Source organism: Schistocerca piceifrons, chromosome X, assembly GCF_021461385.2.
Source record: "Schistocerca piceifrons isolate TAMUIC-IGC-003096 chromosome X, iqSchPice1.1, whole genome shotgun sequence".
Lineage (NCBI taxonomy): Eukaryota > Metazoa > Arthropoda > Insecta > Orthoptera > Acrididae > Schistocerca > Schistocerca piceifrons.
In genome coordinates this window covers 663,316,459-663,460,637 of record NC_060149.1, presented here as the reverse complement: position 1 = coordinate 663,460,637, position 144,179 = coordinate 663,316,459, and the positions used below count along the sequence as shown (strand labels likewise).

Genomic DNA, 144,179 nt, shown 5'->3' with positions numbered 1-144,179 from the left:
GAAGGGATCGGTTGATTGCACATAACCTGAGGCATCGAAGACTCATTAATTTGGTAAATGAAGGAAGTGCTGGTGATGTAGTGCCGCTACCCAGTCTTTGGACATAAAATTGTAAGTCTTTAACAAAATAAGGAGAAGTAGTATGGTAGCTGACGTAGAGTGTTACGTTAGCAGCAACAGGCGGGTAGCTCCCATTGTGGCGACATATGGGTCACAGTAACAGGCGCGTCGTTGTATTGCGAACCAAGAGTAGCCGAGCTCATCTTCGAGTCCCGAATCGGCACAGACTTTCATATGTTTCTAGGAAATTGTAAAACTGTTGTGTAACGGTATTCGCAGTTTGCGATTTCATTTCCTAATTTAATATGGCTCACAATCGTCAGCATCGTACTATATAGACACTGTAAAATACAGACAATGCAATGTTGTAGTTCACGCCAAAGCAAGGCCACTGTCGAGAAAAATAATGTCTCTCACTGTGCAGAAGTCACACAACGTGCCAGCAATATGAGAGGTAGACAGTAGGACATATGGAAGTTTGGATCGGTCCTGGAAGCGTGCTTGGATAGCCGGAGATATTAACGCGACCGCTCGCGACAGCTAGGAAATCCGGCTTCGGGTCCTGGACCGGCACAAATTTTCATATGTTTCTAGGAAATCGTATAGCTATTGTATAACAGTAGTCGCAGTTTACGAGTACATCTCTTGATTTAATATGGCTGTCAATCGAAGGAACATTACATCGAACTATACAGACGCTGTAAAATACGGACACTGCGCTACTGTAACCGATGAAGGCCAAAGTAGAAAAGATATAAAATATCGAATGGCAACAACAAGAAAATCATTTCTCAGAAAGAGGAATTTGTTAAGCTCTAATGTAAATTTAAATGTTAGGGACCCTTTTGTGAAAGTATTTTTCTGGAGAGTAGGCTTGTACGGTAGAGAAACGTGGAGGAGAGGCAATCAGACAAGTAAGAGAAGATGGAACATTTTGAAATTTGGTGCTGTAGAAGAATTCTGAAGATTAGATGGGTAGAACGAATAACAAAGGAGGAGGTTCTGAATGAATTGGGGAGCAAAGAAATTTATGACATAACCTGACTAAAAGAATCGATCAGTTGATAGGACACATCCTGAGGTATCAGGAATTGTCGCTTTGGTAATGAAACGATGTGTCTGTGTGTGTGAGTGGGGGGGGGGGGGGGGTTCAAATGGCTCTGAGCACTATGGGACTTAACATCTGAGGTCATCAGTCCCCTAGAACCTAGAACTACTTAAACCTAACTAACCTAAGAACATCAAACACACCCATGCCCGAGGCAGGATTCGAACCTGCGACCGTAGCAGTTGCACAGTTCCGGACTGAAGCGCATAGAACCACCGCACGTCCACACCGCGGCCGGCAGCCCGAGGTAAATATGTTAGAATCATTATAATATATATATATATATATATATATATATATATATATATATATATATATATATGTGTGTGTGTGTGTGTGTGTGTGTGTGTGTGCGTGTGTGTCGGAAGCTCCATGAGGCTGCTCACAGATGATGCAGTTTCTAAAAGAAGACAGCAAAGCTAGATAGAAGACTGTACCGAATTGCAGGAATGCCTGCAAAATGATCGATGATTGGTGTCGGGACTGACAGCTTATTCCGAATGTAAAAAGAAATGTCAACGTACTGTGCGTAAGTAGGCCAAGGACTCTACTACTGTACTATTACAATATTGACGACAAGTTACTGGAAACAATAACTACCATAAAATACCTAGAGGAAAGCCATCTGGAGCGACCTAAAATGAAACGAACACACAGAAAAATAGTAGGCAAAGCAGATGCCAGGCCGAGATTCACTGGAAGAACCTTAAGGAAATGTGACTGAATTACGAAAGAAGTGGCTCACGAAACACTTGTTCGACTTATTCGTGAGTATTGCTCATCAGTCTGGAACACTTACCATATTGCATTACTAGAAGAGACAGAGAGGATCCAACAAAGAGCGTCGCGTTTCGTGACGTGACCATTTAGTTGGCGCGAGAGCATTACGGACGTACTGAACCAACTCCTGTGGCAGACGTTATGAGAGAAGCCATGTGCATCACAGAGAGGTTTACTACTGAAATTCCGAGAGGGTACGTACCGGGAAGAGTCCAGCAACATATTACTTCCTTCTACATACGTCTCGCGAAATGACCAAAACAAGAAAATCTGAGAAATTAGATGTAATAAGTAGTTTTATCGACAATCATTCTTCTCAGCGCCGTGCGCGAATGGAATAAGGAATTTGGGAGGGGGGGGGGGGGGGGAGGGATGCATGGTACAAAAAGTAAGTACCATCCGCCACAACCCGTAAGAAGGCTTGCGAAGATGGATGATGTGGAAGTAGAGGTAGAACCATCCAGTGAAGAATGGGAGCCGGTCTGTGCACGACACGTGATCCTGATTGCCCTGTTGGTGAAACCGCGCGACCGCTACGGTCGCAGGTTCGAATCTTGCCTCGGGCATGGATGTGTTTGATGTCCTTAGGTTAGTTAGGTTTAAGTAGTTCTAAGTCTAGGGGACTGATGACCTCAGATATTAAGTCCCACAGTGCACAGAGACATTTGAAGCCCTGTTGGTGCGGCCTCCCATCTTACCGACTTCCACGTCCATTAGATGTGTGCCCAGGATATTCTGTAATTACGTGTTTGAAGGTCAGAGCTGATGGCTTGGCTTGGGCTTATTAAGGTACGACTGAAATTTACAGTCTTTCCTACACTTGATGATAACTCCTAACTCCATGAGCTGTAGTGCGTCGTACACTCGCTTCTCAGTGGAAGTATAGAGGCTGTTTCAGGAGGAGTAGTAAATATTTTAGAAGAGGTCAGTATAGATTAATAAGATAAAACATACCGTATAACTTGTGTTCGATGTTTATTGGTAACAGAGAGCCGGCAGGTGTGGCCGAGCGGTTCTAGGCGCTTCAGACTGGAACCGCGCGACCGCTACGGTCGCAGGTTCGAATCCTGCCTCGGGCATGGATGTGTGTGATGTCCTTAGGTTTGTTAGGTTTAAGTAGTTCTACTTTCTAGGGGACTGATGACCTCAAATGTTAAGTCCCATAGTGCTCAGAGCCATTTGGACCATTTTGGTAACAGAGAGATACAGCTGTTAGAAAGTAGCCTATACAAGTACTAGCAGAAGATGTTAGGCAAAGACAAATGATTAAGTTCAACTGAATTTATAAAAATTACAACACCATTTCAGTTCTGTGGGCAAGACACTATGTAACTCTCCTGAGGTCGTTTTGGCGTTCTTTTATAGGGCAGCATTACTTATAATTCGAACGATCAATCCATCTCTTGTGTTTACTTTTCAACCAGCTAAACAGGCAAAAATCTAAAGGGGTAATGTGGAGAGATCTTGGTGGTAAAGAAAAATGACCATTTCTGGCGATCCGTGTTCCAGAGACAGGGAGATTAGTGTTTACCGTCCCGTCGACTACGAGGTCTTTAGAGACGGAGCAAAAGCTCGAATTAGGAAAGGATGGGGAAGGAAAGCGGCCGTGCCCTTTCGAAAAAAAAACATCCCGGTATTTTCCTTAAGCGATGTAGGGAAATCACGGAAAACCTAAAGCAGGATGAGCGAACGCTTCTTTGAACCGTCGTCGTCCCGAATGCGAGTGCATTGTGTTAACCGTTGCGCTACCCCGATCGATATTCATTTTCCAAGACTAGAATCCATAAGGGCTCTGTTGTGCTGGAAGAACGCACGCATCATTGAAGCCAAAGAGACCTCCTCCAGTAATGCTGAAAGCTCGTCTTCGAGATCCTGAAAGACGATATGCTAACAAAACAGGGCCAATTATTCCCACACTACACATTTTCAGGGAAGCGTTCTTGCAAATGTGTCTCGAGAAATGTTTGTGAGTTTTCTTGGGACCATAAGTGTGAGTTACCAGTGTTAGCCACGCCGTCCCAACTGAAAATGGCTTAATCAACAACGATATTAAACTTGGTGGTTTGCAATTAGCCAACGACAAAATACCGATCTTTGCTGTAAGTAAAGTTCAAAAGACTTTTTACTGCTGAAATACACATTTATTTATTCCAGATGCTTTTCGCCTTTTAGATCTTGGCATTTCAGTAAATTTAATCTGGGATAATACAGTTTTCTTTCTGTATGCGATACTTATGTGTCAGAAAACAGTTCACGTCATGTTTACATAAGTAAATTACCAGTTACAGTTATTCGTTTTCCTTACCGAAATCTGCGTTTACTGTGATGTAAACCTGTGACTAGATGAGAGGAAACTTATAACGCGAATTGTTTTCTGGCCTATAAGTGACGCATATAACAAAAAAACTGTAAAATTCCAAATTAAGTCTACTGAAGATGTCTTAATTCAAAGGCGAAATGCGTCTGGAACAAATCAATATAGACTGCAGCAAGAAAAAGGCGTTTGAACGTATAAAAAAAAATATACTTGGTGCGGATAGTGGCCACGGAAACCAACATAAAATTCCAATCGTTTACCTTGACCTCTTCTCGAAGGACTTAAATCCACTGCAAATGATAAGGATACGGGCTGCGCTTACCGAATATCCGCCATATTCTTGTATATGGAATACTGATACGTCTATAAATACTGCGTCTGCTTATTGAAGGACTACATCTTACTAAATGAATAAAGTCTGCCACTTCATCCAGACTCTGTTCATTTGCACGTTCAGATGAAATATGACTGCTTGGCACAGCACCAGTCTCACGCAGCTTAGTGAAAACACGAGTAAACGCTCTTGAATCTGGCAGTATGCGGTTAGGAAATCGTCTGTTCTACTATAGTCTAGAAATAACAACAGCGTTTCCATTACGAAAGCAATAGCAACTGGTGTACTAACAAGCCGATATCTCTGTAACCAACGATAACTGACATATTTTATATGGAATTATTTACTTATTTAGATTATGGCTGATATCAGATTACACAAGGAAACATGTTTCTTTGACAGTACTTATACAGATATATAAGAAATGGAAAAGAATGTCGTGATTATAAGTTTATAAAATTAACAACATTTACAAGGCACAGGAGGTCACACGCTTACGTCCAACTGCTGAACATAAACAATTGATGCCTTAGCTGCTAACAGGAACTCCTCCGGATCATCAGGAAAGGATCAATTTGGACACGTACGTGTGATGCGCTGAAAAGTTTGTCGTTCTGCACCACAGTCACTGCTGGGCGATGTTGGTAATTCCTCATTGGCACAGTGCGTCAACATATCTTCCACCGTTTGTCCTTATTCTATTAAGTGCACACCAGATCTTGCGATGCTCTTCAAACCCTGATGGCCTGGTCGAGATGAAGGGCATTTTCGGCTGTTCTGGGGTAGCGTTGTTCTGCCCCATTTCTGTCCATCGGTGTGCTGTTGTTGCTCCGTTGTCCATCAGAGATTTTACACCTTGTATAAGTGGGTGACCGGAGCGAAGCCTGTTTTTACTGAGTAGAGAAATGTCCTAATGCGTAGGGATGTATGTATCGTCAGCAATTTTTGTAAACCCCAACTTGAGAGCAGCTTCATGGCGCAAAAATTGGGGAGCTATATGACTGAGAATGGACAACCAGAAATTTTGAGTATTTCTGATTGTTCCTGTGAACAGTCATACAGAATGTTACATGGAATGTTTTATTCGAATGAGTCTATATTATCACATCCTAAAATATCTACTATTCTTCCCAGAACACTCTATGTTTTTATCCTACCGTTGTTTATAACTTTTAAAAGTAAGTTTCATGTGTAGTTTTAGTCAAAAAGAATTTCTCATACACCTACTAAACATAGGCTATAAAATGCATACCTTAAAAGCTAAGGAAACTTGTTCAATTGAAAAGACGCTTTTCACAGTAACGAAGATGAACAAGTGCCCATAGCTCGTAGGGTATGCATTTTAGAGCCCATATTTACCAGACTTTTATGCTTCATATGAGTGTTCCTGTCACATCCCTGAATACTGACCATTCCTCCGGAGACACACTCGACATGTGCGTGGGAGAGGGTACTTGGATCAGTGTTACCAGTTTTCTGTCATATTCCATTTCTGTACTGGGAGAGGGAAAATTGACTTTCTATATGCCTCTGTACGCGCTGTAAGATCTCGTATTCCCTGAGGTGTACGATGGTGGCTGAAGAATTATCGCACAGTCTTCATATCTGGATTCTTTCGGTGTCAGCTGTCTTGCTTGCTTCACAAGGGCTCCAAATGGTAGAGGAATACTATAGACTTTGTAAGAGGTCCATGACTAAGGAAATTATTGCTAGCGCACTCGAGCAGATATAACTTTGATGGATTGCTCACGCGCTGCCTGCGATATGTAAGCTACAATAGAATCGAAGACCAGACAGCAGTGTCGGCAGTAGTAGTGGTAGCAGCTCGCAGTCGGGCGGTTGGGTGAGGTCGCTCTTAGAGAGCAGTTGTCTAGTTGTATAGCTCACAGAGAGCACTCGTGTCCTGTATGGAATTACCAAGGCCGGTCGTGGAGAACGATGGCGGTGCCTGAGCGATGTAGTCTAAGGTAAAAGCAAAAATTATTATTATTTATTGCTGCGCGCATATGTAATTTGCAATAACTCATTTTGTACTATTGTTATATCAAAGTGAAATGTAAATAATTTTCATTAATTTTTCAATAATAATCTTTCTTATAAAGATAACTTTTGACAGTGATTCATCTCAATTTAAAGTTTTTACTAATTTCTCTTATCCACAGTCATGCCGATTATCGTAAATAAAATCAGTTGTTTTTCATACATAACAAAATCTAGTGACCAGCATTGCACTGGGCTGTGCCAGAAAAATTTCTTGTAGGAGCAGATATATGCGCGTTATCCAGCGACATAACTGAGGTAAGAATTTTCAGTTTATCGGTCGGAGGATGGCATTCACGTATTGTACAGCCGTTACGGCGCCTTCCATGACAACCATTCAGAATGACTTTTCAGGACCATTACGCAGCATTGCTGACGTACAGATTTACCAGTTTAGATCCACAGTCAGTTAATTATTGAAACGTTATATGTGGGTCACAGTTTTATTGAGACGTTAGTCACCATTTTTATTGCGAGGTTACGGAAATAATTTAACTATTGGAAAGTTACAGTTGTCGACAGCCGACCAGGATCGTATTTTTTTTTTTTTTGTGAATTTCTGAGAAGTGGTCAGTTATATCAGCTCTTATTTACCTAACGTTAAATGTAGTTTGCATCTTGTGCAACGCATTTACTAATTTGTCACTCCTTCTTTCACAGATTATCGGCAATTTATTGCTCCTTTGTTGCATTTTTGCTTTGTCTTTGTTTGATTTTGTGCCTACCTTTGACTTGTGAAAATGCCGCGAAAAACCGCCAACAGTATATCGCGATGCGTAATGAGTGAAAAAGCCGACTTGAATAATTTGACTGATAATACTAGCGACACACAGTGTCATATTGATAATTCTCCAATTTCAGATAATCAGTGCCTGCCGACCATCATTATGATGAGCAAACAAATTCAATGATGTCCATAGTAAATTTAACGACTATTGATGACGCGGCACGTTCCGCTACAATGAACGCTGCTCAGTTTGACACACCTGATTTGCAAAATTTACACAGGGAACAGATAAATGTTTCTAACGAGGATGAACAATGTACTCAAAATACATCAGATTTATTTGATTCCGATGTAGTGACCAACAGTACACATTCAATTAGCAGACCTTTTTCATGAATCAGACAATGACCAAATGGTTACGCAAAACGTGACAAATGCAGATACACCATCACACAGCACGGAGAATAGAGTCGCTAATTTTGGCATGGATCAAGTTTTGGCAGTATTGTTACAACTTAATGAAAATCTCAAACAGTCGAACCAAAAACAAGACAACAATTATAGACAACTTAATGAATCGAGCAAACAACATAGTGAACAGATTACATCTGTTGCCGTGCAATGTCATGAGACTAAACAACAATTACGTGAGGAAATTAAAGCTTGTGCTAGGAACAGTACTGAAGAAATTAGATCTGTTGCACAAGAATTACAGGGTACGTAATACGCATGCAGCCACAACGAAGTTACTTAGAGATGAAATCAGTGCAGTTGCTAAACAATGTTCAGAAAACGCAACACAGTTACGCGACGAGTTTAATTTAATGTCAGCATAACTTCCACGCACTCTGGATGCGAAAGTTGACAAGAAATTTGAACAACAGAACAGCCAAATTGACGAACGTTTTAATCACCACCTACAAAACAGTGAAACGCGTTACCGTAAATTCATACAGGAACAGAACAAAGTAAAGAAACAAGTCATGGAAACAATTACTCCACAGAGACAGGAAGAGAAGCGTAAGTTGTTTACAAAAGCAAAAACATATGTAGACACCAACATTGCTACAGTATCAGACGAAATCAATACTACCAAACAGTTGAACACTGAATTGCATGACGAAATCTGCGATGTAAAGACAAAAACAGACACTAATATTCAGACTTTGGAAAATAAATACACAGTAGACTTTCAGACAGTGACCAGCAGACTTGAACAATTGGAATTAATACAGGATCCCGATGCCATTAAATCAGACATTAAGAAGTTAAACAAAACCACATGCAAAATGCAAAAAAAAAAGTAATTCTTGTGACACTAAAAATAACAATCAGGTAAAAGCACTGACTAAAAAATTTCATGAATTGGCCAGTTGTATTGACGTTATCGAAAATAACAATGACATCAAATCAGACGATACGTCACCAGTTTCGTTCAATCAAACACCCGAATTCCAAAACATACAGTAGACAATCAGTGAGACAGGTACGTCCAATAATACATTACATAGAAAACTTTCAACTTTACGGCAAGAAGTGACAGAAATGAAAAATGTTTCAGCCTCTAACACGTCACAGTATACGCCACATTCTGAACGTTTGTCACACTCACACAGCCAGTATAACTTAGGTAATTTACAGAGAGTACGTGACTTAGATTCCGAACAGATACAGACAAGCAGATTCTCATACAATTCTGAACCTGCTCAGACGTTCAGAGAGGATAATTTTGATTACAAACACTTTCTGTCCGTTAGGAAATTTAAGATATTTACGTCGGCCCCACATAATGCCTTCCCGGGTTCGATTCCCGGCGGGGTCAGGGATTTTCTCTGCCTCGTGATGGCTGGGTGTTGTGTGATGTCCTTAGGTTAGTTAGGTTTAAGTAGTTCTAAGTTCTAGGGGACTGATGACCATAGATGTTAAGTCCCATAGTGCTCAGAGCCATTTGAACCACATAATGCCACCCCAAAACAGCAGGGAACCCCCACCTTGCTGCACTCGCTGGACAGTGTGTCTAAGTCGTTCAGCCTGACCTGGTTGCCTCCTAACACGTCTCCGACTATTGTCTGGTTGAAGGCATATGCGACACTCATCGGTAAAGAGAACGTGATGCCAATCCTGAGCGTTCCATTCGGCATGTTGTTGAGCCCGTCTGTACCGCGCTCCATGGTGTCGTGGTGGCAAAGATGGACCTCGCCATGGACGTCAGGAGTTAAGTTGAGCATCATGCAGCCCATTGCGCACAGTTTGAGTCGTAACACGACGTCCTGTGGCTGCACTATAAGCATTATTCAACACGGTCGCGTTGCTGTCAGAGTTCCTCCGAACCATAATCCGTAGGTAGCAGTCACCCACTGCAGTAGTAGCCCGTGGGCTACCTGAGCGAGGCATGTCATCGACAGTTCCTGTCTCTCTGTATCTCCTCCATGTCCGAATACCATCGCTTTAGTTCACTCCGAGACGCATGGACACTTCCCTTGTTGAGGGCCCTTCCTGGCACAAAGTAACAATACGGACGCGATCGAACCGCGGTATTGACCGTCTAGGCATGGTTGAACTACAGACAACACCAGCCGTGTTCCTCATTCCTGGTGGAATGACTGGAACTGATCGGCTGTCGGACCCCATCCGTCTAATAGACGCTGCTCATGCATGGTTGTTTACGTCTTTTGGGCTGGTTTCGTGACATCTCTGAACAGTCACAGGGACTGTGTCTGTGGTATAATATCCACATTCAACGTCTATCTTCAAGAGTTCTGGGATCGGGGTGATGCAAAACTTTTTTTGATGTGTGAATTTCACGTGTCGTCGCAAGATATCATGTTGCTCTTGCAGTATGTACCAGAAGTGTATGACGTTCTTGTCATCGGTGCGATAAAAATAATACGTCACATCCCCTTTATCCAGTTTATGGCGTTTGTCCTGGTGGTGGGAAAGTATGCTTTGTCCGGGAACAGTAAGTCGTCAGTTTTGATCGCCGTGCGCAGTAAAAGGGCCAGCATTTTCTTCGTTAGCCAGCAGTCGATTGCCGTGCAACAAACCAAACGGTGCTCGTCGGAATCGACGACCGCGCAGTGGGGGTATATCGGCGTGTCGACCAGATGAATAGAGTGCGTTCGTTGACGGTTCGGGAATTCGTCGTTCACCACTACATACCACAATGCGTGTACCTCTGCAGGGAGAGAGGGAAGATGGGCCGCTCTCCGTATTCTCTGCCACTGTATCGCAGGGTACTTCTGTTCGGCAACGTTCCGAGATTGTTGCTGAACGAAGTTTCGATATGCCTTTCGTTGTGGGCGGCCTGGTCCCCGCCAAACTGTCCTGAACGTAGCTGTAATCGACGAAGAAGTCGTGAAGGTGTGTGAACGGTGCCGTGATGCGGCCTACATTGCCTGGTGGACAGAATGAATGGGAAGCCACTTCGTTGATCACAGCGCCCATTAAGGTGACGTGCTCGGTTTTCCAATAGCGTTGCATCGTACTAAGAAATAGCGCACGCGTCCTGTTCTTCACGTTTACGAGTCCGATGCCTCCTCCTCTCGGTGGCAGCGTCAAGGTATCGTAGCGGACTTGGAAGAGGTGGTCAGCACTACGAAATGTCCGCAAGCCGACTGTAGTCTTGACGTCATTGTGGTGGGCAACGGCGGTATGTGTGCCAAGTGACTTATTTTCGGTGCCAAATAGACGTTGACACACTGTGCGGGCTGGAACATATTTATGGTGCGCAGTGAATGTTGTCGTACCAATGCGCGAATCTGTCGCAGTAGCCGTCGATAATTATGTGCCGCTGTACGTCGTATGTTTTCATGGCCTTATCACTTTAGGACATGGTGTAAAAAAGATCTGAGGATGGTCATTACGGACTCAAACCGGTCATCGTCTAAGGAACTGATATTGTGATCAAAGACTGGAATAAAAAAACATTTGGAAAACTAACTCGTTCTTTCGGTAACGAATTACGGGCTAACGTTATCGAGCACCGAGTTAGACTGCCTAAAGACCATTCGTAACAGTTACTCCGTGCCACGCGGGGCGTATTTCCTCCAAAGATCGGCCATCCCAGCCGACATTCGTCACGTTAATTTGTTTCATTTTTTATTTACGAAAGTTATTTTTAGTAAATAATGTTGCAAATATGAAACATAAGTATGAGTAAGGATTAAAATATGGAAAGTTTGGTTTTTTTATGAAGTTATTAACTATATTACTTGAAGTTACACACATTGCCACCAATTTCGTACGGTGATTTCTACGGTCTGCCGTAGCTCATGAACGAAATTTGATACCGACTGAAACTTCCCCGCAGTTCACGTCCAGATACCTTTAACATCTGTCGTAGTGAGTGGGTAACCTGCCCTACTTCTGACATGCGCAGTGAATCTTAACTTTGTACTGAAATTAAATTATGGCCCTTTATGTGGCATAAACGCCACATCCCCATCGCTCAAAAATTGTGTCAGAATGTTTTTAGCAGTACTGCATGGATGTAAGGTTACATATGTGAGTCCGCGACTCCTTATCTCTATTATATAAGCACGATACAGAGGGAGGTGCGCGCTCAGACCAGTCTCCATTAGCTGTGGGCGACGGTTGAGCAATAATGTATCAGGATCCCCGGTGTCCATGTTACGACGCGCCCCCGCCTCCTGCAGGATAAAAAGGAGAGATAGAAGTTCCAGGTACCTGTCTTAGTTCAACTGCTGAATAATACACTTCGTTACGCAGATAAAAAGTTACAGTGGTGATCAGTCATTTGACTATCTTTCAAGAATGAGGCCTCTTACAAGCAAATAACTAGGGAAACGTGGTATAAAATCTACTTGTAGAGCATGTTTTAAGAAATGTAAGGACTTAGATGATTATTGTGATATTCATTTTTGACATTTTGCAGCTGTAAGTTATTTCCTATTTATTAAGTGTCCTTGTGTGCCGTTGCCAGTGAGTTTTGAAAGATACACAAGTGCTTATTAACGTGCAAAGTTGAAATGACAAAGATTTCATATTTTACCTTGGATAATCAACCAGGTACCTGATGATCAAACTTGGGAACCTCACTTGTATTAGTGGTGGCTCGGCCACCATGGAACAAAACAATTTTTTTCCAGAGCGATTGCATTTGTAAAAAAGAATGACGTCTGCGTAAATATAGATGACGTCAGTACACTCATGTACAATCTACATTGCCATGAATTTTATGCAGTTTACACTTAAGTGTTTGGCAGTGTGTTCACTGAACCGCTTTCAGACTATTTATCCGCCGCTCCACTCTCGAATAGGAGGTGGGAAAATAAAGACAAAAATTTTTCCGTATGGGCTGACTGCTCGTATTTTATCACGATGGTTGTTTCTTCCTATGAAGGTGAGAGTCAACAAAATATTTTCGCATTCGGAGGAGAAGTTGGTGATTGAAATATCATGAAAAGATTTCGCCGCAACGAAAAAGCCTTTGTTTAATTGATTGCCACACCGATTAATTAAAGTAATTAATTAAAACGTGGTTCGTTACGGCGCCTATCGCCTTTGACAGAGTTATCAGTAGTTACACCAACTGCTGTTGTTATTACGCAGTCGCAGCTACGTGTTCTGCCGACAGCTGACACTGCAACTAATTATCATCCTCTGTAAAGGTCACACTAGTACTTACTTCGTTCCTCCTTTTGCAGCCCACCTTTTTCTATCGTATTTGCATGCTGAGTAATGTTTCCGTTTTTTCGACCAGTGACTAGAGCAAGAATAGCTAATCAACTAATGAATAACAGATTTCAGTTTGATTAAAAAGTTGTTGGAACTGGAATAACTATTTATTTTCAGTAAAACATAAAACTGAACTGTTTCTCTTGCAGCTAAACTAAAGATGCAAATCTTTTAAACTTAATTTTGCTAATTAGACTATTTGAACACTGTACTATTTAGTGTTATTATTATAACTCTGTTGAAGGTGGTAGGCCAAATAATCAAGGAATCAAGCTATAATTATGTATTACTCGAGTGAATTATGCCAAAGGTAGTAGTTATGTGCAACGCGTTCAATAAGTAATGCAACTTTTTTTCCCGAAAGCCGGCCGGGGTGGCCAAGCGATTCTAGGCGCTACAGTCTGGAACAGAGCGACTGCTACGGTCGCAGGTTCGAATCCTGCCTCGGACATGGATGTGTGTGATGGTCTTAGGTTAGTTAGGTTTAAGTACTTCTATGTTCTATGGTACTGATGACCTCAGAAGTTAAGTCCCATAGTGCTCAGAGCCATTTGAACCATTCTCCCGAAAGCAGGTTGATTTTATTAAGGATTCCAATATTCCCCACTCATTTGGCTACAAAACTCTACTTTTCAACCTAATCTCCATTCAATGCGACAGCCTTACCCACTTTACTGGGAGGGCCTGTATGCCCACATAGTACCACTCTACTGGTCGATGTCGGAGCCAATGTTTTGCTGCATCAATGATTTCCCCCATCATCCACGTACTGTTTCCCACGGAGCGCATCCTTCATTGGGCCAGACAGATGGACGTCGGAAGGCGCGAGATTCGTGCTGTAGGGTGGGTGGGCGAGGAAGAAAAGTCCAATCAAGTTTTGCGACCTCCTAGCAAGCTGCAGAGACTTGTGAGGCCTTGCGTTGTCATGGCGAAGGATAAGTTCGTTTGCATTTTTGAGGCGACGAACTTGCTGAAGTCGTTTCTTCAATTTCCTGAGCGTGGCTCAACACATTTCAAAGTTTATCGTCGCATCACGAGGGAGAACATCAGACAGTATAGCCCCTTCAGAGTCCCAGAAGCCAGTCGCTATGGCTTTACCAGCTGAGGGTGCGGCTTTGCACTTTCTCTTCGGAGCAGAGGTGGTGCGGCGTCAATCCACGGATTCCCATCTTGAACGCATGTTTCATCGCCTGTGGCGAAGTTCGACAAAAAATTGGCACGATCAGCCTGGTAAAATGCAAACAATTCCGCACAGATGGTCCTTCGTTGCTCTTTATGGTCTTCTGTTAAGCGGCGAGGAACCCAGAGCGCACACACTGGTGGACGACTGTCAGTACTACCACCAGAGACATCCAGTTGAGCAGCGAGGTGTTTAATTGTGACTAATGAGAGTCTGCACGTTCTAATATTGCACGAGAGACAGCTGTGTGCGGCCGGCCGGCAAGCGGGAGGTCTGGCAGATTTGGACGGCCTCAGCCAACGAGTCATCGTGCTTTTGTGCATTGTCAGGTCTCCGTGGACATTCTGCTAGCGCTTATGAATATCTGATATTTTCTGGTTTTCCACCAAAAGAAACTCAATGAAAACTCTCTGCTTGGGACCCATCTCCGTTACAGGCGCCATTTTGAAGGCTACGTATAGCGCCGCGACCTATCGGAACTTCATGAAAGTAAAGGGGCTGAAGCGGGAATATTCCACGATGTCCCACAATAAATCCGCAATTTTTCAACCGAAATTGGCCGAGAAATAAATGTGTTGCACTACTTCTGTATGACTCGCTAAACAGTCTCCCCATTATTATCAGTAACTTTACTTCAGCTTGTCTACCACAAAACTAGATAACAGGTAATAGCGTGTTATGTAGGCTGGTCTATATGAAACTGTCATTTATGATTTAACTTTCTAGTGAAAGTTCCCAGGTGAACAAGGAATTTGCTCATGGATCAAAAGCTGCTCTCTACATCGGTGCTAGTCCAAATGGAATTAGAAGTGGAGTGTATTGTGTTATTCCACCCTGAAAAACGGACTGTTAAGCACATGTAAAATGTTTAGAGCCATCTTACAAAAGCAAAATCCTATTATTACGTTTCTTCCCCTCATTTTTCCTGTATTGGAGTACGAACTAAGTTATCGAGCCCAGATTAGATGCAAGCAGTGTAACGAACAACACATTGATAGCCAAAGCATTGTGACCTTTTCCCGGCCGGAGTGACCGGCGCTACAGTCCGGAACCGCACGACCACTACGGTCGCAGGTTCGAATCCTGCCTCTGGCATGGATGTGTGTGATGTCCTTAGGTTAGTTAGGTTTAAGTAGTTCTGAGTTCTAGGGGACTGATGACCTCAGCAGTTAAGTCCCATAGTGCTCAGAACCATTTGAACCATTGTGACCTTTGTCCACCGCGATAATGAATGCCGTGTGGTGTCGTTGCGGGCACATGATGCGTAAAGGAAAAATATAAGCGGAGCAGAGACGAATGGGGAACACAATGCAGCTAACCAGCTACGCCTCTACATTCATATCCCGATTTCCGTATACCTTCATCCATACCCATCCCCTCCCGCCGAAACTCCAACCAACTGTCATTAACCAAAAGATGGAATCCTTCTCGAGATATACCCTAATCTCCAGCCCTATTCACAACCATCACCTCAGACCATAGTCTAACTTACTCCGTCACCTTCCTTCCCCTTAGTGACTTTTAGCCACTGCCTGCAGTTTGAGGACGACCCGACCCACTATCATAGTCATCATTTCACCTCCATCATGAACATGACAATGTCATGCACATCCGTCATCACCGTTATACCCTAACAGCTTTATGATGGTCAGTGCTTGCACTTTAACTATACAATAAAATTATCTAAGAATTTTTCAGAATCGTAAATGTATTTTTTTAAAAGAAACCTCATTTATTTTAATCTGTTCTCATATATTTTAAAAGTTCTATTAAACATGTAGATCCTTTGGATAAATAACAATTTGATCCGCTGCCAGCCAGCCCCTTCGCGGGGAACTGAAATATCAATAAAGAAAGTAAGGGAGCGGGAAGAGGGGAGTAAACATTCTAACGACGATAAGGGCCGCAAATGGGGAAATCCTCTGAAATAAAAGACGTTGACAAAGGACTGGCTATTATGGGCCGGCGACTGGGAACAAGCATCACGGAAACGGCGAAGCTGGTCGGCAGCATCTCCGGAAAAGGGTTGAAGGACGGTCAAATTACGAGTACGTGACAGATATAGGACGTTTACGTCGCACCATAGACGTGGAGGTCGGAGGCTTATCCCCTCTGTAAAGCAGGATAGGCGGTGATCTGTGGCAGATCTGACGAGAGAGTACAATGCTGGTGCAGGCACAGATGTTTCGGATCATACCGTTCATCGTTAGTTACCATTAGTGGGCATGGAATCATCGCGACTGGTCCGTAACTCAATGGAAACGTTTCGCCTGACCGATGAATCAGATTTCTTGTTGCATCAGGTTGATGGTCGCGTCCGAATACGCCCTCATACAGGCGAATGGCTGCTCGAAACATTCACCGTAACACTGACGTAGACCAACGGGGGTAGTATTACTCTTTGGAGACATTCGTCTGAGCTCTCTTGGCAGCTATGGCAGTAACCCAGGGCACCATGACACATCTGGACTACATGAAACATTTTGCAGACCACCTGCATTTCAGCGCTTGTACTCTTCCTCGACAGCTCAGTATCTTCCAGCAGGATAATTCTCCATGTCAAAAGTCCGCAATTGCGGTACAGTGGTTTGAGGTGCATGATAGCGAACTCCCGTTGATGCCTTGACCACCAAATTCGACCGATCTGAACGCGATGGGACACGTCTGAGACGCTATCGTGCACCAGCTCCGCTCGCCAAACCAGTGACCCGTAATTTATGGGAATTGCGTGTCCTGTGAGTAAACACGTAATTTATGGGAATTGCGTGTCCTGTGAGTAAACATCTGGTCCCACCTAAGTGTTAAGTGACCGCAGAAAAGCACGTGTAAGTGACGACCATCCGCAATATTCACAGGCTGTCTTCAGGAAAGAGAGTCATCGACTGCCGCAACTGTCGATCACTTACATCCCGCATCCCTTAGCGCTGATAGTACCTCTTCATTAACGGCAATAAAAGCGGATTCAGTCCCACCACGAGCAACTTCAGCCTGCAGCCAGCTAGCAGCACATTTGTGTTCACTGCCGCAACTGGGCACTGCACGTTTTCATTCCGGTTGTTCTAGTGCCTTTACTGTCTTCACATTTCTCGGTATTGCACATAACATATTTCACCAGTCAAAAATCAGGCCTGCTGCTTTAGTCGTAAGGCGTGTGCCTTTGGAAACCGAAAGGTCATGGGGCCAATTTCCGGTCGGACTACGGAATATTTCATTTTGATTTTAACCTGTTCTTCTCCTCTCACTGTCGTGACGGTTCACTACGAACGACACACAGTTCGAATGGCATCTTCAGCTGCGAGTCTCCTTTCCCCACTAGGATTACTGGTGCAGGTTAAGGACACACCAAAGTCACCGTGGTGGCGTCCAAATGAAAGACGCAACTGGCCACTGAGCCACACGAAATTAATTTTACCACTCACAATCTTCTTCTTGTTTTCAATCATTTCTTACAACTACGATAAATAGTGATGTCCTTTTCCTTAATTACGCTGTATTTATTACTCTGCCACGGTCAGTGGAATTTTACGTCAAATAGTAACGATACATAAGAAATACAAATCACATTTTGTATAACCCTTAAAGGAAAAAGGCACTTTATTTGAAAGTTTCCTCACAGTCTGTGCGTCAGATGATGAATCAGTGTCTCGGAATATGTGAAAGGCAATAGTACATCTTCAGAATGAGATTTGCACTCTGCAGCGGAGTGTGCGCTGATATGAAACTTCCTGGCAGATTAAAACTGTATGCCGGACCGAGACTCGAACTCGGGACCTTTGCCTTCGGCGGGTAAGTGCTCGACCAACTGAGCTACCCAAGCAAAACTCACGACCCGTTTTCACAGCTTTAATTCCGCCAGTACCTCGTCTCCGTGTGCACGAGAGCTTCTGTGAAGTTTGGAAGGTAGGAGACGAGGTACTGACGGAATTAAAGCTGTGAGGACGGGTTGTGAGTCGTGCTTGGGTAGCTCAGTTGGTAGAGCATTTGCCCGCGAAGGACAAAGGTCCCGAGTTCGAGTCTCGGTTCGGCACACAGTTTTAATCTGCCAGGAAGTTTCAATGGTACATCTTAGTAGTCTAAAATGCAGTGTGAAATCAGTCGTGATCAAGACGTTGAAACTGAAGACAGGCACTACTATGAAAAGTGGCGTATTGAGTATATGGACGAAACGAGTCGGTGAGATATAGAATTAATTAATAAATATGCATAACAGAATCATGACGCGCACGAGGATACAAATGGACATACAGTACAAGAAAAAAATAACGACGCACCACAAAGGAATTATCCTATTGGGACAGAAATCGGTGGACGTGATGTACATTTGCAGACAGACAAATGATTACAATTTCAGAAAAAAAGTAATGATTCATGCAATAAAAAGAACTTCACACACTGAGAAAGTCAATAACGCGTTCGTCCACCTCTGGTCCTTACGCAAGCAGTTACTCAGCTTAGCATTGGCTGATAGTGTTATTCGATGTCGTCCTCAGGGACATCATGTTCAATTCTGTCCAATTGGCGCGTTAGGTCGTCAATCCCAAGCAAGTTGGAGAGCCCTGCCCATAATGCTCCAAATGTGCTCAGCTATGGAGATATCCGGTGACCTTGCTGGCCTATACAGGGTTTGCAAGCATGATGACAAGCAGTAGAAACGCTCGCCGTGTGTGGCTGGGCATTACCTTACTAAAATTTAGGCCCAGGATAGCTTGCAATGAAGGGCAAAAAAACACTGCTTAGGATACCTTCGACGTACGGATGTGCCGTAAAGTTGCCGCGAATGACAACCGAGGAGGTCCTGCAATGAAAATAAATGGCACCCCAGACCATCACTCCTGGCTGTAGGGCTGTATGGCTGGTGTATGGCTGGTGACGGTCAAGTTGATAGCCCATCACTGTCCAGTGCTCCTCCACAGACGAATTCTCTGGTTATCGGGGCTCAATTCGAAACAAGACTCATCACTAAAGACAGTTCCACTCCAGTCAATTAGATTCCATGCCGAAGATGTGTCTGGAGACGCCTTGGAGTGGTGGGAAGCCATCCTGACTGTCGCCCACCATAAGGCCCGACAACCAGGCGTGAGGGTGTGTGGCGTCATTTCATTTCATGAGGACCCATTTGGTAATCATCCGCGGCACCCTTACAGCACAGCGGTACGTCAACAATATTGTACGTCCTGTTTTGTTGCACTACACGGCAAGCCATTCTGGACCTACTTTTCAGCAAGATAATACCAGGCCCCACACTGTGCGAGTTTCTACTGCTTGTCTTCGTGCTTGCCAAACCCTACCTTGGCCAACAAGATGGCTGGACTTCCACCACATTGAGAATGTTTGAAGCATTATGGGCAGCACCCTCCAACAAGCTTGGAATTTTGACGATTTAATGCACCAGTTGGACAGAATTTTCCACGACGTCCTTACGGAGGACATTCAACAACTCTGTCAATCGATGTCAAGCCGAATAGCTGCTTGCGTTAAGGGCAGAGGGTGACGAACGCTTTATTGACTTGCTCAATTTGTAAAGCTATTTCTGTTGAGCAAATCATCCATTTATTCTGAAATTGTAATCATCTGTACACGTACATCACATCTACCGATTTCCGTACCATTCGGATAACTCCTCCATAATGCGTCTTTTTTTTCAGCAACAGTCGTGTGTGTGGAAATACTCTTAGGTACCAGGTTGGTATAGTATTGCAATACAGGCTTTGAAACCCAAGAGATTTATCGCCATGGCCCCTCACAAAGGTAATCCATATTATATCACAACACATGCAGTCATGTCCCGCGAGCATGATAATAGCAGACCAACATACACTGCCAAATTAAGGAAAATGGCGTCACTTAATCTTTTTCTTGTACTATACGTGTATTTACTGCACCATGGCTGTTCATGATATCTACGAGGGTTGGAACTTTAATAGTGGCAACTATTGATTTACAGCTCGTACAAAATAGATACGTGTTTCAAAGTTTTACTGACATTCAGAGTAGTCACCACCATTGTGTATAACCCGTTGCCAGCGATGTGGAAGTCGTAGGATACCCTTAGCAGTGCCAGTTGTGTTGACAGTTCGAGCGGCGCTGTTTATTGCCCGACGAATTTGTAGTACTTCTGAATCGAATGCCGTGAAGTGTTTCCTTCAGTTTATAAATCGAGTTGAACTCACGAGGGCTTCAGTCAGGGTAGTGCAGTAGGTGGCATAGCACTTAGCAGCTCCATCAGTCAAACAAATCAGTAACAGCTTGCACTGTACGTGCTTGAGCATTGTCCTGCAAAATGATGGTCAGGTCCTGCAGAAAGTGTCGTCACCTCTGTCTGTCTCTATACTGTTCATTTTTGGAACACAACCTACGACCAGCTTAGAGACAGCAGTGATGGCACTTTCTGCAGGGCCTGACCATCATTTTGCAGGGCAATGCTCAAGCACGTACAGTGCAAGCTGTTACTGATTTGTTTGACTGATGGGGCTGCTAAGTGCTATACCACCTACTGCACTCCCCTGACTTAAGCCCTCACAAGTTCAACTCGATTTCTAAACTGAAGGAAACACTTCACGGCCTTCGCTTCAGAACTGCTACAAATTCGTCGGGCAATAGACTGCGCCGCTCAAGCTGCCAACACAACTGGCACTGCTAAGGGTATCCTACGACTTCCACATCGCTGGCAACGGGTTATACACAATGCTCGTGACTACTTCGAAGGTCAGTAAAACTTTGAAATACGTATCTATTTTGTACGAACTGTAAATAAATAGTTGCCACTATTAAAGTTCCAACCCTCGCATGTACTGAATAAAACGTTGTTCCGGAATTCAGAACTATTGTGTCGTTTAATTTCGTGTGTGTTCAAGAGCTTTAGTTAAAATATAAGTTACTTAACATAAACTGTAAGTTAATCATCATTTTCCTATTCTGGTACATGAAGTGAACAGACGGCCATAATTAACACCACTGAAGAAAATTCACTAATGGAGCAACATTAAAATATTTCTTCTAGTAGACTAGCAGTGTAATACAAAGAACATGTTGCTGGATTCAATGCCCAATATCGATACGACAAACCATTCACGCGCTCCTAATTGGCAGTCTGCAGGTTTAAAATAATTGACCATCACAAAGCATATGGTGAACTGATCAAACCTGAGTTGCAAGTGGTATTTATCAGGAACGAATTTTCACTCTGCAGTGATTTGAAACTTCTTCGCAGATTAAAACTATGTGCCAGATCAGGACTCAGATCTGGAACCTTTGCCTCTCGCAGGTAAGAACTTTACTGACAGATATCCAAGAAGCCGCCCTCACAGGTCAAGGTTCCAGGTTCGAGTAAACGTCTGGCACAAAGTTTTAATCTGCCAGGAGGGTTCATGCCTATTTATATCACTCAAATAAGTACATCACAAATTTGCTTCTGTGTATTTATTTTTTTCTTGACGGCGTTGTATCCAGCTGTTTAAAGTTGCTTTATAAGAGTGTAATGTACAGTAAGCACAAATTATGTAAATATACGTTTATCGCAACTGCATTAGCATATTAGCTAGAAAGTTCCTGATTTCGTTGACTGCAAATGGATTGGATAAATTCATACTCCTTGTCAAATATAACGGCTGTATGAAGACAGAAAAATACTCGTTGGAATGGTAAAACTAAAATTTGTATGCATGCTTCAGATTCTTTTCCAAATATTTACAACGGCAAAGATTTTATCGATGATGCAAAGGCAGTTACATGCTCTGTAGCACATAATACATGATGTCACCGATGCTACATAGCTATTTCTTCTGTAAAGGACAGATAATTAGTGGACACGTGCGCGCGCTCACCTGTGTGTGTGTGTGTGTGTGTGTGTGTGTGTGTGTGCGCGCGCGCGCATGGGATGATAACAGTTTCTTTATTGATGAACTCCACTGTTTGTGGTGAGACGTTGTCCCGTTCTCTACCACTTTGCTTCAGAGGATTGCTTATTCTCTGAAAAATGAATTACGGAAAACACGAAGTCCATGGTCAGTTGAATAGTGTTTTTTTGCTGTTTTCTGTTCAGTTCAGCGAGGCATTAGGGATATTGAATCAATAACATAACATCCAAATGCAAGAATTTCTAATATATATTCTTAATCTACATATACATTGAACAATTTTTTTGACATGCATTTAAACGTAATAACAAAGTTTTTTTTTTTTTTTGAAAAATCACATCGAAACAACAGTAAAGCACAGTGAAGCACATCTAATTTCTTAAATAAAACGTCAAGCCTGAATAATATTATAGTTCACTATAACTTTCAGCACCCTGTAAGATGTATTTAGGTGATGCACATCACCGGGAGTCTCTCTTTATCAACAGAAAACGTAGCTACGGAAAGGAACAATGAAAGAATGTGGAACTCTGCGTTTAGCAAGCAGTGAGCACAAAGACAGACACCTTCTTAACGGTACACAGATACATCTCTTGACTAGCTAATACTCCTGTTTGTGAACTGAGTGCCGTGTACATTTTCTCCAAATGTGAACTTGAACAAACCGTAACATACACAAATAAACAGATGTAACCATTACAGAATAATCAAATGTTCTCAGCAATACTAACAAATTCAACATTACTCCCAATAAAAATAGAAGTTTAAAGGCAACAACATAACAGTTACAGAAATTCTCGAATGAATACAAGGAGTTGAGAGAAACTGATTGACAGTAACCTATAAATTACAAGAAAAAATCTTATAATATGCACTGAACAAAGACCTTCAATTAACTAACGTACTTAGGTTCAACAACGACAACGAAAGAAAATCTATAGACTGTGTTATTAAATGCTTTTACACATTAAAGTATTACTCTATAACAAGCATCGCTGCCTCACTAAATTCGCAATCTTCTTAAAGTGGTATTCCGAGTAGCAATTTTGTATGCTATTCTCCTTATAAGAATGATATCTGTCATGACTAGAAGAACTACTGGAAGACAGGGTCCCTGCCTCAGGCTTTGGACATAAATGTTTAGTGCAGTCCTCAAGTAAGCACGTCGCAATTTCGTTTGCAACACAGAAGTTTCCACTCAAATGAAAAATCCGCACATAAGCGCTCTTAACAACCAAGTCAATCTGTAATCGGACACAGCAGAATGCTACATCACTTAATTAAAATTCGTTTACATATGATACACTGTAGTGCAGTCTGCTTCTTTTGTACCTCTGTCGATACCAAAGGAATTCCTTGCGGTGTTGTCTGGACATTCACTCTGGTAATAGCTAATAGGTTAATGGAAAACGATACTAACAGACCGATAAGTTTCTGCGACCGTATGTACCCAAACAGCTCTCGGTACGTAGGAACAGTAGAACCACCTTTTAGTGTGATGCGATCACATTTTACTCGCCTTCTACTAATCGTATGAATGTTTGGAGTTCCTGTAACTGGCCAGAAGTATCACAGGCAGGCGACTTTGCACTACGACACGTTTTCGTCCTAGCTAGAAATAATGTCAACTGAATCTTGGTGCGAAAAGCACTCGTGCAGGGAACAACATTTATGGAAGGATTTTTTTTTTTTTTTGCAGAAGTCCAGACATTCTGCATACTAAGTTTTACGATAATTCACACAACGGAAACTTCATTTATTTTAGAATTACCGCATACACCACCGCATAAAATCTTTGCACTATTTGGTGTTGGAAATTTTCAGCAATGAGGAACACAACATGGAAAAAAACTGAACATGACATGGAAGGAAAGGACCAGTATTTCGGAACGTCACTGGCCACTTGACTGCCATCTGTTGGGAGCACGTTACACATTTCTCATCGCATGTGTTGAACTATGTCACGTTCGCCATTTGACTCATTCCGGTGCATTAATTACATTAGGGAAAGAAGAAACCACATTTTTAAAGAAAAATAAATAAGGGAAAGGGCAATGGTAACCACGTACATTATAGATGACGCATATGGTCGACAAGCACATAAATGAGATTGAAATAGTTGCCGAGCTTTCGAACAATGCCCTTTTCACACCTAATTAACAACACTGCACATATACACGGACGGCTATATCGTCTACAATGTCCCATCATCACAAATTGTCATCTGTGTAGATGTATGTATGTATGTATGTATGTGTGTGTGTGTGTGTGTGTGTGTGTGTGTGTGTTCGCTAGCTCTGTAGAAGGGGATACTCAGAAATCTCAGCAACGATTTCTGTGTTGTTTATGTGTCTGTTGACGGCTTAACGCCTAGCTAAATGTTGATTTGTTACCCTCTTTCTTCCATTAGTTGTGTTATATCCAGGACTTCCCAGTATCGTATCAAAAAAAAAAAATAAACAATGCTTCCTCGAATACAACACTATTACGAACCAGACTGACCACTATGACTACAACATTTCGGAATAATTGAAGGAAGTTTTGTAAGGAATCCTCCAACGAAATAAAGCTTCCTGGGAGACAAAACCAGGAGTCGAACCCGAGACTTGCCTTCTAGACAGGCTATAAGACCACCACCTTATTACCGAGCACCTCGAAAGAGGCTCGCTGCAGCGGAATGTACGCTAACTGGGGTTTGAATGCGGAAGACAGATTTAATGGCCGGATGAACGCTAGCTGAGGCTTCTGCTGAATCAATTGATAGAGCGACACCTGCGAGGTGTACGAAAAGTGGAGTTGAGTCACCAATCAGTTTTCATTTCTTAGGGGAGTTAAAAAAACTCTGGAGTCTCCGCCAGATAACGAGTGAAGTAAGACTGAAGACGCTTGCTAGAGCATCTTTCCGCAACGAGATGCCAGCCAACTCCACGCATACAAGCGTCACCGCAGGCGGAAGCAGTGGTAGGTAGCTACTTTGGAGTCGAATGGGGAAATGCGATGCAGCCGAACCTGTCGCCGCGCGGCCTTCGGCTCCAGCCTTCCGCGCATTCCAGATTCCAGTAGCTCATAGTGTCCCCTCTCCACATATCTGCACGCGTCCCTCACTTTCCGAGACTCTGCACTTCTGGTACGCGCATCACCTCTGCTGTTTCAAAATTCGAAGAGGCACCAGCTGTTAGTCCCGTTATGTTCGTCACTGACTTCGTTATACCTTCTGCGTAGCAGTGCTACATACAAACTTGTACCGAACAATGCAGGATGTCTCACCTTAACTCTGGAATCTACGAGAACTACGTTAATTTTGATGTGACAAGAAAAAGGTTCTGACAAATGTTGTTTGGTTCGAAAAATCTCAGCTGCTTAGGCTTCTGGAAACTTACTTGAATGACGTATTCCAGAAAATACAATGATCACATACCATTTTTTTAAATGGCACACGGTATTTTTTGCACCACAATTGCAGATCTGTACGAGACAAGTTCCACATTTTTTTCCGTATTAAAATTGCGAACATTGTTGACCCCTCCCCCGCAAAAGCTATGAAGAATTGTGGTGATTAAATTCAGTGACAACTCGTTTGTATATCTGACAAGAAATTTCGGAGTAAAAATATAATGAATATAGGGTTTTCTGAGCTGTTGTTGCAGATAGTTTAATGGAGCGCCGTCCGTAAATTCACTTAACCCTGCATGGAAACCAGCGACATCGAGGCATGCGGTATGTGAAGTTTTCGCTACTCTCCTAGGGAGGAGTTCACTTCCACGTGGCGCTCTTTTCAGACAGACAAAGCAACAGTACAGAAATCAAGATATTCGTCGTGTTTTTACTCCATAGTTTCTTGCGACATCTACATGAGATTTATGTCACTGAATGTGTGTCACAGATCAGCTTCTCTGCCACAAGAAATACCATAGTATCATTTGGAAGAATGTCAATGAACGGCGTAGAATATTTCATTCAAGTGATTTTCGGTAGCGTGGGCAGATCTGTTTAGGGAAGTAAACAACTTTGGCCTGAACCATTCTTTCGTCACATAAAAATTAACAAGTTTCTTGTACGTGCCAGAGACAGGTGGGACAACCCGCAAATGCCACAGATCATAAATCGCACAAACCAACATACATGGGCCATTAACATCGTTAAGAGTCCCTACATACTTCACACATTGGTCAACCTCCAAATCAGAATTGTGCGTTAAACTACGGATCCCTCTTAAGTTCGTAGGATTACAGTTCGTATCTTCCCATCTCTTTCGTCACTGAGGTCACCTATCCGCACTATCTGCCACAATACACGTTCGCAACAAACGCTTCACCTCTGAGAGAACATCTCATACAGGTCAACGAGCATACGTTATCAGAGACTGTGGTTCATTCAAAGTTAGATTTCTCTAAATCAACTCGAAGGGCGATTCCTTCCGCCACCCTTTTCCTGCCAAGCTAAAAACCGAAAGGTTGCTGGCCCATGTCCAATTCTGGTGCTGAAATAAGAAAGAAGGTACTGATTCAAGAGGAAAGTTGGTGTATATAATTTATTACCGCTACGGCAGACAGGTCATTTAGCCGTAGGTACAAAGTGCTACACGTGCGAAGCCGAGGCACATCGCTATTATTATTTGAAAGAATGTTCCATTACCATCCAGAACGAAGAATAAGTGTTCGCGCAGATCGAACAGATGTAGAACTGTAGCTGCAGCATGTGTTAAGGTCTACTGCCCTGTGGAGAAGACAGAGGAGAAGAAAGAAAAGGAAAAGAAAGAGGAGGAGGAAGGTGACAAAGAAGAAGAGAGAGGAGGCAAAGAAGAGAACGAAGAAAAGAAAGAGGAACAAAAGAGGAGAATTGGGAGGAAAAAAAGAAGAAGAAGAAGAAGGTTAAAGACTGAAGTGACAGCGGCATGCAGATTGCTGGCGTAATGACCTGTAAATGACATTTGCGGTTGAACCACCAGGGATTAGCCTGAAGTGAACCAATATATCCACAGAAAACCTTTATAAGCACGGCCAAATGGAGATTTGCACCCCGCTGTTTCCTACATCACAGTGTGATATCGTTAGGTTCTCTTACTACTGATACAGCTTCTATGACCATCAGTATCTTACCGGAATCTAACAGAATAAAACAGGATAAAACATTTGAAATGTTATCTGTGGCTTCCCAGTGGAACTACATCAATTGGAAGTATCAGCTAAAGTACTGGGCAGGTTCAAACCATGCAGAACTTGCAACGAAGTCGACTGTAATGTCGTAACGCCACAGTTGTATACGTACATTCTCTTCTGGAGGGTGGATGATTCCCGATAGCTCTGCAAATTGGCGCGGCAGAGAAGTATTTAGACTCTAAACCGCTACCTACCCCTTCTGGCCAGTTACAGCAGAAACCCAACCGAAAACAAAGTTTCATTTTTTGGTAACATTTTAGTTTCCCAAAGTAAACGCATTTTATATATATATAACGAGTGACTGCGCGAAAACAAATTGGATGAAGCTTGTAAGCCCATAAAAATTTATCGGGTTAGTGTCTTTCCCACTTTTCTTAGTATAAGAAAAACTTCGTATCACAGTGATCTCGTTTCAGGCAGAAGCTCGATGTTGATGGACATTAAGAGGGAATGAGACGGCAAGTTTTTGATGGCGGGAAATTGTGGATTCTGAAAGTGAAATTGCTCAGGTTTATAAAAAATCGAGATATTTTTCAGTTTGCCGCCTCGTTCTTTTCAGCTTCAGTATCCGCAGGCAACCCGACAGGCACTTTTTCGTCAAACTCGATACTGCTTAAGAATTTTTCTAAGATACATATTTAAGTTACGAGACTGCCTCAAAATTTGGGCCTTCTTTGGGAACGAAGCTGCCGAGTAGGTATAATGACGCAAGTTACACGCACGCATTTCTTCCAATAAGGAACATTTAACAGAGGACGAAACTAACACGTAGGGTTTCCCTAACTGGGGAATTAACATAGCACAAAGGAAGAGGAAAAATTAACCGCTTCGACGAGAAATTCGTTAACGTCTCTGACGTGCTGTCGAGACAATAATGTTCATTTTGCAGCACTGTCACGTGTTTCTCTCACGATAGACGAATGATTATACTAGTTTAGTTTTCCCTCGCGCATTACGAGCATTCGACACTTAAATATTCGCCGTTTATGTCGGTTCTACGCACGTTCAAATTTAATACGCGGACGTTGCGTAACTGTTGACAGTTTACAATACACTAACAGCGTGTTCGTTTCTTCCGAGCACAATTCGGATTGTTCGCTCGTCTTAAACGTCGAAAACGACACAACACACGAGTTTCAGTATACGGTCGACACTGCATCACAGTGGCAGTAGTAGGGAAGCAGCTCACTTGCTGACGTTGGCCTCGACGGCGCGAATGGTGAGCCCGGCGGCCACCTTCTCGATGTTGCGCGTCATGTTCTCCATCTTGCGGATGTTGGAGACGGACGACTGGGCGGTGGTGGTGGCGGTGGCGGCGGCGGCGGCGGCGGCGGCGGCGGCCTGCGCGGCAGACGCCTTGGACGTGGCGTAGCCCTGGTAGATGGGCGGCGCCTTGGCCTGCATGCGGTGCTGCGGCTGCTGGCGGAACATCAGCGCCGACGGGTTGGGGATGTGGCGCACCGTCTGGTTCGGGCCGGGTTTGCGGCTGGCGTAGCCGCCCCCGGGCGGCCCCGCCCCCGCCGCGCCGCGACCGCGGCACGAGAACACGTCGTGGAGCTGTGGGGTGCCCGCCGGCTTCGACGGCGGAACGGGGATGCGGATCGGAGAGCCCGGGCCTCCCGCCGCGGCCAGCGAGTAGGCGGAGGTCGCGCCGGAGCCGGCGCCGGACGCGTACTGACCGGTCGAGGACGGCCGCGAGAACGCTCCGGACTTGGCCGGACCTTTGGCCTGCGACGTCGCCGCTGCCGCCGCCTTCTGTTGTTGTTGCTGTTGTTGCTGCTGCTGCTTGGACGGCGCACGCGCGCCGCCCTTGCCTTGTGACGACATCATGTTGCGGATGTGCACCGCCGCCTCGGACAGCGTCTTGAGGTTGCTCATATTGGACGTCGGCGTCGATCCGGACGGCGCGCCGCCACCACCTCCGCCGGGCCCCGCCAGCGTCCCCAGTAGCGCGGAGGATAGCGCACCGTCCGAGGGCGCGTTGGGAGAGTTGCTCCCGTTGCGACCGGGTACCGTCGACGAGATGAGGTTGGCGTTGCCGGCCATAACGAGCCCCGGGTGCAGGCTGGACAGCTGGCGGTGGACGAGCGTCTGCGCGATGGACAGTATGCTCTGCTGCGCGGGCGCCGTGGGGCTCTTGGTGGAGGGCGGCGAGCTGAGGTCCATGCCGGGCGACGTGGGCGACGCGCCGTCCCGCGCCCGAGACGACTTGCCCGACAGGTCGAGCGCGCCAATGTCGTCGTGCCGGATCGCCTGCTCGTCGTCCGGCTTGCTGCTGTCCGCCTTGGGCGCCGCCGCAGTCCTCGCCGGCGGCCCGCTCTTGTTCGCGGCGTTCGACGGCGGCTTCGGAGTGATCGTGAGACCCGTCAGGGGCCGCACGCCCGTCGCCGAGGGCTTCTTAATCCTCACGAGCGGTATCGTCGCCGGCAGAGGTCTCGACGTTTTTGCACTCGGACCCTCACCCCCACCCGCCTTTTTACCGAACTCCGACTCGCTCGTAGTGGACGGAGTTTGCTTAGACGAAGTAGACGACTTGGCAGCGGTCTTGTTCTGTCCTCCGCTGCCCGACTGTCCGGGGCCGGGCGCGTTGACCAGCATAATCTCGAGGGCGGGCCTCTTACTTTCCGACGCACTGTTCGTCTTGTGGTCGAGCTTGCGCTTCTCGCCAGCAGTGACCTTGCTTACGGTGATGGAGGACGGCGGAAGCATCACGTTCGTCTTCTTCGCCCCGTTTCCTTCCTCGGGTGTGTCGGGAGACTTGGGAGTATAGCACAGGCTCTTGTTCGTCCTGTGCGACCTGACCTGTGGAACGCGCTCCTTGGCAGCTACCGCCCAATCCCCGTCGGCGTTAGCCGCGTCGCCACTACTGCCCACCCCCGCTCCGTTCTGGTCCTGCTGCTCCTGGTGTTTGTTATGGTGGTGGTGTTTGGAGTGGTGGTGAGGGTGGTGCTTGTGGTGCCCCGAATTCGAGGAAGACGGAAGGTTAGATATCACCGGACTCGTGGGGGAATTCAGCTTCACTTTCAGCTTCATGGCGTCCTTATCGTACTGCAAAATCGTCGGCGTCGACGTGATTTCGCTCTTGTGTACCCTCCTCTTCTTAGCACCTTCTTCGCCGCGCGCGTGGTGTTTAGACTTGTGCTTACTCCTCTTGCGCCCACCGCCGTGTTCCTCTCTCGTTTTCGCCTTCGACTTGCCGAGACCCTTGCCCCTCTTCTCTCTCGGCAACACGGGCTGCTCCTCCTCCTCCGCGGGCTTCTCCGGAACGGGTTCCGGTTCTTTGGGTTTCTCTGGCAGAGGCTCGGCAACCACTTCTTCGTCCTCGCCTTCAGAAGACGATATTCGCAAGGTAAACTCGTCCTCGTCCTCCTCTTCGTTGAAGTCGTCCGCTATAGATTCTAGGTCGAACGAGGTGACAGGCAGGACGATGGGGTTGGGCGCAAGCTGCAAAGTTAGTGGTGGCTGTGCCTGTAGTGCTGGCGGTGGTGGTGGTGGCGGTGGTGGTGGCGGTGGCGGCGGCGGAGGTGGCGGTGGCGCCAGTGGCTGCGGTGGAGGTGGCGGCGGCGGCGGCAACTCGGGCTCTCTCTGCGGACTTGCCGGCTTGCGCTCGGCCTCCCCTTCTTCAGTCTTGTGGTTTGCGCTCGCAACGCAGTCAGTCAACGGCGCTACCGCCGCGCAGTCCATCGCCTCGTCGCTCTTCTCTTGCGTCGTCTCTGTCGCCGGCGTCGCGGGTTGCGGCTGCTGGCCCTGCGCCGGCACGTCAGCCGCTGACGCCGCCTTTTCCGGCTGCTGCTGCGGCCCCAGCGCCTCTGCCACTGGAGTCGCGGGTTCGGACTCCTGCTGCTGCTGCGCCAATGTCGGCGACGCGCTCTCGACGCAGGGCGCAGCTTCCGGGACGGCCGTCTGCACATCAGTCAGTGAAGCAGGCGGCAAGTTTTCGATACGCGCTCCAGGGTCCGTTGCAGGCGTTTCCGCCGGCTGCGGGTCCACCTTGTCATCCGTCTGGGGCGCCAGCTCTTCTGGACAGACGGACGTTTCTCGCGAGGGCTGGACGGACGCGGCCGCTTCGGCCCCCGCCTCCTCCGTCCCTGAAGACGGTGGCGCTTGCAGTGCCGCCTCCACCACCGCCTCCGCCGCAGCGGCTGCGTCCGCGTCCCCAGGGGGCGGCTGCTCCCCCTCGCCGTCAGCGGCGGGGGTGGGGATGGGGCTGGCAGTGGCCGCCCCCGCCTGGCCCTCCGCCCCCTCCGCCGCGGTGGCGCCGCCGGCCGCTTCCGTGGCGGCGTCACACCCGGCCTTCTCCTCTTCCTCCAGTTCTGCCTCCGAGGCGGCAGCGGACGAGGACACCGCCGCGGACTCGGGAGGCTGCCGCCTGTATATGCGGTACGTCACCTGCATCCGCGACGACTGCAACATAACAACAATGCGCTTTACTAACGCAGCACTCGTACCGTATTAGCTACGTGTGTACAGTGTCGAGAGAAGTGAAGAAGGAAGGAAAATTAGAGTGTGAAGTGCCGTCGAAAGTGCGGTCATTAAGAGTCCGAGAACAAGCTCGAATTACGAAAGATGGAGAAGGAAATTGGTCGCCCCCTTTTGAAAGAACCATCTCGGCATTTTCCTTTAGCGATTTAGGGAAATCAAAGAAAACCTATGTCTAGGTGGCCGGACGGAGATTTGGACTGTCGTCCTCCCGAATGCTAGTCCGGTTGTGGTGTTCGTGCCACATCACTGCCCACGTTTATTACATTTTATTGCTATGTCTCAATGCGCAGTACAGAACAATTCTTTTAAGGGAGGCTAGCGAGTAGGTAGGATCAAAACACAGACTCATCGAACGACGCGCCAGATGGTCACATGGGCTGAGAACGGCCGGGTGAGCAAGAGCCGTATCGTACTGGATGACAGAGAGACAATGTGTGGATTCACCTACCACGCTGGGCGCCAAGAAGCGAAGCTTTCATTCTGTACGTTCACTGTTTAAATATTAAGACAAGGCTCCTACCGTGCTGATGACATTACTTGCACTAAGAACTTGTTAATAATAATTTCATTATCACTCAGTTCATGAGGAAAAAATAATTACAAATTTTAGTTACTGTCAGTGCTTATTGATGGGAAGGATGGAGCGGTCACGAGTGCATCGTGAAAGGGCAGGCGCCAAACTGTTAAGATAACTCATTAGTCAGTCTATGATTGGTTTTCGAGGTGGCAACACGTGAACTAGTGTGTGAAGCGCATAAAGACGGAATTAATTGTTAAATTTGCCTAGGAAAACATATTTGTGCAATCTCATGTAGATCCTAAGTTCGTATGAAGTATGTTATTGTGACCTTTACTTCTGTAAGTACAAATAAAAATCCAGTTACACCCAAATATTTAGTTTTCAATTTTAATAGCTCTGAATTCTTTCTCATTTGTCATTTCGTTATGCAGTGTTTACTGCACGCACGTTAGAGCCTGCGGCCAACAGAGAAGAAACCACCGTGTTTGTTAATCCTGGAACATTTTTTTTCGTGAGAAGTGTTATCTTCAGGAACCCATTGTCTACTATCCGATGGGTAACCATTTGCATATTTTGGGAATTATACTGGATGTACCCTAGTGAATACTTCGCACAGTGTGCTAACCACTGCGCCACCTCGTTCGTTAAGACAGACACGCATCGGGTTACACAAAGATAATTAAAAAAAAAAAAAAAAACCTGTTCATAGGGTAGCAGAAACGTACAAGAAAAATAATACAGTGAAATGATGTTGGCAGATTAGTTTTCCTTGACTGTGTTATAATAATAGATATAGGCGGTGTTTCAAAAATAGAGGGCATAGTTTCAGGTATGGATTCACCGTAATTCGGGTCCGTGGGGTACATTTTTCGTGAAAACATTAGGATAGAATCATACCATGTGTTTCGCATCAGTACGTAATTCAGCTGTCAATCTCCTTAATACAGTGGTTACACAAGAGTAGGATAACAGTTACAGAACAGATCATTCACGAATGTCGACTGTTGCTATCCGCTGTACACCCGATGGGTCAGCTACATAATCGCTTTGCGCCGAGCTTTCCACTGACTTGTGTTTTCTATTAGTCCACGCGTATTTACGAGTCGACACCTTTCATCGTTTTGCAATTTTCAGTTTAATACCGATTTTTACTTATATTACAGCGAATACTTTTGTTGTCTCAATTTGGGTGCTAGCTCTTTACAACGGCCCCTGATCCAATGTCCTAGCTAAACGCGTTTCAACGCCACACCAGTTTATAAATTTCCACAAAGCTAATTCACGATTATCACGCGCATGCACCTACACTGATACGTTGACATCACAGGCAAAACAAATTCTTCGCGACAAACACGTACAGATATGATGAATCCGTCGTGAGTTCAACCATTGTTTACGTATTATTTGTCTCCTAGTTACTAGCGATGCAAATTTGACGGTATTTTACCACACAAGAAAGTTTGACCAACGAGCGAATGTATTTGAAACTACTTGACGCAGCTGGAAGCCCGATAGAATTTTCTCAGTATATATTGCCGTGAAACCACGCATTTGTATAGAGCGGACAGACGTTTCACGTCAAAAGCTCAGAACGATATGTGTCCGAAAATGCTCGGCTTTCAAGTTATGGACTTCAAAACGGCGGTCTTCAACAGAGCGTTTTTCTTCTTTTAGGCAGTTGCCGTGACAGAGGATATTAACAGGACAGTTAACTCCGAGGAGAAATCATGCTGTGGTTGGCATCTGACATGTACTCAAATCAGGAGCTGCAGAAGTGCACATCATGTAGATCAGGCGGACGGCACTGCCGCGTCGGTTCGTCATTTCTGCCCGGAGAGGTACCCACGGCAAATATGTCCAAGATCGGAAGACATCTGAACTTCTCAATCCCCGTCTCTGTACTCACGGAAAGTTTTACCTCCTAGTTTTAGGAACGGACGACCAAGCTCTACTACTCCAGATATAGAGGAGGACTTCTGGATTCTGTGCAGGCGACTCCTACCAGCACACGAAGGTTAGGGTTGCAAGTGAATGTTCAGCATACGACTCTCTGGATCCTGTTCCGAGAACAATAGTTGGAGCCTCACCATTTGCAACATGTACAGACCCCTGTAACCTCCTTGAACTTAGGACTGTGTTCGCAGGGCCACCACACATCGATGTGAGGACTGTATTCAAGCAGAAGGTGGACATTTTGAACATCTACTGTGAAGGCAATTACCTGCGCGGCGAAAAACAGTCCGGCATATACCATTGATCTGAAGGCCATAACTCGCAATTATTTACGGACACATGTTGTAATGAAATTTTTTTTACTGTATACATATTGGGGATTCATGCCTGAAACTACGGCATCCATTTTTAAACACCCTGTATGTAATTACCGCAACCAGCCACAATGCTTAAGATTACTGAGCTTATGGCAATTAATTAGCTACGTTTTTCGAGTCACCAGTGCTCATAAGCAGGGAATGATTAAATAATTTGTATGTCTTAATATATGGTGATGTGCACTAGCGGCTCAAAACTCGCCGCTAATAAATTACTGCCAAAAGATTAATAAACTTAAAACGTTGTGACTGGTTGCTGACAGGGGAACCTCGTTTCTCCGGACAAGGTGGGACCGTGAGTAATCTGAATTCTCGAAAATCCGGATAGTCCAAAAACTCAGAAAAAATAGAATGACGTGAATTAAATTCCATAAAAACACGCGTTATTTTTTGTGTGTACACGTTAACACACAAACTGTACATTTGAGCAGGTACTGAAAAAAGGACACACAGCGAGCTTTATACACTAAAATAATTATTAAGATCCTTCTGAGCCAGATTCGCTTTTCGTTTTGTGCAGCCCGATCACGCAGTCGTTTCACAAGCCCCAGTCCATAATGTATACACATCTGGCTTTAACATCGTCATCTAATCCGTATCACTATCGTCAGTGTCTGCAGATGAACAAATGGCGATAATTCTGTCATCAGAAATTGTAACAAGCTTCACTGTCATTTGCGTCATTAATATGTGTGCCTGTGCATCCTGTGTCTACGTACACAACATCAGTTCTAGAGTATCAATTAATGCAGACAGTTACTGCACAAAAAAATTTCTTCAAATTAAAAAAAAAATTAAAAAAAAGGTTGCGGATATCCAGACTGGTGGTGGCCAAATAGAACAGACGAGTTTCTATTGTACTACAATTTCAGGGTAGGCTGGACCTACTGATACCAGAAGCTGGCTTTGACCCGCGACGTAATGATGTGGCATGTGATGCCATGCTGGTGTCAATTCCCTGTAGCACTACCTCAGACATTAGTGGAGTCCATGCCACGTCGTGCTGCGGCACTTCTGCGTGCTCGCGGGGGCCCTAAACGATATTAGGCAAGTGTACCAGTTTATTGGGCTCTTCAGTGTATAACAAGTGAATTCTTACTACTTAGATATCTGAAGCAGTGTTAATAGTGTGCTTATTGAATCGTATTATTGTCTCTGGCCTCCTGAGCGATTTCGTCCGCAAGCTAAACATATCTGTACTTACTTTACGGAACATTAACTTTATAAACTTCATATAGGCAAACGCAAGAGAGAGTACGTTGAGATACTGGCGTCGTCGGATAACCGAATGCTCCGTCAGTGAGCCACTAACCACTGTCGTGGCATTAGAAGCTGTAGAAGGCAGCGGTCACGTACTCACCCGTTGGCAGGAGAAGGTGTACGCGATGTCCATGAGCGTGAACGTGTCTGGCAGACACTCGCCCCTGTAGATGACGTCTACTCGGTGCTCGTCCGTGACGCCGAACTTGGAGCGCACCAGGTGCTTCAGCTGGCGGATGCTGACGGCTGCAGGGCAGCGCAGGTACCACGGATGCACACCCGCCGCCTCCTCCTGCACAGACAGGCACGTGTGGAGAGACAGTGAGATGGCAGGTGATCACTTGCTAATGGCATTCTGTCTGCAGCGTGTGAAATGTGATCAAACACATACCCAACTCTTTTATTTGCCCCCCCCCCCCCCCGTAAACGTCCAATCGTATCTTTTTTTGGGTTTGTATAATTGTCCCAGACAACTCCATTCGCCCATGAATGCTTGAGAGGTATAAAATGGTTCAAATAGCTCTGAGCACTTTCGGCTTTACATCTGAGGTCGTCAGTCCCCTAGAACTTAGAATTACTTAAACCTAACTAACCGGCCGTGCGGTTCTAGGCGCTTCAGTCTGGAACTGCGTGACCGCTACGGTCGCAGGTTCGAATCCTGCCTCGGGCATGGATGTGTGTGATCTCCTTAGGTTAGTTAGGTTTAAATGGTTCTAAGTTCTAGGGGACTGATGACCACAGATGTTAAGTCCCATAGTGCCCAGAGCCATTTGAACCTAACTAACCTAAGGACATCATACACATCCATGCCCGAGGCAGGATTCGAACCTGTGACCGTAGCAGTCGCGCGGTTCCGGACAGAAGCGCCCAAACCGCTCGGCCACAGCGGCCGGCTTGAGAGGTATGCGTGGAATATTCGACTGCTTGACTTTGCAAGATATTCTCATCCTCTGTTAGGGCAGATGTTTTCTTCATAGGTTTTTTAGTCACTGATGTCCTCAGTACCCCTCCTTCCATATTACATACCAGTTATCGTTCCGTATGTACAGTACAAGTTCTGATACGTGCATCATTTGACTACGCACCTACACAGAACTTTAAATCTTTCTCGATCTCACTCTAACTGCCCAGTAACCTGCTCTGGACGAAAAACAAGTCGCATTCAAGAGGATATCATCGGCTTGGCTCTCGTAATATACCTCATCTGTCTTGGTGCTGTCCAACAGCGAGCGGCTAGTCCTCACAGCTTTCATTTCCTTTTCTTACCGTATACTCTGCCAACTTTACACATAATTTCATACTCTTGGCCGAAAAATTACCTTCCGTTCCAAATTTGATTCTTTCTGTACTGCTTCCATGCTTACACTTGCTAGCTTATCATTATTCCCACTTGACGGTAATGATTAATTAAAACTCATGCTCTATGCACATTACAATTTTAACAGTAAACAGGATCTCTATGGAGTCTAGGCTTGATGTTAGAGGGGAACTAAAGTCTTTGAACTTACAAGGTACAATAAAAAAAATAAAATATATTGAGGTGGCACTCATTTTGGATGCTAACTTTATTGTAGGCTGTGTAAAAGTTTGGGCATATTTTGATATGCTCTTCGATTTTTAGCTGGTGAAAAAATGGAACAAATAATTTGTATTAAGTTTATCTTTTTAATGTAACTTTGTGCAGTACTGCACTGGATATGCTGGTTGCTGCACGGTGAATTTTCTGAAAATCATATCCAGATTGACCAGCGTCCCAGGCCACTGACTGTTGATCCAGCACAGAGATTAGATCGGTATCTGGCTCGTTACTTGCCTCACAAGCAACCTGATGAATCGAGCTCCCTACACAGCTAACTCAATTTAAAACTTCAGCGGAATTCTTTCTCTACCTCGTTCCTTATCCGCTTCTGCACCCCCACTACATTCGATCTACTGCTTTGATACTTCAAGTGACTTTTTACAGTATTTTTCTGCACAGCGAGTGAACGAATACCGTGACTGTATCGTGTATTATTGAGAAAGAATTGCAGCAACCAGAAGTTATTTATGGTATCAAATTTGTTTCGTTATCCTTTACCAGTTTTGGAGATTTCACACCCATCTACAAAAGCTGCACACTTAGATTATTACAGAAAACAAATAGTAGATCTCACATTTGTTCTTAACACTCACATTCTTATGTTCCTTTTCGTTAGTGTGGCTAGAGAAATATGACCACAATGCATCATAACACAGTTTGTCTGTATTCTACAGGTTAGGTTACAGACACTAACACTTTTGGCAATTATTTGACTACGTAGCCTGTAGTAAGTGTTTCGGATAGTTCTTCTGAAAGAAATAAACAAGGCGCTACTGTCTTATCTGCCAACGGCCTTGCCGCAGTGGTAACACCAGTTCCTGACAGATCACCGAAGTTAAGCGCTGTCGGACTGGGCTAGCACTTGGATGGGTGACCATCCGGTCTGCCGAGCGCTGTTGGCACGCGGGGTGCACTCAGCCCTTGTTAAGCAAACTGAGGAGCTGCTCGACTGACAAGTAGCGGCTCCGGTCTCGTAAACTGACAGACCGCTGGGAGAGCGGTGTGCTAACCACATGCCCTCCATATCCACATCCAGTGACGCCTGACGGCTGAGGATGACACGATGGCCGGTCGGTACCGTTGCGCCTTCCAAGGCCTGTTCGGACGGAGTTTAGTTTAGTTTTACTATCTTATCTGTCGGTCTGGCCATAAAATCTCTTTCAAAACTACTGCATAATACTATGACAAAAAAACAATAACGCTTTTTGTTGTATTTTACGAATATTCCTAATAAATTGCGCCCACTATGATGCCCAGTATAACGAGTGCATATTATATGCGTCCTCTCTGAATCGTTGTATATTTTTTTTTAAAGTTCTTGCATTTAGAAACAAGGTGAAAAACAGAGTGTGACTGGGGGAGAGGAGAAGGTGGGAAGATAGCCAGAAGGAGAAGAGGGTTGAGAAGCCACTGATGCGTCGTAGAATTCCTGTGTGCCACATTAACTCAGTTGTGTATTCATACATGAGTGGAGCAGGTAAGAACTACCCTTCTCAGTCCTTTCGTCCATACGTACAAAAATATCTGTAACCCTATTTTATTGCTACAACATCGTTATGGTTTAATTCCCTTAAGTGAGTATAGCAGAACAAAGACACTGATGAGATGAAACCATTTTGTCATCATTTACTACGCTGTGGGCCACGTAACAAAGGTGTATGGACCGGTTACCAATCCTAGAATAAATTTGAAAAGGCAATAGCAACTCACCTTTGAATGCTGCATCTCTCCACCGTTGGGCGCTTCATCGTCCGTCGGAAAGTCACTGAAACACACAAATAGTTCGTACGGTTAGAAGAAAATATTAAAAGCATTTCAGGCACCTAAACCAAAAATACTATGCAATATAGTGTCTCTCATTTTGCATTCCAGTAGTACAAGTTCTGCGCACCCGAAATTTGCTGAGAAAAAATTCTGACAGTAAAAATTTCTGGGTGATTTGGTAGTGCCATATTCGTTTGAAGACGAATTTTCTTCATGTGTCTTTTCGTGTCCAACGGTGGTGGAAACCTGACTAAATACAATATAGTGCTTTTCCTGACGACTCGCACTTACTGTGAAACAGTACCTCATCTCCACAACACTCGTGGCAGTATCCCTTTCTGTGTGTTAATGTGATACTGGTTTTCGCTTTCGACAGCGTTCAGCCACCTGTGGACTCCAGTCTACTCCAGAAGACTCCAGTAGAGGGTTTGAAGCCACTATTTTTGAATAAGAAAGTTCAAATTCTTACAAATAATCATGGATTTCTAAAGGACAGTAACATGCACGTATAATCGTTTATTTCCGAGGAGAACTTGTGTACCACTTCACTGTCTGTTAACTTTGTGATAGTTCCATATAGATTTTCCCTTTCGGAAACTATAGTATAATAAGAAAATAATGTCGCAATATCACTACAGTTAAAATTAGTGTATTTGTAACGTTCGTTACCTTCTTTCATCAATAAAATAAAGGGATTGTATTTGTAGCCTGTAACCACGATTTGTTGTTATGGTACGTTGTTAGTTACTATGTGCTGTGTATGTTTCACATAAATTTATTTCAGTCATCATATGTACTACAGATGCATGGCTTGCACACCTACGCCCTTCATAATCCTTCAGTTAAGAAAGTCACCCTGCAGCATCCGCGGGGGTTGGAACATTTGCACGGAGTGACACTCGCATGCAGCCTCGGGCTCTTGCCAGGCTAACCGGGATTTCACAAGTACAGGCCAACTAAGAAGCTGCGAGCTGGCTCAAACTCACACCACATCTGTGAGCAATCATGTACCGCTTCAGGGGGGCCGATTAAAGCGTTCCGTCGGAAATTTAATTTTAAGACTATTGTATTATTTCCATGGAAGGATATCGGTGGGATCTTGTGTAGCTCCCAGATATTTTCGCCTAATTCGATGTGACGATTTCTTCGCGCTTCTGTGTGATGTTTTCGATTTTACTAAGTCGTAACCTGGACTGACGAGGTGCTGTACTTCTTCAACGTGAACTGACAAAATTATAGCGCCTGTTTCTTTTGCCCGCTGTTTAGCGCTGACAAAACTTCATGTGGTGCTTCATCTGGAATGCTAACATGGCTACCTTCCCCTGAAACTGTAGGAGTACTTGCTCGAACACTGCAAAAATGAGACGTAACGGTGCATACCCGGATCGGCCAGCGGTCATCGCCGTGGAATCCCATCATTACTACTTGCGCCTAAGTACCATTCTACGGGTGACAGTTATTCCTACTTGATAGTTGTGATAGCAATTCTGTAAGCAGAAATACCGTTGTTATGTCCTAGATGGAAGAAAGTAGGCATTTCATCGTGGAAAAGATAGAAATTGTTGCTTAAATATTGAGTATATACGAGTGAGTGAAGCACAGGAAATTTATGAACTTCATTCGTGGTAGTTCATTACCAGAGGGAAGAATTCAACAGGTCCTCGACTTCTTAACTTGAAGCGGGTGACGTGGGAAAGTATTTATTATATATGAATTCAAGGGATGATAGATTCAATTAAAACTGCAAGTGCTCCATCTATAAAGGGCGATCAAAAAGTTTCCGTTTGAAGGCGTCGCTGCAGCGTGCATGCAACGTAGGGCGACGGATGCGGGAGTATAAGCACCGACATATAGGCAAGGGATAAGGGCGACATTCGTGTCTTTCCGACGTGCATGCGATGTTAAAACCAAATGAGTCCAAACACAACCAATGAGCTGTTATTCTTTTCTTGGCTGCCGAAGGACAATCAGCGATAGACATCGATCAGAGCATGAAGAATGTGTATGCGGCAGCATGTCTGTCGAAAACCAATGGTGTGCCAAGTAGTGGTGCTATGTCATGGTAACGCACGTCCCCATATCGCAAATGTAACGCACAAGACACTCCAGCATCCGCCCTATAGTCCTGATCCCTCTCCATGCGAAGCCGGCCGTTGTGGCCGAGCGGTTCTAAGCGCTTCAGTCTGGAACCGCGCGACCGCTACGGTCGCAGTTTCGAATACTGCTTTGGGCATGGATTTGTGTGGTGTCCTTAGGTTAGTTAGGTTTAAGTAGGGGACTGATGACCTCAGATGTTAAGTTCCATAGGGCTCAGAGCCAATTGAACCATTTTCTCTCCATGCGAATATCACGCCCTTGGTCCCTTAAAAAAGGCCTTGATGAGTCGACGATTCATGTCGGGCGAGGACGTATAGCAGGCAGTTACGGACTCCTTCACGTAACAGGACACACAGTTTTACGAAACTAGTATTTTCAACTCGGTGCGTCGATGAGACAATTGCATAAATGTTCACCGCTATTTTACCTGACTGGTATACCGATTCTTTACTGTGCGGCCTTCGAACAAAAACTTTCTGATCGCCCCTTATAGTTTATCTGTCCAATTTTCTCCAATGAACGATAGTCTGTTCAGTCAGAAGTGGCTGTTTACTTTGGGGAAACGAATCTATTCCGGGAACTTATCAGCGCTGTCATGTCTGTGGGTGCCGGCAGATTTTCTTTTAACGAAGCGGTTTGATCCTAATCACTTGCCGTTAGCCTACCGGGTGATTGCACGTGCGATACAGTACCTCTCATTAATTTCAATAAACAATGATAGGTACTTATATTTCAAATATTAACACAAACGAAACTTTATTTATCCAAAAATAAAATTACATACAGTTAAACATATACAATACAGAGAGAAAAATTATATTTTTATTTCATCAAAGTATCCTCTTTCGGATTCAGTGACTGCCTCACAAACTCGAGGCATGCGGCCAGTACGTTTTTTTTATAGGTACTGCAAGTCTATATGATCTCACACATCCTTAACGGCATTCCACAGATGTTCCTTGCTTGTTACGTGAACTATCCGGACACATCCGTCCACTTTATCCCAGAACACTTCAATAGGATTACAACAAGGGCTTTGAGACGGCCAAATCGTGTCTTTTGGTGGCTTATGTGTTTTCATTGGTGCAATGTACTTCTTACAGAAAGCTAATCGATATTTTGGGGCATTATCCTGTTTTAATGTGCACCCTTTCCCCATTAAACGCAATCCACATACCTGATGACATACGGTTTCTCTACTGTACGGCCTTCGAACAGAAAATTTCTTCTTCATTTCTACCAATAATGCGGGAATTTGTGTTGCTGTTTTAAACCTATTTCTGCAAATAGTAATTCTCATGAATTTGTCATCACTTTCAGTTATTTTACGAGGTCGTTCTGCTCGTGGTAGGTGATCATTGCTATCTGCTGTCTTCTGGCGGTGAAGGGTGTATTGCATTTTGTTTCGCTATTTGGGATATAAATAGACTCGCTTGTCTTGAGTGCTACAATTACAGCACGTTTGTGTATGAATATCTCCACTCTTGGAGCCATAATAACGATGTGCCGAATCTAAAGTGTTATTAAGGGGGGATTGTTTGGGGGAGGAGACCACACAGAGAGGTAATCGGTCAAATCAGATTAGGGAAGGACGGGGAAGGAAGTCGGCCGTGCCCTTTCAAAGGAACCATCCCAGCATTTGCTGGGAGTGATTTAGGAAAATCACGGAAAACCTGAATCAAAATGGCCGGACGCGGGATTGAACCGTCGTCCTCCCGAGTACGAGTCCAGTGTGGTAGCCACGGCGCCACCACGCTCGTGTTACTAAGGACCTGAAATACAGTAACGATATAGTTTGTAGCGTTCCACTGCGTGAAGTACATGGCGGACATCACAACACTACAGCAAACAACAGGGCAGTATGGAATGGGCATTCATTCGCCATACAGGTAAAAAAACATACCAGTTCAGGTACCTATTTTGGATGTGCACAACACTCCTCCGGGTAATATTGCATGGTCTGAAATGTTTACCAATGCTGAACAGTTCCTTTGTTTACTCAGTCGTAACTATGGTATTATAGTCGTATCTACAGGGAATCGTCTATTGAAAGTATGAGCAGTAGCGTGTCTGTCCTACCCCTCCACAGGAAGTTCTCAAACATACAGCGAGCCCTATTTGACGCTGCTTGGCTGGTGCTGCAATACTCCAGTACCAGCCGCAGAAGGGAAACACTGCTTAGGCGTACACTGTTCTGGGCCACGATGTACGCCAATCGCTAATAAAATTATATAAAAGGCTGCTAGAATGGAAGAAAAAGAAGAAATAGGTTATTAATACCGAAAAATTTGCGCATGACCGATCTGGGAATAAGATAACAGGCCTCTGAGCAGGCTTCGCACAACGGTCAGTGCGGTTGTGACTACGACCTGCTCACGGCAGCATTCTAACTAGTGTCCGTAATTGACTAACCGACTTAATACGATACATCTCTGAATATTCTTCAAGACATTAGTTGAACTGTCGGAAAGTGCTGCCGGTAACGCGCAGGCGGAAAATGACCGAGTGGAAACGTGTGAGCGAGGAAAGAGAGGCAGGAATTTTTGGGCAGAGCGGCAGCGGGCCAGCTATCGACCAGCGGGTGCGGCAGCCGGCGTCGCAGCCGCTCCTCGCCTGTCATTGCTGGACCACCCTACTAGCGTCTTTCGCGGCTTACGGCTTTTAGTGAACGTTCCGCGCGAACTACTCCTAGTCTCCGAAAGGTGCCGCGCACCTGCATGCAGTGTAGCGAGGGATATGAATTCGAGCTGAAAAGTCGTGACAGCATTATTGTAATAGGAACTACCAACTGATTATAAAGAACCACAGAGATAAACATCACAATTTATTATGAACTTTCACTCATATAATTTTCTACATCGTCATTAACTGTTGCCATATCGGACATCAGCACCTTATTTCCGCATGTAGAACTGCTAACAAAGCCAACAGAAATGAAGAATCAAGAAGTAATTTTAAATTATTCATTTTTGTGCCAGTAGAGTACACACACACACACACACACACACACACACACACACACACACATTTGACTTAAATGTTAAATAAATAAAAATTAACATACTTTAAACAATATAAGGGGCGTTCAAAAAGAAACGAGCCGGAGGTGTAATTACAGAAACCAGTACCTGTATATTGGAAGTATTGACCCTGGCTGTTGAGACACTTATCCCACTGTGACACAAGGCGGTGAATGGATGTCTCATAAAATTCCCGGGCCTGCGATGTGAACCACTTCCGCACCTACAACTGGACGTCGTCGTCCCAGGTGAACCGTTTGCCCTTCAGAGCCTTTTTAAGGGGACCAAATATGGCCCCCTTCTGATGCACTTCCTGCAGCACGAGACAACAATGAATGCCCTGCGTTAATCGCAAACCTTGAACACCCTTTGCCAAGCGATCAAATAGAAACGACCAGGCAATCTCGCCCGTGGGATCATTCTGCTCCACGACAATGCAAAGCCTCATACGGCCAACACAGTCGCGGCACTCCTGCAGAAATTCAAATGGGAGGTTCTCGGCCACCTTCCATACAGTCCGGACCTCTGTCCCTGTGATTACGCCATTTTTGGTCCCTTAAAAAGGCTCTGAGGGGCAAATATTCACCTCGGACGACAACGTCCAGCTGTACGTGCTGAACTGGTCAACATCACAGTCCCGGGAATTTCATGAGACAGCCATTTACCGCCTTGTGTAACAGTGGGACAAGTGTCTCAACAGCCAGGGTCAATAATTCTAACATATGGACACTAGTTTCTGTAATTATGCCTCCGACTCGTTTCTTTTTGAACGCCCCTTACATAATAGTCACGTAGCAAACCAAAGATGAAGAGAAATAGTTGAGGGCAAGTGAAAAATAAAACTAGAAGTTAAATTGAGAACACGATAAACATAAAAGCACTGAGACAGGCGTTTAGCCAGGAGTATGCACAATAACAGTTGTGGTGGTATACTATGTCCTATTTCACGTCAAGAAATGTCTAGTGCAGCAAACTAGAGCAGAAATAGGCAAAAAAATCAGTGCCAAACGAAGGAATAGCCCAAAAATGTGCAAACTGACGACACTTCGCGATGCAAGCTAACAACGAGACATAAAATGCAGTAAGTAAACTCACAACTCAATATCTTTTGTAACGACTTGTTTTTACACCTAGAAAGCAAATCGCATTGTAAATACGTTCCATTACAGATCACTGACATTGTTTTATAACAATAAAACGAAACGCCTGCGTTTATTTGAATATGTACTGTCTTGCAGTTGCCCAGACGGATTTTAAACACGTTTACTCAATCAGTGCCGGCTGGGGTGGCCGAGCGGTTCTAGGCGCTACAGTCTGCAACCGCGCGACCGCTACGTTCGCAGGTTCGAATCCTGCCTCGGGAATGGATGTGTGTGATGTCCTTAGGTTACTTAGGTTTAAGTAGTTCTAAGTTCTAGGGGACTGATGACCTTAGAAGTTAAGTCCCATAGTGCTCAGAGCCATTTCCGATTTTTACTCAATCAGTACTAATAGAAATCGGCAGGAGGTGATTGCCAGGTGCTGGCAGATCGAGACATGCGCACGAACGGCTCACTTTTGCATTGTTCGCGCAGGTAGTAACCGCAAACGTGTTGCAGCCTGTCTGCCACTCGAACTTTACTACAGGAAAGAAGAGTATCTCGTGGACACTACAGGCTTACTTCTGCACCACAGGGCACTGGCGGCTTCATTTGCCATTTTGTAACACACTGCTGAACCTACATAGCGAGAAGAACTTTCTCGGAGTGCCACACGTCACAGATTTCCAACACCTCAGATTACAGACATAGGGATGTGACGCACCGCTGCGGGAATTTATTGAACCACTTGATCTGTTACATTTCTGTATAGCACAGACGCATTTGTTAGAGCTGTTGATATTTTTATCACCACTGTTTTCCAAAAATGTAACTTTTAAAAATTGTGATATGATATCCCTAATTTACAGGTATATGTAGGTAAAAAATCATTTTAGAGATATCATTCAAAGAATTGTGGGAGTATTTTTTTAAACGTTAAAAATTTGTCGATTCAAGCAGTTGCAATAAAATTGTTGCTTTTATAGAAAACTAATCCTGCAACATTTTATGGAAAATATTCGCTCGTGTGGCAGGTGGAGCAGGTGGGAAGAGAGAGATGGTAGTCGCGTGAATGCCTTCTCTAAAGACAGGACTACTAATCTCGATGATTACGTGCCAACAAACAGTAGTGCGACAACAAGCAGTTATGAAGATGGTAATGTTTGCAGCTTTTACCTCTGCGTTTATACTGCAGCATTGTTTAGAATGGTTTCTGCATTAGTGCTTTTTTAAAAAGACACCAGTCTGAAGACTTTTCTGTAACTTTAAAGCCAAGTTGTTCGCCATGACAATGTTGTACATTGGCCAACCATATCTGAGAAGAGAGGCATATAAAATGACAAACTACAAGCTAAATTCCTAAAATGTCTTCATGAAGTCCAATGTTTTCACATTTCGCGATTTCCGGACACGGAGAGAAAAAAATCTTTATGGCTATTTCATCCTATCTACGCATGGATAGACCACTGATGGTTACAATGTCTGTCTTTATACATTGTCTGTATCTTCACATTACAGTGTCCCGCAGAAATGTATGCATGTCTGAAGGAAATTGTAATGTGAAGATACACTGTATAAACACAGATATTGTAACCATCAATGATGTACACTGAATTCATCTGTATCCCTCGACTCCTACTGAAAAAAATACCTATAAAGCTACAAAATGTATTGTATAAATAATATTTATGTACATTTCTTTTATCAAAGTATGTTTAGCACTTATAATTTTTTGTCTTTACTGCTTAATAATTACAGTGTAATAGCCAAAGAAACTGGTATAGCCGCGTGGAGTGGCCGCGCGGTTTGAGGCGTCATGTCACGGACTGCGCTGCCCCTCCCGCCGGAGGTTCGAGTCCTCCCTCGGGCGTGGGCGTGTGTGTTGTTCTTTCCATAAGTTAGTTTACGTAGTGTGTAAGTACACGGACCGATGACCTAAGCAGTTTGGTCCCTTAGGAATTCACACACATTTGAATTTTTTTTTTTAAACTGGTACACCTGCCTACTGTCGTGTAGGTCCCCAGCGAGCACGCAGAAGTGCCGCAACACGACGTGACATGGGCTCGACTAATGTCTGAAGTAAAGGTGGACGGAACTGACACCATGAATCCTGCAGGGCTGTCGATAAATCCGTAAGAGTACGAGGGGGTGGAGGTTTCTTCTGAACAGCACATTGGAAGGCATCCCAGATATGCTCAATAATATTCATGTACGGGGAATTTAGTGCGCAGCAGAAGCGTTTAAACTCAGAGTGTTCCTGGAGCCACTCTGTAGCAGTTCTGGACAGAATGCACAATGGACTTGAATGGATGCAGGTGATCAGACAGGATGCTTACGTTCGTATCACCTGTCAGAGTAATATCTAGACGTATCAGGGGTCCCATATACTCCAACTGCACACGTTCCACACCATTACAGAGCCTCCATCAGCTTGAACAGTTCCCCGCTGACAAGCAGGGTCCATGATTCACGTGCTTGTCTCCATACCGGTACACGTCCATCCGCTCGATAGAATTTCAAACGAGACTCGTCCGACCAGGCAACATGTTTCCAGTCATCAACAGTCCAATGTTGGTGTTCTCGGGTCCAGGTGAGACGTAAAGCTGTGTGTCGTGCAGTCATCAAGCGTACACGAATGGGCCTTCGGCTCCGAAAGCCCGTACCGATGATGTTTCGTTGCATGGTTCGCACGTTGACACTTGATGGCCCTGCATTGAAATCTGCAGCATTTTGTGGAAGGATTGCACTTCTGTCGCGTTGAATGATTCTCTTCAATCGTCGTTGGTCCCATTTTTGCAGGATCTTTTTCCAGCCGCAGCGATGTCGGAGATTTGATGTTTTACCAGTTTCCTTATATTCACGGTACACTCGTGAAATGATCGTACGGGAAAATCACCACTTCACCGATACCTCGGAGATACCGTGTCCCATCGATCGTAACCAATATAACAACTGCGCTAGACACTTGTTGTCTTATGTAGGCGCTGCCGTCCGCAGCGCCGTATTATGCCTGTTTACATACACTATGTGATCAAAAGTATCCGGACACCTGGCTGAAAATGACTTACAAGTTCGTGGCGCCTTCCAGCGGTAATGCTGGAATTATACACTCCTGGAAATTGAAATAAGAACACCGTGAATTCATTGTCCCAGGAAGGGGAAACTTTATTGACACATTCCTGGGGTCAGATACATCACATGATCACACTGACAGAACCACAGGCACATAGACACAGGCAACAGAGCATGCACAATGTCGGCACTAGTACAGTGTATATCCACCTTTTGCAGCAATGCAGGCTGCTATTCTCCCATGGAGACGATCGTAGAGATGCTGGATGTAGTCCTGTGGAACGGCTTGCCATGCCATTTCCACCTGGCGCCTCAGTTGGACAAGCGTTCGTGCTGGACGTGCAGACCGTGTGAGACGACGCTTCATCCAGTCCCAAACATGCTCAATTGGGGACAGATCCGGAGATCTTGCTGGCCAGGGTAGTTGACTTACACCTTCTAGAGCATGTTGGGTGGCACGGGATACATGCGGACGTGCATTGTCCTGTTGGAACAGCAAGTTCCCTTGCCGGTCTAGGAATGATAGAACGATGGGTTCGATGACGGTTTGGATGTACCGTGCACTATTCAGTGTCCCCTCGACGATCACCAGTGGTGTACGGCCAGTGTAGGAGATCGCTCCCCACACCATGATGCCGGGTGTTGGCCCTGTGTGCCTCGGTCGTATGCAGTCCTGATTGTGGCGCTCACCTGCACGGCGCCAAACACGCATACGACCATCATTGGCACCAAGGCAGAAGCGACTCTCATCGCTGAAGACGACACGTCTCCATTCGTCCCTCCATTCACGCCTGTCGCGAAACCACTGGAGGCGGGCTGCACGATGTTGGGGCGTGAGCGGAAGACGGCCTAACGGTGTGCGGGACCGTAGCCCAGCTTCATGGAGACGGTTGCGAATGGTCCTCGCCGATACCCCAGGAGCAACAGTGTCCCTAATTTGCTGGGAAGTGGCGGTGCGGTCCCCTACGGAACTGCGTAGGATCCTACGGTCTTGGCGTGCATCCGTGCGTCGCTGCGGTCCGGTCCCAGGTCGACGGGCACGTGCACCTTCCGCCGACCACTGGCGACAACATCGATGTACTGTGGAGACCTCACGCCCCACGTGTTGAGCAATTCGGCGGTACGTCCACCCGGCCTCCCGCATGCCCACTATACGCCCTCGCTCAAAGTCCGTCAACTGCACATACCGTTCACGTCCACGCTGTCGCGGCATGCTACCAGTGTTAAAGACTGCGATGGAGCTCCGTATGCCACGGCAAACTGGCTGACACTGACGGCGGCGGTGCACAAATGCTGCGCAGCTAGCGCCATTCGACGGCCAACACCGCGGTTCCTGGTGTGTCCGCTGTGCCGTGCGTGTGATCATTGCTTGTACAGCCCTCTCGCAGTGTCCGGAGCAAGTATGGTGGGTCTGACACACCGGTGTCAATGTGTTCTTTTTTCCATTTCCAGGAGTGTATATGATGTTGGCCCATCCTTAGCCATGATGACTGCTTCTACTCTCGCAGGCATACGTTCAATCAGGTGCTGGAAGGTCTCTTGGGAAATGGCAGCCCATTCTTCACGGAGTGTTCACCGAGGAGAGATATCGATGTCGGTCGGTGAGGCCTGGCACGAGGTTGGCGTTCAAAAGATCCCAAAGGTGTTCTATAGGATTCAGGTCAGGACTCTTTGCAGGCCAGTCATTACAGAAATGTTACTCCGCCACAGGCCGTGCATTATGAACAGGTGCTAGATCGTGATGAGAGATGCAATCGCCATCCGCGAATTGCTCTTCAACAGTGGGAAGCAATAAGGTGCTTAAAACACCAATACAGGCCTGTGCTATGATAGTGCCACGCAAAACAAGGGGTGCAAGCACCCTCTATGAAAAACACGACCACACTATTACAGCACCGCCTCCGAATTTTACTGTTGGCACTACACACGCTGGCAGATGACGTTCACCGGGCATTCACCATACCCACACCCTGCCATCGGATCGACACATTGTGTACCGTGATTCACCACTCCACACAACGTTTTTCCACTGTTCAATCGTCCAATGTTTACGCTCCTTACACCAAGGGAGCCGTCGTTTGGCATTTACCGGCGTGATGTGTGGCTTATGAGCAGCCACTCGATCATGAAATCCGAGTTTTCTCACCTCCCACCTAACTGTAATAGTACTTGCAGTGGATCCTGATGCAGTTTGAAATTCCTGTGTGATGGTCTGGATAGATGTCTGCCTTTTACACATTACGGCCCTGCGGCGGTCTCTGTCAGTCAACAGACGAGGTCGGCCTGTACGCTTTTGTGCTGTACATGTCCCTTCACGTTTCCACTTCACTATCACATCGGAAACAATGGACAGAGGGACGTTTAGGAGTGTGTAAATCTCGCGTAGAAACGCGTGACACAAGTGACACCCAATCATATGATCATGTTCGACGTCTGCCTAATGGCTACTGATGTCGCTGATACGAAGTACCTCGCAGTAGGTGGGACCACAAGGCACCTAATACGGAAGACGTATGTTTTTGTGGGTGTCCAGATACTTTTGATCGCATAGTGTATGTCTGTATTTGAATATGCATGCCTATATACCACTTACTTTGGCGATTCATTGTATATCCAAAGAGGGTTAAAGCAACTAGAAAGTGTTGTACAACGGCAGGTTGACTTTTGAAGAATAGCACCTTGGCTTTTTTGAAAGGCGCGGTCGGGAAACAACTTACGCAAAATGAAAGTAGGGGTCGCTTTGCTTTGTGACGTGGGAGCTAGCTGTGACCCACTGCCCCGTCGCTAGCCAGGCAGCTTCGAGCATCAAGTGCGAAGGGCCTGAGCGTTAGCATCTAATTCCGGCGCGGGCCACAGAATTGATTAATGATTAGGCAACACAGGCGCCGTGATTGCATTCCACACGTGACTGGCACGCGCGCCCCGTTATTGACGGCGCCACGCCACACCCTCCCTCGCGCCCTCCCTACACGTACACGATGGAAAACTTCGGGGCGCCTCCGCGCTCCACAAACCGCACTGCCGGATTGTAATATTGGGCGGCTAATGTTCAACACAAACCTAAGCGATCATTTAAATGGTCATCAGAGTACCTAGCAAAGCGCGCGCTAAATCAAGAGGGGAAAGTGGCGTCCGGTTAGATGCACAGACGCAAGCGCATCACGTTCGACCGCTATTCGTGACCTTGGCGGTTGCTCGGGAGTGGGGTAGCGAGAACTCGCAGCTCGAGCTCAAGCATTCTAACGGAAGGAACATCGGCGGAGGGTGATAAAGAATGACCTGCAATTAAAAACTGCATGCATGGTAAGTACACGTTTAACACACATTATTTCGTGGTCATAAAATTTGCATTCATCTACTGTCTTGCTGAGAAACATCGTGGTATGACAAAATGCTCACATGACTGGCTCATTGAACATGTCCTAGAAGCAAAACTTCTTTCTGCTATAATCACACTCAATTTATGAACTCACTTCACGACTTTCCGGTGGAAGAAATAACGTGATATTTGAATGAAAACTAAAAATTAAAACTGCGAGATAAAAGAGTCATAAAATAAAATCAGTTATATTAATGCAGGAGTGACTGAAAATTACGTAAAACAGTACAGGTAGTATGGGACACTTGTGTATGTCGGGTATTTAAAAACCTATATTTTGTAGTATTGGTCCATACTACCACTTTTCTTAACGTCTCGACCTGTAAGTATTAGAAAAAATTTTCTTGCTGTGTGTCGTTTTGGCTAGGAATTTTTTACAGCAAAATAAATGTTAAAGTAAGGATTTAATGCAGTTATACTTTATTTCAAAACAAGAAAAAAAGTTTTGTACCGATGTTGGCTTAGTGGTCCATCCTAGCCACAGTTTTCCTATGGTATACAAGTACACGATATTTACGCAGATTCTTTGTGTTTCATCTCGTAAGACTCATTGTCTTCATAAAATAATATACTCGTTTCCTTATTGTTATGAATTAACAAAATTTAGTTTTCATTGAGGCGATCTGGATGAAAATAGCAGCGCTTCTCTTCGGGTTGAAGAGCACAAGAAAATCTTCAACTGCTGCTGCTGCTACTACTACTACTACTACTATTTAGTGACGAAGCGAACTGAAGACCCGGCTAAAATGGTAGTGCCGTTGTGTTGATGCCTAAAAAACTGCGAAGGGAGGTAGTCACAACGTATCCATATTACTTAGCGATACGCCGGGCCCAATACTATACACCGTTCATCATAAGAATAAACCTCTTGTCAACATTACACTATGTATTCTTTCGCGCTTGCTGAAACCTCACTGGATTTCGTTTCACGTGGAGCGGAATCCAAACTGTATCGAGTACAGTCGAGTACGATAATGTGGATACGCTTTATCCTGCGCGTTACGCGTACATCGATTCAGCAGTGATAGGGACAACGGCGCATTTAACGGGGACAGCACTGGCCAGGCAAGTAATGCACCTGACCCGCAGTGATGTGAACAGCTGCAGTGTGATGTGAACAGCTGCAGTACAGACGTAAAAAGAGGCAAGCTGAGAACAATACAGCTTTGAATGTCATTTAATTTATATACAGAAGGAAATTATATATGGCAACACTCATGCGATACGCATCTTAGGTGCCTGACGGGAAACATAACATGCCCTCGATGTTAGCTAACATACTACTGTAAGTAAAACATGAGTGATGTAAATTTCTGACTTTAATAAGGGTAATTTTTCTGCATGCGCTATGCGTGACGTAAATGCGCACTGCTGATTTGCTATGTAGTTAAATACTGAAGCTACTGAAGGTATTACGGTGAGTCGTCTGGTAATCTCTGAACTCCTTCCATATCGGACTCCGAGCAATATGTTTCAGTACTGTTAGTCCTCTTTTATGACGGGCTGTTCTGCATTTTGCCATCGTTCGGCAGTGATGTGTCACAAAGCTTCGTGGATTACTTGCAGTACGTTTGGGAGCTTAAATGTCTCGTTATTTCTCGCCACAAATCACTCAATTGGCTCTAGAATAGTTCTATTGGGTTCAGATAGCAGTGGTAAGGTGACAACTGTAAAAATGCAGCATTAGTAGTGTGCCCGGCGCCATGAAAATTATTATTTTCCATGTTTCTATGACGCTTATCACTCTGGCTTGTGTGATATCACATCTCTCCTACAAAACAATGGGCATATTCAAATAAAGAATATCTGATTTTTCTTTTTTCTCCGAAAAAATTCGATTGTGTACTGTTTTCTTAACTTCATCAATCTTTAACAATATTTTATAAAATACAGATACTTAAGAATTTATACTTGCAATGGAAACCAGAATTTTGTCAGCGAAGTATTCAAACAAAACAAAAAAAGTTGTAGATCATTGCGAGATCCGAACTATCACCCCAAAGCACGAATGATTATTATTCTGGAACGCTACCGATTATGCCACGCATGTGATTTAAATATGACCCATGTTTACTACGCAATATTTCTTGAAAAACATCAGAGCTGATTTTTCTCTGTAAGCTTGCGAGAAACATCAAGAACGATTTGTTTCTCGCCATTAACGGTGTTCCGCAAGCAAGTTTCACTACGAAGCAGAAAGCAGTGCAATCCATTTTCACAGTACGTATTAACAGCGAGACAATCAGCACAAGTAGCGTTTACGGAGACTGTGACTAAATATGATTAAGAAAAACGTTTGTTAATACATCAGAATGTCTTAAAATTTCATTAACAATGACATAGTAATAAGATATCTGATACATAAGTTGGACCTTCTTTCAAGAGCGGAACAACACCAGTGTATAAGAGCTACCTACGTCTGCTGACCAATCATCGCGTTTGAGTTTGTTTACATCAGGTTTGTTCTTTGATAAACAAAGGCCGGCCGCGGTGGCCGTGCGGTTCTAGGCACTTCAGTCCGGAACCGCGTGACTGCTACGGTCGCAGGTTCGAATCCTGCCTCGGGCGTGGATGTGTGTGATGTCCTTAGGTTGGTTAGGTTTAAGTAGTTCTAAGTTCTAGGGGACTGATGACCTAAGATGTTGAGTCCCATAGTGCTCAGAGCCATTTGAACCATCTAATAAACAAAGTACAGTTTCAGGTTGCCAATCAAGTGGCTTCCGTGGAGAACAAAAATTTCATCTTCAACATTTCTCGTAGTTATTAACCTAATTTAAAAATTTAAAATGCGGTCATATTCTACTAATTAATAGGTGTGATCTTATGATAGAAGTTACCAGGCAAATATTACATTCGGAAATTGTATGTTTGTCTTGAGCCTGTGTAACTAACGACTCGCAAATACACTGGCTTTATCCATCCAGTGTTTGAGGATGGCAGCACTTAGTGAGTTGTAACAAACTTGACACATAATTTTAAACCTTTACGAAACTTTTTCTCGCTGTCACCACCCAGACAATGATGGAAGTTGGTCATGCACAAAAACTTCAGCATTAGGTATGACGTTCTAGTTTGTTACTTCTTTACTACTTTGTCTATCTGCAACACAATTTTGAGTAGTATCTACATAAATCACTAAATGTAGTTGCAAAATGCTATCACTATGCGACGCATAGTTCACGAGGTGTGACGTCAAAAAGATTGAGAAGCATGGAAACCAGGCCCTTACTTAAAATAGAGCGCTAATTATTCAGACTATATTCATCCAGTGTTTCATAATGAGAGCGCTTAACAGACTTACAACAAACTTTAAGCATAAAACTGAAACCCATTCTAAACTTTTTCTCACTTACATGCGTCAATTATAAAAGAATAAGTCATTTGTAAAGTAGTCAGACATTTGAAGCTGTTTTATAGATGGGAGTTCGATTCTTTAAAGAATCTGGTGTTACTGGTACTTCCAATATTTTTACAATTGGGACGATACCAAACGCTATACGTCTATGCCCTATATAATATTTCTGGCTTTACAGCCACCAGTTCGGCTACAAGCAGCTCTTCTTAGAGCAGTTGAGAAGGCAGCAATGGCAAGATGACGTAATGTGGTGTGAGATACCAATTACAATTTTTTTTTTTTTTTTTTTTTTTTTTTTTTTTTTTTTTTTTACGGGTATTGTGAGAGAGAGGGCCTAAATTGTGGTCTTCTCCCGCGATTGGCTGCTGCGTTCGGAAGCTGCGCGCCAAAATGGTAATCTTCTGTTATTAATATTAGACAAACTAAACAGCACATTTACTTGCATTTAATATTAAAGCATCTCTCAATAGCGTGCTATCATTTTACAAGTATTAATAACCAGCAGAATAATAAACAACTTCTAAGCGAAATGCAGACGAAGCATTTCGGTGATCTTCGGATTGCGCCTAACATGGATGGCGGACGAAGTGGCTCGACTATAAGATCGTAGCTGTTTCGGCAGTCTCGGCGGACAGACATGTTATCTGAAGCGGTCGACATCAGGTTAAGACTTTATTAGCAATGTATAGTTATTTGGACATGTAGTTGAGAACAGTGTGATTGTAATTACGGAAATACGCAGTTCATTATTTTGTTGAAGAACGGAAATTATTTGTGACTCTAAAGTGGAATTTAATTGTGCAGTTTCTTGTGTTTTGCCAATAAAAAGCTAGTGGCATCCCATATAAAAATACTAATTGGAAATTTAATTATTCACATAATATCAATTCCTCGCTAGGAGTTACTTACACCCTCAAGATAACGGATTCACAACCTACGTGCTGTTTTCTGCGCAAGAGACAACAACTGTAGAAGACTGCAGATTGGAGAACATTTAGTTATTAGTAGAAGTTATGTATTCCATTCGGGGAGGTGGAAGCAAATAGGCACCTCGCTTGTACTGCAATCTTAGTACAAATGAGATCAGTGACACGTCATCTGTTGTAACACACAGGAGGTATGAAGGAGAGAAAGGTTCTGAGCGAAAGGGTTTATAATACCCACGTATAAATATAGCACTCCCTCTCTCGTTGCCGGCCGGAGTGGCCGTGCGGTTCTGGGCGCTACAGTCTGGAGCCGAGCGACCGCTACGGTCGCAGGTTCGAATCCTGCCTCGGACATGGATGTGTGTGTGTCCTTAGGTTAGTTAGGTTTAATTAGTTCTAAGTTCTAGGCGACTGATGACCTCAGAAGTTAAGTCGCATAGTGCTCAGAGCCATTTGAACCTCTCTCGTCCCTCTGCTTTCAACTTACCGTACCTATTTGCACCAGAGTTAAATACAGGCAAGAACTTTTGTTTGAAAATACTCCTTGCACACTATTTGACTTTTATGTATGAATAAACCAATGGCCCCTCTAATTCTGACGCTGTATTCCTTCGTGAAAATCTGACTTAGTACACCTTTTTCGAAACTATGTTGTCTCATTTATTCAGACACTTTTTAAACCCATACCCCATGAAGAAAATAAAATTTTTCTGTTTCCCTGCTAGCGATTAAGTCCTTAACCATGTAACAAATGCTATGAAGTTTTCGTGAAATTGTTGTTTCTTTGTATTCTTCACAATACCGAAAAAATTTCTGACTAGCAACAGTTTCATCCATATCGTCAATGGAATACATATAATGCTGTTTGCTACTTCATCTCGAGGTAGATGCTTGAATCCCACCTCGCTCGGCACCGTGTCCTTCCTCCCGAAGCACGCACATCGGTGAAATACTGAACTTCAACATGTTGCTTGCACATTCAGCATTGTCACTTCATATTCAGTAAACCTAAAGATGCAGCATATAATTTCCTGGTCGTCCATGTGTGCTGGCCCTTTCCGCTATTAATGTGGGCTCAGCCAGTTTCCGGCGGCAGGGGTAAGAGATTTTTTTTGGCCTGAAGAAGATGGGCTGAATTTTCCCTAATCCTCTTAAATGAGGCCGGTCCCGGTAGGAGAATACTAAGGCTGGCTCCAGGTCGAGTGATTTCCCCACGAAGGCCGGCAATATCCGACGTTGCAGAGGAACTACTAATAAGGGGACGACCACCCAGTTCGGCTCATATTTGGCACATCACTTGTGTACAACCTAAAATGACTCTTAACATCTTTCGACTCAACACCACCTCGCTTCCCATCCCCGTGTTTTAGAAAATCACCCCTGAAGTTCATGACACATATTCGACTCAAAATTGACGGAGTCGATAGAAAAGTGAAAACTGAACATTTTTCATCATCAATGTGGGGTCCGTAAACGCTTATTTTCCTACAAATCAAGGAAAAACTTGTAACGACTGCTTCCAATGTATTCACAATCTGAACGCTTTTGAACGAAAGCGCCGCTGGGTAGCGACCAAGGCATCAGGCTGAGGAGGACAGAACCTTCGATTCCCAAATGTATTCTGCAGTTTTTTCCTATTTGTATTTATTTCCGTATCGAAATTGAGAAGAACAGGCGCTTTAATAAGATAATTAATAAAGAATAATAACAAAGCAGGGTGGAATAATGAAGAATTAAAATTTTAATTCTGGTTGCCGAGCAATGACTTTTTCATTCACTCTTGTTAGATGTCCCCAGTTTCCTTCGAACAACAACATGGACCGTATTTGTCATATAAACATTTGAAGCAAGGATACTCGTGGCACCAAGATCATTTAATGATTGCAGTCTTTGATCATCCTTCCGAAGATATGGCAGAAAACGGCCTTTTATACTATTAAATACTTCTTTTGGGGAATAAATTTTAATCCAAACCACGCATACTACAGCATCGCCTGAAAAATCGGTGCTGAAAGCTGATAATGAATTATGCTATGAATCTCTGTTGTGCAACTCCCGCTGGATTTTCAGATGCTGTCGTGCAGCCATCAAGAGTACCCGAGTGGGCCCTCGGCTACGAAAGCCCATATCGATGATGTTTCGTTGAGTGGTTCGCACCCTGACACTCGGTGATGGCCCAGCATTGAAATGTACAGCAATTTGTGGAAGGTTTGCACTTCTGTCCCGCATCTCGCTGTAAACAACCACCGTGCGGCCGGCTGCCTGTGATGCCTCGTGAGGAATTCACAGGAGTATTAATCGGAAATATTTTCATACAACGAGGCTTAAAACTTTAATTCTTTACTTATCCTTCAGAAATTTACATTGAAGCGCCAAAGAAACTCCTATACGCGCCCGTATTCAAATGCAGAGATGTCTAAATAGGCAGAAAATGGCGCTGCGATGGGCAACGCCTATATAAGACAACAAGTGTCTGGCGCAGTTGCTAGATCTGTTACTGATGCTACATTGGCAGGTTATCAAAATTTAAGCAATTTAGAAAGTGGTGTACAGTTGGCGCACGATCGATAGAACACAGCATCTCCGAGGTAGCGATGAAGTGGGATTTTCCCGTACGACCGTTTCACGAGTGTGCCGCGAATATCAGGAATCCGGTAAAACATCAAATCTCAAACATCGCTACGGTCGGAAAAAGATTCTGCAAGAACGGGTCCAAAGACGACTGAAAAGAAGCGTTCAACGTGACAGAAGTTCAAACCTTCCACAAATTGCTGCACATTTCAATGCTGGGCCACCAACAAGTGTCAGGGTGCGAACCACTCAACGAAACATCATCGATATGGGCTTTCAGAGACGAAGGCCCACTCGTGTACCCTTGATGACTGCACGACAACAAAGCTTTACTCCTCGGCTGGGCCCGTCAACACCGACAGTCGACTGTTCGTGACTAGAAACTTGTTGCCTGGTCTCCCGAGTCTGGTTTCATATTGTATCGAGCGGATGGACGTGAACGGGTATGGAGACAACCTCGTGAATCCATGGACCCTGCGTGTCAGCAGAGGTCTGTTCAAGCTGGTGGAGGCTCTACAATGGTGTAAGGCAAGTGCAGTTGGAGTGATATGGGACCCCTGATGGGTCTAGATACGACTCTGACAGGTGACACGTACGTAAGCATCCTGTCTGATCACCTGTATCCGTTCATGTTCATTGGCATTCCGACAGAGTTGGGCAATTCTAACAGGACAATGCGACACCCCACACGTCCAGAATTGCTACAGAGTGGCTCCAGGAATACTCGTCCGAGTTTAAACTCGTCCGCTGGCCACCAAATTCCACAGGCATGGACATTATTGAGCATACCTGGGATGGCTTGCAACGTGCTGTTCAGAAGAGATCTCCATACCCTCGTACTCTTACGGATTTATGAACAGCCCTGCAGGATTCATGATGTCAGTTCCCTTCAGCACTACTTCAGACATTAGACGAGTCCAAGCCACGTCGTGTTGCGGCACTTCTGCGTGCTCGCGGGGGTCCTACACGATATTAGGCAGATTTATCAGTTTGTTTGGATCTTCAGTGTAAAAGTTTAGGAACGAGGGAAGACTGTAGCGAAATGTAGGCAGACCTGCGGTGGATCGATGACTGGTGGAGGGACAGGCAATCGACTTTGAAGGTAAGCATGTCTAACGTATTGGTCCTACATAAGCGAGGATATCCACTGGTGTACGGTTACACTGTTGGCAACAGATCACTGGACACAGTAACAGCCGTAAAAGACGTAAGGGTGGCAAACAGGAGCGCCCTAAAGCGGAATGACTAAGTAAAACAATGGTTCGCACGCTGACACTTGGTGATGGTCCAGCGTCGAAATCTGCTGCAACTGGCGGAAGGATTCCACTTCCGTCACGTTAGACCGTTGTCTTCAGTCGTCGTTGGTCCCGTTCTTACAGGATCTTTTACCCGCTGCAGCGATGTCGACGATCTGATGTTTTGTCGGATTCCTGATATTCGCGGTACACTCGTGAAATGGTCGTACGGGAAAATCCCGACTTCATCGCTACCTCGGAGATGCTGTGTTGCATCGCCGACTATAACACCACGTTCAAAGTCACTTAAATCTTGATGAGCTGCTATTGTAGCAGCAGTAGCCGATCTAACAACTGCGCCACACACTTGTTGTCTTATATAGACGCTGCCGACCGCAGCGCCGTATTCTGCCTGTTTACATATCTCTGCATTTGAATACGCATGCCTATACCAGTTTCTTAGACGCTTCTGTGCATAAACAACTGTATCACTTGCGAAGAGCCTTACAGAGGCTCGGGTGTTATCCACTAGGTAATTTATATACATAGTAATTATTAATTTCACGAAACATTTAAAAAAAGCGGTACAAATAAATGGCGAAGAACAACATAACAAATGATACGATAATTATCAGTAGCTATGAAACGTTACAACAGTCGCGTAGCTAGGATGTTATTTATTTCCTACATCTACATCTACATTTATACTCCGCAAGTCACCCAACGGTGTGTTGCGGAGAGCACTTTACGTGCCACTGTCATTACCTCCCTTTCCTGTTACAGTCGCGTATGGTTCGCGGGAAGAACGACTGCCGGAAAGCCTCCGTGTGCGCTCGAATCCCTCTAATTTTACATTCGTGATCTCCTCGGGAGGTATAAGTAGGGGGAAGCAATATATTCGATACCTCATCCAGAAACGCATCCTCTCGAAACCTGGACAGCAAGCTACACCGCGATACAGAGCGCCTCTCTTGCAGAGTCTGCCAGTTGAGTTTGCTAAACATCTCCGTAACGCTATCAGAACTCCCTAGGATTTTCTGTCAAGCCGGTACATATAATATTACTTTCGAATTCACTGCGCTTCACGCATAGCCCTCCTTACGCTAACTTTGACACCGTTTAGCTTCTGTTTGTCTGAGAGGTTTTGGTTGCGTTTAAATTTGCAGTGAAGCTCTCTTTGCTTTCGCAGTAGTTTCGTAACTTTGTTGTTGAACCACGGTGGGTTTTTCGCGTCCCTCACAGTTTTACTCGGCACGTACCTGTCAAAAACGCATTTTACGATTGCCTTGAACTTTTTCCATAAAGGCTACCAGTTTCGGCATTCCACTATGCCATATTCAGGCCCCATATGCATAAAATAAAATAACCTCTCAGTTACACGGCTGTTGGAGAGTTTCACTGATACTGACAATTACTTAACCAGCCGATGTCTCCTGTCCATGATGGATCAACAGAGATTGAATGATACAATATGTACAGTACAAACTCTCACCGACTTTTTTTTCATAAATTTGTATTTTCTATGTCGGTCACCCAAATCAGTAGTCCTACTCCGCCCATACCAGACCCAGCATATCAGAAGTGGGAGTAAGAACAGCTGCTGTCGCAAGTCTTCGAGGTTTCCCACACTGTAGGGTGACGGATGTTCCATTCCGCACTAGCTCGATAGGTAGACTTTATGCGACTTCGCAACATCACGCTCCTCATACGGTCCACTATCTGTTCTGACATGCCCAAACAGGCCAAACGCTTTGCATTGCGCAAACAACCATCCTCCTCGCATTTCTTGTACCACTTCATTATGCTGTTGTAAAATTGGTAGTCCCTTCTGAAACATGCACACCCACTACCTACTGGCTACGGGCAAGTTCTTGAATACAAACTGCTCTCTCTGCCTCGTTCTCCGCCATTTTCAGGATCTACGGTCGGTGGTGCCCTGTCGGCGGCTCTCCAAAAAAAAATTGCTGGCACCATATACAAAAAGTATTTTCGAAAGTTTGGCTTTTATGTACTACATCACTTATTTCGTGGTGTTTAGTCACTTACCTATTACCAACGATTCATGAACTTCGTAACTATAGATACTGAGTTGGAAGCCGGCTGTGAGCACGTAACAGGTTGTTACCTTTGGTGGTATCCCAGCTCGAGCAGCACGAAGTCGTCGGCGGAGAGGAAGTAGGAAGGCGACTGCGGCCGCGGCGGCACCCCGTGGCCCGCCTCGAACTCCCGCCGGCGCCGCACCTCGGCCTGGTACAGCCCGGGCACCAGCTTGTACACCAGCGTCTGCAGCGTCCGGTCGCTCCTGCAACACCACCACCGCTCCACATCATCCCCACATCTGGATTACGGTGACTACAGCTTAACAACCCTATGGGGCATCAAAGATATTAATACGAGGTAATTATAAATGCCTGAAGCGATTTCATAAATTTACTTTAGCAGCATTAATTGACATATTGTCACAAAACTCAACACTTTTATATAAAAACTCAAAAAGTTTAATATTGTTCAGATTTCTACCACGAGAGCGTAGCAGTGAGACAAGAGCGGGACAGGTGCCAAGGAAGCGTATATTGCACTTTAAATGCATTCACATCAGTCTGCCGTAATAGTTTAACGACACTTCAGAACACAGTATAGTATAAGCAAATGGCTCTGAGCACTATGTAACTTAACATCTGAGGTCATCAGTTCCCTAGAACTACTTAAACCTAACTAACCTAAGGACACCACACGCATCCATGCCCGAGGCAGGAGTTGAACCTGCGACCGTAGCAGTCGCGCAGTTAGGGACTGAAGCGCCTAGAACTGTTCATCCACAGCAGCCGGCATAGTATAAGCAGTTTAAGGCTTCAGGGTGCCTCTGCAAATGGTCCCTTTCTCTTCTTCTGCAATAAGATTGTTACAGGAAACGTGTATCTGGATATGCTGCAAAATTGGTTCATGCTTTACCTGAAGACCGACAGTGTGGACTTCATCTACCAACAAGATGGTGCTCCACACAATTTCCATCATGATGTTTGTGAATTCTTAAACAGGAAATTGAGAAACCATGGATCAGTCGAGATTGGGATCACTCTCCTGATGTAATTCCACGTGTTTTCTTGTGTGTGTGTGTGTGTGTGTGTGTGTGTGTGTGTGTGTGTGTGTGTGTGTGTGTGTTCCCAGGAGGGAATCGAATCCGAGCCCCGTAGGACGGCAGTCCGTCACGCTGACCATTCAGCTATAGGGGCGGACACAGGAGGTCTTGTCATGAGGGGCAACAAAACGGGGCGTAGAATATTGTCGACGTACCGCTGTGCTGCAAGGGCACCACGGATAACAACTATAGGGGTTGTGCTATGAAATTAAATGGCACCTTAGACCATCACTCCTGGTTGTCGGGCCGTCAGTCTCTTTGACATTCCAGGACGTCTCAGACACATCTTCGGCTAGCGATCTCATTGAGTAGAGTTGTCTTCAGTGACGAACCCAGCTTCGAACTGAGCCTTGACGACTAGCGAGAACGTGTATGGAGACGAGCTGCACATGGCGAGAGTTTCTATTTCTACTGTTTGTCTTCGTGTTTGTCACACCACACCATGGCCAGGAAGGTCGCCGGATCTCTTCTCAGTTGAGAACGTAAGGGCAATTATGGGCAGGGCCCTCCAACCATCTCGGGATTTTGAATATCTAAAGCACCAACTGGACAGAATTTGGCACGATATCCCTCTGATGGTGATCCAGCAACTCAACCAATCAATGCCAAGACGAATAACTACTTGCATTAAGAGCCAGAGGTGAACCAAAGCCTTATTGACGTGCTCAGTTCGTGAAGCTCTTTCTCTTGAATCGCGCAATTTTTCTGAAACCATTACCATTTGTTTACCCGTACATGATGATCACATCTACCGATTTCCGTCCGATTCGGATGTCTGTGAGTGTATTTATATAGATGAGAAACAGCGGAAGGTTGTAACTTTTCCTTGGGGAACGCCAGACATCACCTCTGTTTTACTCGATGACGCTCCGTCAATTACTACGAGATGTCTCGCGAATCCAGTCGCACAACAACGTCCATAGGCTCGTAATTTGATTAGAGGCCACTTGTGACGGATGGCATCAAAAGCCTTTTGGAAATCTAGACCCCCTGTCGATAGCACTCATTACTTCATGAAAGACCGCGCGGCGTGGCCGTGCGTTTAGAGGCGCCATGTCACGAATTGCGCGGCCGCTCACGCAGGAAGTTCGAGTCCTCCTTCGGCCATGGGTGTGTGTGTGTTGTCCTTAGCGTAAGTTAGTTTAAGTAGTGTGTAAGTCTAGGGGCCTACCACCTCAGCTATTTGGTCCCTTAGGAATTCAAACACATTTGAACTTCATGAGAACAAATAGCTAATGTGTTTATGACTAATGCCATATAACAGCGACGTTAATTTATTGAAATATAATAGATGTATGTTCATTACTGTAATAGTAACTCTTATTACGTGTAAGATATGTACTGCGCACGGTAGTCACTTACATTTTCAGTAACTTAAATCCATAAATGAATAAAATATTGCTAAACTTATGCTCAACTGCTGTAGGGAAAATGATATATTGTGTGGGTATAACAACCAAGCAGTAATAGCTTTTTAGCGGCTGGACAAATAACGATCTAGTTAACTGTCTTTGTGTGTGTATGGGTGTGTGTGTGTGTGTGTGTGTGTGTGTGTGTGTGTGTGTGTGTGTGAGAGAGAGAGAGAGAGAGAGAGAGAGAGAAAATCAATATTTACGCCTTTTATCATTAACAGAAAGAAGTTTTATTCATTACAGCTTTTTAAAATCATGTTTCGGAGGCTGGCTGAATGGACAGTGTCTATGGAAAAGACCCAAACTGGATGGGGGTGAAGCACAAATCACTTGTATTGTTTCCAAGGGAGCCACAGCAGAGCTCGCCTCAAGCGATTTAGTAAATCCACGCAAGAGATCTAAATAACGACGGCCAGATGGGGAACTGAACCCCGGTACCGCCAGTGCCGCAGCCCTCCACCGCGTCGCTCGGTGGTGACCTTTGTCCTTTGTCGCTCTTCGAATAGAAGCGCTCAGATTCCGCGTCTTATGGATCTTCACTACTGAAACACACTCAAGCTAACCGATGAACAGCCAGCTCTGCTAGGGCAGTTAACGAAACATACGGCAAATTGTCCTGAAATTCTTCATCCACGACAGAGAAATCGTTACTGCGTGCCTTTTGTGCAATAAAATATAGTGCAAACAACATGTCATCCGTATAGAGGTTTTAACTGAAATTAAATCGACAGAACCAGAGCCGTTGTATTAGTACAAGAGCAAGAATATTATTGGAATACATACGATGTTCTCAGAGTATGTTACTTCACTATAACAAATAGACAGCAGTGGCAGAATGTCTGCTTTAGTAAAACCACGCAAACTTCTCTCTGTTAATGAATAAAAGACGTAAATATTGATTATCTCTCTCTCTCTCTCTCTCTCTCTCTCTCTCTCTCTCACACACACACACACACACACACACACACACACACACACACACATACACAGCGTTTTCTATGTGGAAGAGGGCTGCAGTTCACTGAAAAGGACTATTTGATCGTCAGCGATAAAATCGACAAATACGCTTCCTGCGAGGCGATCGATGTTGTTTTATACTCCACACAGTGACTATCAAATCACGGTATATGATTTTGTGCAGGAAAGTTCCAATGTCGCGATATCTGGGGCCTCAAACCGCGCGGTCACTAAGCGCGACTACACAAATCAACAAATATTTTGCATCACCTCTTTATTTCGAAATTCATGGCAAGATTGGTTCTGGGACATGCTTATGATCGATGTACATTCATTTGGAGTGTGTCCGAACCACCAAATACAAAACAAAAACAAAAAAACATTTCTGTACTGACAGAATAGTCTGTTACCCATGGATGGTTTTTCACAGCGCACCTGAGCAATGTCAGTATCGGGTGGAATGTTGTCTTGATCGGATGCAGGCTCGAATCCGTCGTGGCATACCATCAATGAGATCATTAGGCCAGCCCTGCTCTAAACTGCCCCACTCTTCAATGGCGATTCAGCATAAAGTAGCGCAGAGTACGTCGTCGTTGACGTCCAAAAACATGTTTGTTTGGCTTCATGTCCAAGAAACAGGTAGGCCACACCATTCTGGTGACCTTAGCACGACGAAGGAACATATCCGTGAAACAGGACACAGCACGCAAATTATAATCCATCAAGACACATTTGTCACCAAAATGTTGGCGAGATGACCCCTCTATGGTTGCAGAATCTCGTCCCTGTACCGTAGAGCAGTGACACTGCCCTCAACAACAGCGAGAGAGGTACGGTGGCGCCACGTAATGCCACCGCAGAACATCACTCCACCATCACCATGTTGCACATGTGGACACAGTGTTGGAGGCGTTCGACATTACTAGGTTGTCTACAAGCATGTTGGACGCTATTATAAGGGTACAAACAGGTCCGAGCGTCGTCTGTGAACAACATGAGACGCAAGTCCTGGGGCATACATTCTGCACGATCTCTTTCCCGTCTGTAATGGAGTCCATAGTGTTGTGGTGTACTACGTGGTGCCGTACATCGACGTTGGGAGCGGAGAGTCGCATCATGCAACCGTCTCCTCAAAGTTTGATGCGATACACGACGTCTTCTAGCCTCTTCGAATCCAAAATTCCGTTCTGGAGCACTCAGCACACGGCTGACTCAAAAGTTGTTGATACCGATAATCCCGTGCATCTGTCGAACGTGGACGGCCTGTACGGCGTAAGCCCTTCACACGACTGTCATCTGGAAGTGATTCCATTCCGCGCCACATCACTTTGACTCCGGTGCACCCGTCGAGTAACTTCCCCGGTTCACAAGCCGTCTGCGCGTAACGTGATGCGACACGACTGCCCTACGTGGCATGATGTATGTTCACTCTACTATTCCGCAAACGGCTCTAAAACGTCCCTACTGGTACTTCACTTTCAACTTAAATGCTACGGTTCATTCGAGTACGGCGTTTAAACAGTAGGAAACGCTCATGTAACTACGAGGTGCGACAATAAAGTAATGAGACAAATTTTCTTTGCAAGATGTGGCAACCCTGCAGGCTTGCGTAGGCACAATATCTTCGACCTTGGTCTGCTTCTAGTCCAAGCGGCACATGGATTGAACAGCTCAGTCGTGAGTTGTGCTGTAATAAGTTAACACGTGATTGTGTCTCTCGTCCCGGAAATGGAACCGCATAATATCGCGCAACGGTATGCCATTTCTTTTTGCGTTAAATTGGGTGAAAACGCCACGACAACTCACGGTAAGCTTCAGAAGGCTTTTGGAAGGGATGTCAAGAGCTCAAGTTTTTCGTTGGCTTAAAATGTTTAGTGAAGGCAGAACGAATGTTGAAGATGAAGACCGCAGTGGACGACCATCAACCTCACGGACGGATGTCAACTTGGCCAGGGTGCGTGCACTCGTACGATCTGATCGAAGATTATCCGTGAAAATGATTGCAGAAGAACTGAACATCAATCGAGAAACGGTTCGTCTAATAATAACTGAAAATCTTGGTATGCGAAAGATTTGTACAAAAATAGTCCCCAAAAATCTCACACCACAACAGCGAGAAACACAGAAAAATGTTGCAGCCGATCTGTTAGAGCAAACGAAAATCAATCCAGAATTGTTGAGCCGTGTTATCACTGGTGATGAAAGTCGATTTTTTCAGTACGATCCAGAGACAAAACGCCAAAGTTCGCAATGGTGCTCAAAGGAATCCCCCAGACCAAAAAAAGCTCGCATGCCAAAGTCAAAAGTGAAATGGATGCGTGTGTGCTTTTTTGATTCCAAGGAATTGTTCATAAAGAGGGAGTGCCTCCTGGACAAACAGTTAACCAATATTACTACAAAGAAATTTTAGAAAGACTTCGTAAAAGAGTTCTTCGTGTCCGTGCCAACATTGCTGATAATTGGATTCTGCACCACGATAATGCACTATCCCATACTGCTCTGTCAGTACAGCAATTTTTAACCTCAAAACAAATTTCAGTACTACCACAGCCACATTATTCACCAGATATCGCTCCGTGCGACTTTTATCTATTTCAAAAAAATGTTCAAATGTGTGTGAAATCTTATGGGACTTAACTGCTAAGGTCAACAGTCTCTAAGCTTACACACTACTCAACCTACATTATCCTAAGGACAAACACACACACCCATGCCCGAGGGAGGACTCGAACCTCCGCCGGGATCAGCCGCACAATTATCTATTTCCAAGAGTCAAAACGGCGGTCAAGGGACACCATTTTCAAACAACACAAGATGTCAAAAAAGTTGTGACGAGGGTCTTGGAGGATATTACAGAAGATGAGTTCCAGAAATGTTACCATCAATGGCATAAGCGCTAGAAAAAGTGTGTGCAATCAGAAGGGAACTACTTGACAACACTAAAGTTGACTAAAACGGTAAGTAACATTTTTTATCACATCAGTCTCATTACTTTATTGTCGCACCTCGTATGTGTATGCTTACAAACAACGTTAGGGGTAATCTTCCGACCTGTACATGAACAGGGGTGGTCCTCCGATCGGTACAGGAACAGTCACAATAGCAACACATCCGCATGACACAGCAGGGTGGCGAAAAACTTACAAAATTAAAAGGAACGTTTATTTTTCAGTACATGAAAGCCAATTATCAATAATTCATTCATTTGCTGTGTAAAAGAACTTGTTTGATTGATGTCTTATCTTTGTTCCTCTGTATTAGTTGTAAGAAGCTGCTGTTGTATGTAGCTGGAAGGAAACGAGATGTGAAAGTTGGCTTTGTTTCTCGCACGTGTTGCGTTGTGTCTGTAACTGTTTATTTTGAGGATAATCATTTGCAAAGTATGGAGCAAATATTCTAACAGTGCATATGAAAACCTGCGATATTTATTAGTAACATTAATACTGAATAATTGACGAACCAAATATCTTTCTGCATTGCATCAGGAATCTGAAGTACCTCAAGACTGCTGTGCCGACCATGTGAAGGAAACGCGTCACGAAACAAGGTAAGTCAAAATAATTATTTTCAGTTTTCATATTCGAAATGATAAACAAGTTCTAATCTGTCACCTCTATTCTTGAGTTGTTTAAGAATTTGAAGAAAATTGATCCCGAACACGTTGTTAGGTGAAAAACGAGGTTTGGTAACCCATTTTGAATTTTTGATGATATTTAGTATATTTTGAGATGCCGGACATTAGACTCTGTAACTGGCTAACTAAGTCATTGGAAAGGTCCGAGCAAGGCAACAACAGGATCACGCCTAGTGAAGCGCCATGTTGTTGAAACCAACGTTCTGATCGATAAGAGCCTTGTCGGTACCTTACTTCATGACCCATCAATGTTACATTCAACACAAATCACGTACAAGGTATATACATCCACCAACATCACTGGGAGTTCTCTCTGTCTGAGTGCAACATGATCCATTCCAAGTGCTCAGCGCATGGATAAAAAGCAATTTCAGCGTCAGTATGTTGACAACGCACAGCGAAATACATACCGGAGGCTTTGCAGTGGCTTCGCCTTGTGCACCTGGACATCGCAGATAGGACAGAACTTGCTCTTCTCAAGGTGACGTACGATGCAACTCCGACAAACTGAAACAAACACATACTCGTCTGAGAACCCAGCAAGCTAACAATGTGTGACGACGGACACACATAAATCACCACGGGGAAGTAAATTGTATCGTCGTGCTCTGCATACAGACAAGACAATTTTGGTACTGTTGAAAATTCTTCATCAGGGCATATGGTACATTAAAATACATTTAAAGTTTATTTTCAGCTTTGCACGGCGTAATGAAAAACCCATTAAATTTCGGCTTCCTGCCGTGTAAACGCGAACTCTTCCACTGATATTTCGGCCGCGTGTCTCCCTCCCATTCTCAGATCGCTCTAAGGACGGGCGGAAGATACGGGGTCAAAACATCAGCGGAAAATCATACACTGCAAGCTTTCGCGGCCGGTATTAGCGTCCATGATTATATTTGTTTTACGGGCATTAGGCCGTGCTCCAAGGCCTAGTTCTCTGCCTAACGTTTCCATAATCAGAGGCTATAAAGATTCAGGTAGTAATTTCAAACTTCAGCTCAGCAAGTCGAACTGTTAACAGTGTACACGGAGCTGTCGTTTCGTAATATCATCAGATCGCTGCACCGAGTTGCACCGACGTGTGTTACGGGCTTTATAGTGGGGAAGAATTGACGTTGTCTGCTTTATTTACCACTACGGCTCACAGCTTCTGTTGTTTCAATCCCTCTTCTTTTCTGTTAAAGTTGTTTTTGTGCTTTTAGATTTTTAAGCGTAGTAATGACTGGATCTTGATAAAACAACAGTACCGGAGAAACGAATTTCTGGTTCCACAGTCTCAGTGTATTATCTGCTACTGCAATTTATTCGTGTTTCCCAGACGACAATTACTCCTGTGTTCCTCAAGTAAGGTATTAATGCTTATATTTGTAGCTAGTATGTACACTTGACCGCATGTGCAGCAATATTTTATACCTCTGCCACGGAGGGCGTAGGCTCTTTGCAGTGTTCGTATATTCGCGTACTTTACTTGTTGGTTTAAAAGCTGTGTTAATACCGTGTCTTCTTAACACTCTTCTGGTGCGATCCGTGACTGGACTGTTCCTGCGAATAGATGGAAAAGTGTCCCTTTAGTTGGTTCTTTTTCGATAACATTCCCAGATCCTTTTGGGTGTATTGCTCTATTTACCTCTCTGTCAGGGTAGCTGTTTCTTTAGAAAGATATTCTTAAATGATCGAGTTCGTCCTCCAAATACTGTGGTTCACAAATTCTTTTAGACCAGTCCACCTCTGTTTTGATCCCTACTCTTCTCTGCCTGGGATTGAGACTGGAAGTTCTGTGAAGGTACAATATAAACAATTCGGTTTCTGAACTTGTTCAAGTTTGAAAATACTATCTGAATCTTTACAGACGCTGATGATGTCTCCAGCATTGGAAGACGAAACGTTGGGCAGAGAAATAGGATTTCGACCATGGCTTAATGCCCAAAAACAAAACTCACCAGTGACATCTCTGAAAGAGTTGGAATAATCAACTGAATATACATTTAACATTTTTATTCCGCTAAGCCATACGGATTTATATTAGGATGCATTTCACTACAATGAACTAATACTGCGTGAGTCTACGTTAAAGACGATTTCACCAAACTAGCATTCTCGAGGTGCGGAAATGAAACCAGTATTTGAGGAGTTAAAACAAACACGAAAGAAAAACAAATTTACAGCAAGGAAATCTAAAAAAAAAAAAAAAAAAGGCGTTATGGAACATCCAAGCGAAGTTGTCTTAGTTCATGAGTCATCACTTATCCTAAAATATACGAAACCGCACATGCACACTGCTTTATACTGCCTTGATACTGATAGTGTCACTTCATCTCCAAAATTTTTAACTGCTGTCTATGTATTTATATGTCTCATTATATATCAGCAACACGCATTATACTGTACAAACTTAACATTATCTTTCGATGTGGTATCTGCAATGACGCCGGGCACGATTAGGCCCATATCACGACAGCACTTGGGACAAGCACGTGTCATTACACCACGAGAGTAGTAACAGCACTTTTCACACCGGCTGCAAACGAAAGCACGAAATATACTCCGCACGGTTGACGCTTTTCGCACTAAATTGACACGGCCTGGTTACAAACACAGATAAGAAGCAGTAGGCTAGCTTTCGTTCTACATATGAAAAGCCAAACTCTATGCTCCATCGCCGTGAGGAAAAAGTAAAGTACATGTACTGTCTCGTTGCAGTTTCTTTTCTTTAGCTTTGCATCTACTAATGTGATATTGTAGAAAAGAAATTTGAAACAACGAAAAGTGACATTACTTAATAGCACGAACTAGCACAACTACTTGCCGTAATACCTGTCATATAGGGAATGTATCGAACATGGCGCCGTGGCTTAGTTGGTTAAAGCGCCTATCTAATAAACAGGACGCGGTCACAGTTGTAACAACATTCCCTACATCTCTTTGATGGGTGGTGATAAGCTTTACTACTAGTGGAGTTTCTCTCTATATAGATTGGCTATTCCACTGTTTTCTATATGATGAATACTGAATACGCATGTTCTCACTTCCAAATTAAAATAATGCATCTGTTTTATAGAGCACTTGAACATTCACACAGGGGAATTGCAATTTTGTGGCTCATGAGCAAAAGTCGAATAATACACTAGAACTGCCACAGAAATTCAGTGTAAAGTGTTGTCCTGTAAGTGATGTACGACAATAATGAGTATTTACGTAGTGTCCGTAATCAACAGATATGAAATGTGAACATAACCCGTTTTCACTAAAAAAAAGAGTTTTCTCAAAAGTGGTACTCGATTTTTGTGTTTATGATGCTCCAGTTACTACTTTATTTGAAGCATTTAATAGTGGTGTTGCTGAAAACACACAGTGCGATTAAAAGTGTTTGTGGATCATATAATGGCACTGCAGTGCCATGCGTTTATACACAACTTTTGTGCCGTTTATACACAACTTTTCATTGCATCACCGCACAAAAAAGGCCTATTCCTTGAACAGTCACTGCTGTATTCATATTGTTTTTTATGAAGGTGAATCTTCTCAGTCAAAATTGGTAATGGCAAAGGACACAAGATTTACATAAATATCAGCCAATCTGAGTGTCTATGCCACCGAATAGCCTATCTTACCGAATGGCTGCTCCCATTTCAGCCTGTCCTATATAGATGAAAGAGCATTACGATCTAACTAGGGTAACGATCAGTTAGTATATATCATTCGCAGTCTTTATATAACAGACGCACTGAGGTGTAACGTAGAACAATGATGCTTCAAAGACCCCACCGACAAATAATGAGGGGCGATACGTCAAACAGAGCTTTTTAACACTTCCGTTTTCACCCGTAGTTTTCGAGTAATGAGAATGTATGCGGGGGCCTTTTCACGATACGAAACACGCCCCAGGTCTGCTTACAAGGCTTCACTGAGCCTTACTAGTTGTTTTTACAAGTGAAATTATGGATACTACTTGGAAACATCAGATACGTTGGGTAGGACCTGTTGCGCGACCAGCGCATTCGCCTAAATTAACGGACGTTTTCCCCCTGTTTGGGGGAAGGTCAACAGTGTGATTTACATGCCTCCAATTGCCAGTAGAGCAGAAGTGCTTGCTCTGATCAATAACACGCTTCGGCACATGAAAGAGAATCCAGAGTCAGCCGCTCATTGTACGGAAGGTATCAGTCAGCTAATGAGGCTTAGGACACACTTGTTTCAATTCATTCGAACACATCATTAATAAAATTTAAGTGTATGCAGTTGGCGTATTCATTTTCAGGTAGGTTAAAATATGTTAGTCATCAAAATTTGCTCCTGTCTGTATGACCTGTCGTGCGTAAAACACGAGACTGAAAAATCGTGCGTATCTGACGAACACGCCCTCGTGTATTTTCAGTTTTTCGCGTTATATTTTACAACTGCGCAGAGCACGTAATTTTCTTATTACGATATGGTCCAAGATACGCGACGAATCAATGTGTCGAGTGCGTTATGCAACGTATCGTGAGCCTTTGATACGAGCGCTGTTGCATTCACGAATGGTAACACAATTTTCTTTTATTTTCCAAACATGTTTCACCACAGTGTAGCATCTTCAGTGGGGTTTTCCTTTTACTGCCTCTGAGCGATATACATATCATACGCACGATGTAGCTTGGGCCTTTTACAGGGGATGCTGGGAGCGTAAAAACGCGATCGCCGCGTAGCTTACTGGCTGATGCGGTGGGGAAGAGGGGTGTGGGGGACCAAGCCCCGCCTCTTTCTCGCGGGACAGGTAGCACACACCTGGCGCGTTTACACCTGTGCGACTTGCGCCTACTCGCCGTGCGACTGTGCTTGCTCCAAAAGCAAGTAGAGGCACGTGTCTCCCCGTCTAGTATGAGAAGACGCCTGCGCCCCTGCGCGCAAACTCAGTGGCTTGCGCGTCTCTGCGCAGGTGCATGCGCCTCCTTGCCTCTTGTGTAACGGCTGCAAGCGCCTAGTGCGCACGGAAAGTCACACAGGAGTAAAAGCACCTTCATCACCATTGCATTCACTATGCCTACTACAGCACTCCGGCGTGGTGCATCGTTTGGTAGATAAGATTAGCAAAAATGGTTCAAATGGCTCTGAGCACTATGGGACTCAACTGCTGAGGTCATTAGTCCCCTAGAACTTAGAACTAGTTAAACCTAACTAACCTAAGGACATCACAAACATCCATGCCCGAGGCAGGATTCGAACCTGCGACCGTAGCGGTCTTGCGGTTCCAGACTGCAGCGCCTTTAACCGCACGGCCACTTCGGCCGGCTAAGATTAGCAACGGGCACAAATATTCTATACGAGCCACCGATTCCTTCTCCCCCAGAAAAAGGTCCACATTACACTGTGGGTGCAGTACAAAATTTTATGTGATTAGGAATATGAATATGTTCACATAATAGATTTTTTTCTGTTGTTTACATTACATGCGTCAGTTTGACTTCACTTTTATCTTACATTATGAGTGCCCTATGGCAGTCTTCCGATATCAGCTACGTGTCAATATTAATACAGCACATAGTCTGCAACAGAGGGACGTGAAGGCAATGTTCGTATCGAAACTTTTTGCTTAGAATAAAAACTCTAAGCTGGCGTAATACCCATCCGACGCCTACCATTGCCACAGTTGATTTGTTCTGAGCTGTGCTTGATTTGTATTTAGCTGCTAAATGAGTTCTTGTTGCTACATTTATGTTTAAAGTGACCTCTACCGTCAGTAACATTTCGTTGGTGTTTATTTTGAAAAACTACGTGGTATGATAAGTTATTTATAGTCTGAATTATGGATTTGTAACAGCGTTCTTACGCTTTCTCGTCCTCATTGGCGAACTACAGATGTCATTTTCTTGCCATGGCTTGCTCGCACTTTTCACTGTTACTGGAAGTCATTTGATTCGCTTTTTCCGCTTACGTTCATCGGCTACGAAGTTTGAATAATTATCTTCTGTAATCCCGGGAACAGAGCTTAAAAATCCAATACGACATTGTAAAACAAATATTCTGAGACAAGGAACCAGTACTCCGAACGTTTCAGTGTTATTTATTTATTTAGCACAGGCAATATATAAACTGAAGTGCAACTAATATAGACGAACTGTATAATTTTACAAAACATAGAGAATTAAAACACAAAATCCACAAATTAATATGTAAGTCCTTAATCTATTCAAAGACTGCCTCTATCACTTCACAGATGATGATGATGATGTTTGGTTTGTGGGGCGTTCAACTCCACGTCATCAGCGCCCGTACCAAGTCCCAATTTTAACACAGTCCAATTTTTACACAGTCCAATCTAGCCACTGACACGAATGACGATGATGATGATATAATGAGGACCAAACAAACACCCAGACCCCTGGCAGAGGAAATCTCCAACCCGGCCGGGAATCGAACCCAGGACTCCCTGATCCAGAGGGAGCAACGCTAGCCACTAGACCACGAGCTGTAAGTCTAGATTTACAGGGTAATATCTCTGCTATAACTTGTTACAACGTGTTTGGTGGTCTCATGTTCACTGCCACAGTCACATGGGGAAGATGGAGCCTTTCCCTATCGGTGGGGGCTTTCTGCACAGACACGATGCCCTGTAAGTGTCCTGTTAATTGTCTTCCAACCACGTCGCTGTAATTCCATGCCGGCCGGTCTTGGATCCTCTTACGACGGTCTGATATTCCTCTAGGTGAATGTTATTCAACGTTTCTGATCTTTTCCTGCGTATGTTGAAATCCAATGCTTGCTACGATTCTACCAACATGATATGTGACTGTCAGGATTTTAATCGGCTCATTCTAAGTACAGACACATCACAGTGGATTGGGATGTGAGGAATTATAATTAATTTCTCATATTCCTTCTAAGGGCACTCTGTTATCGAAGTTCTGATGGCACAATGTGGCTTGGAGGTGGTGACCAGCGTAGAGGAGTAGGTCTGACGCAACCTGTTATTGTCCTTATTGCTGCATTTAGCTGAACATCTGTTTTTCTCAGATTTGAACTATTAAGTCACAGTGGAGCAAAGTATTCAGCAGCAGGGTAGAGGAGTCCTAAGGAAGAACATCGTAGGGTTGTAGCTCTCGCACCGCATGAGGAATCCCTCAGCGCCAGTACGTTGTTACTGCGCTAGTTCTGTCAAGAGTATTTTGGGAAGTTTTGGTGGTGGATGACTTGACCATTAACAATGGCCATTCTGTTGTTAAGGTGAACGCAGCTAACTTCGGTCTTCGTTGGATTTGGTGTTGTTGAGTGGCCAAAGATAGATCGTCCGCATAAATGAATTTCTTCCACTCTGTTTCATGAAGACGAGATGCATATACGTTGAACAGTTGATGGAGTATTGCTCGCTGCAAGTACGTTCATACGTACGTTCACTTTGCGCAGCACGGTGTACTGCACGGAAACCAAAACCAATGTACAGAGAAAATTTTCGCACTAGGCGTCATCATAAATCAAAGAAATGTATGGGGGAAACTGATACGAGATGCAAGTTTATAGCGACAACATTCTTTTATAAAACATTCTCCGTTTACATGCCGCGTCAAATCTGGGTAAAATCTCAAACTTGGGAAGATATCCTCCATCGTTGCTTCTATAATCATCGTGGTTAGCTCTCGACGCTGAGAATACGCAGAGAAATGTGCCGAATTGTCTACATTCCTACGAGAGTGGTGCACAATCTCTGGCACCACGGCATAATGATGACGTACACCGACTATCACAAAGCGTCTATGGATTCTAAATGGTTACCACCGAACAGTCAGCTGCTCCTGACGAAGACGATGGAGGATTTCGTCGAAAGCTGGAGATTTTATCGAGATTTGACGCGGTACGTAAATTGAGAAAGTTTTATATGAGAAACTGGTTCGATAATGGCAAAGAGAACCGGCCAATTTTGTCACCAAAGAGTTTTCCGTAGAGTGCAACTACGCTTACAATAAAGGAGCTTTAAGCTCTGTAGCTGTGGATGCAGAAAAAAACAGCACCCTTGTGCTGTAGATGACATTCCTTGTTAATATACAGGAGGTTTCACAACCTATTATAGGCTTCTAGGGGTTGTCGAGGAGACGTGGTAGATAAAGATATGATAAGGAACTCATGTCCGGAAAATGTACCGTTTGGATACAAAATACGTTTGAAGGTCGGATCACTTTCGAATCTCCCAGTTCATGGTACATCCAAACAGTACATTTCCGACATGATTTCCTTGGCAACACTTTATCTACTAAGTCCGCTGTACAGCCGCTAGAGGCCTGTAATAGAAACTGTGGAACACCCTGTATACAAGTTGAACCACAATCCCAACGATAAGCTTTCAGATGTAGTTCACGGGTAACTCCCTACTAATTTGGTCTACAGCGGCTCGTTACACAGTTATTACATTTCGTTTGGTTTCTTGTCCCAATTAACTTTGTATCTGCATTGCACTGAAAATAGTGCACACCATTGCAGATGACGACGGTACGCGCTGTGTGTATTGTTACCATTCGGTTACGGGACCTGATGTCGACAACAGAAATGCCCTCTTCACCTCGTTGCCATCAAGTTTGCATTCAGTAATGGTCGATTCTGTCTACGGCGTAGTTGTCCGGTAGTGTTAGTCGTGCGTTAACAGTAGTATACAGTTGTACTATGGGTACGTTTACTGATGAAGAGATGGCCGAAATGCACCTCGTGTATGGGCTCACTCAGTGCAATGGAAGAGCGGCACGACGACGCCATGCTAACCTGTTGCCGCACCAACGGGAAGCCCATCACAGTACTGCAGCATCTGTCTGAGGGTTGCTGCATTCTAGTTCACCCTGTACGTGAAATGCACTGAGGGGACGAAAGTCGTGGGATACCTTCTGGTACCTTGTCGGGCCTTTCAGCCGCCGTACTGCAGATACTCGACGTGGCGTGGACTCGGTAAGTCCCTGGAAGTCCCCTGCACAAATACTAAGCCATGCTGCCTCCGTAGCCGTCCATAATTGCAAAAGTGTTGCCGGTGCAGGATTTTCTGCACGAACTGACCTCCTGATTGTGTCTCACAAATGTTCGACGGGATTCATGGTTCAAATGGCTCTGTGCACTACGGGACTTAACTGCTGAGGTCATCAGTCCCCTAGAACTTAGAACTACTTAAACCTAACTAACCTAAGGACATCACGTACATCCATGCCCGAGGCAGGATTAGAACCTGCGACCGTAGCGGTCGCGCGGTTCCAGACTGTAGCGCCTAGAACCGCTCGGCCACTCCGGCCGGCCGGGATTCATGTCGGGTGATATGGGGTGCCAAATCATTCGCTAGAATTGTCCAGATTGTTCTTGACAACAATCAAACAATCATGGCCCGATGATAATTCCATCGTTGTTTAGGAATATGAAGTCCATGAACGGCTGCAAATGGTTTCCAAGTAGCCGAACATAACCATTTCCAGTCAGTGATCAGTCCAGTTGGATCAGGGGACCCAGCCTCTTCCACTTAACCACATCCTACACCATTACGGAGCAACGACCAGTTTGGACAGTGTCTTGCTGACATCCTATGTCCATGGCTTCGTGGGGTCTGCGCAAAACTCTAACCCTACCATCAGCTTTTACCAACTGAAATCGGCCACGGTTTTCCAGTTGTCTAGGATCCAACCGATACGGACACGAGCTGAGGAGAGGAAATTTTTTTTGGAAATTTGTGGTAAGGTCTTATGGGACCAAACTACTTAGGTCGTCGGTCCCTAAGCCCACACTCTACCTATTCATGTACACTATAGAGAACTCGAACCTCCGACGGGGGGAGCCGCACGGACCGTGACAAGTCGCCTAACACCGTGCGGCTACCCAGCGTGGCTGAGGAGAGGCGTTGCAGGCGATGTCGTCTCCTGCCATAGCCCATTAACATAAAATTTCGCCGCACTCTGCTAACGGATACGTTCGTCGTACGTCTCACATTGGTTTCTGCGGCTATTTCACGCAGTGTTCCTTTTCTGTTAGTAACGACAAGTCTACGCAAACACAGCAACTGTCGGTTGTTAAATGCAGACAGTGGGCCACTGCGAGGTGGGATGAAATGCCTGAAGTTTGGCATTCTCGCCAGACTCTTGACACTTTGAATCTCGGAATAATGACTTCGATTTCCGCAATGGAATGTCCCATGCGTCTAACTCCATTACCGTTCCACATTCAAAGTCTGTCAATTCCTGTCTTGCGGTACTAATCACGTAAGAAATCACTTCACATGAATCACCTGAGTAAAAAAAATGACGGCTCTGCTAATGCACTGTCCTTTTATACCTTGTGTACGCTACACCACCGCCATCTGTATATGTGCATATCGCTCTACCATAACTTTCCTCGTCTCAGTGTAATGCGGAATAATTATTCATGTTTTCACTGTTTACAGAACTCGATAACGGGATCATGTCTTCCCGGAGTACATTGTAGTTTTAAATTAAATAAATCACACATCTGGATAACCGGTGAGTCGTAATCTCCGTACTGACATTTCCTGTTACGAGTTCGTATGCGCCAAATGAGCGATGTCCCCGAATCTTGCCCCAGTACTGTCCGCCGACGCGCGAATTTCGCCGGGATAGCTCCTCTGCCGTAGTGACGTCAGCGTGTCGGCTTGCTAATTTAAGGAACGGTGGTGATCCGCACGCAGATAGCAATCGGCAGGCCCTCCGCTCTCGAATGCTAATACAACCGGTTGCGGCGCACGCACGCCACGTAAACAGCGGACGTAAATCAGTCAGGCTTCAGGCAACACTGCTGAGAACCACTTCCTTTTGTTCGCGCCGGCTCTCGTCTCTTTCAGTCCGCCGGAAGTCTGAACACAACACCAGTGTGCCTTTCTAGGTGGCTATAACTGTATCGCGATAACGAAGTGACTGCTGCGATGGTAGTTGCCCTGTAAATCATCTGTCAATCGCAACACGCGCTTGTTCCCGATTTCTGTCGTTTACCACCGTGATATCGTGGTGTGTTCCCGGTGGCGGTTACCACTGTCTGCGCGGAATATTTACCCAACACAATAACCTTCCTCCATAGCCGAGGTCGCTAACGCACGCCGGTGCGGTAGTGCTCAACTGTGGGGTACGCCGGTTCGCCTCGTGGCGGAGGATGAAATATTCACTGTGAGTATTCAGTCGGCAACGGGAGGAGAGGTGGTGGTGGAGAGTTCCTGATCACCAGTCTTCGCGCTGATATCTTGGGCCGAATTCCAAAACTCTCCGCAGTGTCTCATGGAGGAGCGCGTGTGTCACTGTTGACTGTGATCCGTGTGTCGCACGGGGACAACTCTTGGCCCGATTACCTCGATGGCTCGATTGGTGCTATTCGAGAGAAGTAGGCTATGTGTCGACACTCCTCTCTCACCATCGTCATACAACACAAACCTTACACTACATAAACACGCATCCATTACACTCATCGCTCTATAAATACACATACGACACAGTTCTCACATATCCACAAGGAAAGAGACCAATGTGGGCGGAGGACGAAACCCTTTTCGATGGGCGGCTGCCATACGACATTTCTTTATACTCAACACAATAGGCTGTGAACAGCTGACAATGAAAGTGTAGAGAAATGCGATGGAAGTATTACGACGCTGTAAAGCGAACTCAGTATCAAACGATAACAGGGAATCTGTTTATATATTCATCATTATACTCCCGAGACACCGGCCGGTGTGGCCGAGCGGTTCTAGGCGCTTCAGTCCGGAGCCGCGCTGCTGCGACGGTCGCAGGTTCGAATCGTGCCTCGGGCATGGATGTGTGTGATGTCCTTAGGTTAGTTAGGTTTAAGTAGTTCTAAGTTCAGGGGACTGATGACCTCTGATGTTAGGTCCCATAGTACTCAGAGCCATTTGAACCATCTTCCCCTCCTTACCAGCCATGTCCGTGAAGGGCTCCATAACGCGCCTAACATTGAAGCTCCCAGTTACCTATAATCCCACCCTCTGTGACTGCCCGGATCTTGCAGGCTGAGAGGTTTCCTCTGAAAAAGGACAAGCGACTGCATATGGCTGAGGGACATTGTTAGCCACAGATAGCACCTTGGAACATGTTTGTCAGACTCCCGACAAATCTGTGTGTGCCTTCTGCCCTCCGCACTTGATGTCCGAACAAAAACTCCTAGATATGATGACATTGTGGCTGATTCCAGTAACTGCTCGCCAGTTGCGTAATGAATATCGGCTCATTTCGTGTATTTACGCATATTACGTACATGTATATTTTTGAATGGATAGAACACTAATGTTTTCAGTCTGTTTACACATGCAGCAACAATATTACATGATAATGATGTTAGCCGGCCGGAGTGGCCGTGCGGTTCTAGGCGCTACAGTCTGGAGCCGAACGACCGCTACGGTCGCAGGTTCGAATTCTCCCTTGGGCATGGATGTGTGTGATGTCCTTAGGTTAGTTGGGTTTAATTAGTTCTAAGTTCTAGGCGACTGATGACCGTAGAAGTTAAGGCGCATAGTACTCAGAGCCATTTTTTTTTATAATGATGCTACCTGCTTATGACAGTCATCAGCAAACACTTACAGCTAATGATACTAACGACAGTTACAATGCTATGAAGAAAAATCACAACTTACACGGAGAGATTAATTATTGTATATGTGAGGAGACCTCCCCCCATGAACCACGGACCTTGGCGTTGGTGGGGAGGCTAGCGTGCCTCAACGATACAGATAGCCGTACCGTAGGTGCAACCACAACGGAGGGGCGGAGGGGTATCTGTTGAGAGGCCAGACAAACGTGTGGTTCCTGAAGAGGGGCAGCGGCCTTTTCAGTAGTTGCAGGGGCAACAGTCTGGATGATTGACTGATCTGGCCTTGTAACACTAACCAAAATAGCCTTGCTGTTCTGGAACTGCGAACGGCTGAAAGCAAGGGGAAACTACAGCCGTAATTTTTCCCGAGGGCATGCAGCTTTACTGTATGATTAAATGATGATGGCGTCCTCTTAGGTAAAATATTCCGGAGGTAAAATAGTCCCCCATTCGGATCTCCGGGCGGGGACTACTCAGGAGGACGTCGTTATCAGGAGACAGAAAACTGGCGTTCTACGGATCGGAACGTGGAATGTCAGATCCCTTAATCGAGCAGGTAGGCTAGAAAATTTAAAAAGGGAAATGGATAGCTTAAAGTTAGATATAGTGGGAATTAGTGAAGTTCGGTGGCAGGAGGAACAAGACTTTTGGTCAGGTGAATACAGGGTTATAAACACAAAATCAAACAGGGGTAATGCAGCAGTAGGTTTAATAATGAATAAAACAATAGGAGTACGGGTAAGCTACTACAAACAGCATAGTGAACGCATTATTGTGGCCAAGACAGACACAAAGCCCACGCCTACTACAGTAGTACAAGTTTATATGCCAACTAGCTCTGCAGATGACGAAGAAATTGATGAAATGTATGATGAGATAAAAGAAATTATTCAGGTAGTGAAGGGAGACGAAAATTTAGTAGTCATGGGTGACTGGAATTCAAGCGTAGGAAAAGGGAGAGAAGGAAACATAGTAGGTGAATATGGATTGGGGGTAAGAAATGAAAGAGGAAGCCGTCTGGTAGAATTTTGCGCAGAGCATAACTTAATCATAGCTACCACTTGGTTTAAGAATCATGAAAGAAGGTTGTATACATGGAAGAACCCTGGAGATACTAAAAGGTATCAGATAGATTATATAATGGTAAGACAGAGATTTAGGAACCAGGTTTTAAATTGTAAGACATTTCCAGGGGCAGATGTGGACTCTGACCACAATCTATTGGTTATGAACTGTAGATTAAAGCTGAAGAAACTGCAAAAGGGTGGGAATTTAAGGAGATGGATCCTGGATAAACTGACTAAACCAGAAGTTGGCTCTAAGCACTATGGGACTTAACATCTATGGTCATCAGTCGCCTAGAACTTAGAACTACTTAAACCTAACTAACCTAAGAACATCACACAACACCCAGTCATCACGAGGCAGAGAAAATCCCTGACCCCGCCGGGAATCGAACCCGGGAACCCGGGCGCGGGAAGCGAGAACGCTATCGCACGGCCACGAGCTGCGGACAAACCAGAGGTTGTACAGAGTTTCAGGGAGAGCATAAGGGAACAATTGACAGGAATGGTGGAAAGAAATACAGTAGATGAAGAATGGGTAACTTTGAGGGATGAAATAGTGAAGGCAGCAGAGGATCAAGTACGTAAAAAGATGAGGGCTAGTAGAAACCCTTGGGTAACAGATGAAATATTGAATTTAATTGATGAAAGGAGAAAATATAAAAATGCAGTAAATGAAGGAGGCAAAAAGGAATACAGACGTCTCAAAAATGATATCGACAGGAAGTGCAAAATGGCTAAGCAGGCATGGCTAGAGGACAAATGTAAGGATGTAGAGGCTTATCTCACTAGGGGTAAGATAGATACTGCCTACAGGAAAATTAAAGAGACCTTTGGAGAAAGGAGAACCACTTGCATGAATATCAAGAGCTTTGATGGAAACCCAGTTCTAAGCAAAGAAGGGAAAGCAGAAAGGTGGAAGGAGTATATAGAGGGTCTATACAAGGGCGATGTACTTGAGGACAATATTATGGAAATGGAAGAGGATGTAGATGAAGATGAAATAGGAGATATGATACTGCGTGAAGAGTTTGACAGAGCACTGAAAGACCTGAGTCGAAACAAGGCCCCGGGAGTAGACAACATTCTATTAGAACTACTGACAGCCTTGAGAGAGCCAGTCCTGACAAAACTCTACCATCTGGTGAGCAAGATATATGAGACAGGCGAAATACCCTCAGACTTCAAGAACAATATAATAATTCCAATCCCAAAGAAAACAGGTGTTGACAGATGTGAAAATTACCGAACTATCAGTTTAATAAGTCACAGATGCAAAAAACTAACGCGAATTTTTTACAGATGAATGGAAAAACTGATAGAAGCCGACCTCGGGACGATCAGTTTGGATTCCGTAGAAATGTTGGAACACATGAGGCAATACTGACCCTACGACTTATCTTAGAAGAAAGATTAAGGAAAGGCAAACCTACGTTTCTAGCATTTGTAGACTTAGAGAAAGCTTTTGACAATGTTCAATGGAATACTCTCTTTCAAATTCTGAAGGTGGCAGGGGTAAAATACAGGGAGCGAAAGGCTATTTACAATTTGTACAGAAAGCAGATGGCAGTTATAAGAGTCGAGGTGTATGAAAGGGAAGCAGTGGTTGAGAAGGGAGTGAGACAGGGTTGTAGCCTATCCCCGATGTTATTCAATCTGTATATTGAGCAAGCAATAAAGGAAACAAAAGAGAAGTTCGGAGTAGGTATTAAAATCCATGGAGAAGAAATAAAAACTTTGAGGTTCGCCGATAACATTGTAATTCTGTCAGAGACAGCAAAGGACTTGGAAGAGCAGTTGAACGGAATGGACAGTGTCTTGAAAGGAGAGTATAAGATGAACATCAACAAAAGCAAAACGAGGATAATGGAATGTAATCGAATTAAGTCGGGTGATGCTGAGGGAATTAGATTAGGAAATGAGACACTTAAAGTAGTAAAGGAGTTTTGCTATTTGGGGAGCAAAATAACTGATGATGGTCGGAGTAGAGAGGATATAAAATGTAGACTGGCAATGGCAAGGAAAGCGTTTCTGAAGAAGAAAAATTTGTTAACATCGAGTATAGATTTAAGTGTCAGGAAGTCATTTCTGAAAGTATTTGTATGAAGTGTAGCCATGTATGGAAGTGAAACGTGGACGATAAATAGTTTAGACAAGAAGAGAAAAATGGTTCAAATGGCTCTGAGCACTATGGGACTTAACATCTATGGTCATCAGTCCCCTAGAACTTAGAATACTTAAACCTAACTAACCTAAGGACAGCACACAACACCCAGTCATCACGAGGCAGAGAGACAAGAAGAGAATAGAAGCTTTCGAAATGTGGTGCTACAGAAGAATGCTGAAGATTAGTTGGGTAGATCACATAACTAATGAGGAGGTATTGAATAGAATTGGGGAGAAGAGGCGTTTGTGGCACAATTTGACTAGAAGAAGGGATCGTTTGGTAGGACATGTTCTGAGACATCGAGAGATCACCAATTTAGTATTGGAGGGCAGCGTGGGGGGTAAAAATCGTAGAGGAAGACCAAGAGATGAATACGCTAAGCAGATTCAGAAGGATGTAGGCTGCAGTAGGTACTGGGAGATGAAGAAGCTTGCACAGGATAGAGTAGCATAGAGAGCTGCATCAAACCAGTCTCAGGACTGAAGACCACAACAACAACACGTGAGGAGAATTACGAAACCAAGAACAAAACTGTGGGCGGAAAGAGAAATTTCACTCCATTCTTAGATTTGATTCGATGAGCCTACTGCTACGTTTTTCATCTTTCCGTACTGCGACGTTCGGACTGAAATTTTAGTATGAAGTTCCCTAGAAAAGTATAACAAGGAAACTTATTCTGCAGTGTCGCATTTAATCAATCGTATTGTTCAATTTCCTTATGATTTCACTTACCATCAAGTTTGTATGAGCCTATACCAATATTTGTTTCCGCGCTTTTTCTAATCATTGTGACAAATAACGGCATGGTTTCTTTTACAAAGTCACTGCATGATTCCGTTAAAAGTGATTACTCTGTAATACACATGCCCTGCACGATGTTGAACCCTATAGAAGACAGAACTACCTTCTAGTGACACGAGGTCCATTTTATGGAACCATTAAAGATCATCATTCAAATTACGAGAGTCCATACGACTGCACTACTTTAGTCGTAAAATTAGTTTTTTGCGGTTCTTTTCTTGTGAGGGGGTCAGGGGTCAGGCTAATTTTCGTACGTTGGCATTTGGGTTATGAATTAATGATTTAAACTCTCCACAATTACAGCAGTATCTGTCAAAAACATAACTATCGGAAAAATATATTAACTCTATCATACCAGTTCAAATGGTTCAAATAGCTCTGAGCACTATGGGACTTAACATCTGTGGTCATCAGTCCCCTAGAACTTAGAACTACTTAAACCTAACTAACCTAAGGACATCACACAACACCCAGCCATCACGAGGCAGAGAAAATCCCTGACCCCGCCGGGAATCGAACCCGGGAACCCGGGCGTGGGAAGCGAGAACGCTACCGCACGACCACGAGATGCGGGCGTATATCATACCAGTATACCGCATAATTCAGAAAACGTACTATCACGTACAAAGGGAAGATAAGAACATAACAGACATCATAAAATTCTCACACAGGCTTACTTGTGGTAACACAAGCGCACATAATAAGACATGTCTCCCCCTCCAGGGCCTAGGTTATTTCAGAACGGAAGGCATTCTGGGTGAGAAAAGCAAACACCCTTCCTGCAACAACGATGCAGGCAACTACAAGCAAGTTTCTGAGTTACGGGGAGACTCGCCAACTACTACAGTACTGACCTTAACGAACCAATTAAAAATTTACAATTTTCGCTAGCAACGGCCACGAGAGCCGTAAACACAGCGCTGCGGCTTCTACGGCGAACAGTTTCTAATTCCACACAGAGAGCTTCAAATCAATATCCTGCCAAGTTCACACTAACTCCGTATTTCTGCGCATGGCATTTATCTACCATACGTGCCAACATTACTCGTCTGCTGCAGAATAACACCAACATTTTCCCCGTACCACTTACTGTTTCTCTCTACTATAGACTTCAACTAACATTCAAATAGCAGCTTGCAAGGCCCGGAACATAAAATGACACGGCCGTAGCATATGTCATTCACTGAAAATGATGTATCTGACAATCTGTGTTAATTCGTTAAACATGGACGCCTACTGTAGCTTTGTAACGGATTAGAAACTAAGTAAGTCTGAAAGCTTTCGTCACCATTGTCACTGAAGACAAAATCTTCTAGATTGTTAAGCCGCGTCATGCTCTTCTTCAAATTTCTTCTTCGGAATTTCTTCTTCACCATCTTCTGGTGTTGGCGGTTAGCTGAACACAGTCAAAGACAAGTGGCACGTTCACGTGTAAAAGGGAGTTTTCCCACGCTTGTTCTGAAGAGGTGGGACTGTTGGGAAATTTTTTTCTGGCAATAAGTGCTCGGCCATCATCATTGGAAAGCTAGCGATAACAGACAGAAATAGAGAGGGTGAATGTTGATCAGAATACTATTATCGTGCGCATAAATGGTTCAAATGGTTCAAATGGCTCTGAGCACTATGGGACTCAACTGCTGAGGTCATTAGTCCCCTAGAACTTAGAACTAGTTAAACCTAACTAACCTAAGGACATCACAAACATCCATGCCCGAGGTGGGATTCGAACCTGCGACCGTAGCGGTCTTGCGGTTCCAGACTGTAGCGCCTTTAACCGCACGGCCACTTCGGCCGGCTGTCGTGCGCATAGGTGGTTTCCAGGGCACTGTCTGAATTCGTCACGCACCGCGGCTGGGTATTTTCTTCATTCGTGGTGGAAATTCAGGAAACTGGAAGTCTAGAGCCCTCATCTCTATCGAAATTACGAGGGGAGTTCAATAAGTAAGGAAAAACTTCTTTTTAAAAGCAGTTTGGTTCTATTCAGGATTCCCGTACACCATATTATTCTCCACTCTTTTGACTACAAAACCTTGTTATTCAATATAATCTCCGTGCAATGTGACGGCATTACGCCACCTTACTGGGAGGGCCAGTATGTCTGCATTGTACCGCTCTACTGGTCGAAGTCGGAGTCAGCGTCTTGCTGCATGAGTAACCTCCCCGCCATCCGCGCACTGCTTCTCGCAGAGTGCATCCTTCATTGGGCCAGTCCAACGAAGTTTTTTTTAGTTCTTCTGGAGCGCGCTGACTTGTGTGAGGCCTTGTGTTGTCATGGAGAAGGAGAGGTTCGTTTGCATTTTTGTGGAGACGAGCACGGTGAAGTCGTTTCTTCAGTTTCCTGAGGGTAGCACAATACACTTCCGAGTTAATCGTTGCACCGTGAGGGAAGCCATTTTGAAGGATTTTGAAGCCACTTCATGGAACTACAGGGGCTGAAGCGAGAATATTCCACGATGTCTCATAACAAATTCCGCATTTCCCAGCCTAAACTGACCGAAAAAACTAAAGTGTTGCACTACTTACTGAACGCCCCTCGTACTTTCGTTCTTAGGTATCTCAACCACTTATAGGGTTTTTCTTCTGCAAATGATACATTCTTTGGCTTGGACTCGCACGTTGTTGAAATGTGTATTCCAGCCGAAGTTTCCGTGATGTTCTGCTACAGTGTATCTCATACTTTCAACGACGATGACCCACCAACAGTAGCCGGAAAAGTTTCTTCCAGTAACCATAATTCTTTAGAACAAGAGTCCGTCCCGATAGCTAAGTGGTCAGCGTGACGGATTGCCATCCTACGGGCCCGGGTTCGATTCCCGGCATGGTCGGGGATTTTCTCCGCTCAGGGACTGGGTGTTGTGCTGTCTTCATCATCATTTCATCCCCATCCGGCGCGCAGGTCGCCCAATGTGGCGTCGAATGTAATAAGACCTGCACCAAGGCAGCCGGACATGCCCCGCAAAGGGCCTCCCAGCCAATGACGCCAAACGCTCATTTCCATTTCAGAACAAGAGCAGGAAAATTCCCTTTATAAATGAACGCACATTGGTCTATGGCAGTACTCAGCTAGCCATGGACACATGGATAACGGAATCACGCGGAAGGACTTATCCATTTCAAAGGAATCCTACCGAAATTTTATTAAGCGATTCAGGGAAATCACGAAAAACTTACATCTACATGACTATTCTGCAATCCACATGTAAGTGCCTGCAGAGGGGTCATGTAACCACTTTCAAGCTGTTTCTCTACTGTCACACAGCACGTGGGAAAAATATACACTTACAACTTTCCGTAAGAGCTCTAGCTTCTATTGTTTCATTGTGACGAAAATTTTATTCTATGTACGCTGGCGTCAATACCAAAATTTTGGATGTTCAAATTCCATCCTCGCGAAAGCAATTCCAGTGTCTTGTCACTGTGCCATTTCAAAAAAATGCTTCAAATGGCTCTAAGCACTATAGACTTGACATCTGAGGTCATCAGTCCCCTAGAACTTAGAACTACTTAAACCTAACTAACCTAAGGACGTCACACGCATCCATGCCCGAGGCAGGATTCGAACCTGCGACCGTAGCGGTCACGCGGTTCCAGACTGAAGCGCCTAGAACCGCTCGGCCACACGGGCCGGCGGTTAGTTAGGTTTAAGTAGTTCTGTGCCATCTCGCTCGGTCTATTTTGTTGCAATCACTGGCAGCTACAGAAAAAGTGTAATACCAATCCTCAAAACACAAAGAGGCCGATCATAACGCTTAATCAATATGCTGCTTGATACCGTGACATGGACAGGCGCATTGTGTCTTCATCATTTGTAGGACAGAGTCGTTACAATTAAACTTTCGCAAATTGAGAGGGCTCTCATGAAAAAACTAATGATTGTAGGACAATGAACCTCTGTAGATATATTTTTACGACACGCGGAAGAGAAATAACGGATAACCATTCAAAGAAACACATCTTAATTTCCACGTGAAAGGGCAACATTTATTAATTGCGTACCATATTTAGTTTCTAGGTTACAAACGTTGCTCAATTTGACGACAACCTGCATCAACGACAACCTGGAATGGCACTAGAGATTGCACTTCTACTGCCCGACACATCTCAGGTGGGATGTTGGCTACCTACCTCGCTATGCTCATCTTCAACCTCCGACGTGCGATAGTGGACCACTGATAAAACCCTGTCCTTCAGGTAATCCCACAGCCACAAACCACATGGTTTCCACACTGTTGATCTTGGTGGCAACGCAGTTTGGAACGATCGGCCAATGATTCGGTTTTCTCCAAATGTGTTGTGAAGTAACCGACTGACCTCACGGGCAGTGTGAGGGTGAGCTCCATCATGGATCAAAATAGATTAGTCCAAAGCACCTCTCTCCTGTAGAGCACGGATCACATGTTGGCGGAGTAGATTAGAGTAACATGTGTCGTTCTCGCTGCATATCCTTGGTCCTTGGTGTCCGAGTTCCTCCTACATCGCCGTACCAGTTCCACCGCCTAACGGCGAGTCATGACACTAACACTACTAACAACGCAAATCCTCCAGTGCAGAGTCTGAACATTATTTCTATAAAGTTGGGTACCCATACGCAAATAGTTTTCCGTCTACACTTGCTCAGGTAGCGAAAGTTTAATGATAACAACACTCCATAGCAAGGGTTAACATCAGACCCGGAAACTACGTCGTTCTTAAGGGACAGAAATCATCAGACGTGACAATAGGTTCGTGTCTACCCCAAGAAAATGTAATTTTAGTGGTAAGTTGCTAGGGGACCAAACTTCTGAGACCATCGGTCCATAGGCTTACACCCTACTTAATCTAAGTTTAACCAACTTACGCTGAGGACTACACACGCACCCATGCCCGTCGGAGGACTCGAACTTCCGACGGCGGGAGCCGCGCGAACCGTGGGGTACCCAGGAAAACGTAGGGGTACCCAGGAAAACGTAATACGATCGTTACTATTCACAATATACACTGATGAGCCGAACCATTATGATCAGCGCATACCGCAAACCTGAATGCCACCTCCCGACGTTGCAGGCGGGCCGCAAACGGGGAAACATACATAAGCGACTTTTACAAAGGTATTATTTTTATGGCTCGGCACCTGGGAACGAGCATCTCGGAAACAGCGAAGCTGGTGGGATATTCGGGTGCTATTGCCGTGAACTTCGATGGGAAGTGTTTGAAGGACGGTGAACCCATGTGTTGACAAGGTGATAGACATCCTTGCTTCATAACAGAACGTGGAGATCGGAGGCTAGACCGGTCCGTAAAACAGGATAAACAACGATCTGTGGCAGATCTGACAACAGAGTGCAGTGCACATGTGTTTTAGTGCACAATGTTGAACATGGTGTTCCATAGCGAACGACTCCTGTGTGTTACCATGTTCACTTGACATCGTCAATTACTATGGCAGAGGGCATGAGGTAGCCGAGAGTGGACCGTGGCTCAATGAAAACGTGTCGCTGGTCGGATGAATCGGATTTCTCGTTAAATACTCCGTCATCCAGGTGAACGGATGCTCGAAGTATGTTACGCACTACGGACGCATGCGTGTGGGCGCAGTATTATGCAATGGGTGCCATACAGCCTTCAGAAGTAATCGAACGCACCTGTGAACTATACGAACATTATTGCGCACCATCTGCGTCACTTCATGCTCGATGTCTTCTGGCATCTTTCATCAGCATAACCGTCCGTGGCACAAAGCCAGAATCGCGGTACAGTGGTTTCAGCAGCATGGTACTGAACTCACGTAGATGTCTCGGCCATTAAATTTGCCTCATCTGCACTCGAATGAACTGCGAGCTATCGGGCTGCAGTTCCGCACCAGCAAACCACCGGTCATTAATTCGTGGAAACTGTGTGACGTGTGCGTAGACTTCCGGTTCCACACACCTCCGAAAACTTGTCAAATCGTTACCGCACTGCTTCCAAAGACGGACCAACCAGCTATTAAACAGGTGGGCAAGACTTCTGGCTCATCAGAGTATTTATATACAAACACCTGGCGGTTCCATGAGGCTGATCCCGGATGGTAGTATTATGTGTAGGGAAGTCGCAAGGCCAGGAAATTATAGGGACGTGCAAAAGCACCTGCGCAGAACTGAATCTAGTTATAAGGATGGCAACTGACCCGAAGCAACAATGTATTTCAAACAGTGCGCATAAACGCTAGGAAAGAAACATTGTTGTTCGACTACACGGTTGGACAGCAACCACTGAAAACGGTTATGGCTTAAAATATCTAGGACTGTGCGTTCGGAGCCAACTATAGCGGAATGATCAAATAAAACTAGCGGTAGGGAAGGCAGAAACCAGACAAAGTCATTGGACGAATCCTTAGGAAATGTAACTTATCCAGAAAGGCGATAGCTAAAAACGCCCTCATTCGACTGAACCTGGGACACCTATCAGAGATTGATCCTTGAGACTCCCTGGGACACCTATCAGAAACAGAGAGAGATAGTGAGAGAGAGAGAAAGAGGTACAAAGAAGCAGTGCGTCTCGTCACAGGTTAGTTTAGTAAGTGTGACATCTTTACGGTGCTCTTCATCGCGCTCCCGTACCAGACGTTGCAACAGAGGCATTTTGTATCATGTAGAACTTTACCATTGAAACTCCTACAGTTTAAGTTCCAAAACGAGTGGGGCAAAATATGACTTCTTCCGAAATACATCAGGCGAAATAACCTCGAAGAGAGAAGTGAGAGAAATACGAGCTCTTAACGGAAGCCTGCAGATGGTAATTCTTCCAAGGCATAATTCACGGATGCAAAAATCAAAGGCCGTTCGATAATGGCACTTGTTGTACCATATGTCTCTCACTGCAAAGTAATTTGTGATGTATATATGTTGAAGCAGATGAAGGAAGTGCACGAAATTAACGACCACTGGGTTTCTATAATGCTAAATTGAAAAGTTAAATGAAATATGAAATTAAATATGCACTCTTATAAAAGATGTCTGCAAAATCTTCAACAGTTTACTTACCGTTTTTCAATAATGTTTTGGATAAAAGTTGGAGCGAGGTCCTAAAATTTTTAGCAAATATCTTTGACCATATAATACGAGCCTCCTGTCTGGACAGTTACGGAAAGCAAATAAGTACTTTCTTTCCACGAGAGTATACGTATCACTCCCACAAACTAAGATTTATTTATTTATTACCTTGTAATCTGTTACTTATAGTTTAAACACAGACTGTATTCACTTACACAAATTATTACTACCAACAGAATTTTTTTCATTTACAACGACGATTAATAATACAATATGTATTACTCCACCCAACACAATAATACTTCCCAAGATCATAATTATTTCTACTATTAGTAAATACTACACGTACTTCCAACTCTATCTACCAGTGTTACTCCCCAACTTGATTCTCTCCTGTTACACACCATAACTAACTGACACAGATTATAAACAGTAAAATCACCAGTTCGTGTTTTGTCCACGAAGTTATTTAGGGTGGTCAGGAACAGTCTGTACAGCTTGTAAGGGTGTTGCAAGGTAGACTGAGCTGAGAAACAATTTCTAAGAAAAACCTTCGATACGTTGGGCGCCGTTTCCGAGTTAATTAGCATTGGAGTTAACCAACCAGACATTTGTGCGCGCAAATTCAAGCGGCCCGCCAGAGACGGTGTCGCCAAACGTGTCCTTCGTTTGATTTCCTAAAACCGAACAACAGAGCGATGCAAAAATTGGACATGGGGCGGTAATATGGATCGAATCCGGGCAAAAAGCTAAGCGGTCTCGTGCGCTATCATTCACGCTATCACAACAGCTGACACTTGTTGTATCCGGCGGGCCGCTTGAATTGTCGCGCGCAACGGTCTGAATGGCTAAGTTCAACGCTAATTAACTCGGAAACGGCGCAACTTATAGAATTTTTTCTTAAAAATTATTTCTCAGCATAACGTACCCTGCAACATCATTAGAAGCTTTTCAGACTGTTTCTTCCTTCCTGTACACCGTGTCTCGCAGATGCTTGCAATTTTGTTTTTGTAAAGTGTAGATGGGGTCTGCACCACACAAATACTGTTCGTCACACGTTTCAAGCGACGCACAGTTTCAACGGAAAGTTTCATGTTGTTTCGCGTTACAAAAAAAAATGATTTTTAAAGCGGAATTTTACGTACCCATTAGATGGAGCGGCCCAAAATAAGTCTAGTGCGATATTCGTTATATCGATATGTATTAATATGGACATTAGCTTCTATTTATTAATTACAGTCCACTTTCTAGATTACAGCAAGGGACCGTTACATACAGAATTTTTAGAAAGTAAATTAGTTTTTGCGAATCAGTCTCTTTCTCTCTTAAAATATTACATCGATTGAATATAAAACACAATTCAGAGTAGCAATTTTGTCTATTCTAATACCCACTTAAAATTTTGTATTTCATTCACGCAGTAAATCGTCTATGTACAAAATGCATGGACGAAATGCCACACGCTTGTCTGAATCCCCTGTTAGTGACGAAAGGTGATTGCTGTGTTTTCGTATAGAAAAACGGAATTGCAGTGTTTTCGTATAGAAAAACGGAACTGCAACTGCAGAACACGGACAACGAGTAACCACCAGATGGAGTCTGCCGATAGCCGTAAGACGGACACTAACTAGCGATGGTAACTTTACCGTTCGCGAGCACTTGCAGGTCGTAAATTACTCCCGTGACAAGGCGGCTCCTCATACTCGACACGTTACACGGACAGCGAGCAACGCATGCTGAAGCTGCTGGCGCAATCGACTCAGATGGTCATAACGACCTCGACATTTGCGACGACAGTGAAGAACAGGAGCACATGCCTTTCCGCCGCTGCTTTCCGGAATCCGGAAGAGTGGAGAGCGAAGCGGCAATCGATGCGCAGGCGGGGCGCTCGGGATCAATGGCGCGAGCACAGAGGGGCACAAATTTCATTCCTCTCCATCAGAGGCCGCCGATTAACTGCCTAAGTGCAGTCTCCCGCTGCATACGTCCCACCCTGCACGTTAGTTTCCGAAATACCCTCAAGGAAATACGTTCCCCAGCCCCGGAAATAACGTACAAAAAACTTCACAGGCTGAAATAAACTGTCCGCATCTCGTGGTCGTGCGGTAGCGTTCTCGCTTCCCACGCCCGGGTTCCCGGGTTCGATTCCCGGCGGGGTCAGGGATTTTCTCTGCCTCGTGATGACTGGGTGTTGTGTGATGTCCTTAGGTGAGTTAGGTTTAAGTAGTTCTAAGTTCTAGGGGACTGATGACCATAGATGTTAAGTCCCATAGTGCTCAGAGCCATTTGAACCATTTTTTTTTAAATAGACTAATGTACCTTACACGTTCTTAAAATTCAGAAACAGCAAGGAACGGTAGTAAGGAAGCCATCTCACTAATTTACATGTAAGTTCGTCTCCATTCGGAAAAAGAAAGTTTTTAAATAATGGTTTATGTCATTTCGGATCTGGTGGGCACTTATCTTCTTATAGTGTCAGCACGTGCCCTTCTAAGTGATTTCTGCCGCAAAGCAACGTGCTTTCGTGGTTACAACAGGTGCCCTGGCCAGCAAGATCGCCGGATCTCTCACCAACTGAACATGTATGGGACACGGTGAAAAAGAAACTTACTCGTTCTCTACGGCCTGCAAGAATTGCAGAAGTGCAACAACAGAAGCGAGATGCTTGGGACAGTCTATCGCAGGATGTCATTCGGCACCATTACGATTTGCATTTGCCGCCAGAGGAGGGTACTCCCTGTACTGATGTGACTGTTCGAGTACTATTTACTGTAACATGTGTGTTTCATTTGGTCTGAATTTGTTATCATATACTCCTACGAAGATGAACTACCTGACAGGTAGTCCGTCACCCCACTTGTTAACAAAACGACCTTGTCCTTGAGGACACTGCATCTTTTCCGACACTGTATGTTGATTCCTAAAAAGGAGCCATCCCATTTCCAAAGAGTTCCTAATACAATATTCTACTCACATTTTAGTACTTTTCCGCGTAGCTTCTCCTTCTGTTTAAATATTCGTTATATCAAAAAACCTACCTCGAAGAATTATGCTGAAATCCATGCCTTATTGTTGGTATTAACTTCGATTCAGGAGTCAGCAAAACCACGTCCATCTATCGCTACCTTCTGGTCAAGGATTTCATCTGTCTCCTCTCTGTGACGTATTAGGGCTGATATTCTGTCCCGGGATACTGCTCTGACAAAATGATTGGCAGCTAGTTGTTTACAACAGCGTTGCCGTAGCAACAACTAGTCGTTGAGGCTCGTCATGCCTCACGACTGCCATACCGCTCTGCCAATTCAAGGCCCGTTTACCGCAGTTATCGTTAAATTTAATGCTATACGGTGCCACGTACAAATGTTATCCGTGAACATTTGGACTGGAATGGACGGTAATTGTCATCTAGGACCCGCATTTCTACCAGCACGAAGCTTACTATCAGTTCCTGCGTTTCAAAGCTTCGTAAGTGCTGGACACAGCTCTGCTTCTTGTAGACACAAACCTCTTGTTCCAGCGTGCTGGAGCCCCGGCACGTTCCGGTTTTGACACGCGGGTTTACTGTCAAACACATTGCACAAGACCTGTTGCGACACAGTTCAGCACTGTAACTAACATTATAAAATACGGGGTTAAAGACTATCGGAACAGATTTGTGATTTCCTAGCAGAGAGGACTCAACACGTCGCTCTCAACAGGTGGAAGTCAACAGATGTAATAATAAATTCCACAGTACCTAAATGGACTGTTACAGCGCCGACACTGTTTACTATGTACACAGGGTGTCCCATGAGGAATGGTCAGTATACAGGGACACGGCACAACCATTTGGAGGAAAATGATGCAGTAAACATCACCCCTAGAAGACATGAATCTAAGTTGTCAACAAGTTACTGTACAAGTTGGAGGTAGCTCCAAAATGCTGTGAGCTGTGTTTACATGTAATGGACTCGATCCTCTGTTCGAACGAAATCAATCACTGACTGGAAATGGTTACGTTCGGCTCCTTGGAGACCATTTGCAGCCAAGCAACGACGGAATTTTTTGGATGACAAAGTGCCATCTCATTGGTTGCTCGCGACTGGTTTGAAGAATATTCTGGACAATTCGAGAAAATGAGCATTTGCCCACGAAAAGTAAAAGTCCTGAGTTCGAGTCTCGGTCTGGCACACAGTTTTAATCTGTCCGGAAGTTTCAATTCGATCAAATGATTCGGCGACAGACCGCCCGACATGAACCCATCGAACATTTATGGGACATAACCGACAACACTTTCGCAACTATAGGCGGCTATAGAGGCAGCATGGCTCAGCATTTCTGCAAAGGACTTCTAACGACTTGTTGAGTCCATACCACGTCGAGTTGCGGCACTACGCCGGGCAAAAAAAGGATTAGGAGGTATCCCATGACGTCTGTCACCTTAGTTTATACATCCGCTTGGTCATTTATATGTAATGGGAAACTTAATGGTCCAATAACACTGCCTTTGGGTACGCCCGAAGTTACTTTTACTTGTGAACATTTCCCTCTGTTGAGAATGACAAGCTGTATTCTGTTTGCTAGAAACTGTGTAATCCGGTCACACAGCTCGTCTGATATTCCGTACGCTCGTATTTTGTTCATTTGGCGGCAGTGCGTAACTGTTTCGAACGCGTCCGGAAGTCAAGGGACATAGCATAGCCAGCCGCTGTGGCAGAGCGGTTCTAGGCGCTTCAGCACAGAACCGCGGTGCTGCTACGGTCGCAGGTTCGAATCCTGCCTCGGGCATGGATGTGTGTGATGTCCTTAGGTTACTTAGGTTTACATAGTTCTAAGGCTAGGAGACTGATGACCTCAGATGTTAAGTCCCATAGTGTTTAGAGCCATCTGACACAGCATCAACCTGGGCACCGGTATCTACAGCTTTCTGGGTCTCCTGGACGAACAAAGCGAGCTGGATTGCGCACGATCGTTGTTTTCGGAATCCGTGTTGATTCCTACAGCGGAAATGTCCGGCCTCCACAAATGACGGAATAAATATTGTATAAATGCAGATACCAGGATCAGATTCAGTGGGAGAATCGTAAAGACATCCTAGTATGTTCCTCTTCAATCTGGAACCACTAGAGGGTAGGATTAATACAAGAGACGGAACGGCGCATTTCGTCAAGGTATCATTTAGTAAGTACGAGAGTGTTACTGAAATGTTCATCCAACTCTAGTGGCAGACGCTACAATAGGCGCTCTGCAGCACAGGTTTAGTGCTGCGTTCTGGAATGTGTTGCACAAAGAGTCGCGTAACATATTGCCCCCCCCCCCCCCCCATACGCGTCTCGCAATACGACCACTACTGGAAAGATAAGAGAATACGAGAATGAGTTCATACGCAGGCTAACCAACAGCCATTCTTCCCACACACCATTCGCCGATGGAACAGGAAAAAGGAATACGAGAATGACTGCATACGCAGGCTAACCAACAGCCATTCTTCCCACACACCATTCGCCGATGGAACAGGAAAAAGGAATACGAGAATGACTTCATACGCAGGCTAACCAACAACCATTCTTCCCACACACCACTCGTCGATGGAACAGGAAAAGGGAGACAGGATAATGAAACAAAAAATGGTTCAAATGGCTCTCAGCACTATGGGACTCAACTTCTGTGGTCATCAGTCCCCTAGAACTTAAAACTACTTAAACCCAACTAACCTAAGGACGTCACACACATCCATGCCCGAGGCAGGATTCGAACCTGCGACCGTAGCAGTCCCGCGGTTCCGGACTGCGATAGTGAAACCAGTGAGGTACAGATGCAGTTGCCTTTAATACAATTAAATACGTGTGTTGCTATTTGTTTTCAGAAAATTATAGGCGGTTCGGGCACATGACAGGAAATTCCGAATAAAAAGGATGAATGTGTGTCCTACCGTTCCTCCGAGTCTCTCTGTGAGGCCCAGAAATACCGGGTATCCCCTACCGCAATTACAGTAGGCAAGTAAATACAAGAAAAATCGTATTTATTGGAGTGTAATAAATCCGAATAACCGGAAATCCTTATTCCAAGGTTCTTTCATTCGGCTCGTCTTACGCGATTCTCGCGTTTGAGCAATGTATGAAGGAATGTTTAATATATTCGCCGAGGAGAGGCTGCGATCCTATTTCAGCGTTTGCGTGGAGATGAATAATGCAGAAGATGCAAACCCGTCGCCAGAGGCGAGCAGAGTGCATAACCCGTATGCAGGATCGTCGAATTATGCGGTAAATAGCAGCGCTGCAGCCGCCACGTGATTCTGCGATCTACACAGGAGCCACTCTGCTCCGTGCCGTCCTGGCTGTGCTTCCAGCACTGCAACCCTCACCAAACAGGTGTGAAAGAATCACTACCACAAGATAACAATATGATTTACACCTCCCTAAATTACTAGCACCCCGGAATTCGTCACTAGTTATAGGTTGCCTATGTAATGGCTTCCAAGGGCAACAAAATTTGATTTTCAGTTAATTATTGACCGAACTGAAAAATATAAAATGCTGTCATAATCTACTTCAATATCCTTCTGTATCAGTCACGACGTTCTAATTTATTACTTCTTTACTACTGACTATTTGCAACATAGTTTGCAGACAGTATCCACATATACCACTGAATGTACCTGCAAAATTATATCACTGTACGACAAACAATTCAGGAGATATGACGTCATAAACATTGATGCGTGAAAAACTAGCTTGCGGTTAAAATCGCGGGCAAACTGCCAATATTATACTCATCCTGTGTTGAGCATTAGTTCAAACCTTTTCCAAGCCTCTTCTCGCTTAAACTCTTAACGGCAGATTATGTAACATACTAACTCACTTGTAAAGAAATCTTATCTGTGATTCTGTGTTATACATCGGAGTTCGATTCTTTAAAGATTCCCAGGTTTACTGGTACAAATCAGTTGTGACAGGCGTTACACGTTGATTACTTTTATCTGTTACTAAAAACACAACAACACTAGTGTAAAATATTGGGATCGCTTACTCTATTGTTTAACTGTGTTTAGGCTCTCGAATTTTAACTCAAAAATAGAAAAATTCAACAAATAATTCTAGGGGGTATATGAAATGTAATTAAGTTCATCTACCTAGCACTTGCATACGACCCTGTAAAAATTTAAGCAATTCGTACAAAGGAGTTACTGAAACAAATCTTTCAGAGAAAACAGAGTATATAATCGCTCTAAAAACTTCAGCTGGAGATGCTAAAATCGTGACAAACATAAAAAACACCAAAACATATAGAAACACAAATAGGTAAAATAGAAAGGGAAGTGAATTTAAATACCTTGATGAAAATAAGAAACAGAATGAATTACAAACTTCTTCAATAGACGTAAAAATATTTACATCAATAAGTGCACCTCTATAAACAATAATATAACAAAAACAAAGCAAATCTCTGGGTTCTGACTCTGATGGCCCACTGGGGACCGACGGACCACCGTACGTACCATCCTCTGCCAATAGCGTAACTGGATGCAGCATGGACGAGCGTGGCATCACCACACCGCTCTACCTGCCGTTGTCGGCTTTCTTGGCTTTGGAGCCGCTGCCCCTCAACCAAGTGGCTCCTCAGTTGGCATTACGAAGCTGAACAGATCCCGTGCCAGTCCTCCCACCAAGGAAAACATCATCCCTGGCAGTACCGAGAATTGAACCTGGGTCGTCCGCATAGCAGCCAGACACGCTGATCATTGACAACTAAACTAAAACACTATCCTAGAAAGATACGGCCGGCATGTGTATATGCATGCGATTACTGAACACTAAACCACAAGCTGCATATAGAAGTAACTGAAAATTGGATCGTTCCGGAAACAACACGCGCAAGCATTCAGATTGTGTTAACGCCATCAGCTTTCACGTCACCTCTATTGACATTACTTGAGAATTAATCAAGCTCTTCTCAAATTAAATTAAAGAGCCAAAGAAACTGGTACACCTGCCTAATATCGTGTAGGGGCTCCGCATGGACTCGACTAACGTATGAAGTAGTGTTGGAGGAAAGTGCCATCATGAATCCTACAGGGCTGTCCAGAGATCCGTCAGAGTACGAGGGCATCCCACATACGCTCAACGATGTTCATGTCTGGGGAGTTTGGTGGCTAGTGGAAGAGTATGAACTCAGTGTTGCTGGAGCCGCTCTGTAGCAATTCTGGACTTGTGGGGGTCGCACAGTCCTGATGCAATTGCCCAAGTCTGTCGGAGTGTACAATGGACATGAATTGATGCGGGAGATCAGACAGGATGCTTACGTACGTGTCACCTGTCAGAATCGTATCTAGATGTATCAGGAGTCCCATATCCCTCCAACTGCACACGCCCCACATCATCACAGAGCCTCCACCACCTTGAACAGTCCCTGCTGACATGCAGGGTCCACGGATTCATGAGGCTGTGTCATGAGGCTTTGTGTCGTACAGTCATCAAGGGTACACGAGTGGGCATTCGGCCATATCGATTATGTTTCGTTGCATAGTTCGCACACTGACACTTGTTGATGGCCTAGCGTTCAAATCTGCTGCAATTTGCGGAAGGGTTGCGCTTATGTCACGTTGAACGATTCTCTTCAGTCATCGTTGGTCCCGTTCTTGCAGGATCTTTTTCCAGCCGCAGCGATGTCGGAGAGTTGATGTTTTACCGGATTCCTAGTATTCACGGTACACTCGTGAAATGGTCGTACGGGAAAATCCCCACTTCATCGCTACCTCGGAGATGCTGTGTCCCATCGCTCGTGAGCCGACTATTAACACCACGTCAAATTCACTTAAATCTTGATAACCTGCCATTGTAGCAGCAGTAACCGATCTTAGAACTGCGTCACACACTTGTTGTTTTATATTGACGTTGCCGTATCCTGCCTGTTTACACACACTCTGTAATCAAAAGTATCCGGACATCTGGCTGAAATTACTTACAGGTTCGTGGCGACCTCCATCGGTGATGCTGGAATCCAGTACGGTGTTGGCCCACCCTTAGCCTTGATGATAGCTTCCACTATCGCACCCATACGTTCAATCAGGTGCTCGAAGGTTTCTTGGGGAATGGCATCTCATTCTTCACGGAGTGCTGCACTGAGGAGACGTATCGATGTCGGTCGGTGAGGCCTGGCACGAAGTCCGCGTTCTAAAACATCCCAAAAGTGTTCTATAGGATTCAGGTCTGGAATCTGTACAGGCCAATCCATTACAGGGATGTTATTGTCGTGTAATCACTCCGCCACAGGCCGTGCATCATTCGCCATACACACACTCAGCTATCGGATCACCACATTGTGTACCGTGATTCGTCACCTCATACAACGTTTATCCACTGTTCAATCGTCCAATGTTTACACTCCTTACAGCAAGCGAGGCGTTGTTTGGCATTTACCGGCGTGATGTGTGACTTATATGTAGCCGCTCGACTATGAAATCCAAGTTTTCTCACCTCTCGCCTAACTGTCATAGTACTTGCAGTGTATTCTGATGTAGTTTGGAATTCCTGTGTGATGGTCTGGGTAGATGTCTCCCTATTACACATTACTACCCTCTTCAACTGTCGGTGGTCTTTGTCAGTCAACAGACGAGGTCGGCCTGTACGCTTTTGTGCTGTATGCCTCCCATCACGTTTCTTCCTCACTATCACATCGGAAACAGTTGACCGAGGGATGATTAGGAGTGTGGAAATCTTGGGTACAGACGTATGACACAAGTGACACCCAATCACCTGACCACGTTCGAAGTCTGATTTCCGCGGAGCGCCCCATTCTGCTCTCTCACGATGTCTAATGACTGCTGAGGTCGCTGATATGGAGTACGTGGCAGTAGGTGGCAGCACAATGCACCTAATATGTAAAACGTGTGTTTTTGGGGGTATCCAGATACTTTTGATCACATAGTGTACCTCTGTGTTTGAATATGCATGCCTATACCAGTTTCTTTGGCGCTTCAGTGTAAAATTACCATTGGTTTGGCATGTCTGTCTGATACGTTACATAACCCTCTTTCCATTTGAAAATTACGAGTTGTGTCCAAGATGATGGCTTCCAAAATGGCCGCCATGTTGATAACACAGGCTCTCGACTTGCGGGGTTTGCTATTTTGCTACATTTCCTCCATTTCTCCCTGTCGTTGACATCTTCTGGTCTTAAGCCAACAACGAGTATGTCTCCCGTGCCGTTGTCAGTCCATCTCTTGCCAGTCTTCCTCGTGGTCTTGTTCCTCCTGGGTTGATGTGGAGCGCTGTTTTTGCGACTGAGTTGTGTTGCTTTCTCATGACGTGGCCGCACCAGCGGTGATGGACTTCCCTCACTTTGTCGGTGATCGGCGCGACACTAAACCTTTGCCGGACGTCTGTATTTTTCACGTGGTCACATCGTGTCAGCCCCATGGACCATCGAAGCATCTTCATCTCCATGGCGTGTAACGTTTGCTCCTGTTGTTTCGTCATAGAGCGACACTCAGTCCCATATATTGCTGCTGGGCGTACCATGGCCTTATATACTTTTGCCTTTAGGTACTGAGGCATCTTTTTATAGGAGAGGACTCCAGTGACCTGGCTCCACTTGAGCCAAGCTGCATTCACCCTCATCCGAGTATCAAGAGTTGTGTCGCAGTCTGAGGTGATGAGAGACCCTAGGTACTTAAAATGCATCAAGTCCTAAGGTAGGATCAGGACTAGTAAAAGGTGGATGCGTAAACTCTTTGTTGCTGATGTTATGAAAGTAGTCTGTCCAACGCTCGAGAACAGATTGCTTATCTCTTAGCAGTTTGGCGTCGGCTCCCATGTCACACCACTACTGTGTTTTTTTAGCAGGATGGTACCACACATACGGACAGCCTGTGCAGTTAGTGGGATTTGTAGAACGTAAGGTGGGTACTCACAGGAGTGCAGGCACTCGACGATGGTGGTGGCGTCAATGAAGTAGCCGCCGCAGAGCGTGCACAAGATGTAAGGGTTGAGCTCGCGCAGCAGCAGACGTCCCGTTGCCGACCGCGCTGCCTCCATCGCTACCTGCAAGCACAACACCGGCGACGAGTTAAGCATCATCTCTACACTCATGAGGGAGGATCATACTACTCATCACCTTTCCTGTTCCACTAACAAATGTTGCGAGAAGCAAATCTAATTTCAAATACTCTTTTCGCTTCAATCACTGCCGTTATTATTATGGCTCTGAGCACTATGGGACTCAACTGCTGAGGTCATTAGTCCCCTAGAACTTAGAACTAGTTAAACCTAACTAACCTAAGGACATCACAAACATCCATGCCCGAGGCAGGATTCGAACCTGCGACCGTAGCGGTCTTGCGGTTCCAGACTGCAGCGCCTTTAACCGCACGGCCACTTCGGCCGGCTCGTTATTATTACTATTCATAAAACACTGGTGTGCAAAACTTCAAGATGAAAATAACTTTCGCACAATGAGTCACTGCAAAGTAACATAGCTCGATGAAACTGGGACCATACGGAAAGAACTGCTACAATATAGTATAGAAGGCAATTGAAAGAAATACATCTACATCGATACTCTGTAAGTCACATTCAAGTGCCTGGAAGAGGGTTCATCCAACCACCTTCACAATTCTCTATTATTCCAATCTCGTATAGCGCGAAAAGAATGAACACCTATAACTTTCCGTACGAGCTCTAATTTTCCTTATTTTATCGTGGTGATCGTTCCTCCCTATGCAGGTCGGTGTCAAAACTTTTCGCATCCGGAGGAGAAAGTTGGTGATTGGAATTTCATGAGAAGATTCCGTCGCAACGAAAAACGCCTTTCTTTTAATGACGTCCAGCCCAAATCCTGCATCATTTCTGTGACACTCTCTCCCATATTTAGCGATAATACAAAACGTGCTGCCTTTGGTTGGTTGTTTGAGGGAAGAGACCAAACAGTGAGGTCATCGGTCTCATCGGATTAGGGAAGGATGGGGAAGGAAGTCGGCCGTGTCCTTTCAGAGGAACCTTCCTGGCATTTGCCTGGAGCGATTTAGGGAAATCACGAAAACCTAAATCAGGATGGCCGGACGCGAGATTGAACCGTCGTCCTCCCGAATGCTAGTCCAGTGTGCTAACCACTGCGCCACCTCGCTCGGTCGTGCTGCCTTTCTTTGAACTTCTTCGATGTACTCCGTCAGTCCTATCTGGTAAGGATCCCACACCGCGCAGCAGTATTCTAAAAGACGACGGACAAGCGTAGTGTAGGCAGTCTCCTTAGTAGGTCTGTTACATTTTCTAAGTGTCCTGCCAATAAAACGCAGTCTTTGGTTAGGCTTCCCCACAACATTTTCTATGTGTTCCAATTTAAGTTGTTCGTAATTGTAATACCTTGGTATTTAGTTGAATTTATGGCTTTTAGATTAGACTGATTTATCGTGTAACGGAAGTTCAACGAGTTCCTTTCAGCACTCATGTGGATGACCTCACACTTTTCGTTATTCAGGGTCAACTGCCATTATTCGCACCATTCAGATATTTTTCCTAATTCGTTTTGGAGTTTGTTTTGATCTTCTGATGACTTTATTAGTGGATAAACGACAGCGTCATCTGCAAACAACCGAAGACGGCTGCTCAAATTGTCTCCCAAATCGTTTATATAGATAAGGAACAGCAAAGGGCCTATAACACTACCTTGGGGAACGCCTGAAATCACTTCTGTTTTTCTCGATGACTTTCCGTCAATTACTACCTCTCTGACAGGAAACCACAAATCCAGTCACATAACTGAGACGGTATTCCATAAGCACGCAATTTCACTACGAGCCGCTTGTGTGGTACAGTGTCAAAAGCCTTCGGGAAATCCAGAAATACGGAATCGATCTGAAATCCCTTGTCAATAGCACTCAACACTTCATGTGAATAAGGAGCTAGTTGTGTTTCACAGGAACGATGTTTTCTAAAGACATGTTGACATACGTAATGACACGAACAGAAATGACGTTTTTCATCCAATACAATAATTATATGGTAGTCATCCTGATTCTTGATGGTATCCTGGACTTTATAAACGGCGGGAGCTGGTCCTAACAGGCTGTGTGATCACCACGGACGGCAACGCATGCTCTGCAACGTGCTCTCATGCCGGTCATACGGTTAGGCGTCCCATTCCCCCACCAGCGCGGTTGGCAACTGGTGGAGGGTGTGTGTGCTGCAAGACATCTCTCCAACGCAGCCCACAAGTCATCGATAGGATTTAAGTCGGAGAACGGGCTGGCCAGTCAATTTGCTGAATAATTTCTCATTCCGAGAGCTGGTCCACCCGCGCTGTTCGATGCCTTCGCTCATTGTCCCCCCTACAAATCAAGTCAGGTGCGAATGCACGTCTCAAAAGATTCACATAAGGCAGGAGTAGCTTGACTGGTAAGTCTACCGCTTTCTAATATTTGGAGGTGGGTGCGCACAAGCAACATTATTCCTCCCCATATCGTAACACACGGACCATCAAAACGATCACTTTCGATAATGTTATTCTTGAGTTTCTCCCGCCGTATTTGATAATCAAAATATCCACGGGTGTACTGCCGGTCTACAGTGTCCAACGGACACAATATTTCGGCGATCATACATGTCGCCATCATCAGGTGAACTGACGGACTGAGCTCCTGTGAATGTGCCGGCACGGAGATCCGTACGCTATAGCTGCTCAGAGGGAACTGGGTTCGGTCGCGGCGGCAACACTGTAGACCGGCAGTACACCCGTGGATATTTTGATTATATATTTTCGATAACGTTCCGGGGTGCACTCTGCGCTCCCACCTCCCACCATATACGGGTACGTCCATCGCCGAGGAACTGAACGCCTGATAGAACGTTCCGACCGTTGTTTACACAAACTTGATGATTTGGAAAACTGTGGCATGTACGTACTTTGAAGTGTAGGGCACCATTCAATATAGGTCACTTGACCTGCCATAATAATGTGTAATTTACTTTTTGAAATGCCTGCGTATCAAGTGCACCATTGTCAAAATGGAATGGTAGCCAGTGTAGCATAAACGCACAACTCAGAGATCATCTTATAATAGCGGTAAAGTCCTTGAGATTACAAAGATATCTGTTTGTTGCTTACACCTCTCCTGGACTGTTCCATTAATCTGTCCGGTGTAAGGCAGGCCACATTCGCAATGAAGGCTTTACACATATGATTTTCCAGACCGATGACCTCGCAGTTTGGTCTCCACCCTCCACATCAATCCAATCCAATCCAATCCAAATGATTACCAAATACCTAAGGAAACATGTCATTCTGTCTGTTTCAGCAAAGCTAAAAAAGTAGTCTTTCCAATATTAAGCACGCTCTATCTTCCCTCGAGCTGAGTGTATGCCGCATTCCATGCGAACGTTGCATGTCTTACGCGGGGCAGAGTAATAAAACAGTCCAGGACAGGTGGAAGGAACATCAGAGACACATCCGAAAAAATCAGCCAAACAAATCAGTTGCCGCGCGGGATTAGCCGAGCGGTCCAGGCGCTGCAGTCATGGACTGTGCGACTGGTCCCGGCGGAGGTTCGAGTCCTCCCTCGGGCATGGGTGTGTGTGTTTGTCCTTAGGATAATTTAGGTTGAGTAGTGTGTAAGCTTAGGGACTGATGACCTTAGCAGTTAAGTCCCATCAGATTTCACACACATTTGAACATTTTGAACACAAATCAGTTGCCGTCGAGAACTGCCTAAAATATAATCATGAAATGAAACAAGATGACATCAGGATGGCGGTACAAACGCTAATTTTCTGGGACAATGTATATAAGAAGTGTATCAGAACAAAAATGTAAAATCTAATAAATAGGAAAGCAGGTTTCAGTTTAACAAGACATGCGGGTCAGCATTCAATTAATGACGATATCACTGGCCATTGCATCGACCAGAGCTGGAAAACGTCGAGAGAATGTGTGCTTCACGATATATCAATGCGGGTACTGGATAACAAATGAACATCAAAGGGCGTAGCGGCCGCTGAGAGTCGAGCTCGGCTATAAATAGCGGCGTGACACAAACAACAGTTGACAGTCTGGTTGGAGCCCACGCAGCGAGCACAACAAACAGCAAAACTCGCAGCACTTGGAGAAGACGGCTGAACCGATCGTCGCAACGTTGTGCATAAAATGGAAATAACAACTCGACAGAACACCCAGAAACACACCATTAACCAGTCGCGCCTAGAAGACCTGAAACATCTTATCTGTTACCGCATCCACCAACCCGTATGTATGGAAACTCAATCTGTTTTCAGATACAGTCAGACGTAGATATTTAAATGAACATATCTACACTATTATTTTCCCACTGACCACACTGTTAGATCTCTACTATTATGTTTCTAAAAATGGTTCAAATGGCTCTGAGCACTATGGGACTTAACATCGGAGGTCATCAGTCCCCTAGAACTTAGAACTACTTAAACCTAACTAACCTAAGGACATCACACACATCCACACCCGAGGCAGGATTCGAACCTGCGACCGTAGCAGTCGCGCGGTTCCAGACTGCAGCGCCTAGAACCGCTCAGCCACCGAGTCCCGCTATTATGTTTCTAAGGATGGAGAATTCACGTGTTTGCAGAATAGCAATAGAGGAGTATCCTTACCTTCGGTTTTTAAAATCTCAGTTGCCATTTGCGTGAGAAAGCATAAATTGAAGCATATAAAGAATGGATGCTGAACGTATGTCTAAAAAAGTTCACACGCGGTCATTAGGTTATCGCCTGAATGGTAACATCATATGGGAAACGTGTTGTTTACCGGAAAACTGTAAACAGAGTAATATCAAAACGATCTTTTTCATTTAACATATATAATGTACACTATGTCGGAGTTACAGAGGATTTTGCTACTTTTAAAAATAACTATTTTTCTACAACATTACAAAGCTGTTCGAGTCTCCGCTTGCAACAGTTACGAAAACCATTTAGTGCAATGTCCGCTTAACCCCACGAGACAGACCACCCGTGGAGGCATGTTACAGTAAACCGATGCGAGTGGATGCTTATTTTGAAACCATCCAACCCAACATCAGCGGTCAGTAAACGAACACATAAGCGCTCGTACGAATAGGAAAGATAAATATGGAAATGATGAGCGTTGTTACTACGCGCTGATAAGATCGCAGTGTACTGTTACGAGGGTGAAAAGGAAGCTGTCAACAACTTCTTTCCAAGATTTTCTTCTCGTTTCTTGTGCTGGCCATTTTCGCAGCAGCTGCATATAAATTACAGTACTTCCAAAGGAAACACCTTTTGCGTGCAGTGCATTAAGATTTTTTTATTATTATTATTTATAATGTCCACCCAGACGGGTTTTGCTTTAGTTACAAGGCGTCCTCAGTGGGTGTTCTGAGTATTACATGAATTTTTACAGGTTTGCACTTACAGGTTACACAAAAAACAGTTGGTTGATATTTTTATGATGAAACGGAAAATTACTTACAGATTATAAGTGTAAAAATCTAAACAATTTTCCTCATAAGAGAATGCTATTTGGCTTAAAAATAATGGATTAGACGCTGATCTGTAAGTACTTTTCCATTTTATTATAAAAACCTCAACGAACTGTTTTAAATCCACAACCTGTAGGTTGTAATGTAACGGACTACTGAAACTACCGATACCGCCGGCTGGCGAGGTGTGCGGTGCCGTCAATCAACTTGAAGGTGTAAGTGAACTTTAACTACATAAAAATAAACTGAAATATTATTTTGTTACAAAACTGTTAATATGAGGACAATCATGAGGTGTATTGCCACAGAACTATATTATAAACACTTTTCATTTTTCATACTATATTTTTCATATATGTATACGTGCGATGTGTAAAATATCGATATACAACCAAGGTTGGCAGTACTGCACAGTTTGTAAGCTCTGTGAACAGGAGCCGGTGGTTGGTGGGTGTAGAGACAATGGACAGTTGGTGTTGAGACGTTTTGTAATACGCTTGCTTTGAGAAGGTCAATGATAAGAGGGAACGAAATGATGTATTGGAAAAGCTGTTACACTGAAAATTATTTAATATCGTCACGAGCAGCATTTATAAAATAAAAGTTGGAAGTTTAAATATGTGTCAGTTCTTACGCAGCAGAATACACACCCTGGACCTCAAATTGATTTACCAAACAGCGGATGGCGAGATCCGTCACTGGACCACGAGCGTGCAACACCGACCAATAAAGGTAAGAAAGTTATATTACTCTAAATTCACACTGTGATGATACCTTTCTTTCTGCATGTCTTCAACCCTGTATGTACTCTGTTGTTAGAGTGAACAGCCTGACGGGGACTTGTGGTCGACTAGGCACACCAGGAAGACCACACAGGTTTAAAGTGATAATTTGTAGCTTAATATACTACTACAGATGATAATTAATATTTGTCCCCCGGAGAAAGAGGTGCATTACAAGGTGCAACCGATAACTTGTATATGCAAACGAAAAAGTCATGCCCGCATCTCGTGGTCGTGCGGTAGCGTTCTCGCTTCCCACGCCCGGGTTCCCAGGTTCGATTCCCGGCGGGGTCAGGGATTTTCTCTGCCTCGTGATGGCTGGGTGTTGTGTGCTGTCCTTAAGTTAGTTAGGTTTAAGTAGTTCTAAGTTCTAGGGGACTGATGACCATAGATGTTAAGTCCCATAGTGCTCAGAGCCATTTGAACCATTTTTGAAAAAGTCATGTAATACTTAATGTGCCGCATGCAAAAGGCGTTTTCTTTTGAGCAACTGTAACTTATTTTCTACCCGATATGTACAGACACGGATGCTACCAGCACGCCGACGAAAGTAAACGAGCGTAAAAGAACGGAGCGAGGTGAAGGCTATAGTATAGTTGAGGAGAGTTTCATCTATCTTTTCAAAGCGCCGTCTCGCGATTGCCGGTACATCCAGAAACCATTACAAGCACGCACGATTTGTCACTAACGAACTTGTCGTCGAAGGAACCTTATACTGTAATTTTTCCTTTTTCTATCAACTTAGCAATGAGAACCAAAGTAACCAGACACGGAGAACTACAAATCGCCCCTTCTTTTATTTCGGTTCTTTTTCGGTGTAGTTTTAGATTTATATTCCTGTTTACAACTAGTGATTTGATCATACTCTCTATTATGGAGATATCACCATCAGGTGGGAGTCAGGAAATCAGAGAAAACATACAGGTGGTTAACCAGGGCGAAACGTGCTTCTTAGCTGCAGCACGTAACTTCATGGACGCGAACAGCGTCATTATAATAGTGATGAATGTAAAAGCCTTTGTACAGGATTACCGCGTGAGTGATTCCGTTCTGAGCACTAATTCAGCGCCCCGGTAATTGGCTATAAAAGCGGCGGCTGCTAGTACGTTGTGGATTGCGCCAGCTGGACTGGCGAGACTTCCCAGCTGACTCGCAAGCTCTAAGCTTCCATTTATGAGAATTAACACCGCGTTCGTAAATGTGATTAGGCCCTTATTACACTGTAAATTTCATCCACAGTGATCAAAGCCCTTTGGTCAAATCTTTAACAGTGTACTACAGAAGCTTTTCGGAAAGATATCTTTGATCATAGATCTCTGATCAAAGTTAGAGTTTGGTCGTATCTTTGATCAAAGTTAGCCATATAGTATGACTGTCGGATTAGCTTCCCTTACTTCTAACCTGTAACATGACGTCAAAGTTTACCTGATGTGTGCCGGCCGCGGTGGCCGTGCGGTTCTAGGCGCTGCAGTACGGAACCGCGGGACAGCTACGGTCGCAGGTTCGAATCCTGCCTCGGGCATGGATGTGTGTGGTGTCCTTAGGTTAGTTAGGTTTAAGTAGTTCTAAGTTCTAGGGGACTGATGACCTAAGATGTTAAGTCCCATAGTGCTCAGAGCCATTTGAACCATTTGAATTTTTTACTTGATGTGTGGCTACCACCACGCCGATAATTTCTGAGTGTAAAGAATACGAAACTCTTCATAACACCAATCACATTAATTTTAAAAACAGCAATAAGCGGTTAGAGTCTCATAAAGAAATAGCTGCAGCCATCAGCGAAGTGGCCGCACCGTAGATGAGCTGAGGAAGAAATTGAATGGATTGTTGTTGTTGTTGTTGTGGTCGTTAAGTCCGAAGACTGGTTTGATGCAGCTCTCCACGCTACTTTACAGTATGTTGTGCAAGCCTCTTCATCTCCGAACAGCAACCCACATCCATTTGAACCCGCTTACTGTACTCGTCTCTTCGTCTTCCTTTGCAATTTTTATCCCCCTCACTTCCCTCCAATGGTAAACTGAGAATTCCTTGATGTCTCAGAATGTGTCCTATCAACCGATCCCTTCAATTAGTGACCTTAGGCCACAAATTTCGGTCGTGCGGTAGCGTTCTCGCTTCCCACGCCCGGGTTCCCGGGTTCGATTCCCGGCGGGGTCAGGGATTTTCTCTGCCTCGTGATGACTGGGTGTTGTGTGATGTCCTTAGGTTAGTTAGGTTTAAGTAGTTCTAAGTTCTAGGGGACTGATGACCATAGATGTTAAGTCCCATAGTGCTCAGAGCCATTTGAACCATTTGAACCACAAATTTCTTTTCTCGCGAACTCTATTCGGTACCTCCTCATTAGTCACCCGATATGTCATTCTCATCTTCAGCATTCTTTTATAGCATCACATTTCAAGAGCTTCTGTTTTCTTCCTCACTGATCTGCGTATCACCCGCTGTCACTTCCGTACAAGGCTACACTCCAGAAAAATGTATTCAGAAAAGCTTACCTGAAACTTAAATTTACATTCCATGTTAACAAATTTCTCTTCTTCAGAAACACTTTTCCAGGGAGTCACTACTTGGTGGTAATCCAAGTGGTGTTAATCAAGTGTACGCAACTGTAACAAATTCTTCCCAAAATATTTAATATTGCTTCACATTTTTCTCAAAACAATACGTGAAATGGTACGATGTCGGATGCGAATATTATACTACAAGCTGGAATAGCTTTTGCCTGTTACTAGAAGCCTTAACGTAACCATGATCTTCAGCAAGAATTGCATTTCTTAAGTGAGTTTGTACATGTGAAGAGCTACTTCCATAAGGACGAATTGAAATGTTTCTTCGTACATTCTTAAAAAAAAATTTGCAGCTCTTTATGTCCTCACACTGTAATTCACGACGCAAATTCTAGTGAACACTTCGAGCTTCTCATCTCGGTGTACATATTTCACCGAGAATTGTTTTTCACGTTTTTTGCTGAAGCAATGCGCTTGCCGCCAACATTACATTAAATGCTGCACCATCGACGATTGATTGTTCGGCATTCATTCTCCAACAACTATAACGAAAACGTTGACGATAGTATAATGGATCCAGCGAAGTAGGCATACTTTGGTCGAAGAAGTATGACAAAATCGTTGACACAGCTCTTTGATCGAAGAACTTAGATAGTGTAACACCCTGTATTGCACCTGCTAACACGTTACTATTTCCTACGAAATGCAGACGCCATGGAACTGTTTGCGATGGAAAACATGTCATACTTCTGCTAGAAATAATCACTCGGCTCTATAGGAGGCGAATGCTCGACTTCGTTTCCACTGGGAGAATTTTGGGGAAGTGTAGCTCATCCAAAAAGGAGACAACGTACAGAACGCTTGTGTGACCAATTTTTGAGTACTGTTTGAGTGTTTGGATTCTTCTCCATGTAGGATTAAAGGAAGACGTCGAAGCAGTTCAGAGGCATGTTGCTAGATTTGTTACTGGTAGGTTCGATCAGCACCGGGATGCTTCGTGAACACAAATGAGAATCTCTGGAGGGAAGATGACGCTCTTTTCATGAAGCGCTACTGCGGAAATTTAGAGAACTGGCATCTGAGGCCGACTGCAGGACGATTCTACTGACGCCGACATACATTTCGCGTACATAAGATGCGAGAAATTAGGGCTCGTACGGGGGCTTTTAGACAGCCGTTTTTCTCTCGCTCTATCTGAGAGTGGAACAGGGAAGTTAATGACTAGTAGTGGCGCTGCAGTCATGGACTGTGCGGCTGGTCCCGGCGGAGGTTCGAGTCCTCCCTCCGGCATGGGAGTGTGTGTTTGTCCTTAGGATAATTTAGGTTAAGTAGTGTGTAAGCTTAGGGACTGATGACCTTAGCAGTTAAGTCCCATAAGATGTCACACACATTTGAACATTTGAACTAGTAGTGGCACGTGGTACCCGCCGACGTGCACCGAACAGTGGCTTGCGGTGTATTTATGTAGATGTATATGTAGAAATGGTTATGTAGGTTATTATCTATTTCTTAAGCAGTACGAGACTGCCGCTGCACTAGTAATGTATTTTTGTTTAGTTACGTTCATTCCATAGAAGCGATGAGTTTGATAAATGATAACAGAACACTTCAGTACGTAAAGAGAACGTTTTAGAAACAAAGTCATAGCTTTGAAAGAAGCTGTTTAAATATCCGACTTTTGTAGTACAATGATTATAACAACATTGACGGCAAGATGCAGAAGAAAAATATACACCATTTTTCAAAGCTCAGTAATAGGCAGATGATAAAGGAAGTGTCGTTTAAGGTCTATTGGTACGCAGCGAACTGGCATCCACTTGGAATGATTCAGGCAGATCGAAACAGAATTGCTGAATGAGATAAGCAACGGCCGATTCGTGAACAGTTTCCATCTATTTTTCGATGACCATAACACCATCAAGCGTAGCTAAAGCACTAGTAGCCTATATACACTCCTGGAAATGGAAAAAAGAACACATTGACACCGGTGTGTCAGACCCACCATACTTGCTCCGGACACTGCGAGAGGGCTGTACAAGCAATGATCACACGCACGGCACAGCGGACACACCAGGAACCGCGGTGTTGGCCGTCGAATGGCGCTAGCTGCGCAGCATTTGTGCGCCGCCGCCGTCAGTGTCAGCCAGTTTGCCGTGGCATACGGAGCTCCATCGCAGTCTTTAACACTGGTAGCATGCCGCGACAGCGTGGACGTGAACCGTATGTGCAGTTGACGGACCTTGAGCGAGGGCGTATAGTGGGCATGCGGGAGGCCGGGTGGACGTACCGCCGAATTGCTCAACACGTGGGGCGTGAGGTCTCCACAGTACATCGATGTTGTCGCCAGTGGTCGGCGGAAGGTGCACGTGCCCGTCGACCTGGGACCGGACCGCAGCGACGCACGGATGCACGCCAAGACCGTAGGATCCTACGCAGTGCCGTAGGGGACCGCACCGCCACTTCCCAGCAAATTAGGGACACTGTTGCTCCTGGGGTATCGGCGAGGACCATTCGCAACCGTCTCCATGAAGCTGGGCTACGGTCCCGCACACCGTTAGGCCGTCTTCCGCTCACGCCCAAACATCGTGCAGCCCGCCTCCAGTGGTGTCGCGACAGGCGTGAATGGAGGGACGAATGGAGACGTGTCGTCTTCAGCGATGAGAGTCGCTTCTGCCTTGGTGCCAATGATGGTCGTATGCGTGTTTGGCGCCGTGCAGGTGAGCGCCACAATCAGGACTGCATACGACCGAGGCACACAGGGCCAACACCCGGCATCATGGTGTGGGGAGCGATCTCCTACACTGGCCGTACACCACTGGTGATCGTCGAGGGGACACTGAATAGTGCACGGTACATCCAAACCGTCATCGAACCCATCGTTCTACCATTCCTAGACCGGCAAGGGAACTTGCTGTTCCAACAGGACAATGCACGTCCGCATGTATCCCGTGCCACCCAACGTGCTCTAGAAGGTGTAAGTCAACTACCCTGGCCAGCAAGATCTCCGGATCTGTCCCCCATTGAGCATGTTTGGGACTGGATGAAGCGTCGTCTCACGCGGTCTGCACGTCCAGCACGAACGCTGGTCCAACTGAGGCGCCAGGTGGAAATGGCATGGCAAGCCGTTCCACAGGACTACATCCAGCATCTCTACGATCGTCTCCATGGGAGAATAGCAGCCTGCATTGCTGCGAAAGGTGGATATACACTGTACTAGTGCCGACATTGTGCATGCTCTGTTGCCTGTGTCTATGTGCCTGTGGTTCTGTCAGTGTGATCATGTGATGTATCTGACCCCAGGAATGTGTCAATAAAGTTTCCCCTTCCTGGGACAATGAATTCACGGTGTTCTTATTTCAATTTCCAGGAGTGTATTTTGTCTTTTCCTAATTTTCTATTAAGGGGGTAGACCAGTGTATAAATTTTTAAGTCTAATTTTTATTGGCTTAAAATGTTCCTTAGAGTGTCTATTTTTAAGATTCATTTACATAAAGTTTGCCATAAATGGTAAAATGTGTTAAAACCGTGATTTACGGCATGGGGGTCTGGCGCATCCGTGCGCTTCAATGCAACAGATGTAATACCAATAAGATTTCTCTTCGTAACATGATTCGTTTCTGGTAAACGGTCTGAAAACACGTGTTTGTCTCCCGTCCGTATAACTTATCATTTCGCTTGTTTTTGTACGAAGCTAAACGTGAGAGCCTTAAAATGACAAACAGACGTTCTTACGCGGATGGAAAAGGTTCGGAAAGTAATCCCAATCGCGCAAAAAACGCTTTCATTGGTAAGCGCAAGCCAATTAATCGATACAATTTCCCCCTTCCGCCGGAGGTTCGAGCCCTCCCTCGGGTATGGGTGTGTGTGTTGTTCTTAGCATAAGTTAGTTTACGTAGAGTGAAAGTCGAGGGACCGATAATCTCAGCAGTTTGGTCCCTTAGGAATTCACACATATTTGAACATTTTTGATACAATTTCGCCAAAATTAGTGTCATCCGACATCGGCGAAAAAAGGCCACCTGTATGGTTCTGGCATTGCCGATTAAATGTTTGTTCAATTTGAGTACTAAATTTCAAACGCCTGTTCTTTTTTTTCCAAAACAAAATGTTTCAAGTTGGTGGCAGCTATAACTCATGAAACACACATGCAATTACATTATACCTTTTTGTAACTTGTGAAACGACGTTTTTTTCTGCGGTAATATGTAAGATTTTTGAGATAAATTTTAATTTCGATTTTTGGTGCACGTTTTTCTAATGACTTTTTTTCCGAAAAAATTAACTTTCTTCAGACTGACACCATTTTGTTAAAAACCATTTCCTTAAATATCCACTACGCTAGACAATATCATCACTTTCAAAGCAGTTTTTGTAATTTTGTTCTAGGCTGAAAACTGTGGCGTTCTGAGCTCCAACCAACCGCCCTAGCACTCTGCGAAGGCCTTTCGTCGACGTCGTGTAATGTCTCCAGGATGCAAATTTTTTACTTAAGAAACAAATAATATAATTTTAAGGGTGTAAAATAAAGGTCTAAAGTCAGTTTTGTAATTTGTTCTTTTGTTGAATAAAATCATGAATGTCGGTTGCAAATTCGAGCATCGCTTTGGACTAACCCCTTAATTTGGCTTTCATAAATCGCTCAAGGCAAATGCCTTCGAAAACGACTTGGGCGATTTCCTTCCTAGAACCATGCTGCTGTTGCGAATCAGGTCAGGACTACACGGGCAATGTGCGTTCTTGTTACCTTGTTGAAAGACATCGCCAAGGAGACCTTGAAGATGGGGCAGTATCGCTGGCCTCAACACGTCAGGAATGTAACGCCTGCTGTTCTTATTACCGATTATCCGAACCGGAGGTGATCGAGTTGTGTACACAATGGACACGTCCATCGTAAAGCTGTACAGAGAACAGGAAGTATCTGAAAAATCGGCTTGTTGCCACTCCTACACCAGTGCAGTCGTTGAAAGCACCACTGTAGGCGCGCCACTATAATGGCGCAATACTTTGCTGTCGCGTCGGCGGAAGCAGCACGAATGATCACGGCGTCGACAGTCCGCGGTGCTACAGACGTCGTCGCACTGCCCATGTGGATACTTGTCCTACTGGAGATTAGTCCAAATCCTGACTCAAGCTGCGTGACGTGGCTGTACGATCTTCCACGTCCGATCGAACAGTATACACTGATCACTCAGGACGTTATGGTACCGGCTTACTATCCATATAAACTCCTCCAGGCTATAGCAGCGTTACCTGGCGAGCAATAACTGCTAGTCAGACACACGCATCGTACATGTAGTATCAGCGAGCGTGCTATCCTTATGTAGAAGGGGGAGGCTGCGAGATCTATTTCAGTTTGACCGATAGCAGATTATTATGGCCCGGAGGCTCGGCACGACCATTTCGGAAACTGCACGACTTCTCGGGCGTTCGAGGAGTGCTGTGATGAGTGTCTTCAATACGTGGCAAGACCAAGGTGAAACCACGTCCAGTCGTCGTAGGGTTGGGCGGCCACCCCTCTTTACAGATGTCGGACGTCGTAGGCTGGGCACACTGGTAAAACAGGTCAGGGTCGAACTGTCGCGGATTAAAATCAGACTTTAATGCTGGACAGAGTACAAGTGTGTCTGAACGCACAGTGCACCGAGCACTCCTAACGATGGGCATCTGCAGCTGACGACCCCATGCTTGTGCCAATGTTAACACGACGACATCGCCAACTACGACCGAAATGGGCAAGAGACCATCGGCACTGGACGTTGTCTCTGTGGCAGAGCCTTGCATGGTCTGATAAATCCCGATACCTTCTTCATCATGTCGATGGGATGGCGCGATCCGTCTTCTTTCAGGGCACATCTCCTTGACACCTGTATGACGGGACCGAGACAGGCTTGCGGTGGCTACATTATGCTCTGGAGAATATTCATGTGGGCATCCATGGGTTCAGCTGCGCTCGTGAAAGGCACCACGACGGCTACGGTGTGTCGTAGGCTTGTTGCAGACCACGTACACCCCTTCATGACCATCATGTTCCCCGACGGCAGTGGTATCTTTCAACAAGATAGTGCACCATGTCACGAGGCCAGGAGTGTGATGGAATAGTTCGAGGAACGCAGTTACGGGTTCCAATTGATGTGCTGGCCCCCCCACCTACCCAGATCTGAACCCCATCGAACACATCTCGGATGTGATTATCCGTGGCGTCAGAGCTCATCGACCCTGTCCCCAACAACCCCCCCCCCCACCCTCCCCCCCCCGGGATTTACGGGAATTAGGTGACTTTCATGTGCAGATGTGATGCCAGTTCCCTCCAGCGAGCTACCAAGGCCTCACTGTTTCCATGCCACGACGCGTCGCCGCTGTTATCCGTGTCAAAGAATGACGTACCGGCTGTTAGGTATGTGGTCATAATGCTAGAACGGTGGGGCCGCTGAGATCCTGCATAGCGTTGAGTATGCCCCTCCTGAACCCATCGATTCCATATTCGGGTGACAGTCGTGGGATCGTGTTACACAGGTATGTGCCGGGAAAATTCTAAGGGGTGGGAAAGACCTACAGCGGCTCGACAACCGTTTAGGACGCTGCTACGAAAGGAAAGAGAGCTTCCTTGCAAATTTAAACGGGACCAAAACCTCGCAGACGAACAAATAATAACCGGAGCCAAATTTGGCGTAAGGAGGAATATGCATGAAGCGAAAGTAAAATTCTATATACCGGTTTAACAGAAAATCCTATGTAGTTTTGGTCTTACGTTAAATCTATAAAACGGATCTACGCGATCTGTCCATACACTCTTTGATAATAAAGGCATTAAAACAAAGGATGACACAGAAAAAGCCGAAATACAGAACGTACTTTTCCAGAACTATTTCACCGAGGTAGACTGCACTGTAGCTCCTTCTTTAAATCGTCACACGAACGACAAAATAACAAAATCTGTGTGAATTTCTAAGGTACCAAACTGCTGAGGTTATCGGTCCCTTGACTTACACACTACTTAAACTAACTTATGCTAAGAACAACACAGACACCCATGCCCGAGGGAGGACTCGAACCTCCCGCGGGAGTGGCCGCGTAGTCCGTGACATGGCGCCTCAAACCGCTCGGCCAGATATCGAAAAAAGTGACCAATGGATAGAAAAACAGCTGAAATCGCTCAACAGGGGAAAGGTTACTGGACCAGACGGGATACCAATTCCACTCTACACACAGTACGCGACAGAACTTGCCGCTCTTCCAGCAGCAGTGTACAGTAGTCTCTAGAACAGCGAAGCGTTCCTAATCGTTGGAAAGAAGCAAAGGTCATTCCCGTTTTCAAGAATAGTCGTCGAACACACGCATTAAACTATACGCCAAAATCAGTGACGTCAGTCAGTTGCGCAGTTAAGGAACATCTTTCATGCTCGCGTCTTATGACATTTCTGAAGACCAACATGTGTTCCGGAAACAACGCTCGTGTGAAACCCAACTCGCTCTGTTGGCCCACTAGGCACAGAAAACAGTAGATTCAGGCGCCAAGGTAGATGCCGTATTCCTTGAATTACGGAAGACGTTCGATGCAGTTCCGCACTGCCGCTAAATGAACACAATAGGAGCGTACAGAATACCAGACGAACTGTGTGACTCTACTGAAGAGTTTCTAACAAACAGAACACAGCCTGTCATTCTGAAAGGTGAGAAGTCTTCGGACGTAAAAGTAGCTAGGGTGTACCCCAAGGGTGTGTTATAGGTCCACTGGAATGACCGCAAAAAACTAATCGCAGACAAAGCAGAAGTAAGACAGATTCGTTGGAAGAACTCTTAAGAAATGTAGTCCACCCAAAAAGGGGCAGCTTACAAAACACTCTTTCGACCAATACTTGAATATGGCTCGTCAGTCTGGGATGTGTATGAGACAGGATTGATAGAGAAAATAGAGAAGATCTCAAGAAGAGCATCACATTTCGTTACAGATTTATGTAGTAAGCACGAAGCGTCACAGTGATGATCAAAGAATTCCACTGACAGAGAGGCGTTCTGCATCACGGTATGGCCTACCGTTAAAGTTCCGACAGCGTACGTTGCTAGAACAGTTAACGAATATTTTGCTTTTTTCTACGTATATCTCGCGAAAAGACAATGAAGATTAAATTAGAAAGATTCGAGCTCACACGGAGGTTTACCGGCAGGCGTTCTTCCCGCGAACCTTATTGTGGGCGCAAAATGCCGTGGCCGCTAGATGCGCAGTCGACTGGGGAAACGCAGGGAGAGCGGCAGTGGTGGGGAGTCGCGGAAAGCGCTGGAGGGGAAGTGCCGTTCTAAACTGAAGCCTACGCTCACATTTTTTGTAAATTTTAAGTGGGGTCCCTCCACGCCCACATTGCATGGTTACCATTCAAACGGATCCACTGTTACCTCTGCTTTCGTTAGTATCTAAAAAGAATTCCGCCGAAAATACGATTTATTTGCGCCTGCCTTGGTAACAATTTGTAACTTTCACAGAAGCGTCATGATTGGCGAATTTTGAGTAAAATCTACACATTTCTCTGGTTGTCATGTCAAACTTGTATTCTTTTACCAAAGTACAGCCGAGTTTACAATGTCTCCCCTTACTAACCTGTTGTGGAGACACAATTGCGAGAGAATTCTGGAACAGCGATTTATTAACTGAGGAAAAGTAAAGTCAGTAGCTTATGAAAAAGCACATCCTCGGTAAAAAAAAAAAAAAAAAAAAAAAAAAAAAAAAAAAAAAAAAGTGTAGTGGCTTCACATATGTCGTTCCAAAACCCATAGCATTTCTCGTTTCACCAGCTATCGACGGCCTTTAAAAATTACATTCTTTCGCCGAAAAAGTCTGTAGTTACTGGAATAATACGGTAGGTAATGAAGTTTTACGTAATAACGATACGGTAAAATACTCTCCTCTCTGCGTGCTATCAATTGCCAAAATCTCATTTCGATATCTGAAACCGTTTATGAAATATGAGGAATGTTGTGGATATTTCATTCTGGCTTTATCACAGGCACGGCGCGATCGCAAATGAGTGTACTACGCCAGATCAGTTTTCCCGAGATTGGTGACAGATAAATACCTCTACCCAAGCCCAAAGAAAAATTCAGTATGTTAGCTAAATTTCATACGCAACATATGCACCAAACGCAGAATCACAGCGACCTCTGTTTTTCATTGCACACTTTTCCGAATTTTGTGCAGTCTTACTTTCACGTAAATACCACAGTAAATATGACCATTAACGATGTGAGGGGCACATCATCATGAACCTGACATATGAAACTATAAGTAAAGCAAAATTGATATTTTTTACCGAATAGTTTCTGTAAAATCGTTTGAGAGAGATTGCAGGGTGCGCGCCTCGATTCTTTCATCGCTGACCGGCCGAAAGGTGGAAAATGCATTTCGGCCTGTCCTTCAAAACACGAATGAACTCGCCCAGCGCTTTGGACGAAATCTGGTCACTGCGCATCGCCATCGTAGCCTGTGCGAGCTATACGCGACTGGAACAGGAAAAGTGGGCAGTGACAGCGGTACACACAGAACCCTTCGCTACATACGCTTGTAAAGTGTACATGTAGATGCAGAATGATAAACCGCGGCGTGAATACGCCATGATCCTGCCTATGTCTAATTGCGACACTTGCTAATAGACATTCTCCCTTTTTATACGAGGCAAAGGAGGAGGAGGAGGAGATTAGTGTTTAACGTCCCGTCGACAACGAGGTCATTAGAGACGGAGCGCAAGCTCGAGTGAGGGAAGGATGAGCAAGGAAATCGGCCGTGCCCTTTCAAAGGAACCATCCCGGCATTTGCCTGAAGCGATTTAGGGAAATCACGGAAAACCTAAATCAGGATGGTCGGAGACGGGACTGAACCGTCGTCCTCCCGAATGCGAGTCCAGTGTGCTAACCACTGCGCCACCTCGCTCGGTACGAGGCAAAGAACGGCCCTTTCACAAACAACCAAAATCCAAATGCTATTTGTGAATGAGAAACCCGTAGTGTAATCTCTCCTTATGTACATAACATACATGATGTTATCCTACCTACTTTGTGCGGTTGCTCTCAAATATCCGAGCACGTAGTAAATGTCATGCAAGTTTGATGTCTGGCGCTTGCCGCCTTGACTGCCAGCACTGTACGTATGCACGGCCGAAGAGTATTTGTAGTCCGCTCCTGCTAAATGCAGGGCCTTGTGCCTGCGCCATTTACACAAGGAAAAAACAACGAGCGGGGCATCCCATCAGTCAAAAGAGTCACGAGGGGAAAAAAGTTGTTAGGAGCGGTGGTGGAAGCGCGAATTATGGTGTGTGCGGAGGTAAGGGGCGTAATTGCTGGCGCGTAGGAACAATGCCGCGGGTCGGCACTCTCGCCTCGCTCACCTCTGGGGCAGCACGCTAATTAACGGGACAGCCGCACAATAGCCGCCCACGCGGCGACCAGCGCTAGCTAATACCGCAAAACTACCGCAACCCCTGCCAGGGCTCTCCGGATACATATCGAACCGTGTCGTCGTCACAGCCCTTAATAGATCTACACTCGACAAACGGGGGGTATATAGTGTGCCGATACAATTTCGCCCCCGTCGTATTCCATTCGCGGGTGACGCGACGAAAGGACGACGGCAGATACTACACACGAAATTATCATCTACTACACACAGGTAACTTCGCGATCAGACGTAGAAGATATTGCGATGCCGGCAGGCCGCCATATCATCCTCTGCCATATGACGTGTTACAATCTCGGTGAAGCTTAGTAGACGTCATGTGACCTATGTCATCGGTATGAGGCTGGGACACGGGTGCCACCCGTTCACCTATACCGGTTGAAAATCATCGCTCCTGGACACTGACCAGGACACGACGACGTTGGCGGATCTGAACCACGTCATACTGTCGTGTACCGCGCAGCTGGTCTTGTATAGAAAATTGGTTGCAAAGGGCTACCCCTCTCTACAAGTGTAACTTCTTTATTTCACCATTTCGGTATACAGGGTGTATCATAATTAATGGCGTAAACGCATACAGTTGAAAGTACACGATACCAGAAGCAAAAAAGTCTCAGTAAACGTAGGGTCGAAAATGCATACCTTAAGAGCTACGAGCAATATTTCATATTCGATACTGTGAAGCAAATCTCTTCTACTGCAAACTCTTTGCTTTCCACATTTTGGGAATGTAGTAGTATGGACCAAAACAAGAAAACTGTCCAGTAAACATTTGCTCTAAAATGCATACCTTAAAAGTTATAAGCAATTGTTCACTAGAAGAGTTGTGTTTCCAAGTAGCGAAGATGAGCACGTGCTCATACCTCTTAAGGTATGAACTTCAGAGCACACGTTTACTGGACATTTAAAAAGAATCGTTCAAATGGCTCTGAGCACTATGGGACATATCTGCTGAGGTCATCAGTCCCCTAGAACTTAGAACTAATTAAACTAACTAACCTAAGGACATCACACACATCCATGCCCGAGGCAGGATTCGAACCTGCGACCATAGCGGTCGCGCGGTTCCAGACTGTAGCGCCTAGAACCGTTCAGCCACTCCGGCCGGCGACCTTTTTTTTATCTTGTTTTGGTCCATACTACTAATTCTCAAAATGTGGAAACCAAAGAAAATGAAAAATTTCTCGAAGCTCTTAAGCTATCCATTTTCGACCCTATGTCTACTGAGAATTTTTTGCTTCTAGTATCGTGTACTTTCGACTGTATGCGTTCACGTCATTAATTATGATACACCCTGTATATACGTATTATTTCCTCGTGGACAATTTAAAAGACGCCGATATCCAACTTTGACCTATACGTTGTGTCCTCCCTTGGAACCAGCCTGGTCCGAAAACAGGGACGTCTGTTAGCATTTTTACATTGCATTATGAACTTATCTTTGTAAGCGACGCCGTCGTGCAGCTTTCAGTTGCGAGTTGCTGTGCATGTCATTCTCCTCTCGAACCGGCCCGGGTCGAACCCTGATACGCAATTTTGTATTTTTTAATTTATACGAGGATTGGAACTTTAATAGTGGCAACTATTTATTTACAGCTCGTACAAAATAGATACGTGTCTCAATGTTTTACTGACCTTCAAAGTAGTCACCAGCATTGTGTATAACCCGTTGGCAGCGATGTGGAAGTCGTAGGATACTCTTAGCAGTGCCAGTTGTGTTGACAGTTCGAGCGGTGCGGTCTATTGCCCGACGAATTTGTAGCAGTTCTGAAGCGAAGGCCGTGAAGTGTTTCATTCAGTTTGGAAATCGAATTGAACACGCGAGGGCTTATCAGGGGAGTGCAGTAGGTGGTATAGCACTTAGCAGCCCCACCAGTCAATCAAATCAGTAACAGCTTGCACTGTACGTGTTTGAGTATTGCCCTGTCAATGATGGTCAGTTCCTGCAGAAAGTGTCATCACTTCTGTCTCTAAGCTGGTTGTAGGTTGTGTTCCAAAAATGACGGTGAGCTAGCCTAGCCTGGCAGTGTTGCTGCCGCCGGACACACTGCGTTAAAGTCAGGTGTGAAATACTGCTGTGTCTGCCGGTGAGTTCATCTTAAATTTAAGTATGATTGTATCAGACAAAAAATTAATTTTTGCGGATGTTTAAAATTTATGAATGAAATAGAAAAAGTGGCAAATGATAATACTGAACTTCGTTTTCTCGTCAAATAGTACGATAGCTTACGTAGTACAATTACAAAAATATGCAGGTAGCCCGATAATTTTAGAAAAAAACGTGGGCAGGATTGTAAACAGGACGTCTCTGGTGTTAGCTCAATAACGATAGCAGCATGTGACCGAGATAAGGAGGGATAAGGAGGGAAGATGACGAGTTGATTTAGAGCCACAGGAAAAGATCCGACAAGGCAAGGATGGGGCAGAAGCTGACCGTGTCCTTCTCAAGGGAACGATCGCAGCTACGTTATGACTGGTACTGATTTATGTATGGGATTATATAGAGAACACCTTATGCGTTACATCAAGCACCAGTAGAGCTGATAGACAGATGCACATTACCGGTATCCTCCCTAGAAAGTCTGTTGTAGCTTCGTCAGTAAATTTCTGCAGGGGCGCTGAGACCACTGCAGAACCGTTCTGACATTTGTCCTCCTACATTTACACAAGCCGCCGGAAACCCAAATATGAATGGCCGCAAAAAGATATTGAATCAGCTCCTTTCCTCACACGCGTCTGATGCCTTAGCAACTACGCAAACTCTGCCAGTGGAGAATATGTAGGGAGTACAGTAAGTACTGCAACGCATTTTTTTCTCGGCCAATTTCGGTTAAAAAATGCGGAATTTGCTGCGAAACATCGCGGAATATTCCCCCTACAGTCCCTATAGTTTCATGAAGTTCCTGGAGGTCCGATACTGGCGCCTTCGAAATCGCGTCTGTAACGGAGGTGCGTTCCAAGCAGAGTGCCGTCACTGAGTTTCTCATGGCGCAAAACCAGAGCATCCCAGATATTCATAGGCGCTTGCAGAATGTCTATGGAGATCTGGCAGTGAACAAAAGCGGGCGAGACGTCTGTCATCATCGCAACAACGTTGCGCAAACCTGTCCGATGTCCCGGCTTCCATCCGGCCGCACACAGCTGTGACTCCTGCAATGTTGGAACGTCCGGACACTCTCATTCGAGGTGATCGACGGATCAAAATCAAGTAACTCACTGCTCAACTGGACGTCTCTGTTGGTGATGCTGACACACTTGTCCACCAGTTGGGGTATTCAAAGGCGTGTGATAGCTGGGTTCCTCGTCACCTAACAGCAGACCATAAAGAGCAATGAACGACCATCGACATAGAATTGCTTGCGCGTTACGAGGCTGATTGTGGCAATATTTTCGTTGAACATCGACACAGGCAATGAAACATGGCTTCATCACTTCGAACCAGAATCAAAACGGCAATTTATGGAGTTGCGCCACACCACTTACGCCCCCAAAAACATCAGTCACATGCGACGGTCCTCTGGGACACTGAAGAGGTTATTCTGTTTGATGTCCTCCCTCATGGTGCAACGATCAACTATTAAGTGTATTGTGCTACCCTCGTCACAAAAAAGCAAATGATCTTCTCGTTCCCCGTGATAATGCAAGGCCTCACACAAGTCGGCATACCCGGGAGGAACTCACAAAACTTCACTGGACTGTTCTTCCTCATCCACTCTACAGCCCGGATCTGGCACCTTCCGACTTTCATCTGTTTGGCCGAATTAAGTATGCACTCTACAGGGAGCAGTAGTGGATGACTTGGAGGTTACTGCTGCAGCAAGACGTTGTCTCCGGAACGGATGAGCAAAAACAGTCCAATGAAGTACCATGAGAGCGGTACCTAGCGGGCATTCAGGCCCTTCCAGTAACGTTGCCTCAGGCCGTTGCATTGAACGAAGATTTTGTTGAAAAATAGGATTTTCCAGCCAGAAGAGTGGGGACTAATATTGTGTATTGGAATCCTGAATGAAACCAACCGGCTTTCAGAAAAAAATGCGTTTCATTACTTATTGAACGCCCCTCGTACAAAACCTCGCCTCCATTCATCACTATTAATGAAGAGCCAAAAGAAGATACAAAACCTGACAACTACTAAATAATTCTATAAAGTTGGTATACAGCGAATGAGCGACGTAGCGCCCGCTTCCGGCGTAAGGGAGAAAACGTGGTACAGTATTAACATGAACACGAAAACGAGGAATTTCCAGGGCAAATTCACGCTTTTGCTCTATTCAGCCTCGCTCTTTTCGCTTGTAATATTCGTACAATTTCAAATTTTTCTTTAGTGTCCATTCTGCCGACACAGCTGGTGACGGTGCACTACTAATTAATATAATTTAAGCTTTCACTCGTTCTGCAATCGCTAAAAAGAGGTATTCGCGTTTCTTTACTAACGTAGAAATTTTGCGTTGCCTGGTGCAGTCACGAACGTCAAAATGTCACCGAGGCAGCAGCTACAGCGCGCAAATAGAATTCTGTTGGAATGTTAGCGCTCTAAGGGCGAATGCATTAGCATCACGCTTGTGCACAGTGGTGCAGTGCAATGTTTGCAGTTCAGTTAACACGATCGTACGCTGCTACAAACTGAACTCGAGCCGCCTTAGTGCTTCACAAATAGAAAAGCGGCTACGGACCCGGAACAGCACAGTGTCTCATTGTGGCTGGTACTGTCCATGCCTTCCTGCAACTGTGGATACGGACGAGGGAAGTAGCACATTGGTTATGGCGGGAGGAGCGAGAATAAATTCCCCGACACCCATCATGATTACAATTTTTCGTTGTTTCGTTGTTTCCCTGAAAGCCGGGGATTATTCCCTGAACCGCCGCATCCCCTTCCCTATCCGCAGTTACAGTTTAATTTTTTTTATTTTTTTTATTTTTAGATACGCAGAGCATAACCTCAGTTCGGTTCAACTCACTTTATTGTAATAAATTTTGGACCTGTTACTTGAAAAATCTAAACAGATCGCACATCACTACACTTTATAAAGACTCCCGCCGAGTTTTTCTGTGTGTATGTGAAGCTAATCTGAGGAACCAGATCAGGGGTTTTGATACGGTTTTCACTGATAGACGGACTGATTCACGAGGAAGGTGCTTCTATATAATTTATAAATATTTCCTAAAACTGGCTGAACTATGACGATGTTTGTCGATTAAGTCGTATCTCCTGAAAGCTTTTTCCTGATGTGCGCTGCCTAAGTCGTTTAAGTTATACTAGACTTTGGAGTTAATATTCAGTTACCAGACGTTGTTCTCAAAATTTTAATCACAACTCCTCGCAATGGCCCGCAAACAAAATTAACGCTACGCAAGATAAGTTATCCGGCGACAGCCGTAGATGCTTACAAGGGAACCTCCCCATCGCACCCCCCTCAGATTTAGTTATAAGTTGGCACAGTGGATAGGCCTTGAAAAACTGAACACAGATCAATCGAGAAAACAGGAAGAAGTTGTGTGGAACTATGAAAAAATAAGCAAAATATACAAACTGAGTAGTCCATGCGCAAGATAGGCAACATCAAGGATAGTGTGAGCTCAAGAGCGCCGTGATCCCGTGGTTAGCGTGAGCAGCTGCGAAACGAGAGGTCAGTGCTTCAAGTCTGCCCACGAGTTAAGAATTTAATTTCTTATTTTCGCAAAGTTATGATCTGTCCGTTCGTTCATTGACGTCTCTGTTCACTGTAATAAGTTTAGTGTCTGTGTTTTGCGACCTCACCGCAAAACCGTGCGATTAGTAGACGAAAGGACGTGCCTCTCCAATGAGAACCGAAAACATTTGATCGCAAGGTCATAGGTCAACCGATTCCTCCACAGGAAAACACGTCTGATATATTCTATACGACACTGGTGACGGCATGTGCGTCACATGACAGGAATATGTTGTCGACCCACCTAACTTGTACACTTGGCGTATGGGTAAAAAGATTCTTCTACCTTGCCCGATTTAGATTTTCTTGTGGATGTGATAATCACTCGCAAAAAAGTGATGGAAACCAAAGAGTTTGTCACATAAACCGAAAATAAGAAATTAAACTTTCCACTGGAGGGAGGACTTGAACCAAGGACTTCTCGTTCCGCAGCTGCTCACACTAACCACGGGACCACGGCGCTCCTGAGCTCGGACCCTCCTTGATGTTGCCTATCTTGCGTATGGACTACTCAAATTGTATATTTTACTTATTTTTTCATAGTTCCACACAACTTCTTCCTGTTTTCTCGATTGATCTGTGTTCAGTTTTTCAAGGCCTATCCACTGTGCCAACTTATAACTAAATCTGAGGGGGGTGCGATGGGGAGGTTCCCTTGTTAGTGCTACTCGTGCGAAGCTGGGGTGGGTCGCTAATATTAATTAGTCATGACACTGAAAGGCTACATATTTTTAGAACTAAGTATTTATATAACATGTGGGCAATCAAGCAATACTTCGTCGGTCGTGCCTCGTCTTGTACCTCGAATCAGTGGGAGGCTCTTTAACCATGGAACAACGAACTGAGTTTTTTAATGTCTTAACAACTTTACCAGTCTTGAAAATTGAAACCTGTGTTAGTTTCCAATAGCTTCTATTTCAGCTGGTTAAACTTGTAACTGGTTTTTGGTAATACTTCTGCTTCATTTGATTGCATTTACTGAATCTTGTTGTGTAGTAGAATAATAATTAAACATATTAACAATTAAAAATAATATATTAACAGTATATAACAATTAACAATATATGAACAATTAAATATAATACTGAAAAGATTTTCTCGACTGCGACGCTTAAAAATTTAAGTCGAATATATTTTCCTTGGTACACGACCATCTTGTACTTTGGAACATGTTCTCACATCTGAAGAAACCTTAATTTTCCGGAGCAATTTTTATAATTTCAGAAAAAAGATTCCAGCACATAAAAAGTGAATGCCATCATTTGTAAACGGAATAAGAAAATATATTAAATTTCTATTATACAGATGGCTAGAGGCAGAAGTCTGAAAAGGGTACAGAGGTACAATACTCTCCCGTACATAGAGTTATAAGATATGTTAACTGTTAATAGTAACTATTGTTAATACACAATGAAAACACAAAACAGAATGCTGAATATATTTTAAAATAAAGCTTCACATAATTGCAGGAATATAATTAAAGCCCTAAGTGAATAACTTTCAGCTTAAATTGTTACAGATATTACTGGCTGCTTCGAAAGAGCTAGAGATTTGCCAACTAACTATAACAATACTCACATCAGGACCCATTATTACTACATTATTCAACATTTCCTCCACTGGCACGTAGGTGCGTTGGCAGTCCTCGAGTTCATGCATACGCGTGTGAGTGGTCAGTGCATTTTTTTTTAATAGTTTCAGTTAATTACATCTTAGTCATGCCTACCATTCTATACTAGAGAAGAAACACTGCGAGTTAGTCTTGTACTTTGCTCTTCGAATCTATTGGCCTCAGACTGCTAATTAAGAGTGTTAACTTGATCTTACAGACTGAAAGTTGAAGAGTTGCATTTCACACATACGATGTCGGGAAGGATGCTCCTTCCAAAAACGAGGCCTATGTTTGAAACTGAGCGCTGCCTCCCTTAATCCAAAACATCGACAGTCACATACAGTACAAAAATGGTTCAAATGGTTCAAATGGCTCTGAGCACTATGGGACTTAACACCTGAGGTCATCAGCCCCTAGAACTTAGAACTACTTAAACCTAACTAACCTAAGGACATCACACACATCCATGTCCGAGGCTGGATTCGAACCTGCGACCGTAGCGGTCGAGCGGTTCCAGACTAGCACCTAGAACCGCTCGGCCACCCCGGCCGGCCATACAGTACAGTCAGAGAATGAGTGTTTAATCAACCCTCTGAATAACAGTGGGTTTCTGCCTCAAACCACCATTTTATTAACTTTGTTTTTCAGTACCAGTATCTTTCTCACGAAACGAACGAAGTTATTGAAAAACAGAGACATCTAGTGGTCCACTGAGGTACTTCTACGAATGTAGTGCATTGGGCCAGTCATTTACAGCGTTCAAAGCAATAGTCAGCGCGTAGATTGTGCTTCGTGACTGAAGGACATTGTGATATGTGGTATTTTTTGTAGTGTAGTAATTAATTAGTGTACCGTAAATTTGAATTTGCTCTACTGCCTTTATAATTGGTTTCGAAATTAAACTAGTGGGACAAATTGTACTTTCGATATTAATTTATTAACTGATAGCGTAATTTTTGCTTGTTCTTCAGGATTATAATTTCTTTTCGGCATAATGAGATCATGCGAGTTTCGGCATGTGGGATTGTATCCACGAGAAATGTGAAATTGCTTTCAAATATATCATATGAAATGGTTGGTGGTTGAAAACTGTATGTCCCAGTGGTTCCACTGTGAAACCATATCCTTAAAACAACTGACTCTTTATTTTTTGCCAATTTCTTCAATATCTTGCTTACTTTGATAATAAAGATTAAATTAGTGAAAAATTTTAATATATTATTATTTTTATATCGTCGGGACTGAAAAGGTTAACGGAAAACTTTTTAATATAACTTCTGCAACATAAACATTGTCACTCGGATACAAGTTAACATTAAAAATATGTGTGAAATCGATGTTTATTTATTTACCTAGGTATGTGAAGCTGTTAGCAGCAAGAGTATCGTTTGTGTTTCTCCTGTATCAAGGTAGACTGGATTCGACAACGGTAGGGAAAGGATTCAGTTCGGCAATCGCCTAATGTGATTCAGATAATCAACGGAACACCTACATCAGAACTGAAACCCCTTGTCCCGAACGGCCACACAGTGTCTCAACCACTACGCCAGTTCATCCGGTTACAGAGACAAAAATAAATCCGTTGCTCTAATATCGGGAATCTTGTGGGGCTAAGCGTCTAAAAAAAGAAAAGAAAAAATACCAGAGTGAAGAGAAATCCTAGCGGTAATCAAGCTGTTCAGCGTTCGTCGAAGCGAAATAAACCGTATGCAATGGGCTATTATACCTGGTGCCGAGAGAGAAATGTGATGTCTACACGAGATGGCGTTCCGCTTTATGGACATTCCCTTCACTTTTAGAGGCAACCGAGCTATCGGCAACGGTGTGATTTCGTTTTATATTACGACGTTAAACTCTGGCGTAGGACATACGAAAGCGTTAAACAGTGGTGCTAGATTTCTCCCAAAGAAATCGAAAACAGCCCTCCGGCTGCAGAAGGAATAAAACGACACGCGGAAAAAGTGCAAATAACGTTGCATGCTTGTTAAAACGCGACTAAAGAATGGATGTGACTTGTTTGCTTTCCACTGTTACGAACAAGAAGAACGTAGGTGTCGACATAAAAATACTGGAGGAAAGGCAGCAGGCGGAGTATATACTCAGCATGAAATGCGTCGAGAGAACAATCTAGTCTCAGACAATAGAAGAGCTGAAACGAGAAAACTACTAAAACAGGGCCAGAACTCTCGGGAAATGTTCACTTGGAATGCAACATACAACGCTTTCTATTACACTTTTGTTTTTCAGTTATTACAAAAGCCACGTAGCGAAATGGGAAATAATGTCTCTTTCTTAAACGGCTACGCTATAAAAATAACATTACTGAGTATAACGTGGCACACTGTTTATGGCGACTAGCCATTTCTCGCATAGTTCTCTGCTGTCATGTCAGTTTATAGTATATCTCTGGCTGGCTGTATAACTCTGTTAAGATCTACCTGACCCAGCGCTGACGGGTTTCATTTCTACGAACTACAGCTGGACTGAACAATATAAGCAAAGACAACGACCCTATAAAACTTACGTCAGTAGTAAAATTTACGCTTTCCTCAATCTGAAGGTCGATGTGTATACCACAGTGCTGTAGAGGAATAGTTCTATTGTAGGAGATACGGACTGCATTTATTCCGATGACAGAGGGATCCAGAGATTAACGTTAAATCTTAACCATGCTGCCATGCGCTATTCAGTCACAAAAGAAGGTTTTTTTGTGTACTTACCACAGTATAAAGTGCACGTAGATATTTTTTGCTCGTCTTCAATGACAAACAAGATTATGATGAGCGATAGGGTTCTCGACGGGTCAGGGAATCATACCGAAAATTATGGGCAACAGGGTCGACTATCTTGGAAAAAGTGTCAACGCGAGTCTCATAAACTCAGTCTAAATCCACCTAAATCCAGTTTCACAGCACCAACTTCCTTTTCCAAATCGGCTACTCGTGATGGTGCGCCTAACATGTTCGCGTGTAAATCAGTCGCACCTATATCTACACTGACGGAAAAAAAAAAAAACAAAAAAAAAAAAAAAAAACACCAAGGCGGAGTTCCGCGACATAAATGAAATTTGGTACTCGTGTTTCTACATCAGAAAGATTATGTCTATTACAAATTTGGGCCAGTCGCATATGATTGACGCTAGTAGCGCCACTATGAGGATACAAATCACGTTTGCTTTTAATAAACGCTGTATCGGTCGTGAGGGTTAGTTACCTTTGAGATTGGACGTGATGAGTTGATGTTAGTCAAGAATGCTTTTAAGGCGACAAATACGTCATTATCAGCATCTCTCTGAGACTGAACGAAGTCGTGTTACAGAGCTACGTGATGCTGATGTTCCTTCTCCAATATCGCTGAAAAACTTGGCAGAAACGTGTAACTGTACAGGACTGCTGGCAGCGGTGGTCAGGAGAGTGTACGGTAGCATGAAGACCAGGCTTGGAACGGCCACGTGCCACCACCCATAAGGAAGAGCATCGTGTTCGGCGCATCGAACTGCATCTGCAGCAGCAATCTGACCAGCAGTTGGTACCACAGTGAAACAATGAACTGTTACAAATCGCTTACTTCAAGGACAGCTCCGAGCCAGACACCCTGTAGTGTGCATTCCAGTGACCAAACCACCGCCAGTTGGACCCACACCTGGCGTTGTGGTCTGGGGTGCGATTTCGTATGACAGCAGGAGCACTCTCGTGGTTACCCCATGCACCCTGACTACAAAATTGTATGTCAATCTGGCGTTTCGACCTGCAGTGCAGTCATTCCTGAACATCATTCCAAGGGGTGTTTTCCAACAGGATAACGCTCGCCCACATACCGCCGTTGTAGCCTAAGATGCTCTACAGTGTGTCAACATATTGCCTCGGCCTGCTCAATCACCAGATCTGTCTCCAATCGAGCACATACAGGTACGCGACATCACCAGCGTCATCCACAACCAAATTTGTATTGACCGACCCAGTGCGACAGGGATGAAACTCCATTCCACAAACTGACATAAGGCACCTGTACAACACAATGCATGCACGTTTGCATGCTTGCATTCAACATTATAGCGGTTACGCTGATTATTAATGTACAAGCATTTCGCATTTGCAATGGCGTATCTCGCTCGAAGATTATGCTATGATCTGGCAATGTTAATCACTTACATATGTCACCTGAACAACTGTATTCCTGAAATTTCATTACTCTACAGTTTTTTTCTGTATTGGGATTCTTTTTCGTCAGCGTAGTAAGGTCAAAAGATATGTTCCGACATAAAAAACTGTTCCACCACAGACGCTTCTCAAGAAAATTAGTAACAAACCCGATTCGATTACGTTTGAATCTTAGATACTTCCAAGCTCATTAACATCAAATAAGGGTCTTGAATTCTCTTTGCGACTGTAACAATATATCCGCTGCTGATATGAATCCTACTTTCTTCACTTGTTCTATATGCAGCATTCGTACACAGGTTTTTACGTAAGATCCGAAAAAATCTGGCGTCCATCTACTTCGTGGTTTTCTCAGTTTCCTTACGCGTCGCCGGACGGAGTGGCCGTGCGGTTCTAGGCGCTACAGTCTGGAGCCGAGCGACCGCTACGGTCGCAGGTTCGAATCCTGCCTCGGGCATGGATGTGTGTGATGTCCTTAGGTTAGTTAGGTTTAATTAGTTCTAAGTTCTAGGCGACTGATGACCTCAGAAGTTAGGTCGCATAGTGCTCAGAGCCATTGAACCTTACGCGTCCATAAATATTAGTAGGTGAGAAAGCCGGCGTTGCTCTGGTATTTATTTATTCCAGTCTTCTATAAACCGATCTCCCCCTCCCCCTTCTCTCCGTCCATCTCCTCCCTCCTCTCTCTGTCCATCTTCTGTCTGCTCACGCCATCATCCCCCTCTCTGTCCGCCTTCTCCTCCGTCTTCTCTGTCCATCATTCATTTATCACCTCCATCCTAATGGGAGGTTGGTGATTTTATCTCCACAGTATTTCTTTGCAGATAGTAATATGCGTAGAACTTTTGGTTGAAATGGGTCCCGAGGAGGCGTTGCACATATGGGTGTGTGACATGTACTGGACACAGATATGGCTAATTCACTGCATTTTTACACTTACGTGTGCAGAGAGGATGTTAATTTTATCTGTGGTATTCAGCCATGTTGGTTGATCTTAGGTCCCGAAACACGTTGACAAAATTATTGGCTCGCTTCAGTGTTCATTTTCGCAACCTGTCTGACACACTGAACAGCACAAATAAGAGACAAATTGTATTTTATACATTTAAAGGTATTCCAAATCACAGGAAATAAACACTCATAGGTCGTTTTCTAATATTTTTAAGTTATCCCTTTTTATCCACATCCCCACTCCTAAGGTAGTGAGGCATCTTACTCCTACACCATTTTTATACGAATAAGAAGTAATGGACATAGAAAATTTGGTTGAAATTGCTGCATGTGTTCCTGCATTATGCTTCAGTGTCACATTGCCAATTCTACGGAATGTAAGTGATTCTTAGCCACACAGAGCTTCTTTCCAGATACTAAGTAAACAATAAACCACCCATCCTTTACAAAATACAACTCTCCTGCATGAAACAACATAAAACGTGTGGTTACTTTATAAATGAATTACTGAGTTAAATACTTAACTTAAAGCGTATAAGCGACAAAAATTTTGGTCAAGGTTTGAAATTATGTTTTAAGTTAGTTGGAAGTCCGTAACTGCTGACGTTATCAAACACTGTACGAGTATAGTCTGGGTAAACTGCGCTATGTTTTAAGAAATTCTAGTTTTTCCGCAGCTCGTTGTCTAGTGGCTAGCGTTGCCGCCCCTGGAAAACGGGGTCCTGGTTTAGATTCCCGGCCGGGTTGGGGATTTTTCTCTGCCCGGAGACTGGGTGTTTGTGTTGTTCTCATCATTTCATCATCACCATCATCATCATCATCATCAAAATTCGTGACTGTAGTTAATTTGGATTGTGTGAAAATTGGTCTGTGTAAAAACTGTGACTTTGTGAGATCGCTGATGACTGCGCCGTTGAGCGCCCCACAAACCAAACATCATCATCTTCTCCTGGGGCTGCGCTCACCCAGCAGGTCTTACGGCGCACCAGTTCGCCATTAGCCGGCACACTGGACGACCGTGTTAGCAACGCTGCACATTTTTCTACCCTCTTTCACAGCCAAGGCCGTACCCAGGATCTGAATTAACTGGAGGTTGGATGCAACACATGTTTCGTTACGGGGCAAAGGTGGAGATTAAATATTTGTTACAAAATAATGACCAAAGTAATGAAAAACTACGTTTAATAATCACCAAAAATACATATGTTACCACTTCATATACGGTAACTATTACCTACAAAACACGTAACAGAAACAGTATATCATTTCGTGAGCTTCTGCATCCAGAATCAGTTGACATCCTTTACTCAGAAAACTACATAGTATGATGAGATTTGTAAGTATTATTTTGTTATTCATCAGCTAAGGTTCATATACTCGTAAATGTGAGTACTTTCTATATTCACATTTGAGTAATTTTTGACACTGGTTGGTAAGACGAGAAGAAAACCTCGTGAATTGAAGGTAAAATGCTACTGGAAGTTTTTACAGCCCGGTGCCATCGACATAAGTGGAGTAGTAGTATGGAATCAAATAACTCTACACGGCACTAATAACAGTGTGCCATCTGGTGCTGGTAATGGGAAAATAAACATTGTACCACCACGAAAAGCGACTGGTGGCAGTCACTTATGAAAACCTCTATTCATCACAGTCGCGGAGTTCCACATTCATAATGGATAAAAGTTTAACTCAAATTTTAATTTTTTCAGAAAAGCGACTTCTGTATTACATACAAGTTCGTTATTTCGTACCACCTTCTTTTTCCTGGCCTTTACATACTTATTTAGTTGACCTGACACGGTTAGGGCCATAAGACCTCCTCTTACATTGGAAAAGGGCTTCACGCATACACTACCTTTTTTATATCACAGTAACCTAAGAAATAATAATTTTAATTTGACAAAAAGGCCTGAGTGGCCGAGCGGTTCTAGGCGCTACAGTCTGGAACCGCGCGACTTCTACGGTCGCAGGTTCGAATCCTGCCTCGGGCATGGATGTGTGTCATGTCCTTAGATTAATTAGGTTTAAGTAGTTCTAAGTTCTAGGAGACTGATGACCTCAGAAGTTGAGTCCCATAGTACTCAGAGACATTTGAACCATTTTTTTAATTTGACAAATAGTAATAAAATGATTTAAGCGTATATAGAAACAATGTGAGTAAATAACAGTGACAATGAACTAATAAAGTTAATACCGACAGTACTTCTACTAGTGCTGCTGCCACTAGTAATAATAATAATAATAATAATGTCAGTAATAACAATACTGACGGTGGCAGATGTAAAAAGAATTTATAGGTGTGCAAAATATATGTTTTCTGATATAACGAGTTCTGAGGAAAGGAAAACTAAGGAGACTCCAATAGCTAAGAATACTGGGAAATGAGGAAGATATGGCTGGAAATAAGGACGTACAGGGGTAACGACTGGGTACAGGGCCAATGCTAGTCATTATAGTTGCTTCAGCAGATATGTCACGAACTGTCTTCCGAAGCTGATGTTATTGAGTTCTCTAATATAATGCGGCAGGTTATTCCAGAGTCAGGTTCCTGCTACTGAGGAGGACGTCGAGAAAGTGACTGAAAGATGGAATGGGACGGTATGTTCACAGGGTCGTCATGTTAATTATTGCATTTGGCAATAGCAGTGTTAGAGGGTGGCCGAATGCCCTTCCTGTCACCATCCCCCTCCCTCCCTCCACCCCCCAACACACACACACACACACACACACACTGGATAGAGTCAAGCCAAAGATGGTCTCAATATTACTTACTATCTGCAAAGAAATACTGTGATGCTACGAACCAGCAACCTCCTACTAGGGTGGGGGTAATAACCTGGAGAGGTAAGGGGAAGGAATAGATTGACAGACAGATTATGGGAAGGTGGAGACAGACACAGATATGGAGAGGAGGAAATGGACAAGGAGAGGGATGGGAAATGGACAGATGAGGGGAAGAGTAGGAGATAGACAGAGAGAGTGGGAGGGGGATACGGACTAGTAATGTGGGAGGAGGGGATAGAAGGAATGAGGAGAAGATAGTAAGGGTACGAAGAGATGAATTGAGAGGGGGAAGGAGGGGATGGATAGAGGGGCGAGTACCAGATGTACAGAGTGAGAGGAAATGGACATTGAGTGGGAGGTGCAGCCCGTGGCGTCAGAGAGGGGGGACAGAAAGATGGACAACGAGGAGGGAGGAGGAGATGGACACAGAGGGGAAAGAAGATGAACTAACAGAACTGTAATAAATAAATACCCGGGTAACACTGGGTACTCAGCTAACAGGGGAGTAAGAAGAGATGGATAAGGAGGAAATAGTGTTGCCCCGCTCTGACACCAGTATAAAAGGGACAGAGAGGTGATGTAGCTTTCTAATCAGTCAGTGTAAGGAATGTTGCTAACTATTTTGAAAGCAGAAAATGTCTCTCCCAGACCAAGAGGAATTCGATATTTTGCATCATTACGTGAATGACGAAGGAACGCGAGGAGAACAGCTGAGTTGTACGCTCGAACGTGTCCAACAATGCGAATGTGCAAAAAATTCGTTACTGAAAGGTCACGAGAATGCTGCGCAGAGGGCAACGGGCGGGCATGCAATAGCGGAGTGAACAAAGTCGGTGCACAGGCAGCTGCTGCTCATATTCCACATGTCTGCTCCAGAGAAATTACGAGTGCCTGCGGAATTAGTCAGTCCAGCGTTGTTCGCATTCTGCACGCAAATAGCTCCCATCGGTATCATGTGTCACTTCACCAACAGATTAACCAGCGGGACTGCAGAGCAAGCGTGGAATTCTGTTGCTCGGTTTTGATATGGCATTCCGGAAAATAGGTACTTTCTTCATAGAATTCTGTTTATCGACTGAGTAACCATTAAACATAGTGACAGTCGAATAATAAAAGTACTATTTTATGAAAGTGTTTATGACCACTATCATCTTTTGTGTGTTCCTATTTGTTGCTGTTGCAACTTTACTATGTAAGTATGTAACGCGAAACCAAACTCATGTTAAATAGTAATAACTTCTCATAAAGAAAAAATTAAGTTCATATTACTCAATTTCCTGTTTTAAACATCTGCTCAATTTCCGTCAATGACCTTTCATTCAAGGTTCTGACAGAAATAAACTGAGAGCTGTTACGGCAGTTAACTGATGATTAATCCTTAGATACCACGTCCTTTGCCTTCCAGTTCGTGTGTCGATCAAATTACATGTAACCAAGTACGAGTAGTATGTTTTTAAAGTAATCTGTCTTGAACTATTTCTAATTTGTAAGTAGACTCACACAGTTGCGTCAAGCTTGAGTGTCGGGTCAGCCGAACACGGCGGTTCCGTATCATAAAACCGACTTTCACATAAGATCGATAAATCGTGGCTGGACGCTGCTTTTTCTTCAGTTACAAATCCTGAGATCTAAATTAACGTCTCCGGAACTACTTATCAGATTTCAGACTGAAACACGATTAGAATTCATTTCCGAGATCTAAGATACTTTCTACGTTGATACCAATATCCACGCAATTGACATTGCTATGACAAGACTGAGGTTTTCCTCACAGTTCACCTGTGAGAAAACAGAATTACGATATCCTCAAAAATAAATAAATAAACTTAACTCCGTCCGAACAGACCTATTCACAATATACATAAATGACCTTGTGGATAACATCGGAAGTTCACTGAGGCTTTTTGCGGATGATGCTGTAGTATATCGAGATGTTGTAACAATGGAAAATTATTCTGAAATGCAGGACGATCTGCAACGAATTGACGCATGGTGCAGGGAGTGGCAATTGAATCTCAATGTAGACAAGTGTAATGTGCTGCGAATACAAAGAAAGAAAGATTCTTTATCATTTAGCTACAATATAGGTCAGCAACTGGAAGCAGTTAATTCCATAAATTATCTGGGAGTAGGCATTAGGAGCGATTTAAAATGGAATGACCATATAAAATTAATCGTCCGTAAAGCAGATGCCAGACAGAGATTCATTGGAAGAATCCTAACGAAATGCAATCCGAAAACAAAGGAAGTACGTTACAGTACACTTGTTCGCCGACTGCTTGAATACTGCTCACCGGTGTGGGATCCGTACCAGATAGGGTTGATAGAAGAGAGAGAAAAAATCCAACAGAGAGCAGCGCGCATCGTTACAGGATCATTTACTGATCGGGAAAGCGTTACGGACATGATAGATAAACTCCAGTGGAAGACTCTGCAAGAGAGACGCTCAGTAGCTCGGTACGGGCTTTTGTTAAAGTTTCGAGAACATACCTTCACCGAAGAGTCAAGCAGTATAATGCTCCCTGCTACGTATATCTAGCGAAGAGACCATGAGGATAAAATCAGAGAGATTAGAGCCCACACAGAGGCATACCGACAATCTTTCTTTCCACGAACAATATGAGACTGTAATAGTAGGGAGAACCGATAGAGGTGGCTTGCGGAGTATGGATGTAGATGTAGACCCTAACAGTACTGAACGATTGCCGTGTCATCCTGAGTTTATAGGCGTCACTGGATACGTATATAGAGGTGCGTGCGGTCGGCACCGCTCTCCCGGCCCTTGTCAGTTTCCGTGACCGGAGCAGCAACTTCTCAATCCAGTAGCTCCTCAATTTGCCTCACAAGGGCTGTGTGCACCCCGCTTGCCAACAGTGCTCGCAACACCGGACGGTCACCCATCTAAGTGCTAGCCACGCCAGGCAGCGCTTAACTCCGGTAATCTGACGGGCACTGGCGTTACCACTGCGTCAGGGCCGTCGGCACGAGATCTTCAACAGTTCCGGAAATATTTCAGGTGATCATCTTAGACGAATAGCTTACCAGCTACCTAAAATATCAGAGTACTCTCCAAGTATGTTAAACCTCAGTTCTCCTACAGTTCAGACAGAATCGGATGTTTGCTTATTGATTTATTCAAATGGTTCAAATGGCTCTGAGCACTATGGGACTTAACATCTGAGGTCATCAGTCCGCTAGAACTTAGAACTACTGAAACCTAACTAACATAAGGACAGCACACACATCCATGCCTGAGGCAGGATTCGAACCAGCGACCGTCGCGGTCGAGCGGTTCCAGACTGAAGCGGCTAGAACTGCTCGGCCACAGCGGCCGGCTATTGATTTAATCTTGTACAATTACCCGGCCAACTATCTTGGTAACTAAAGGAAGCTATATAACCATATAATCATTATTTCTGATTGCTGCAAACTATATATAAAATGCTTCACACTACTATAAAACCTTAATCTATTATACAACTACTAGTATTAATGTACAGTATGGTTATAATTAAACCTTCGCTGCTTGTGACGGTGCACATGAAAAACGAGTGATGGTACGACAACGAAACTTTGTAAAACATACGTAAGGGCATGCGGAAGAGAAATAACGAATAAACCACTGAAAGACACACGTTTTAATTTAAATACGAGAGGGTAACATTAGTTAATTGCGTACCATGTTTACGTTCTACGCTACAAACGTTGCACAACGTGACGACTGTATACAATCACGACACCCTGCAACCGCACTAGACATCCCATTATCCAATACTGTTCGCAGCACTTTTCAAACGGTGGATGTTGAGCTGCCGTAACACAGCTTGTGCACTGCTGGAAGATCGCACGTTATCTCCAAATTGGCCGTCGGCCTCTCTCAGGAGCAATTCTCAAATGGTTAATTAATTCGAACTTACGAATCGTGTTCTTCAACCCCAGTGCAGAAAGAAGACCTCTACATACTTCTCTAGTGCGTCGCGAAGAGCAGCAGCAGCAGTATTGCTTTTGTTTTGAAATAAACAGCTGATCACCTTGTACAGACTGCAACTGTAATGCGCACTGATGCTTGTGTTTTAGCCCTATCTCGCCGCGCCACTACCGGCGCCTAACGGGAAGTCGTGACATTAACACTACTTGCAACGCAAATCCTGCAGCGCACGGTCTGAACATCACCGCTACCAGAGCAAAAACGCTCCGATAGGAGCACAAAAAACGTGAATATGCTCCCATTTACTAAAAAGACTCGCCCTGAAAAGTAGGGTACCAGCTGCCTCATTCTACCTTCCTCAGCACCTTCAAAATTTTTTCTAAAAATTTTGGTATGCAAACACATTCACGCTTTTTTTAAACATACAACTCATCTTCACTAATTGTAACTCGCTCACACCCACTAGATCATCGCTGTAAGTCTCTCATACTCATCCACTTCCACTTTCCCATTCTCATTTACTCATTCAGCCCACCTCACTGTAATTATCTCTTTGAGTCGTCCTATCATTGTCTCCTGTGTCACAGCCACAGTCCCTTTCGTTCTGTCCAACTACTACGGTCACATTTCCCTTCCTGTTCATACCTCATTCTTCCAACCTACTGCTACTGTCTTTCTCACTGTTACTATCTCTCTATTCCTCATTGACATCTCTCATTATCATTGGATCTCACCCATTTCCACTTACTCTTTATTCGCCCCCCCCCCCCCTCGGCAATATCCCTACTCTTTTCCTAGCACTGTTCTGTCACTGTCAGCTATGTTCCACTGCCATTGCGTTCGCCTGTCTCACATTGCCATATCTCCTTTGGTCTTTTTACAGCACAACCACAGTCTGCTATCGTCCAATATTTATTACTTTTCCATCTCTGTTCTAGGCGCTCAGTCCGGAGCCGCACGACTGCTACGGTCGCAGGTTCGAATCCTGCCTCGGGCATGGATGTGTGTGATGTCCTTAGGTTAGTTAGCTTTAAGTAGTTACAAGTTCTAGGGGACTGACGACCTCAGAAGTTAAGTCCCATAGTGCTCAGAGCCATTTGAACCATTTTTTTCCATCTCTGTGCCACTGCCACTGCTTTCTTCTCTCTTAGGATAAAAAGCGCGAATATGTTCGCATGGCATAATTCTCAGGAAAATTTTTTAAAGGTTCTGAAGGAGGTAGAATGAGGCAGCAGGTACTTCCATTTTAAATAAACAGGACATATTCGCATTTTTTGTGCTCCGATAGGAGCATCTTTCCGATAGTTCCTTTCCTTTCCCTACTGCAGCAGGGCAAGTAACTCACATGAAAAAAAAAATGCATTGCTCAGTAAACTTTAGATAGTTTACTTACGTGAAACAAATAATCCAAAACTAATTTTACACCTCAGACCAGATTTTACGTGCAAAAAATTTTTTCATGTGCTTCATTGCTGCAACATGGGGTTCCCACATGATAACGGAGACACTTTACAGCATATTTCTCCGTACTGCGACACTTTATAAACCACGTTTTTTCCTCACACCGGATTTTATGTGCGCATGTTACGTCTACAAGTATGTTAGCTGTGGACCTCTGTACCTCGGAAACGGATAAAGATAAGAAGAAAACTTTCAAGTATTTTCGAGAATTGGATCTGAGAAATGCATCGTAAAAATTACAGCCATTTTCTGTGTATAGTCACCTCGGAATCCGCGACTGGGTTTTGGTACCCAAAAAAAAAAAAAAGTTTTTGAGATGTTTCTCTAGTCGATTATTAAGAAAAACCATTTCCTTGTGTAACTAATACATTTAGACTTATCATGATTTTGTTCTGCTATAGGATCCGTCTTGAAACTACTCAATCCATTGTCTACTCTAGTTCTTTAGCCACTGGGCGACTCGCATCGCAGGCTTGTTCTTATTCTGCCCTCTTTCTCTATACGCTGTGTGTAATTCTTGTGTTCACCTGCAAATACGTCTACGTAACTCGCTACTACCGTTTTACCAGTTGTTACGTAGCTTAATTCTGTTTCAGGATTTCTTGATATTTTCTCTTTCAGCAACAGTTACGTATCCACAATGACTGTTTCACTCCGCAGCAGTGTTCAAATGGTTCAAATGGCTTTAACCACTATGGGACTTAACATCTGAGGTCATCAGTCCCCTAGCCGTAGAACTACGAGGGTAATCCCAAAAGTAAGATC

The 144,179-nt window shown here is 44.5% G+C and overlaps 1 protein-coding gene and 1 pseudogene across 1 annotated transcript; one reads left to right on the top strand and one right to left on the bottom strand.

The window, feature by feature from the left end:
- Positions 1–28,443: 28,443 nt before the first annotated feature.
- Positions 28,444–103,669, bottom strand: LOC124722591 (protein suppressor 2 of zeste-like). Its single transcript, XM_047247727.1, has 7 exons — positions 103,546–103,669; positions 69,480–69,576; positions 62,053–62,229; positions 39,140–39,194; positions 35,951–36,142; positions 30,856–31,662; positions 28,444–30,702 (listed from the first exon to the last, which is right to left on the bottom strand). Exons 1-7 carry the CDS (start codon positions 103,667–103,669, stop codon positions 28,444–28,446), a joined length of 3,711 nt encoding a protein of 1,236 aa, XP_047103683.1.
- LOC124723824 lies at positions 38,214–38,331 on the top strand (annotated as a pseudogene).
- Positions 103,670–144,179: the final 40,510 nt, after the last annotated feature.

Coding starts and splice junctions, on each gene's coding strand:
- LOC124722591 (XM_047247727.1), bottom strand. CDS start 103,669: ATGGAGGCAGCGCGGTCGGCAACGGGACGTCTGCTGCTGCGCGAGCTC. Junction 39,195..62,052: donor GAGCTGGGATACCACCAAAG/GTAACAACCTGT, acceptor TGTGTGTTTCAG/TGACTTTCCGACGGACGATG. Junction 30,703..30,855: donor GGGAGGCCGAGCGCAAGCCG/GCAAGTCCGCAG, acceptor CTAACTTTGCAG/CTTGCGCCCAACCCCATCGT.